The sequence below is a fragment of the Platalea leucorodia genome (genome assembly GCF_965183815.1).
Source record: "Platalea leucorodia genome assembly, chromosome: W".
NCBI lineage: Eukaryota > Metazoa > Chordata > Aves > Pelecaniformes > Threskiornithidae > Platalea > Platalea leucorodia.
The window spans coordinates 34,206,051-34,343,225 of NC_138859.1; the positions used below are offsets into that span (position 1 = coordinate 34,206,051).

Sequence of the window (137,175 nt, forward strand, 5' to 3'; positions counted from 1 at the left end):
CTGTCCTGGCTCTGTCCCCTCCCAACCTCTTGCCCACCCCCAGCTTACTGGACTTTGGGGGTGGGGTGGTTGGAGAGACAGCCTCCATGCTGTGGGAGCGCTGCTGAAACATGGGTGTGTTATCAACGCCCTTCTAGCTACAGCTCCAAAGCGCAGCACTATGAGGGCCAATATTTCCCTGCTGCCTGTGGATCTGGCAGGTGGATATTTCCAGAAGGAACTTTTTCATCCTCTTTTCTCCCCCTGTCCTGTGGAAGAGGGGCAGCTGGGTGGACCCTTGGCAGCCGGTCAAGAAGCATAGGATCGTTTAGGTTGGAAAAGACCTTTAAGATCATCGAGTCCAACCGTTAACCTAACGCTGCCAGGTCCACCACTCAACCGCGTCCCTGAGCACCACGTCTACACGTCTTTTAAATACCTCCAGGGATGGTAACTCAACCACTTGCCTCTGCGGCCTGCCCCAATGCTCGACAACCCTTTCGGTGAAGAAATTTTTCCTAATACCCAATCTAAACCTCCCCTGGCGCAACTTGGGGCCGTTTCCTCTCGTCCTATCGCTTGTTTCTTGGGAAAAGAGACCGAGCCCCACCTCGCTACGACCTCCTTTCAGGTAGTTGTAGAGAGCGATGAGGTCTCCCTGTACCGTTTAATACCGTTTAATATCTTCATCAATGACATAGCTAGTGGGATTGAGCGCGCCCTCTGCGAGGTTGCGGACGACGCCAAGCTGAGTGGTGCAGCTGATACTCTAGAGGGAAGGGATGCCATCCAGAGGGGCCTTGACGGGCTGGAGAAGTGGGCCCGTGCGATCCTCGTGAAGTTCCACAAGGCCAAGGGCAAGGTCCTGCGCCTGGGTCGGGGCAGTCCCCGATATCAGTACAGACTGGGTGATGAATGGGTTGAGAGCAGTCCTGCAGAGAAGGGCTCGGGGGTACCGGTGGACGAAAAATTGGATACGAGCTGGCAGTGTGCGCTTGCAGGCCAGAAAGCCAATCGAATCCTGGGCCGCGTAAACGGGAGCGTGGCCAGCAGGTCGAGGGAGGTGATTCTCCCCCTCTACTCCGCTCTCGTGAGAGCCCACCTGGAGTCCTGCGCCCAGCTCTGGGGTCACCAGTACAAGACAGACGTGGACCTGTTAGAGCGGGTCCAGAGGAGGGCCACGAAAATGGTCAGAGGGCTGGAACACCTCTCCTATGACGAAAGGCTGAGGAGAAGAGAAGGCTCCGGGGAGACCTTATTGCGGCCTTTCAATACTTGAAGGGGGCTTATAAGAAAGATGGAGCAGCGGATAGTGTCTACCTAGGCTTCAGGAAGGCTTTTGACACCGTCTCCCGTAAGATCCTCGTAGAGAAGCTGATGAAGTAGGGGCTGGATGAGCGGACAGTGGGGTGGGTTGAAATCTGGCTGAACAGCTGGGCCCAGCGGGTGGTGATCAGTGGCATGAAGTCTAGTTGGAGGCCAGGAACGAGCGGTGGACCCCGGGGGTCAATGCTGGGCCCGATCCTGTTCAACATCCTAATTAACGATCCGGATGATGGGTAGGCAGGCAGACAGACAGACAGGCCCCTCAGCGAGTTTGCTGATGATACAAAACTGGGAGGAGCGGCTGATACACCAGGGGGTTGCGCTGCCGTCCAGAGGGCCCTCGACAGGCTGGAGAAATGGGCAGGCAGGAGCCTCGTGGGGTTCAACAAGGGGAAGCGCAAGGTCCTGCACCTGGGGAGGAACAACCCCATGCACCAGTATATGCTGGAGGCCGACCGGCTGGAAAGCAGCTTTGCAGAAAAGGACGTGGGGGGCTCCCGGTGGACACCAAGTTGAACGTGAGCCGACAACGTGCCCTTGCCGCAAAGAAGGCTAAGGATATCCTTGGCCCGATATAGAGGCAAGCAGGGTTTATATATGTTACAACACAGTTGTGTAGCCCAATCGAATTGCTCGCTGTCCCCGGGGGTGCAGGGCACCACAGACCACCCTTGGGCGGCTTTGGGGGCACCGCCTGTTTTTCTAAAAGCCTCCTACCCAGCTTAGCGCAAATCCTAGCTTGATCTGCCCTCCAGCCCTCGAGCCACCAGTGCCGAACACACGCTTTGTATTTTATTTTCTCCCAGGAGGCGTGCAGCTTAGAAACGTCTGCAATTGAAGCGGGGCTTTCAGGGAACAATTTCGAGCAGCTTCTGTTGGTTCTGCGAAACGTTCTGAAAAGTTAAGGCCTGGCCTGCCCTGCCCTGGCAAAAGCAGTCGTTTGACTGGAGGGAGCAGCACCAAAAAGCCACAAGCACGTTTGGGGCGGACTCGATGCGGTAATAAATAACAATAAATAGTCCTTCTAGCTACAACAGCCTCTTCTGAGACCTCGTTGCCCGCCCACGGGGTCGCAGCACTACACGGCACAGATCCCTCCGCGGACTCGCCCAACGTCTTCTCCCTCCACCCCCAGGCCGGATCCCTCCGCGCCCCGAGGGCACGCAAACTCCCCGAGCCCCGGTAAGCACCAGGTCGGCGAGGGCGGACCCGCCGAGGGGGCGAGGACAAGCGAAAACGACAGACGAGACAGCCAGTCGAGACGCGGGATCGGCCGGCGGCGATCTGGCGGCCCAATGGGCGCCGCGGAGGGCCTGGCCGAGTGGAGGAAGCGCGGGGGCGACAAGGGGCGTTGTCGTGGCTGACGAGATTCTTGGGGCGCGGGCCGCCCGGCCCGGTGGCGCCGCTTCTGTCTTCGGAAAGGTCATCGGCAAGGCGCTTCCCCGCCAACGTCATCGACGAGGACGAGGAGGTAGCCGCGGCTTTGCTCTGTGCGCGGTTCCCTTTCCCTGCCCTCCCCTCCCGTCCCCTTCCCTTCCCCCCCTCGCCCCTCCCCCCGCGCTCGCAGGCACCCTGAGCCGAGGACCCGTTGCGCGGTGCCCGGGAGCGCGGCAGGGCGGGTGGCGGCGTTGCTGCGGGTGGCTGGAGGGAAGGAGGGAGGGAAGGAGGGACGGGGGACGGGCGGGGCCTTTCTGGGTTGTGGCGCTCTCTACTGCACCATCCCTAAAACATCGCGCTTCTTCGGTGCCCCCCCCCCCCCTTCCCCGGCTGCCGCGGCGCGTACTGGGTTGCTGGTGCTGTCCGGCTCGCCTCGGTTCCCAGCCCCACCGTGTCGTGCGTGCGCGCGCGCAGAGGAGGGCCTCTGACGGTAACGCACTTGGCGGCAGCCGCAGACGTTTGCCGCGTGATATCCCTTTGGCACCGCAAGTCGTGCAAAGTTTGCTGCTGCTGCTGCTGCCGAGGGGTGGGAGTGGTCCTGCCTCGTGTAGGAGGATAGTCTTGAAACCTTAGATTAAGCACACGCAGTCAATCTCCTCGGGGCTTCCCGGTGTGCGTACGCACGCACGTATGTATGTAAACAGCGAACGTCTGAGCAGTGACCGTAATGAGTTAATAGAAAGTACTAACATCGCGTAAGAGAAATCAGCGTTTCGGCTTGTGTTTGGGGTATCTGGTGATCTGCTTCTGTACGAGTTCAGTGGGGCATACTGATTTGCTGAAGCTATTACCTTTCTCTGAAGCCAATTGCGTTTTAACTGTTTTATACTCTTCCTCCAGCGCCTCGCGTTCCACGATCTTTCACCCCAAGCTCCGACGCTTGTCCTGGTCATGCCGAAGGAGCCAATTATCAGGTTATCTGAAGCAGAAGATTCTGGCGAATCTGTAAGTACCGTGGAAGCGTTCTGTACGCTAAACTGTACCTGTAATTAGTTCCGAATTTACTGGACTCTTTCCCATCCCCCCCTTTCCCCCTTGATAGGGCACAGTAGGCTGTTTGGGGTTTTCTGGCGCTATAATCCTTTGCCTCTAGCTTGCAACGGGATTGAGCTTTTTGACTAAAAGTAGTGATATAAAGCAATGCTCGTCCCTGGGTATGTACTTCTGGTGCAAAATGCGGTGTTGTTTTGGGGCGCAGTCTGATGCCTGTTGTCATGGTTTGGAGTAAGAGCAGCAGTACTTCTAATGCGGAGAAGAGGGCTTGGGGTTTTTGGCAGGTCAGGGCTGAGGAAGGGCAAAGCTGGTTGAGAGGTGCCGGGTGCTTTGCTCTTAGCTCTGAAAGTCAAGTTCAAAGGCTTTGTCAACCCATGCAAAGACAGCCTAAAGTTTCTTTTCCGCCCGAATGGCTTATGTTGCCCGAAGGTATAATGGGGGCTTGAACCCGGAGACGAGCTTAGCTTCTGTGGCCGTTTTGTAGTCCGTTGCCGTCGAGCCTGAAAAAAATTGCGTGGCTCTTTCCCCCGCCCCCCCCCAGTGTGCCTACTTGGTCTTTGTAGCTTTGCTTGGAAAATGTCAGTTGCAGGCGGACAGACAGTAATTTGAAGCGCAATGGTTGAATTGCTAGGAATTGGCGAACTGGTTTCTCTGGGTGGTTCTCTGCTCTCATGCCTTCCCTCCCTGCCCTCTCCCCTCTTTGCGTGTGGCTTTTGATTTTATTTATTTATGGTTTTGTACTTCCTTCTCCAGCTTCTTGGGCATCTAGTGATTGTTGGCAAGAAGCGTGCTGCTCACCTGGGCCTGACCAATGGATTCCGGACGGTTGCGGACGAAGGGCCCGAGGGTGGGCAGCCTGTCTGTCACGTACATCTACGTATTCTGGGTGGCCGTCAGTTGGGCTGGCCGCCTGGCTAAGATTTTTGCACCACAGGAGTTGCTGCACGTGTACAAATCGCCACCGAATGGATTTCGTCTGTTGCCCGTCAGTCTAGCCACTGTTGATGTCTAATTTTTTGTGACGTGTGCCTGTGGAAGGTAATAAAAGCTTTGAGCAGCAGTTGCACAATAAAGACTTAGCATGGGGATATCACCTCTGTCTGGTGCGTCTTACTGAGGGGAATAGTTCTGCAAGTTAAAATGGTGTCTCCCCGGAGTGTAAGTATGTGGAATGTTTCAGTCTGCTAACGGTGTTCTGTAGATAGATAGCGATTTGCCCAGTCACTTGAAGCGTGACGCTGGAACCGCTTGGCAGTCTCCTGCGTCTTGCAGGAAGCAGGCGCTTAGCTTTTTGGAAGTGGTACGCAAATGTACATAAAGCCAGCGTGGGCTGCTGCTAAAACTTTAGAAAATACTGTATGTGACGCTACAGGCGTGCCGTGCGAGGGTGGTTTCGGCACAGCGCAATGTGTTGGGAGCATCCAACTCCTGTTGGAGCGCTTTATCGATGGCCGTGTGATAAGGCCGCGTCGATATCCCTTTTCTGGTGAGGAGGGAGGCGGTAGGAGAAAAGAGTCGCTCTGAGTGGCAGCTGTGGTGCTTCCATAGCACAGTGGAATAGCTCTCTCTGTCACTTTGGGTCAGCTGTCCTGGCTCTGTCCCCTCCCAACCTCTTGCCCACCCCCAGCTTACTGGACTTTGGGGGTGGGGTGGTTGGAGAGACAGCCTCCATGCTGTGGGAGCGCTGCTGAAACATGGGTGTGTTATCAACGCCCTTCTAGCTACAGCTCCAAAGCGCAGCACTATGAGGGCCGATATTTCCCTGCTGCCTGTGGATCTGGCAGGTGGATATTTCCAGAAGGAACTTTTTCATCCTCTTTTCTCCCCCTGTCCTGTGGAAGAGGGGCAGCTGGGTGGACCCTTGGCAGCCGGTCAAGAAGCATAGGATCGTTTAGGTTGGAAAAGACCTTTAAGATCATCGAGTCCAACCGTTAACCTAACGGTGCCAGGTCCACCACTCAACCACGTCCCTGAGCACCACGTCTACACGTCTTTTAAATACCTCCAGGGATGGTAACTCAACCACTTGCCTCTGCGGCCTGTCCCAATGCTCGACAACCCTTTCGGTGAAGAAATTTTTCCTAATACCCAATCTAAACCTCCCCTGGCGCAACTTGGGGCCGTTTCCTCTCGTCCTATCGCTTGTTACTTGGGAAAAGAGACCGAGCCCCACCTCGCTACGACCTCCTTTCAGGTAGTTGTAGAGAGCGATGAGGTCTCCCTGTACCGTTTAATACCGTTTAATATCTTCATCAATGACATAGCTAGTGGGATTGAGCGCGCCCTCTGCGAGGTTGCGGACGACGCCAAGCTGAGTGGTGCAGCTGATACTCTAGAGGGAAGGGATGCCATCCAGAGGGGCCTTGACGGGCTGGAGAAGTGGGCCCGTGCGATCCTCGTGAAGTTCCACAAGGCCAAGGGCAAGGTCCTGCGCCTGGGTCGGGGCAGTCCCCGATATCAGTACAGACTGGGTGATGAATGGGTTGAGAGCAGTCCTGCAGAGAAGGGCTCGGGGGTACCGGTGGACGAAAAATTGGATACGAGCTGGCAGTGTGCGCTTGCAGGCCAGAAAGCCAATCGAATCCTGGGCTGCGTAAACGGGAGCGTGGCCAGCAGGTCGAGGGAGGTGATTCTCCCCCTCTACTCTGCTCTCGTGAGAGCCCACCTGGAGTCCTGCGCCCAGCTCTGGGGTCCCCAGTACAAGACAGACGTGGACCTGTTAGAGCGGGTCCAGAGGAGGGCCACGAAAATGGTCAGAGGGCTGGAACACCTCTCCTATGACGAAAGGCTGAGGAGAAGAGAAGGCTCCGGGGAGACCTTATTGCGGCCTTTCAATACTTGAAGGGGGCTTATAAGAAAGATGGAGCAGCGGATAGTGTCTACCTAGGCTTCAGGAAGGCTTTTGACACCGTCTCCCGTAAGATCCTCGTAGAGAAGCTGATGAAGTAGGGGCTGGATGAGCGGACAGTGGGGTGGGTTGAAATCTGGCTGAACAGCTGGGCCCAGCGGGTGGTGATCAGTGGCATGAAGTCTAGTTGGAGGCCAGGAACGAGCGGTGGACCCCGGGGGTCAATGCTGGGCCCGATCCTGTTCAACATCCTAATTAACGATCCGGATGATGGGTAGGCAGGCAGACAGACAGACAGGCCCCTCAGCGAGTTTGCTGATGATACAAAACTGGGAGGAGCGGCTGATACACCAGGGGGTTGCGCTGCCGTCCAGAGGGCCCTCGACAGGCTGGAGAAACGGGCAGGCAGGAGCCTCGTGGGGTTCAACAAGGGGAAGCGCAAGGTCCTGCACCTGGGGAGGAACAACCCCATGCACCAGTATATGCTGGAGGCCGACCGGCTGGAAAGCAGCTTTGCAGAAAAGGACGTGGGGGGCTCCCGGTGGACACCAAGTTGAACGTGAGCCGACAACGTGCCCTTGCCGCAAAGAAGGCTAAGGATATCCTTGGCCCGATATAGAGGCAAGCAGGGTTTATATATGTTACAACACAGTTGTGTAGCCCAATCGAATTGCTCGCTGTCCCCGGGGGTGCAGGGCACCACAGACCACCCTTGGGCGGCTTTGGGGGCACCGCCTGTTTTTCTAAAAGCCTCCTACCCAGCTTAGCGCAAATCCTAGCTTGATCTGCCCTCCAGCCCTCGAGCCACCAGTGCCGAACACACGCTTTGTATTTTATTTTCTCCCAGGAGGCGTGCAGCTTAGAAACGTCTGCAATTGAAGCGGGGCTTTCAGGGAACAATTTCGAGCAGCTTCTGTTGGTTCTGCGAAACGTTCTGAAAAGTTAAGGCCTGGCCTGCCCTGCCCTGGCAAAAGCAGTCGTTTGACTGGAGGGAGCAGCACCAAAAAGCCACAAGCACGTTTGGGGCGGACTCGATGCGGTAATAAATAACAATAAATAGTCCTTCTAGCTACAACAGCCTCTTCTGAGACCTCGTTGCCCGCCCACGGGGTCGCAGCACTACACGGCACAGATCCCTCCGCGGACTCGCCCAACGTCTTCTCCCTCCACCCCCAGGCCGGATCCCTCCGCGCCCCGAGGGCACGCAAACTCCCCGAGCCCCGGTAAGCACCAGGTCGGCGAGGGCGGACCCGCCGAGGGGGCGAGGACAAGCGAAAACGACAGACGAGACAGCCAGTCGAGACGCGGGATCGGCCGGCGGCGATCTGGCGGCCCAATGGGCGCCGCGGAGGGCCTGGCCGAGTGGAGGAAGCGCGGGGGCGACAAGGGGCGTTGTCGTGGCTGACGAGATTCTCGGGGCGCGGGCCGCCCGGCCCGGTGGCGCCGCTTCTGTCTTCGGAAAGGTCATCGGCAAGGCGCTTCCCCGCCAACGTCATCGACGAGGACGAGGAGGTAGCCGCGGCTTTGCTCTGTGCGCGGTTCCCTTTCCCTGCCCTCCCCTCCCGTCCCCTTCCCTTCCCCCCCTCGCCCCTCCCCCCGCGCTCGCAGGCACCCTGAGCCGAGGACCCGTTGCGCGGTGCCCGGGAGCGCGGCAGGGCGGGTGGCGGCGTTGCTGCGGGTGGCTGGAGGGAAGGAGGGAGGGAAGGAGGGACGGGGGACGGGCGGGGCCTTTCTGGGTTGTGGCGCTCTCTACTGCACCATCCCTAAAACATCGCGCTTCTTCGGTGCCCCCCCCCCCCCTTCCCCGGCTGCCGCGGCGCGTACTGGGTTGCTGGTGCTGTCCGGCTCGCCTCGGTTCCCAGCCCCACCGTGTCGTGCGTGCGCGCGCGCAGAGGAGGGCCTCTGACGGTAACGCACTTGGCGGCAGCCGCAGACGTTTGCCGCGTGATATCCCTTTGGCACCGCAAGTCGTGCAAAGTTTGCTGCTGCTGCTGCTGCCGAGGGGTGGGAGTGGTCCTGCCTCGTGTAGGAGGATAGTCTTGAAACCTTAGATTAAGCACACGCAGTCAGTCTCCTCGGGGCTTCCCGGTGTGCGTACGCACGCGCGTATGTATGTAAACAGCGAACGTCTGAGCAGTGACCGTAATGAGTTAATAGAAAGTACTAACATCGCGTAAGAGAAATCAGCGTTTCGGCTTGTGTTTGGGGTATCTGGTGATCTGCTTCTGTACGAGTTCAGTGGGGCATACTGATTTGCTGAAGCTATTACCTTTCTCTGAAGCCAATTGCGTTTTAACTGTTTTATACTCTTCCTCCAGCGCCTCGCGTTCCACGATCTTTCACCCCAAGCTCCGACGCTTGTCCTGGTCATGCCGAAGGAGCCAATTATCAGGTTATCTGAAGCAGAAGATTCTGGCGAATCTGTAAGTACCGTGGAAGCGTTCTGTACGCTAAACTGTACCTGTAATTAGTTCCGAATTTACTGGACTCTTTCCCATCCCCCCCTTTCCCCCTTGATAGGGCACAGTAGGCTGTTTGGGGTTTTCTGGCGCTATAATCCTTTGCCTCTAGCTTGCAACGGGATTGAGCTTTTTGACTAAAAGTAGTGATATAAAGCAATGCTCGTCCCTGGGTATGTACTTCTGGTGCAAAATGCGGTGTTGTTTTGGGGCGCAGTCTGATGCCTATTGTCATGGTTTGGAGTAAGAGCAGCAGTACTTCTAATGCGGAGAAGAGGGCTTGGGGTTTTTGGCAGGTCAGGGCTGAGGAAGGGCAAAGCTGGTTGAGAGGTGCCGGGTGCTTTGCTCTTAGCTCTGAAAGTCAAGTTCAAAGGCTTTGTCAACCCATGCAAAGACAGCCTAAAGTTTCTTTTCCGCCCGAATGGCTTATGTTGCCCGAAGGTATAATGGGGGCTTGAACCCAGAGATGAGCTTAGCTTCTGTGGCCGTTTTGTAGTCCGTTGCCGTCGAGCCTGAAAAAAATTGCGTGGCTCTTTCCCCCGCCCCCCCACAGTGTGCCTACTTGGTCTTTGTAGCTTTGCTTGGAAAATGTCAGTTGCAGGCGGACAGACAGTAATTTGAAGCGCAATGGTTGAATTGCTAGGAATTGGCGAACTGGTTTCTCTGGGTGGTTCTCTGCTCTCATGCCTTCCCTCCCTGCCCTCTCCCCTCTTTGCGTGTGGCTTTTGATTTTATTTATTTATGGTTTTGTACTTCCTTCTCCAGCTTCTTGGGCATCTAGTGATTGTTGGCAAGAAGCGTGCTGCTCACCTGGGCCTGACCAATGGATTCCGGACGGTTGCGGACGAAGGGCCCGAGGGTGGGCAGCCTGTCTGTCACGTACATCTACGTATTCTGGGTGGCCGTCAGTTGGGCTGGCCGCCTGGCTAAGATTTTTGCACCACAGGAGTTGCTGCACGTGTACAAATCGCCACCGAATGGATTTCGTCTGTTGCCCGTCAGTCTAGCCACTGTTGATGTCTAATTTTTTGTGACGTGTGCCTGTGGAAGGTAATAAAAGCTTTGAGCAGCAGTTGCACAATAAAGACTTAGCATGGGGATATCACCTCTGTCTGGTGCGTCTTACTGAGGGGAATAGTTCTGCAAGTTAAAATGGTGTCTCCCCGGAGTGTAAGTATGTGGAATGTTTCAGTCTGCTAACGGTGTTCTGTAGATAGATAGCGATTTGCCCAGTCACTTGAAGCGTGACGCTGGAACCGCTTGGCAGTCTCCTGCGTCTTGCAGGAAGCAGGCGCTTAGCTTTTTGGAAGTGGTACGCAAATGTACATAAAGCCAGCGTGGGCTGCTGCTAAAACTTTAGAAAATACTGTATGTGACGCTACAGGCGTGCCGTGCGAGGGTGGTTTCGGCACAGCGCAATGTGTTGGGAGCATCCAACTCCTGTTGGAGCGCTTTATCGATGGCCGTGTGATAAGGCCGCGTCGATATCCCTTTTCTGGTGAGGAGGGAGGCGGTAGGAGAAAACAGTCGCTCTGAGTGGCAGCTGTGGTGCTTCCATAGCACAGTGGAATAGCTCTCTCTGTCACTTTGGGTCAGCTGTCCTGGCTCTGTCCCCTCCCAACCTCTTGCCCACCCCCAGCTTACTGGACTTTGGGGGTGGGGTGGTTGGAGAGACAGCCTCCATGCTGTGGGAGCGCTGCTGAAACATGGGTGTGTTATCAACGCCCTTCTAGCTACAGCTCCAAAGCGCAGCACTATGAGGGCCGATATTTCCCTGCTGCCTGTGGATCTGGCAGGTGGATATTTCCAGAAGGAACTTTTTCATCCTCTTTTCTCCCCCTGTCCTGTGGAAGAGGGGCAGCTGGGTGGACCCTTGGCAGCCGGTCAAGAAGCATAGGATCGTTTAGGTTGGAAAAGACCTTTAAGATCATCGAGTCCAACCGTTAACCTAACGCTGCCAGGTCCACCACTCAACCGCGTCCCTGAGCACCACGTCTACACGTCTTTTAAATACCTCCAGGGATGGTAACTCAACCACTTGCCTCTGCGGCCTGTCCCAATGCTCGACAACCCTTTCGGTGAAGAAATTTTTCCTAATACCCAATCTAAACCTCCCCTGGCGCAACTTGGGGCCGTTTCCTCTCGTCCTATCGCTTGTTTCTTGGGAAAAGAGACCGAGCCCCACCTCGCTACGACCTCCTTTCAGGTAGTTGTAGAGAGCGATGAGGTCTCCCTGTACCGTTTAATACCGTTTAATATCTTCATCAATGACACAGCTAGTGGGATTGAGCGCGCCCTCTGCAAGTTTGCGGACGACGCTAAGCTGAGTGGTGCAGCTGATACTCTAGAGGGAAGGGATGCCATCCAGAGGGGCCTTGACGGGCTGGAGAAGTGGGCCCGTGCGATCCTCGTGAAGTTCCACAAGGCCAAGGGCAAGGTCCTGCGCCTGGGTCGGGGCAGTCCCCGATATCAGTACAGACTGGGTGATGAATGGGTTGAGAGCAGTCCTGCAGAGAAGGGCTCGGGGGTACCGGTGGACGAAAAATTGGATACGAGCTGGCAGTGTGCGCTTGCAGGCCAGAAAGCCAATCGAATCCTGGGCCGCGTAAACGGGAGCGTGGCCAGCAGGTCGAGGGAGGTGATTCTCCCCCTCTACTCCGCTCTCGTGAGAGCCCACCTGGAGTCCTGCGCCCAGCTCTGGGGTCCCCAGTACAAGACAGACGTGGACCTGTTAGAGCGGGTCCAGAGGAGGGCCACGAAAATGGTCAGAGGGCTGGAACACCTCTCCTATGACGAAAGGCTGAGGAGAAGAGAAGGCTCCGGGGAGACCTTATTGCGGCCTTTCAATACTTGAAGGGGGCTTATAAGAAAGATGGAGCAGCGGATAGTGTGTACCTAGCCTTCAGGAAGGCTTTTGACACCGTCTCCCGTAAGATCCTCGTAGAGAAGCTGATGAAGTAGGGGCTGGATGAGCGGACAGTGGGGTGGGTTGAAATCTGGCTGAACAGCTGGGCCCAGCGGGTGGTGATCAGTGGCATGAAGTCTAGTTGGAGGCCAGGAACGAGCGGTGGACCCCGGGGGTCAATGCTGGGCCCGATCCTGTTCAACATCCTAATTAACGATCCGGATGATGGGTAGGCAGGCAGACAGACAGACAGGCCCCTCAGCGAGTTTGCTGATGATACAAAACTGGGAGGAGCGGCTGATACACCAGGGGGTTGCGCTGCCGTCCAGAGGGCCCTCGACAGGCTGGAGAAACGGGCAGGCAGGAGCCTCGTGGGGTTCAACAAGGGGAAGCGCAAGGTCCTGCACCTGGGGAGGAACAACCCCATGCACCAGTATATGCTGGAGGCCGACCGGCTGGAAAGCAGCTTTGCAGAAAAGGACGTGGGGGGCTCCCGGTGGACACCAAGTTGAACGTGAGCCGACAACGTGCCCTTGCCGCAAAGAAGGCTAAGGATATCCTTGGCCCGATATAGAGGCAAGCAGGGTTTATATATGTTACAACACAGTTGTGTAGCCCAATCGAATTGCTCGCTGTCCCCGGGGGTGCAGGGCACCACAGACCACCCTTGGGCGGCTTTGGGGGCACCGCCTGTTTTTCTAAAAGCCTCCTACCCAGCTTAGCGCAAATCCTAGCTTGATCTGCCCTCCAGCCCTCGAGCCACCAGTGCCGAACACACGCTTTGTATTTTATTTTCTCCCAGGAGGCGTGCAGCTTAGAAACGTCTGCAATTGAAGCGGGGCTTTCAGGGAACAATTTCGAGCAGCTTCTGTTGGTTCTGCGAAACGTTCTGAAAAGTTAAGGCCTGGCCTGCCCTGCCCTGGCAAAAGCAGTCGTTTGACTGGAGGGAGCAGCACCAAAAAGCCACAAGCACGTTTGGGGCGGACTCGATGCGGTAATAAATAACAATAGATAGTCCTTCTAGCTACAACAGCCTCTTCTGAGACCTCGTTGCCCGCCCACGGGGTCGCAGCACTACACGGCACAGATCCCTCCACCCCCAGGCCGGATCCCTCCGCGCCCCGAGGGCACGCAAACTCCCCGAGCCCCGGTAAGCACCAGGTCGGCGAGGGCGGACCCGCCGAGGGGGCGAGGACAAGCGAAAACGACAGACGAGACAGCCAGTCGAGACGCGGGATCGGCCGGCGGCGATCTGGCGGCCCAATGGGCGCCGCGGAGGGCCTGGCCGAGTGGAGGAAGCGCGGGGGCGACAAGGGGCGTTGTCGTGGCTGACGAGATTCTCGGGGCGCGGGCCGCCCGGCCCGGTGGCGCCGCTTCTGTCTTCGGAAAGGTCATCGGCAAGGCGCTTCCCCGCCAACGTCATCGACGAGGACGAGGAGGTAGCCGCGGCTTTGCTCTGTGCGCGGTTCCCTTTCCCTGCCCTCCCCTCCCGTCCCCTTCCCTTCCCCCCCTCGCCCCTCCCCCCGCGCTCGCAGGCACCCTGAGCCGAGGACCCGTTGCGCGGTGCCCGGGAGCGCGGCAGGGCGGGTGGCGGCGTTGCTGCGGGTGGCTGGAGGGAAGGAGGGAGGGAAGGAGGGACGGGGGACGGGCGGGGCCTTTCTGGGTTGTGGCGCTCTCTACTGCACCATCCCTAAAACATCGCGCTTCTTCGGTGCCCCCCCCCCCCCCTTCCCCGGCTGCCGCGGCGCGTACTGGGTTGCTGGTGCTGTCCGGCTCGCCTCGGTTCCCAGCCCCACCGTGTCGTGCGTGCGCGCGCGCAGAGGAGGGCCTCTGACGGTAACGCACTTGGCGGCAGCCGCAGACGTTTGCCGCGTGATATCCCTTTGGCACCGCAAGTCGTGCAAAGTTTGCTGCTGCTGCTGCTGCCGAGGGGTGGGAGTGGTCCTGCCTCGTGTAGGAGGATAGTCTTGAAACCTTAGATTAAGCACACGCAGTCAGTCTCCTCGGGGCTTCCCGGTGTGCGTACGCACGCGCGTATGTATGTAAACAGCGAACGTCTGAGCAGTGTCCGTAATGAGTTAATAGAAAGTACTAACATCGCGTAAGAGAAATCAGCGTTTCGGCTTGTGTTTGGGGTATCTGGTGATCTGCTTCTGTACGAGTTCAGTGGGGCATACTGATTTGCTGAAGCTATTACCTTTCTCTGAAGCCAATTGCGTTTTAACTGTTTTATACTCTTCCTCCAGCGCCTCGCGTTCCACGATCTTTCACCCCAAGCTCCGACGCTTGTCCTGGTCATGCCGAAGGAGCCAATTATCAGGTTATCTGAAGCAGAAGATTCTGGCGAATCTGTAAGTACCGTGGAAGTGTTCTGTACGCTAAACTGTACCTGTAATTAGTTCCGAATTTACTGGACTCTTTCCCATCCCCCCCTTTCCCCCTTGATAGGGCACAGTAGGCTGTTTGGGGTTTTCTGGCGCTATAATCCTTTGCCTCTAGCTTGCAACGGGATTGAGCTTTTTGACTAAAAGTAGTGATATAAAGCAATGCTCGTCCCTGGGTATGTACTTCTGGTGCAAAATGCGGTGTTGTTTTGGGGCGCAGTCTGATGCCTGTTGTCATGGTTTGGAGTAAGAGCAGCAGTACTTCTTCTAATGCGGAGAAGAGGGCTTGGGGTTTTTGGCAGGTCAGGGCTGAGGAAGGGCAAAGCTGGTTGAGAGGTGCCGGGTGCTTTGCTCTTAGCTCTGAAAGTCAAGTTCAAAGGCTTTGTCAACCCATGCAAAGACAGCCTAAAGTTTCTTTTCCGCCCGAATGGCTTATGTTGCCCGAAGGTATAATGGGGGCTTGAACCCGGAGACGAGCTTAGCTTCTGTGGCCGTTTTGTAGTCCGTTGCCGTCGAGCCTGAAAAAAATTGCGTGGCTCTTTCCCCCGCCCCCCCCCAGTGTGCCTACTTGGTCTTTGTAGCTTTGCTTGGAAAATGTCAGTTGCAGGCGGACAGACAGTAATTTGAAGCGCAATGGTTGAATTGCTAGGAATTGGCGAACTGGTTTCTCTGGGTGGTTCTCTGCTCTCATGCCTTCCCTCCCTGCCCTCTCCCCTCTTTGCGTGTGGCTTTTGATTTTATTTATTTATGGTTTTGTACTTCCTTCTCCAGCTTCTTGGGCATCTAGTGATTGTTGGCAAGAAGCGTGCTGCTCACCTGGGCCTGACCAATGGATTCCGGACGGTTGCGGACGAAGGGCCCGAGGGTGGGCAGCCTGTCTGTCACGTACATCTACGTATTCTGGGTGGCCGTCAGTTGGGCTGGCCGCCTGGCTAAGATTTTTGCACCACAGGAGTTGCTGCACGTGTACAAATCGCCACCGAATGGATTTCGTCTGTTGCCCGTCAGTCTAGCCACTGTTGATGTCTAATTTTTTGTGACGTGTGCCTGTGGAAGGTAATAAAAGCTTTGAGCAGCAGTTGCACAATAAAGACTTAGCATGGGGATATCACCTCTGTCTGGTGCGTCTTACTGAGGGGAATAGTTCTGCAAGTTAAAACGGTGTCTCCCCGGAGTGTAAGTATGTGGAATGTTTCAGTCTGCTAACAGTGTTCTGTAGATAGATAGCGATTTGCCCAGTCACTTGAAGCGTGACGCTGGAACCGCTTGGCAGTCTCCTGCGTCTTGCAGGAAGCAGGCGCTTAGCTTTTTGGAAGTGGTACGCAAATGTACATAAAGCCAGCGTGGGCTGCTGCTAAAACTTTAGAAAATACTGTATGTGACGCTACAGGCGTGCCGTGCGAGGGTGGTTTCGGCACAGCGCAATGTGTTGGGAGCATCCAACTCCTGTTGGAGCGCTTTATCGATGGCCGTGTGATAAGGCCGCGTCGATATCCCTTTTCTGGTGAGGAGGGAGGCGGTAGGAGAAAACAGTCGCTCTGAGTGGCAGCTGTGGTGCTTCCATAGCACAGTGGAATAGCGCTCTCTGTCACTTTGGGTCAGCTGTCCTGGCTCTGTCCCCTCCCAACCTCTTGCCCACCCCCAGCTTACTGGACTTTGGGGGTGGGGTGGTTGGAGAGACAGCCTCCATGCTGTGGGAGCGCTGCTGAAACATGGGTGTGTTATCAACGCCCTTCTAGCTACAGCTCCAAAGCGCAGCACTATGAGGGCCGATATTTCCCTGCTGCCTGTGGATCTGGCAGGTGGATATTTCCAGAAGGAACTTTTTCATCCTCTTTTCTCCCCCTGTCCTGTGGAAGAGGGGCAGCTGGGTGGACCCTTGGCAGCCGGTCAAGAAGCATAGGATCGTTTAGGTTGGAAAAGACCTTTAAGATCATCGAGTCCAACCGTTAACCTAACGCTGCCAGGTCCACCACTCAACCACGTCCCTGAGCACCACGTCTACACGTCTTTTAAATACCTCCAGGGATGGTAACTCAACCACTTGCCTCTGCGGCCTGCCCCAATGCTCGACAACCCTTTCGGTGAAGAAATTTTTCCTAATACCCAATCTAAACCTCCCCTGGCGCAACTTGGGGCCGTTTCCTCTCGTCCTATCGCTTGTTACTTGGGAAAAGAGACCGAGCCCCACCTCGCTACGACCTCCTTTCAGGTAGTTGTAGAGAGCGATGAGGTCTCCCTGTACCGTTTAATACCGTTTAATATCTTCATCAATGACATAGCTAGTGGGATTGAGCGCGCCCTCTGCGAGGTTGCGGACGACGCCAAGCTGAGTGGTGCAGCTGATACTCTAGAGGGAAGGGATGCCATCCAGAGGGGCCTTGACGGGCTGGAGAAGTGGGCCCGTGCGATCCTCGTGAAGTTCCACAAGGCCAAGGGCAAGGTCCTGCGCCTGGGTCAGGGCAGTCCCCGATATCAGTACAGACTGGGTGATGAATGGGTTGAGAGCAGTCCTGCAGAGAAGGGCTCGGGGGTACCGGTGGACGAAAAATTGGATACGAGCTGGCAGTGTGCGCTTGCAGGCCAGAAAGCCAATCGAATCCTGGGCCGCGTAAACGGGAGCGTGGCCAGCAGGTCGAGGGAGGTGATTCTCCCCCTCTACTCCGCTCTCGTGAGAGCCCACCTGGAGTCCTGCGCCCAGCTCTGGGGTCCCCAGTACAAGACAGATGTGGACCTGTTAGAGCGGGTCCAGAGGAGGGCCACGAAAATGGTCAGAGGGCTGGAACACCTCTCCTATGACGAAAGGCTGAGGAGAAGAGAAGGCTCCGGGGAGACCTTATTGCGGCCTTTCAATACTTGAAGGGGGCTTATAAGAAAGATGGAGCAGCGGATAGTGTCTACCTAGGCTTCAGGAAGGCTTTTGACACCGTCTCCCGTAAGATCCTCGTAGAGAAGCTGATGAAGTAGGGGCTGGATGAGCGGACAGTGGGGTGGGTTGAAATCTGGCTGAACAGCTGGGCCCAGCGGGTGGTGATCAGTGGCATGAAGTCTAGTTGGAGGCCAGGAACGAGCGGTGGACCCCGGGGGTCAATGCTGGGCCCGATCCTGTTCAACATCCTAATTAACGATCCGGATGATGGGTAGGCAGGCAGACAGACAGACAGGCCCCTCAGCGAGTTTGCTGATGATACAAAACTGGGAGGAGCAGCTGATACACCAGGGGGTTGCGCTGCCGTCCAGAGGGCCCTCGACAGGCTGGAGAAACGGGCAGGCAGGAGCCTCGTGGGGTTCAACAAGGGGAAGCGCAAGGTCCTGCACCTGGGGAGGAACAACCCCATGCACCAGTATATGCTGGAGGCCGACCGGCTGGAAAGCAGCTTTGCAGAAAAGGACGTGGGGGGCTCCCGGTGGACACCAAGTTGAACGTGAGCCGACAACGTGCCCTTGCCGCAAAGAAGGCTAAGGATATCCTTGGCCCGATATAGAGGCAAGCAGGGTTTATATATGTTACAACACAGTTGTGTAGCCCAATCGAATTGCTCGCTGTCCCCGGGGGTGCAGGGCACCACAGACCACCCTTGGGCGGCTTTGGGGGCACCGCCTGTTTTTCTAAAAGCCTCCTACCCAGCTTAGCGCAAATCCTAGCTTGATCTGCCCTCCAGCCCTCGAGCCACCAGTGCCGAACACACGCTTTGTATTTTATTTTCTCCCAGGAGGCGTGCAGCTTAGAAACGTCTGCAATTGAAGCGGGGCTTTCAGGGAACAATTTCGAGCAGCTTCTGTTGGTTCTGCGAAACGTTCTGAAAAGTTAAGGCCTGGCCTGGCCTGGCCTGCCCTGCCCTGCCCTGGCAAAAGCAGTCGTTTGACTGGAGGGAGCAGCACCAAAAAGCTACAAGCACGTTTGGGGCGGACTCGATGCGGTAATAAATAACAATAAATAGTCCTTCTAGCTACAACAGCCTCTTCTGAGACCTCGTTGCCCGCCCACGGGGTCGCAGCACTACACGGCACAGATCCCTCCACCCCCAGGCCGGATCCCTCCGCGCCCCGAGGGCACGCAAACTCCCCGAGCCCCGGTAAGCACCAGGTCGGCGAGGGCGGACCCGCCGAGGGGGCGAGGACAAGCGAAAACGACAGACGAGACAGCCAGTCGAGACGCGGGATCGGCCGGCGGCGATCTGGCGGCCCAATGGGCGCCGCGGAGGGCCTGGCCGAGTGGAGGAAGCGCGGGGGCGACAAGGGGCGTTGTCGTGGCTGACGAGATTCTCGGGGCGCGGGCCGCCCGGCCCGGTGGCGCCGCTTCTGTCTTCGGAAAGGTCATCGGCAAGGCGCTTCCCCGCCAACGTCATCGACGAGGACGAGGAGGTAGCCGCGGCTTTGCTCTGTGCGCGGTTCCCTTTCCCTGCCCTCCCCTCCCGTCCCCTTCCCTTCCCCCCCTCGCCCCTCCCCCCGCGCTCGCAGGCACCCTGAGCCGAGGACCCGTTGCGCGGTGCCCGGGAGCGCGGCAGGGCGGGTGGCGGCGTTGCTGCGGGTGGCTGGAGGGAAGGAGGGAGGGAAGGAGGGACGGGGGACGGGCGGGGCCTTTCTGGGTTGTGGCGCTCTCTACTGCACCATCCCTAAAACATCGCGCTTCTTCGGTGCCCCCCCCCCCCCTTCCCCGGCTGCCGCGGCGCGTACTGGGTTGCTGGTGCTGTCCGGCTCGCCTCGGTTCCCAGCCCCACCGTGTCGTGCGTGCGCGCGCGCAGAGGAGGGCCTCTGACGGTAACGCACTTGGCGGCAGCCGCAGACGTTTGCCGCGTGATATCCCTTTGGCACCGCAAGTCGTGCAAAGTTTGCTGCTGCTGCTGCTGCCGAGGGGTGGGAGTGGTCCTGCCTCGTGTAGGAGGATAGTCTTGAAACCTTAGATTAAGCACACGCAGTCAGTCTCCTCGGGGCTTCCCGGTGTGCGTACGCACGCGCGTATGTATGTAAACAGCGAACGTCTGAGCAGTGTCCGTAATGAGTTAATAGAAAGTACTAACATCGCGTAAGAGAAATCAGCGTTTCGGCTTGTGTTTGGGGTATCTGGTGATCTGCTTCTGTACGAGTTCAGTGGGGCATACTGATTTGCTGAAGCTATTACCTTTCTCTGAAGCCAATTGCGTTTTAACTGTTTTATACTCTTCCTCCAGCGCCTCGCGTTCCACGATCTTTCACCCCAAGCTCCGACGCTTGTCCTGGTCATGCCGAAGGAGCCAATTATCAGGTTATCTGAAGCAGAAGATTCTGGCGAATCTGTAAGTACCGTGGAAGTGTTCTGTACGCTAAACTGTACCTGTAATTAGTTCCGAATTTACTGGACTCTTTCCCATCCCCCCCTTTCCCCCTTGATAGGGCACAGTAGGCTGTTTGGGGTTTTCTGGCGCTATAATCCTTTGCCTCTAGCTTGCAACGGGATTGAGCTTTTTGACTAAAAGTAGTGATATAAAGCAATGCTCGTCCCTGGGTATGTACTTCTGGTGCAAAATGCGGTGTTGTTTTGGGGCGCAGTCTGATGCCTGTTGTCATGGTTTGGAGTAAGAGCAGCAGTACTTCTTCTAATGCGGAGAAGAGGGCTTGGGGTTTTTGGTAGGTCAGGGCTGAGGAAGGGCAAAGCTGGTTGAGAGGTGCCGGGTGCTTTGCTCTTAGCTCTGAAAGTCAAGTTCAAAGGCTTTGTCAACCCATGCAAAGACAGCCTAAAGTTTCTTTTCCGCCCGAATGGCTTATGTTGCCCGAAGGTATAATGGGGGCTTGAACCCGGAGACGAGCTTAGCTTCTGTGGCCGTTTTGTAGTCCGTTACCGTCGAGCCTGAAAAAAATTGCGTGGCTCTTTCCCCCGCCCCCCCCCAGTGTGCCTACTTGGTCTTTGTAGCTTTGCTTGGAAAATGTCAGTTGCAGGCGGACAGACAGTAATTTGAAGCGCAATGGTTGAATTGCTAGGAATTGGCGAACTGGTTTCTCTGGGTGGTTCTCTGCTCTCATGCCTTCCCTCCCTGCCCTCTCCCCTCTTTGCGTGTGGCTTTTGATTTTATTTATTTATGGTTTTGTACTTCCTTCTCCAGCTTCTTGGGCATCTAGTGATTGTTGGCAAGAAGCGTGCTGCTCACCTGGGCCTGACCAATGGATTCCGGACGGTTGCGGACGAAGGGCCCGAGGGTGGGCAGCCTGTCTGTCACGTACATCTACGTATTCTGGGTGGCCGTCAGTTGGGCTGGCCGCCTGGCTAAGATTTTTGCACCACAGGAGTTGCTGCACGTGTACAAATCGCCACCGAATGGATTTCGTCTGTTGCCCGTCAGTCTAGCCACTGTTGATGTCTAATTTTTTGTGACGTGTGCCTGTGGAAGGTAATAAAAGCTTTGAGCAGCAGTTGCACAATAAAGACTTAGCATGGGGATATCACCTCTGTCTGGTGCGTCTTACTGAGGGGAATAGTTCTGCAAGTTAAAACGGTGTCTCCCCGGAGTGTAAGTATGTGGAATGTTTCAGTCTGCTAACAGTGTTCTGTAGATAGATAGCGATTTGCCCAGTCACTTGAAGCGTGACGCTGGAACCGCTTGGCAGTCTCCTGCGTCTTGCAGGAAGCAGGCGCTTAGCTTTTTGGAAGTGGTACGCAAATGTACATAAAGCCAGCGTGGGCTGCTGCTAAAACTTTAGAAAATACTGTATGTGACGCTACAGGCGTGCCGTGCGAGGGTGGTTTCGGCACAGCGCAATGTGTTGGGAGCATCCAACTCCTGTTGGAGCGCTTTATCGATGGCCGTGTGATAAGGCCGCGTCGATATCCCTTTTCTGGTGAGGAGGGAGGCGGTAGGAGAAAACAGTCGCTCTGAGTGGCAGCTGTGGTGCTTCCATAGCACAGTGGAATAGCTCTCTCTGTCACTTTGGGTCAGCTGTCCTGGCTCTGTCCCCTCCCAACCTCTTGCCCACCCCCAGCTTACTGGACTTTGGGGGTGGGGTGGTTGGAGAGACAGCCTCCATGCTGTGGGAGCGCTGCTGAAACATGGGTGTGTTATCAACGCCCTTCTAGCTACAGCTCCAAAGCGCAGCACTATGAGGGCCGATATTTCCCTGCTGCCTGTGGATCTGGCAGGTGGATATTTCCAGAAGGAACTTTTTCATCCTCTTTTCTCCCCCTGTCCTGTGGAAGAGGGGCAGCTGGGTGGACCCTTGGCAGCCGGTCAAGAAGCATAGGATCGTTTAGGTTGGAAAAGACCTTTAAGATCATCGAGTCCAACCGTTAACCTAACGCTGCCAGGTCCACCACTCAACCGCGTCCCTGAGCACCACGTCTACACGTCTTTTAAATACCTCCAGGGATGGTAACTCAACCACTTGCCTCTGCGGCCTGTCCCAATGCTCGACAACCCTTTCGGTGAAGAAATTTTTCCTAATACCCAATCTAAACCTCCCCTGGCGCAACTTGGGGCCGTTTCCTCTCGTCCTATCGCTTGTTACTTGGGAAAAGAGACCGAGCCCCACCTCGCTACGACCTCCTTTCAGGTAGTTGTAGAGAGCGATGAGGTCTCCCTGTACCGTTTAATACCGTTTAATATCTTCATCAATGACATAGCTAGTGGGATTGAGCGCGCCCTCTGCGAGGTTGCGGACGACGCCAAGCTGAGTGGTGCAGCTGATACTCTAGAGGGAAGGGATGCCATCCAGAGGGGCCTTGACGGGCTGGAGAAGTGGGCCCGTGCGATCCTCGTGAAGTTCCACAAGGCCAAGGGCAAGGTCCTGCGCCTGGGTCGGGGCAGTCCCCGATATCAGTACAGACTGGGTGATGAATGGGTTGAGAGCAGTCCTGCAGAGAAGGGCTCGGGGGTACCGGTGGACGAAAAATTGGATACGAGCTGGCAGTGTGCGCTTGCAGGCCAGAAAGCCAATCGAATCCTGGGCCGCGTAAACAGGAGCGTGGCCAGCAGGTCGAGGGAGGTGATTCTCCCCCTCTACTCTGCTCTCGTGAGAGCCCACCTGGAGTCCTGCGCCCAGCTCTGGGGTCCCCAGTACAAGACAGACGTGGACCTGTTAGAGCGGGTCCAGAGGAGGGCCACGAAAATGGTCAGAGGGCTGGAACACCTCTCCTATGACGAAAGGCTGAGGAGAAGAGAAGGCTCCGGGGAGACCTTATTGCGGCCTTTCAATACTTGAAGGGGGCTTATAAGAAAGATGGAGCAGCGGATAGTGTCTACCTAGGCTTCAGGAAGGCTTTTGACACCGTCTCCCGTAAGATCCTCGTAGAGAAGCTGATGAAGTAGGGGCTGGATGAGCGGACAGTGGGGTGGGTTGAAATCTGGCTGAACAGCTGGGCCCAGCGGGTGGTGATCAGTGGCATGAAGTCTAGTTGGAGGCCAGGAACGAGCGGTGGACCCCGGGGGTCAATGCTGGGCCCGATCCTGTTCAACATCCTAATTAACGATCCGGATGATGGGTAGGCAGGCAGACAGACAGACAGGCCCCTCAGCGAGTTTGCTGATGATACAAAACTGGGAGGAGCGGCTGATACACCAGGGGGTTGCGCTGCCGTCCAGAGGGCCCTCGACAGGCTGGAGAAACGGGCAGGCAGGAGCCTCGTGGGGTTCAACAAGGGGAAGCGCAAGGTCCTGCACCTGGGGAGGAACAACCCCATGCACCAGTATATGCTGGAGGCCGACCGGCTGGAAAGCAGCTTTGCAGAAAAGGACGTGGGGGGCTCCCGGTGGACACCAAGTTGAACGTGAGCCGACAACGTGCCCTTGCCGCAAAGAAGGCTAAGGATATCCTTGGCCCGATATAGAGGCAAGCAGGGTTTATATATGTTACAACACAGTTGTGTAGCCCAATCGAATTGCTCGCTGTCCCCGGGGGTGCAGGGCACCACAGACCACCCTTGGGCGGCTTTGGGGGCACCGCCTGTTTTTCTAAAAGCCTCCTACCCAGCTTAGCGCAAATCCTAGCTTGATCTGCCCTCCAGCCCTCGAGCCACCAGTGCCGAACACACGCTTTGTATTTTATTTTCTCCCAGGAGGCGTGCAGCTTAGAAACGTCTGCAATTGAAGCGGGGCTTTCAGGGAACAATTTCGAGCAGCTTCTGTTGGTTCTGCGAAACGTTCTGAAAAGTTAAGGCCTGGCCTGCCCTGCCCTGCCCTGCCCTGCCCTGGCAAAAGCAGTCGTTTGACTGGAGGGAGCAGCACCAAAAAGCCACAAGCACGTTTGGGGCGGACTCGATGCGGTAATAAATAACAATAAATAGTCCTTCTAGCTACAACAGCCTCTTCTGAGACCTCGTTGCCCGCCCACGGGGTCGCAGCACTACACGGCACAGATCCCTCCACCCCCAGGCCGGATCCCTCCGCGCCCCGAGGGCACGCAAACTCCCCGAGCCCCGGTAAGCACCAGGTCGGCGAGGGCGGACCCGCCGAGGGGGCGAGGACAAGCGAAAACGACAGACGAGACAGCCAGTCGAGACGCGGGATCGGCCGGCGGCGATCTGGCGGCCCAATGGGCGCCGCGGAGGGCCTGGCCGAGTGGAGGAAGCGCGGGGGCGACAAGGGGCGTTGTCGTGGCTGACGAGATTCTTGGGGCGCGGGCCGCCCGGCCCGGTGGCGCCGCTTCTGTCTTCGGAAAGGTCATCGGCAAGGCGCTTCCCCGCCAACGTCATCGACGAGGACGAGGAGGTAGCCGCGGCTTTGCTCTGTGCGCGGTTCCCTTTCCCTGCCCTCCCCTCCCGTCCCCTTCCCTTCCCCCCCTCGCCCCTCCCCCCGCGCTCGCAGGCACCCTGAGCCGAGGACCCGTTGCGCGGTGCCCGGGAGCGCGGCAGGGCGGGTGGCGGCGTTGCTGCGGGTGGCTGGAGGGAGGGAGGGAGGGAAGGAGGGACGGGGGACGGGCGGGGCCTTTCTGGGTTGTGGCGCTCTCTACTGCACCATCCCTAAAACATCGCGCTTCTTCGGTGCCCCCCCCCCCCCTTCCCCGGCTGCCGCGGCGCGTACTGGGTTGCTGGTGCTGTCCGGCTCGCCTCGGTTCCCAGCCCCGCCGTGTCGTGCGTGCGCGCGCGCAGAGGAGGGCCTCTGACGGTAACGCACTTGGCGGCAGCCGCAGACGTTTGCCGCGTGATATCCCTTTGGCACCGCAAGTCGTGCAAAGTTTGCTGCTGCTGCTGCTGTCGAGGGGTGGGAGTGGTCCTGCCTCGTGTAGGAGGATAGTCTTGAAACCTTAGATTAAGCACACGCAGTCAATCTCCTCGGGGCTTCCCGGTGTGCGTACGCACGCGCGTATGTATGTAAACAGCGAACGTCTGAGCAGTGACCGTAATGAGTTAATAGAAAGTACTAACATCGCGTAAGAGAAATCAGCGTTTCGGCTTGTGTTTGGGGTATCTGGTGATCTGCTTCTGTACGAGTTCAGTGGGGCATACTGATTTGCTGAAGCTATTACCTTTCTCTGAAGCCAATTGCGTTTTAACTGTTTTATACTCTTCCTCCAGCGCCTCGCGTTCCACGATCTTTCACCCCAAGCTCCGACGCTTGTCCTGGTCATGCCGAAGGAGCCAATTATCAGGTTATCTGAAGCAGAAGATTCTGGCGAATCTGTAAGTACCGTGGAAGCGTTCTGTACGCTAAACTGTACCTGTAATTAGTTCCGAATTTACTGGACTCTTTCCCATCCCCCCCTTTCCCCCTTGATAGGGCACAGTAGGCTGTTTGGGGTTTTCTGGCGCTATAATCCTTTGCCTCTAGCTTGCAACGGGATTGAGCTTTTTGACTAAAAGTAGTGATATAAAGCAATGCTCGTCCCTGGGTATGTACTTCTGGTGCAAAATGCGGTGTTGTTTTGGGGCGCAGTCTGATGCCTGTTGTCATGGTTTGGAGTAAGAGCAGCAGTACTTCTTCTAATGCGGAGAAGAGGGCTTGGGGTTTTTGGTAGGTCAGGGCTGAGGAAGGGCAAAGCTGGTTGAGAGGTGCCGGGTGCTTTGCTTTTAGCTCTGAAAGTCAAGTTCAAAGGCTTTGTCAACCCATGCAAAGACAGCCTAAAGTTTCTTTTCCGCCCGAATGGCTTATGTTGCCCAAAGGTATAATGGGGGCTTGAACCCGGAGACGAGCTTAGCTTCTGTGGCCGTTTTGTAGTCCGTTGCCGTCGAGCCTGAAAAAAATTGCGTGGCTCTTTCCCCCGCCCCCCCACAGTGTGCCTACTTGGTCTTTGTAGCTTTGCTTGGAAAATGTCAGTTGCAGGCGGACAGACAGTAATTTGAAGCGCAATGGTTGAATTGCTAGGAATTGGCGAACTGGTTTCTCTGGGTGGTTCTCTGCTCTCATGCCTTCCCTCCCTGCCCTCTCCCCTCTTTGCGTGTGGCTTTTGATTTTATTTATTTATGGTTTTGTACTTCCTTCTCCAGCTTCTTGGGCATCTAGTGATTGTTGGCAAGAAGCGTGCTGCTCACCTGGGCCTGACCAATGGATTCCGGACGGTTGCGGACGAAGGGCCCGAGGGTGGGCAGCCTGTCTGTCACGTACATCTACGTATTCTGGGTGGCCGTCAGTTGGGCTGGCCGCCTGGCTAAGATTTTTGCACCACAGGAGTTGCTGCACGTGTACAAATCGCCACCGAATGGATTTCGTCTGTTGCCCGTCAGTCTAGCCACTGTTGATGTCTAATTTTTTGTGACGTGTGCCTGTGGAAGGTAATAAAAGCTTTGAGCAGCAGTTGCACAATAAAGACTTAGCATGGGGATATCACCTCTGTCTGGTGCGTCTTACTGAGGGGAATAGTTCTGCAAGTTAAAACGGTGTCTCCCCGGAGTGTAAGTATGTGGAATGTTTCAGTCTGCTAACAGTGTTCTGTAGATAGATAGCGATTTGCCCAGTCACTTGAAGCGTGACGCTGGAACCGCTTGGCAGTCTCCTGCGTCTTGCAGGAAGCAGGCGCTTAGCTTTTTGGAAGTGGTACGCAAATGTACATAAAGCCAGCGTGGGCTGCTGCTAAAACTTTAGAAAATACTGTATGTGACGCTACAGGCGTGCCGTGCGAGGGTGGTTTCGGCACAGCGCAATGTGTTGGGAGCATCCAACTCCTGTTGGAGCGCTTTATCGATGGCCGTGTGATAAGGCCGCGTCGATATCCCTTTTCTGGTGAGGAGGGAGGCGGTAGGAGAAAACAGTCGCTCTGAGTGGCAGCTGTGGTGCTTCCATAGCACAGTGGAATAGCGCTCTCTGTCACTTTGGGTCAGCTGTCCTGGCTCTGTCCCCTCCCAACCTCTTGCCCACCCCCAGCTTACTGGACTTTGGGGGTGGGGTGGTTGGAGAGACAGCCTCCATGCTGTGGGAGCGCTGCTGAAACATGGGTGTGTTATCAACGCCCTTCTAGCTACAGCTCCAAAGCGCAGCACTATGAGGGCCGATATTTCCCTGCTGCCTGTGGATCTGGCAGGTGGATATTTCCAGAAGGAACTTTTTCATCCTCTTTTCTCCCCCTGTCCTGTGGAAGAGGGGCAGCTGGGTGGACACTTGGCAGCCGGTCAAGAAGCATAGGATCGTTTAGGTTGGAAAAGACCTTTAAGATCATCGAGTCCAACCGTTAACCTAACGCTGCCAGGTCCACCACTCAACCACGTCCCTGAGCACCATGTCTACACGTCTTTTAAATACCTCCAGGGATGGTAACTCAACCACTTGCCTCTGCGGCCTGCCCCAATGCTCGACAACCCTTTCGGTGAAGAAATTTTTCCTAATACCCAATCTAAACCTCCCCTGGCGCAACTTGGGGCCGTTTCCTCTCGTCCTATCGCTTGTTACTTGGGAAAAGAGACCGAGCCCCACCTCGCTACGACCTCCTTTCAGGTAGTTGTAGAGAGCGATGAGGTCTCCCTGTACCGTTTAATACCGTTTAATATCTTCATCAATGACATAGCTAGTGGGATTGAGCGCGCCCTCTGCGAGGTTGCGGACGACGCCAAGCTGAGTGGTGCAGCTGATACTCTAGAGGGAAGGGATGCCATCCAGAGGGGCCTTGACGGGCTGGAGAAGTGGGCCCGTGCGATCCTCGTGAAGTTCCACAAGGCCAAGGGCAAGGTCCTGCGCCTGGGTCAGGGCAGTCCCCGATATCAGTACAGACTGGGTGATGAATGGGTTGAGAGCAGTCCTGCAGAGAAGGGCTCGGGGGTACCGGTGGACGAAAAATTGGATACGAGCTGGCAGTGTGCGCTTGCAGGCCAGAAAGCCAATCGAATCCTGGGCCGCGTAAACAGGAGCGTGGCCAGCAGGTCGAGGGAGGTGATTCTCCCCCTCTACTCTGCTCTCGTGAGAGCCCACCTGGAGTCCTGCGCCCAGCTCTGGGGTCCCCAGTACAAGACAGATGTGGACCTGTTAGAGCGGGTCCAGAGGAGGGCCACGAAAATGGTCAGAGGGCTGGAACACCTCTCCTATGACGAAAGGCTGAGGAGAAGAGAAGGCTCCGGGGAGACCTTATTGCGGCCTTTCAATACTTGAAGGGGGCTTATAAGAAAGATGGAGCAGCGGATAGTGTCTACCTAGGCTTCAGGAAGGCTTTTGACACCGTCTCCCGTAAGATCCTCGTAGAGAAGCTGATGAAGTAGGGGCTGGATGAGCGGACAGTGGGGTGGGTTGAAATCTGGCTGAACAGCTGGGCCCAGTGGGTGGTGATCAGTGGCATGAAGTCTAGTTGGAGGCCAGGAACGAGCGGTGGACCCCGGGGGTCAATGCTGGGCCCGATCCTGTTCAACATCCTAATTAACGATCCGGATGATGGGTAGGCAGGCAGACAGACAGACAGGCCCCTCAGCGAGTTTGCTGATGATACAAAACTGGGAGGAGCGGCTGATACACCAGGGGGTTGCGCTGCCGTCCAGAGGGCCCTCGACAGGCTGGAGAAACGGGCAGGCAGGAGCCTCGTGGGGTTCAACAAGGGGAAGCGCAAGGTCCTGCACCTGGGGAGGAACAACCCCATGCACCAGTATATGCTGGAGGCCGACCGGCTGGAAAGCAGCTTTGCAGAAAAGGACGTGGGGGGCTCCCGGTGGACACCAAGTTGAACGTGAGCCGACAACGTGCCCTTGCCGCAAAGAAGGCTAAGGATATCCTTGGCCCGATATAGAGGCAAGCAGGGTTTATATATGTTACAACACAGTTGTGTAGCCCAATCGAATTGCTCGCTGTCCCCGGGGGTGCAGGGCACCACAGACCACCCTTGGGCGGCTTTGGGGGCACCGCCTGTTTTTCTAAAAGCCTCCTACCCAGCTTAGCGCAAATCCTAGCTTGATCTGCCCTCCAGCCCTCGAGCCACCAGTGCCGAACACACGCTTTGTATTTTATTTTCTCCCAGGAGGCGTGCAGCTTAGAAACGTCTGCAATTGAAGCGGGGCTTTCAGGGAACAATTTCGAGCAGCTTCTGTTGGTTCTGCGAAACGTTCTGAAAAGTTAAGGCCTGCCCTGCCCTGCCCTGCCCTGCCCTGCCCTGGCAAAAGCAGTCGTTTGACTGGAGGGAGCAGCACCAAAAAGCCACAAGCACGTTTGGGGCGGACTCGATGCGGTAATAAATAACAATAAATAGTCCTTCTAGCTACAACAGCCTCTTCTGAGACCTCGTTGCCCGCCCACGGGGTCGCAGCACTACACGGCACAGATCCCTCCACCCCCAGGCCGGATCCCTCCGCGCCCCGAGGGCACGCAAACTCCCCGAGCCCCGGTAAGCACCAGGTCGGCGAGGGCGGACCCGCCGAGGGGGCGAGGACAAGCGAAAACGACAGACGAGACAGCCAGTCGAGACGCGGGATCGGCCGGCGGCGATCTGGCGGCCCAATGGGCGCCGCGGAGGGCCTGGCCGAGTGGAGGAAGCGCGGGGGCGACAAGGGGCGTTGTCGTGGCTGACGAGATTCTCGGGGCGCGGGCCGCCCGGCCCGGTGGCGCCGCTTCTGTCTTCGGAAAGGTCATCGGCAAGGCGCTTCCCCGCCAACGTCATCGACGAGGACGAGGAGGTAGCCGCGGCTTTGCTCTGTGCGCGGTTCCCTTTCCCTGCCCTCCCCTCCCGTCCCCTTCCCTTCCCCCCCTCGCCCCTCCCCCCGCGCTCGCAGGCACCCTGAGCCGAGGACCCGTTGCGCGGTGCCCGGGAGCGCGGCAGGGCGGGTGGCGGCGTTGCTGCGGGTGGCTGGAGGGAAGGAGGGAGGGAAGGAGGGACGGGGGACGGGCGGGGCCTTTCTGGGTTGTGGCGCTCTCTACTGCACCATCCCTAAAACATCGCGCTTCTTCGGTGCCCCCCCCCCCCCTTCCCCGGCTGCCGCGGCGCGTACTGGGTTGCTGGTGCTGTCCGGCTCGCCTCGGTTCCCAGCCCCACCGTGTCGTGCGTGCGCGCGCGCAGAGGAGGGCCTCTGACGGTAACGCACTTGGCGGCAGCCGCAGACGTTTGCCGCGTGATATCCCTTTGGCACCGCAAGTCGTGCAAAGTTTGCTGCTGCTGCTGCTGCCGAGGGGTGGGAGTGGTCCTGCCTCGTGTAGGAGGATAGTCTTGAAACCTTAGATTAAGCACACGCAGTCAGTCTCCTCGGGGCTTCCCGGTGTGCGTACGCACGCGCGTATGTATGTAAACAGCGAACGTCTGAGCAGTGACCGTAATGAGTTAATAGAAAGTACTAACATCGCGTAAGAGAAATCAGCGTTTCGGCTTGTGTTTGGGGTATCTGGTGATCTGCTTCTGTACGAGTTCAGTGGGGCATACTGATTTGCTGAAGCTATTACCTTTCTCTGAAGCCAATTGCGTTTTAACTGTTTTATACTCTTCCTCCAGCGCCTCGCGTTCCACGATCTTTCACCCCAAGCTCCGACGCTTGTCCTGGTCATGCCGAAGGAGCCAATTATCAGGTTATCTGAAGCAGAAGATTCTGGCGAATCTGTAAGTACCGTGGAAGCGTTCTGTACGCTAAACTGTACCTGTAATTAGTTCCGAATTTACTGGACTCTTTCCCATCCCCCCCTTTCCCCCTTGATAGGGCACAGTAGGCTGTTTGGGGTTTTCTGGCGCTATAATCCTTTGCCTCTAGCTTGCAACGGGATTGAGCTTTTTGACTAAAAGTAGTGATATAAAGCAATGCTCGTCCCTGGGTATGTACTTCTGGTGCAAAATGCGGTGTTGTTTTGGGGCGCAGTCTGATGCCTATTGTCATGGTTTGGAGTAAGAGCAGCAGTACTTCTAATGCGGAGAAGAGGGCTTGGGGTTTTTGGCAGGTCAGGGCTGAGGAAGGGCAAAGCTGGTTGAGAGGTGCCGGGTGCTTTGCTCTTAGCTCTGAAAGTCAAGTTCAAAGGCTTTGTCAACCCATGCAAAGACAGCCTAAAGTTTCTTTTCCGCCCGAATGGCTTATGTTGCCCGAAGGTATAATGGGGGCTTGAACCCGGAGACGAGCTTAGCTTCTGTGGCCGTTTTGTAGTCCGTTGCCGTCGAGCCTGAAAAAAATTGCGTGGCTCTTTCCCCCGCCCCCCCACAGTGTGCCTACTTGGTCTTTGTAGCTTTGCTTGGAAAATGTCAGTTGCAGGCGGACAGACAGTAATTTGAAGCGCAATGGTTGAATTGCTAGGAATTGGCACACTGGTTTCTCTGGGTGGTTCTCTGCTCTCATGCCTTCCCTCCCTGCCCTCTCCCCTCTTTGCGTGTGGCTTTTGATTTTATTTATTTATGGTTTTGTACTTCCTTCTCCAGCTTCTTGGGCATCTAGTGATTGTTGGCAAGAAGCGTGCTGCTCACCTGGGCCTGACCAATGGATTCCGGACGGTTGCGGACGAAGGGCCCGAGGGTGGGCAGCCTGTCTGTCACGTACATCTACGTATTCTGGGTGGCCGTCAGTTGGGCTGGCCGCCTGGCTAAGATTTTTGCACCACAGGAGTTGCTGCACGTGTACAAATCGCCACCGAATGGATTTCGTCTGTTGCCCGTCAGTCTAGCCACTGTTGATGTCTAATTTTTTGTGACGTGTGCCTGTGGAAGGTAATAAAAGCTTTGAGCAGCAGTTGCACAATAAAGACTTAGCATGGGGATATCACCTCTGTCTGGTGCGTCTTACTGAGGGGAATAGTTCTGCAAGTTAAAACGGTGTCTCCCCGGAGTGTAAGTATGTGGAATGTTTCAGTCTGCTAACGGTGTTCTGTAGATAGATAGCGATTTGCCCAGTCACTTGAAGCGTGACGCTGGAACCGCTTGGCAGTCTCCTGCGTCTTGCAGGAAGCAGGCGCTTAGCTTTTTGGAAGTGGTACGCAAATGTACATAAAGCCAGCGTGGGCTGCTGCTAAAACTTTAGAAAATACTGTATGTGACGCTACAGGCGTGCCGTGCGAGGGTGGTTTCGGCACAGCGCAATGTGTTGGGAGCATCCAACTCCTGTTGGAGCGCTTTATCGATGGCCGTGTGATAAGGCCGCGTCGATATCCCTTTTCTGGTGAGGAGGGAGGCGGTAGGAGAAAACAGTCGCTCTGAGTGGCAGCTGTGGTGCTTCCATAGCACAGTGGAATAGCTCTCTCTGTCACTTTGGGTCAGCTGTCCTGGCTCTGTCCCCTCCCAACCTCTTGCCCACCCCCAGCTTACTGGACTTTGGGGGTGGGGTGGTTGGAGAGACAGCCTCCATGCTGTGGGAGCGCTGCTGAAACATGGGTGTGTTATCAACGCCCTTCTAGCTACAGCTCCAAAGCGCAGCACTATGAGGGCCGATATTTCCCTGCTGCCTGTGGATCTGGCAGGTGGATATTTCCAGAAGGAACTTTTTCATCCTCTTTTCTCCCCCTGTCCTGTGGAAGAGGGGCAGCTGGGTGGACCCTTGGCAGCCGGTCAAGAAGCATAGGATCGTTTAGGTTGGAAAAGACCTTTAAGATCATCGAGTCCAACCGTTAACCTAACGCTGCCAGGTCCACCACTCAACCACGTCCCTGAGCACCACGTCTACACGTCTTTTAAATACCTCCAGGGATGGTAACTCAACCACTTGCCTCTGCGGCCTGCCCCAATGCTCGACAACCCTTTCGGTGAAGAAATTTTTCCTAATACCCAATCTAAACCTCCCCTGGCGCAACTTGGGGCCGTTTCCTCTCGTCCTATCGCTTGTTACTTGGGAAAAGAGACCGAGCCCCACCTCGCTACGACCTCCTTTCAGGTAGTTGTAGAGAGCGATGAGGTCTCCCTGTAGTGTTTAATACCGTTTAATATCTTCATCAATGACATAGCTAGTGGGATTGAGCGCGCCCTCTGCAAGGTTGCGGACGACGCCAAGCTGAGTGGTGCAGCTGATACTCTAGAGGGAAGGGATGCCATCCAGAGGGGCCTTGACGGGCTGGAGAAGTGGGCCCGTGCGATCCTCGTGAAGTTCCACAAGGCCAAGGGCAAGGTCCTGCGCCTGGGTCGGGGCAGTCCCCGATATCAGTACAGACTGGGTGATGAATGGGTTGAGAGCAGTCCTGCAGAGAAGGGCTCGGGGGTACCGGTGGACGAAAAATTGGATACGAGCTGGCAGTGTGCGCTTGCAGGCCAGAAAGCCAATCGAATCCTGGGCCGCGTAAACGGGAGCGTGGCCAGCAGGTCGAGGGAGGTGATTCTCCCCCTCTACTCCGCTCTCGTGAGAGCCCACCTGGAGTCCTGCGCCCAGCTCTGGGGTCCCCAGTACAAGACAGACGTGGACCTGTTAGAGCGGGTCCAGAGGAGGGCCACGAAAATGGTCAGAGGGCTGGAACACCTCTCCTATGACGAAAGGCTGAGGAGAAGAGAAGGCTCCGGGGAGACCTTATTGCGGCCTTTCAATACTTGAAGGGGGCTTATAAGAAAGATGGAGCAGCGGATAGTGTGTACCTAGCCTTCAGGAAGGCTTTTGACACCGTCTCCCGTAAGATCCTCGTAGAGAAGCTGATGAAGTAGGGGCTGGATGAGCGGACAGTGGGGTGGGTTGAAATCTGGCTGAACAGCTGGGCCCAGCGGGTGGTGATCAGTGGCATGAAGTCTAGTTGGAGGCCAGGAACGAGCGGTGGACCCCGGGGGTCAATGCTGGGCCCGATCCTGTTCAACATCCTAATTAACGATCCGGATGATGGGTAGGCAGGCAGACAGACAGACAGGCCCCTCAGCGAGTTTGCTGATGATACAAAACTGGGAGGAGCGGCTGATACACCAGGGGGTTGCGCTGCCGTCCAGAGGGCCCTCGACAGGCTGGAGAAACGGGCAGGCAGGAGCCTCGTGGGGTTCAACAAGGGGAAGCGCAAGGTCCTGCACCTGGGGAGGAACAACCCCATGCACCAGTATATGCTGGAGGCCGACCGGCTGGAAAGCAGCTTTGCAGAAAAGGACGTGGGGGGCTCCCGGTGGACACCAAGTTGAACGTGAGCCGACAACGTGCCCTTGCCGCAAAGAAGGCTAAGGATATCCTTGGCCCGATATAGAGGCAAGCAGGGTTTATATATGTTACAACACAGTTGTGTAGCCCAATCGAATTGCTCGCTGTCCCCGGGGGTGCAGGGCACCACAGACCACCCTTGGGCGGCTTTGGGGGCACCGCCTGTTTTTCTAAAAGCCTCCTACCCAGCTTAGCGCAAATCCTAGCTTGATCTGCCCTCCAGCCCTCGAGCCACCAGTGCCGAACACACGCTTTGTATTTTATTTTCTCCCAGGAGGCGTGCAGCTTAGAAACGTCTGCAATTGAAGCGGGGCTTTCAGGGAACAATTTCGAGCAGCTTCTGTTGGTTCTGCGAAACGTTCTGAAAAGTTAAGGCCTGCCCTGCCCTGCCCTGCCCTGGCAAAAGCAGTCGTTTGACTGGAGGGAGCAGCACCAAAAAGCCACAAGCACGTTTGGGGCGGACTCGATGCGGTAATAAATAACAATAAATAGTCCTTCTAGCTACAACAGCCTCTTCTGAGACCTCGTTGCCCGCCCACGGGGTCGCAGCACTACACGGCACAGATCCCTCCACCCCCAGGCCGGATCCCTCCGCGCCCCGAGGGCACGCAAACTCCCCGAGCCCCGGTAAGCACCAGGTCGGCGAGGGCGGACCCGCCGAGGGGGCGAGGACAAGCGAAAACGACAGACGAGACAGCCAGTCGAGACGCGGGATCGGCCGGCGGCGATCTGGCGGCCCAATGGGCGCCGCGGAGGGCCTGGCCGAGTGGAGGAAGCGCGGGGGCGACAAGGGGCGTTGTCGTGGCTGACGAGATTCTTGGGGCGCGGGCCGCCCGGCCCGGTGGCGCCGCTTCTGTCTTCGGAAAGGTCATCGGCAAGGCGCTTCCCCGCCAACGTCATCGACGAGGACGAGGAGGTAGCCGCGGCTTTGCTCTGTGCGCGGTTCCCTTTCCCTGCCCTCCCCTCCCGTCCCCTTCCCTTCCCCCCCTCGCCCCTCCCCCCGCGCTCGCAGGCACCCTGAGCCGAGGACCCGTTGCGCGGTGCCCGGGAGCGCGGCAGGGCGGGTGGCGGCGTTGCTGCGGGTGGCTGGAGGGAGGGAGGGAGGGAAGGAGGGACGGGGGACGGGCGGGGCCTTTCTGGGTTGTGGCGCTCTCTACTGCACCATCCCTAAAACATCGCGCTTCTTCGGTGCCCCCCCCCCCCTTCCCCGGCTGCCGCGGCGCGTACTGGGTTGCTGGTGCTGTCCGGCTCGCCTCGGTTCCCAGCCCCACCGTGTCGTGCGTGCGCGCGCGCAGAGGAGGGCCTCTGACGGTAACGCACTTGGCGGCAGCCGCAGACGTTTGCCGCGTGATATCCCTTTGGCACCGCAAGTCGTGCAAAGTTTGCTGCTGCTGCCGAGGGGTGGGAGTGGTCCTGCCTCGTGTAGGAGGATAGTCTTGAAACCTTAGATTAAGCACACGCAGTCAGTCTCCTCGGGGCTTCCCGGTGTGCGTACGCACGCGCGTATGTATGTAAACAGCGAACGTCTGAGCAGTGACCGTAATGAGTTAATAGAAAGTACTAACATCGCGTAAGAGAAATCAGCGTTTCGGCTTGTGTTTGGGGTATCTGGTGATCTGCTTCTGTACGAGTTCAGTGGGGCATACTGATTTGCTGAAGCTATTACCTTTCTCTGAAGCCAATTGCGTTTTAACTGTTTTATACTCTTCCTCCAGCGCCTCGCGTTCCACGATCTTTCACCCCAAGCTCCGACGCTTGTCCTGGTCATGCCGAAGGAGCCAATTATCAGGTTATCTGAAGCAGAAGATTCTGGCGAATCTGTAAGTACCGTGGAAGCGTTCTGTACGCTAAACTGTACCTGTAATTAGTTCCGAATTTACTGGACTCTTTCCCATCCCCCCCTTTCCCCCTTGATAGGGCACAGTAGGCTGTTTGGGGTTTTCTGGCGCTATAATCCTTTGCCTCTAGCTTGCAACGGGATTGAGCTTTTTGACTAAAAGTAGCGATATAAAGCAATGCTCGTCCCTGGGTATGTACTTCTGGTGCAAAATGCGGTGTTGTTTTGGGGCGCAGTCTGATGCCTGTTGTCATGGTTTGGAGTAAGAGCAGCAGTACTTCTTCTAATGCGGAGAAGAGGGCTTGGGGTTTTTGGTAGGTCAGGGCTGAGGAAGGGCAAAGCTGGTTGAGAGGTGCCGGGTGCTTTGCTCTTAGCTCTGAAAGTCAAGTTCAAAGGCTTTGTCAACCCATGCAAAGACAGCCTAAAGTTTCTTTTCCGCCCGAATGGCTTATGTTGCCCAAAGGTATAATGGGGGCTTGAACCCGGAGACGAGCTTAGCTTCTGTGGCCGTTTTGTAGTCCGTTACCGTCGAGCCTGAAAAAAATTGCGTGGCTCTTTCCCCCGCCCCCCCACAGTGTGCCTACTTGGTCTTTGTAGCTTTGCTTGGAAAATGTCAGTTGCAGGCGGACAGACAGTAATTTGAAGCGCAATGGTTGAATTGCTAGGAATTGGCGAACTGGTTTCTCTGGGTGGTTCTCTGCTCTCATGCCTTCCCTCCCTGCCCTCTCCCCTCTTTGCGTGTGGCTTTTGATTTTATTTATTTATGGTTTTGTACTTCCTTCTCCAGCTTCTTGGGCATCTAGTGATTGTTGGCAAGAAGCGTGCTGCTCACCTGGGCCTGACCAATGGATTCCGGACGGTTGCGGACGAAGGGCCCGAGGGTGGGCAGCCTGTCTGTCACGTACATCTATGTATTCTGGGTGGCCGTCAGTTGGGCTGGCCGCCTGGCTAAGATTTTTGCACCACAGGAGTTGCTGCACGTGTACAAATCGCCACCGAATGGATTTCGTCTGTTGCCCGTCAGTCTAGCCACTGTTGATGTCTAATTTTTTGTGACGTGTGCCTGTGGAAGGTAATAAAAGCTTTGAGCAGCAGTTGCACAATAAAGACTTAGCATGGGGATATCACCTCTGTCTGGTGCGTCTTACTGAGGGGAATAGTTCTGCAAGTTAAAACGGTGTCTCCCCGGAGTGTAAGTATGTGGAATGTTTCAGTCTGCTAACGGTGTTCTGTAGATAGATAGCGATTTGCCCAGTCACTTGAAGCGTGACGCTGGAACCGCTTGGCAGTCTCCTGCGTCTTGCAGGAAGCAGGCGCTTAGCTTTTTGGAAGTGGTACGCAAATGTACATAAAGCCAGCGTGGGCTGCTGCTAAAACTTTAGAAAATACTGTATGTGACGCTACAGGCGTGCCGTGCGAGGGTGGTTTCGGCACAGCGCAATGTGTTGGGAGCATCCAACTCCTGTTGGAGCGCTTTATCGATGGCCGTGTGATAAGGCCGCGTCGATATCCCTTTTCTGGTGAGGAGGGAGGCGGTAGGAGAAAACAGTCGCTCTGAGTGGCAGCTGTGGTGCTTCCATAGCACAGTGGAATAGCTCTCTCTGTCACTTTGGGTCAGCTGTCCTGGCTCTGTCCCCTCCCAACCTCTTGCCCACCCCCAGCTTACTGGACTTTGGGGGTGGGGTGGTTGGAGAGACAGCCTCCATGCTGTGGGAGCGCTGCTGAAACATGGGTGTGTTATCAACGCCCTTCTAGCTACAGCTCCAAAGCGCAGCACTATGAGGGCCGATATTTCCCTGCTGCCTGTGGATCTGGCAGGTGGATATTTCCAGAAGGAACTTTTTCATCCTCTTTTCTCCCCCTGTCCTGTGGAAGAGGGGCAGCTGGGTGGACCCTTGGCAGCCGGTCAAGAAGCATAGGATCGTTTAGGTTGGAAAAGACCTTTAAGATCATCGAGTCCAACCGTTAACCTAACGCTGCCAGGTCCACCACTCAACCACGTCCCTGAGCACCACGTCTACACGTCTTTTAAATACCTCCAGGGATGGTAACTCAACCACTTGCCTCTGCGGCCTGTCCCAATGCTCGACAACCCTTTCGGTGAAGAAATTTTTCCTAATACCCAATCTAAACCTCCCCTGGCGCAACTTGGGGCCGTTTCCTCTCGTCCTATCGCTTGTTTCTTGGGAAAAGAGACCGAGCCCCACCTCGCTACGACCTCCTTTCAGGTAGTTGTAGAGAGCGATGAGGTCTCCCTGTACCGTTTAATACCGTTTAATATCTTCATCAATGACACAGCTAGTGGGATTGAGCGCGCCCTCTGCAAGTTTGCGGACGACGCTAAGCTGAGTGGTGCAGCTGATACTCTAGAGGGAAGGGATGCCATCCAGAGGGGCCTTGACGGGCTGGAGAAGTGGGCCCGTGCGATCCTCGTGAAGTTCCACAAGGCCAAGGGCAAGGTCCTGCGCCTGGGTCGGGGCAGTCCCCGATATCAGTACAGACTGGGTGATGAATGGGTTGAGAGCAGTCCTGCAGAGAAGGGCTCGGGGGTACCGGTGGACGAAAAATTGGATACGAGCTGGCAGTGTGCGCTTGCAGGCCAGAAAGCCAATCGAATCCTGGGCCGCGTAAACGGGAGCGTGGCCAGCAGGTCGAGGGAGGTGATTCTCCCCCTCTACTCCGCTCTCGTGAGAGCCCACCTGGAGTCCTGCGCCCAGCTCTGGGGTCCCCAGTACAAGACAGACGTGGACCTGTTAGAGCGGGTCCAGAGGAGGGCCACGAAAATGGTCAGAGGGCTGGAACACCTCTCCTATGACGAAAGGCTGAGGAGAAGAGAAGGCTCCGGGGAGACCTTATTGCGGCCTTTCAATACTTGAAGGGGGCTTATAAGAAAGATGGAGCAGCGGATAGTGTGTACCTAGCCTTCAGGAAGGCTTTTGACACCGTCTCCCGTAAGATCCTCGTAGAGAAGCTGATGAAGTAGGGGCTGGATGAGCGGACAGTGGGGTGGGTTGAAATCTGGCTGAACAGCTGGGCCCAGCGGGTGGTGATCAGTGGCATGAAGTCTAGTTGGAGGCCAGGAACGAGCGGTGGACCCCGGGGGTCAATGCTGGGCCCGATCCTGTTCAACATCCTAATTAACGATCCGGATGATGGGTAGGCAGGCAGACAGACAGACAGGCCCCTCAGCGAGTTTGCTGATGATACAAAACTGGGAGGAGCGGCTGATACACCAGGGGGTTGCGCTGCCGTCCAGAGGGCCCTCGACAGGCTGGAGAAACGGGCAGGCAGGAGCCTCGTGGGGTTCAACAAGGGGAAGCGCAAGGTCCTGCACCTGGGGAGGAACAACCCCATGCACCAGTATATGCTGGAGGCCGACCGGCTGGAAAGCAGCTTTGCAGAAAAGGACGTGGGGGGCTCCCGGTGGACACCAAGTTGAACGTGAGCCGACAACGTGCCCTTGCCGCAAAGAAGGCTAAGGATATCCTTGGCCCGATATAGAGGCAAGCAGGGTTTATATATGTTACAACACAGTTGTGTAGCCCAATCGAATTGCTCGCTGTCCCCGGGGGTGCAGGGCACCACAGACCACCCTTGGGCGGCTTTGGGGGCACCGCCTGTTTTTCTAAAAGCCTCCTACCCAGCTTAGCGCAAATCCTAGCTTGATCTGCCCTCCAGCCCTCGAGCCACCAGTGCCGAACACACGCTTTGTATTTTATTTTCTCCCAGGAGGCGTGCAGCTTAGAAACGTCTGCAATTGAAGCGGGGCTTTCAGGGAACAATTTCGAGCAGCTTCTGTTGGTTCTGCGAAACGTTCTGAAAAGTTAAGGCCTGGCCTGGCCTGGCCTGCCCTGCCCTGCCCTGGCAAAAGCAGTCGTTTGACTGGAGGGAGCAGCACCAAAAAGCCACAAGCACGTTTGGGGCGGACTCGATGCGGTAATAAATAACAATAGATAGTCCTTCTAGCTACAACAGCCTCTTCTGAGACCTCGTTGCCCGCCCACGGGGTCGCAGCACTACACGGCACAGATCCCTCCACCCCCAGGCCGGATCCCTCCGCGCCCCGAGGGCACGCAAACTCCCCGAGCCCCGGTAAGCACCAGGTCGGCGAGGGCGGACCCGCCGAGGGGGCGAGGACAAGCGAAAACGACAGACGAGACAGCCAGTCGAGACGCGGGATCGGCCGGCGGCGATCTGGCGGCCCAATGGGCGCCGCGGAGGGCCTGGCCGAGTGGAGGAAGCGCGGGGGCGACAAGGGGCGTTGTCGTGGCTGACGAGATTCTCGGGGCGCGGGCCGCCCGGCCCGGTGGCGCCGCTTCTGTCTTCGGAAAGGTCATCGGCAAGGCGCTTCCCCGCCAACGTCATCGACGAGGACGAGGAGGTAGCCGCGGCTTTGCTCTGTGCGCGGTTCCCTTTCCCTGCCCTCCCCTCCCGTCCCCTTCCCTTCCCCCCCTCGCCCCTCCCCCCGCGCTCGCAGGCACCCTGAGCCGAGGACCCGTTGCGCGGTGCCCGGGAGCGCGGCAGGGCGGGTGGCGGCGTTGCTGCGGGTGGCTGGAGGGAAGGAGGGAGGGAAGGAGGGACGGGGGACGGGCGGGGCCTTTCTGGGTTGTGGCGCTCTCTACTGCACCATCCCTAAAACATCGCGCTTCTTCGGTGCCCCCCCCCCCCCTTCCCCGGCTGCCGCGGCGCGTACTGGGTTGCTGGTGCTGTCCGGCTCGCCTCGGTTCCCAGCCCCACCGTGTCGTGCGTGCGCGCGCGCAGAGGAGGGCCTCTGACGGTAACGCACTTGGCGGCAGCCGCAGACGTTTGCCGCGTGATATCCCTTTGGCACCGCAAGTCGTGCAAAGTTTGCTGCTGCTGCTGCTGCCGAGGGGTGGGAGTGGTCCTGCCTCGTGTAGGAGGATAGTCTTGAAACCTTAGATTAAGCACACGCAGTCAGTCTCCTCGGGGCTTCCCGGTGTGCGTACGCACGCGCGTATGTATGTAAACAGCGAACGTCTGAGCAGTGTCCGTAATGAGTTAATAGAAAGTACTAACATCGCGTAAGAGAAATCAGCGTTTCGGCTTGTGTTTGGGGTATCTGGTGATCTGCTTCTGTACGAGTTCAGTGGGGCATACTGATTTGCTGAAGCTATTACCTTTCTCTGAAGCCAATTGCGTTTTAACTGTTTTATACTCTTCCTCCAGCGCCTCGCGTTCCACGATCTTTCACCCCAAGCTCCGACGCTTGTCCTGGTCATGCCGAAGGAGCCAATTATCAGGTTATCTGAAGCAGAAGATTCTGGCGAATCTGTAAGTACCGTGGAAGCGTTCTGTACGCTAAACTGTACCTGTAATTAGTTCCGAATTTACTGGACTCTTTCCCATCCCCCCCTTTCCCCCTTGATAGGGCACAGTAGGCTGTTTGGGGTTTTCTGGCGCTATAATCCTTTGCCTCTAGCTTGCAACGGGATTGAGCTTTTTGACTAAAAGTAGTGATATAAAGCAATGCTCGTCCCTGGGTATGTACTTCTGGTGCAAAATGCGGTGTTGTTTTGGGGCGCAGTCTGATGCCTATTGTCATGGTTTGGAGTAAGAGCAGCAGTACTTCTAATGCGGAGAAGAGGGCTTGGGGTTTTTGGCAGGTCAGGGCTGAGGAAGGGCAAAGCTGGTTGAGAGGTGCCGGGTGCTTTGCTCTTAGCTCTGAAAGTCAAGTTCAAAGGCTTTGTCAACCCATGCAAAGACAGCCTAAAGTTTCTTTTCCGCCCGAATGGCTTATGTTGCCCGAAGGTATAATGGGGGCTTGAACCCGGAGACGAGCTTAGCTTCTGTGGCCGTTTTGTAGTCCGTTGCCGTCGAGCCTGAAAAAAATTGCGTGGCTCTTTCCCCCGCCCCCCCACAGTGTGCCTACTTGGTCTTTGTAGCTTTGCTTGGAAAATGTCAGTTGCAGGCGGACAGACAGTAATTTGAAGCGCAATGGTTGAATTGCTAGGAATTGGCGAACTGGTTTCTCTGGGTGGTTCTCTGCTCTCATGCCTTCCCTCCCTGCCCTCTCCCCTCTTTGCGTGTGGCTTTTGATTTTATTTATTTATGGTTTTGTACTTCCTTCTCCAGCTTCTTGGGCATCTAGTGATTGTTGGCAAGAAGCGTGCTGCTCACCTGGGCCTGACCAATGGATTCCGGACGGTTGCGGACGAAGGGCCCGAGGGTGGGCAGCCTGTCTGTCACGTACATCTACGTATTCTGGGTGGCCGTCAGTTGGGCTGGCCGCCTGGCTAAGATTTTTGCACCACAGGAGTTGCTGCACGTGTACAAATTGCCACCGAATGGATTTCGTCTGTTGCCCGTCAGTCTAGCCACTGTTGATGTCTAATTTTTTGTGACGTGTGCCTGTGGAAGGTAATAAAAGCTTTGAGCAGCAGTTGCACAATAAAGACTTAGCATGGGGATATCACCTCTGTCTGGTGCGTCTTACTGAGGGGAATAGTTCTGCAAGTTAAAACGGTGTCTCCCCGGAGTGTAAGTATGTGGAATGTTTCAGTCTGCTAACGGTGTTCTGTAGATAGATAGCGATTTGCCCAGTCACTTGAAGCGTGACGCTGGAACCGCTTGGCAGTCTCCTGCGTCTTGCAGGAAGCAGGCGCTTAGCTTTTTGGAAGTGGTACGCAAATGTACATAAAGCCAGCGTGGGCTGCTGCTAAAACTTTAGAAAATACTGTATGTGACGCTACAGGCGTGCCGTGCGAGGGTGGTTTCGGCACAGCGCAATGTGTTGGGAGCATCCAACTCCTGTTGGAGCGCTTTATCGATGGCCGTGTGATAAGGCCGCGTCGATATCCCTTTTCTGGTGAGGAGGGAGGCGGTAGGAGAAAACAGTCGCTCTGAGTGGCAGCTGTGGTGCTTCCATAGCACAGTGGAATAGCTCTCTCTGTCACTTTGGGTCAGCTGTCCTGGCTCTGTCCCCTCCCAACCTCTTGCCCACCCCCAGCTTACTGGACTTTGGGGGTGGGGTGGTTGGAGAGACAGCCTCCATGCTGTGGGAGCGCTGCTGAAACATGGGTGTGTTATCAACGCCCTTCTAGCTACAGCTCCAAAGCGCAGCACTATGAGGGCCGATATTTCCCTGCTGCCTGTGGATCTGGCAGGTGGATATTTCCAGAAGGAACTTTTTCATCCTCTTTTCTCCCCCTGTCCTGTGGAAGAGGGGCAGCTGGGTGGACCCTTGGCAGCCGGTCAAGAAGCATAGGATCGTTTAGGTTGGAAAAGACCTTTAAGATCATCGAGTCCAACCGTTAACCTAACGCTGCCAGGTCCACCACTCAACCGCGTCCCTGAGCACCACGTCTACACGTCTTTTAAATACCTCCAGGGATGGTAACTCAACCACTTGCCTCTGCGGCCTGCCCCAATGCTCGACAACCCTTTCGGTGAAGAAATTTTTCCTAATACCCAATCTAAACCTCCCCTGGCGCAACTTGGGGCCGTTTCCTCTCGTCCTATCGCTTGTTTCTTGGGAAAAGAGACCGAGCCCCACCTCGCTACGACCTCCTTTCAGGTAGTTGTAGAGAGCGATGAGGTCTCCCTGTACCGTTTAATACCGTTTAATATCTTCATCAATGACACAGCTAGTGGGATTGAGCGCGCCCTCTGCGAGGTTGCGGACGACGCTAAGCTGAGTGGTGCAGCTGATACTCTAGAGGGAAGGGATGCCATCCAGAGGGGCCTTGACGGGCTGGAGAAGTGGGCCCGTGCGATCCTCGTGAAGTTCCACAAGGCCAAGGGCAAGGTCCTGCGCCTGGGTCGGGGCAGTCCCCGATATCAGTACAGACTGGGTGATGAATGGGTTGAGAGCAGTCCTGCAGAGAAGGGCTCGGGGGTACCGGTGGACGAAAAATTGGATACGAGCTGGCAGTGTGCGCTTGCAGGCCAGAAAGCCAATCGAATCCTGGGCCGCGTAAACGGGAGCGTGGCCAGCAGGTCGAGGGAGGTGATTCTCCCCCTCTACTCCGCTCTCGTGAGAGCCCACCTGGAGTCCTGCGCCCAGCTCTGGGGTCCCCAGTACAAGACAGACGTGGACCTGTTAGAGCGGGTCCAGAGGAGGGCCACGAAAATGGTCAGAGGGCTGGAACACCTCTCCTATGACGAAAGGCTGAGGAGAAGAGAAGGCTCCGGGGAGACCTTATTGCGGCCTTTCAATACTTGAAGGGGGCTTATAAGAAAGATGGAGCAGCGGATAGTGTGTACCTAGCCTTCAGGAAGGCTTTTGACACCGTCTCCCGTAAGATCCTCGTAGAGAAGCTGATGAAGTAGGGGCTGGATGAGCGGACAGTGGGGTGGGTTGAAATCTGGCTGAACAGCTGGGCCCAGCGGGTGGTGATCAGTGGCATGAAGTCTAGTTGGAGGCCAGGAACGAGCGGTGGACCCCGGGGGTCAATGCTGGGCCCGATCCTGTTCAACATCCTAATTAACGATCCGGATGATGGGTAGGCAGGCAGACAGACAGACAGGCCCCTCAGCGAGTTTGCTGATGATACAAAACTGGGAGGAGCGGCTGATACACCAGGGGGTTGCGCTGCCGTCCAGAGGGCCCTCGACAGGCTGGAGAAACGGGCAGGCAGGAGCCTCGTGGGGTTCAACAAGGGGAAGCGCAAGGTCCTGCACCTGGGGAGGAACAACCCCATGCACCAGTATATGCTGGAGGCCGACCGGCTGGAAAGCAGCTTTGCAGAAAAGGACGTGGGGGGCTCCCGGTGGACACCAAGTTGAACGTGAGCCGACAACGTGCCCTTGCCGCAAAGAAGGCTAAGGATATCCTTGGCCCGATATAGAGGCAAGCAGGGTTTATATATGTTACAACACAGTTGTGTAGCCCAATCGAATTGCTCGCTGTCCCCGGGGGTGCAGGGCACCACAGACCACCCTTGGGCGGCTTTGGGGGCACCGCCTGTTTTTCTAAAAGCCTCCTACCCAGCTTAGCGCAAATCCTAGCTTGATCTGCCCTCCAGCCCTCGAGCCACCAGTGCCGAACACACGCTTTGTATTTTATTTTCTCCCAGGAGGCGTGCAGCTTAGAAACGTCTGCAATTGAAGCGGGGCTTTCAGGGAACAATTTCGAGCAGCTTCTGTTGGTTCTGCGAAACGTTCTGAAAAGTTAAGGCCTGGCCTGCCCTGCCCTGGCAAAAGCAGTCGTTTGACTGGAGGGAGCAGCACCAAAAAGCCACAAGCACGTTTGGGGCGGACTCGATGCGGTAATAAATAACAATAGATAGTCCTTCTAGCTACAACAGCCTCTTCTGAGACCTCGTTGCCCGCCCACGGGGTCGCAGCACTACACGGCACAGATCCCTCCACCCCCAGGCCGGATCCCTCCGCGCCCCGAGGGCACGCAAACTCCCCGAGCCCCGGTAAGCACCAGGTCGGCGAGGGCGGACCCGCCGAGGGGGCGAGGACAAGCGAAAACGACAGACGAGACAGCCAGTCGAGACGCGGGATCGGCCGGCGGCGATCTGGCGGCCCAATGGGCGCCGCGGAGGGCCTGGCCGAGTGGAGGAAGCGCGGGGGCGACAAGGGGCGTTGTCGTGGCTGACGAGATTCTCGGGGCGCGGGCCGCCCGGCCCGGTGGCGCCGCTTCTGTCTTCGGAAAGGTCATCGGCAAGGCGCTTCCCCGCCAACGTCATCGACGAGGACGAGGAGGTAGCCGCGGCTTTGCTCTGTGCGCGGTTCCCTTTCCCTGCCCTCCCCTCCCGTCCCCTTCCCTTCCCCCCCTCGCCCCTCCCCCCGCGCTCGCAGGCACCCTGAGCCGAGGACCCGTTGCGCGGTGCCCGGGAGCGCGGCAGGGCGGGTGGCGGCGTTGCTGCGGGTGGCTGGAGGGAAGGAGGGAGGGAAGGAGGGACGGGGGACGGGCGGGGCCTTTCTGGGTTGTGGCGCTCTCTACTGCACCATCCCTAAAACATCGCGCTTCTTCGGTGCCCCCCCCCCCCTTCCCCGGCTGCCGCGGCGCGTACTGGGTTGCTGGTGCTGTCCGGCTCGCCTCGGTTCCCAGCCCCACCGTGTCGTGCGTGCGCGCGCGCAGAGGAGGGCCTCTGACGGTAACGCACTTGGCGGCAGCCGCAGACGTTTGCCGCGTGATATCCCTTTGGCACCGCAAGTCGTGCAAAGTTTGCTGCTGCTGCTGCTGCCGAGGGGTGGGAGTGGTCCTGCCTCGTGTAGGAGGATAGTCTTGAAACCTTAGATTAAGCACACGCAGTCAGTCTCCTCGGGGCTTCCCGGTGTGCGTACGCACGCGCGTATGTATGTAAACAGCGAACGTCTGAGCAGTGTCCGTAATGAGTTAATAGAAAGTACTAACATCGCGTAAGAGAAATCAGCGTTTCGGCTTGTGTTTGGGGTATCTGGTGATCTGCTTCTGTACGAGTTCAGTGGGGCATACTGATTTGCTGAAGCTATTACCTTTCTCTGAAGCCAATTGCGTTTTAACTGTTTTATACTCTTCCTCCAGCGCCTCGCGTTCCACGATCTTTCACCCCAAGCTCCGACGCTTGTCCTGGTCATGCCGAAGGAGCCAATTATCAGGTTATCTGAAGCAGAAGATTCTGGCGAATCTGTAAGTACCGTGGAAGTGTTCTGTACGCTAAACTGTACCTGTAATTAGTTCCGAATTTACTGGACTCTTTCCCATCCCCCCCTTTCCCCCTTGATAGGGCACAGTAGGCTGTTTGGGGTTTTCTGGCGCTATAATCCTTTGCCTCTAGCTTGCAACGGGATTGAGCTTTTTGACTAAAAGTAGTGATATAAAGCAATGCTCGTCCCTGGGTATGTACTTCTGGTGCAAAATGCGGTGTTGTTTTGGGGCGCAGTCTGATGCCTATTGTCATGGTTTGGAGTAAGAGCAGCAGTACTTCTAATGCGGAGAAGAGGGCTTGGGGTTTTTGGCAGGTCAGGGCTGAGGAAGGGCAAAGCTGGTTGAGAGGTGCCGGGTGCTTTGCTCTTAGCTCTGAAAGTCAAGTTCAAAGGCTTTGTCAACCCATGCAAAGACAGCCTAAAGTTTCTTTTCCGCCCGAATGGCTTATGTTGCCCGAAGGTATAATGGGGGCTTGAACCCGGAGACGAGCTTAGCTTCTGTGGCCGTTTTGTAGTCCGTTGCCGTCGAGCCTGAAAAAAATTGCGTGGCTCTTTCCCCCGCCCCCCCACAGTGTGCCTACTTGGTCTTTGTAGCTTTGCTTGGAAAATGTCAGTTGCAGGCGGACAGACAGTAATTTGAAGCGCAATGGTTGAATTGCTAGGAATTGGCGAACTGGTTTCTCTGGGTGGTTCTCTGCTCTCATGCCTTCCCTCCCTGCCCTCTCCCCTCTTTGCGTGTGGCTTTTGATTTTATTTATTTATGGTTTTGTACTTCCTTCTCCAGCTTCTTGGGCATCTAGTGATTGTTGGCAAGAAGCGTGCTGCTCACCTGGGCCTGACCAATGGATTCCGGACGGTTGCGGACGAAGGGCCCGAGGGTGGGCAGCCTGTCTGTCACGTACATCTACGTATTCTGGGTGGCCGTCAGTTGGGCTGGCCGCCTGGCTAAGATTTTTGCACCACAGGAGTTGCTGCACGTGTACAAATTGCCACCGAATGGATTTCGTCTGTTGCCCGTCAGTCTAGCCACTGTTGATGTCTAATTTTTTGTGACGTGTGCCTGTGGAAGGTAATAAAAGCTTTGAGCAGCAGTTGCACAATAAAGACTTAGCATGGGGATATCACCTCTGTCTGGTGCGTCTTACTGAGGGGAATAGTTCTGCAAGTTAAAACGGTGTCTCCCCGGAGTGTAAGTATGTGGAATGTTTCAGTCTGCTAACGGTGTTCTGTAGATAGATAGCGATTTGCCCAGTCACTTGAAGCGTGACGCTGGAACCGCTTGGCAGTCTCCTGCGTCTTGCAGGAAGCAGGCGCTTAGCTTTTTGGAAGTGGTACGCAAATGTACATAAAGCCAGCGTGGGCTGCTGCTAAAACTTTAGAAAATACTGTATGTGACGCTACAGGCGTGCCGTGCGAGGGTGGTTTCGGCACAGCGCAATGTGTTGGGAGCATCCAACTCCTGTTGGAGCGCTTTATCGATGGCCGTGTGATAAGGCCGCGTCGATATCCCTTTTCTGGTGAGGAGGGAGGCGGTAGGAGAAAACAGTCGCTCTGAGTGGCAGCTGTGGTGCTTCCATAGCACAGTGGAATAGCTCTCTCTGTCACTTTGGGTCAGCTGTCCTGGCTCTGTCCCCTCCCAACCTCTTGCCCACCCCCAGCTTACTGGACTTTGGGGGTGGGGTGGTTGGAGAGACAGCCTCCATGCTGTGGGAGCGCTGCTGAAACATGGGTGTGTTATCAACGCCCTTCTAGCTACAGCTCCAAAGCGCAGCACTATGAGGGCCGATATTTCCCTGCTGCCTGTGGATCTGGCAGGTGGATATTTCCAGAAGGAACTTTTTCATCCTCTTTTCTCCCCCTGTCCTGTGGAAGAGGGGCAGCTGGGTGGACCCTTGGCAGCCGGTCAAGAAGCATAGGATCGTTTAGGTTGGAAAAGACCTTTAAGATCATCGAGTCCAACCGTTAACCTAACGCTGCCAGGTCCACCACTCAACCGCGTCCCTGAGCACCACGTCTACACGTCTTTTAAATACCTCCAGGGATGGTAACTCAACCACTTGCCTCTGCGGCCTGCCCCAATGCTCGACAACCCTTTCGGTGAAGAAATTTTTCCTAATACCCAATCTAAACCTCCCCTGGCGCAACTTGGGGCCGTTTCCTCTCGTCCTATCGCTTGTTTCTTGGGAAAAGAGACCGAGCCCCACCTCGCTACGACCTCCTTTCAGGTAGTTGTAGAGAGCGATGAGGTCTCCCTGTACCGTTTAATACCGTTTAATATCTTCATCAATGACACAGCTAGTGGGATTGAGCGCGCCCTCTGCAAGTTTGCGGACGACGCTAAGCTGAGTGGTGCAGCTGATACTCTAGAGGGAAGGGATGCCATCCAGAGGGGCCTTGACGGGCTGGAGAAGTGGGCCCGTGCGATCCTCGTGAAGTTCCACAAGGCCAAGGGCAAGGTCCTGCGCCTGGGTCGGGGCAGTCCCCGATATCAGTACAGACTGGGTGATGAATGGGTTGAGAGCAGTCCTGCAGAGAAGGGCTCGGGGGTACCGGTGGACGAAAAATTGGATACGAGCTGGCAGTGTGCGCTTGCAGGCCAGAAAGCCAATCGAATCCTGGGCCGCGTAAACGGGAGTGTGGCCAGCAGGTCGAGGGAGGTGATTCTCCCCCTCTACTCCGCTCTCGTGAGAGCCCACCTGGAGTCCTGCGCCCAGCTCTGGGGTCCCCAGTACAAGACAGACGTGGACCTGTTAGAGCGGGTCCAGAGGAGGGCCACGAAAATGGTCAGAGGGCTGGAACACCTCTCCTATGACGAAAGGCTGAGGAGAAGAGAAGGCTCCGGGGAGACCTTATTGCGGCCTTTCAATACTTGAAGGGGGCTTATAAGAAAGATGGAGCAGCGGATAGTGTGTACCTAGCCTTCAGGAAGGCTTTTGACACCGTCTCCCGTAAGATCCTCGTAGAGAAGCTGATGAAGTAGGGGCTGGATGAGCGGACAGTGGGGTGGGTTGAAATCTGGCTGAACAGCTGGGCCCAGCGGGTGGTGATCAGTGGCATGAAGTCTAGTTGGAGGCCAGGAACGAGCGGTGGACCCCGGGGGTCAATGCTGGGCCCGATCCTGTTCAACATCCTAATTAACGATCCGGATGATGGGTAGGCAGGCAGACAGACAGACAGGCCCCTCAGCGAGTTTGCTGATGATACAAAACTGGGAGGAGCGGCTGATACACCAGGGGGTTGCGCTGCCGTCCAGAGGGCCCTCGACAGGCTGGAGAAACGGGCAGGCAGGAGCCTCGTGGGGTTCAACAAGGGGAAGCGCAAGGTCCTGCACCTGGGGAGGAACAACCCCATGCACCAGTATATGCTGGAGGCCGACCGGCTGGAAAGCAGCTTTGCAGAAAAGGACGTGGGGGGCTCCCGGTGGACACCAAGTTGAACGTGAGCCGACAACGTGCCCTTGCCGCAAAGAAGGCTAAGGATATCCTTGGCCCGATATAGAGGCAAGCAGGGTTTATATATGTTACAACACAGTTGTGTAGCCCAATCGAATTGCTCGCTGTCCCCGGGGGTGCAGGGCACCACAGACCACCCTTGGGCGGCTTTGGGGGCACCGCCTGTTTTTCTAAAAGCCTCCTACCCAGCTTAGCGCAAATCCTAGCTTGATCTGCCCTCCAGCCCTCGAGCCACCAGTGCCGAACACACGCTTTGTATTTTATTTTCTCCCAGGAGGCGTGCAGCTTAGAAACGTCTGCAATTGAAGCGGGGCTTTCAGGGAACAATTTCGAGCAGCTTCTGTTGGTTCTGCGAAACGTTCTGAAAAGTTAAGGCCTGGCCTGCCCTGCCCTGCCCTGCCCTGGCAAAAGCAGTCGTTTGACTGGAGGGAGCAGCACCAAAAAGCTACAAGCACGTTTGGGGCGGACTCGATGCGGTAATAAATAACAATAAATAGTCCTTCTAGCTACAACAGCCTCTTCTGAGACCTCGTTGCCCGCCCACGGGGTCGCAGCACTACACGGCACAGATCCCTCCACCCCCAGGCCGGATCCCTCCGCGCCCCGAGGGCACGCAAACTCCCCGAGCCCCGGTAAGCACCAGGTCGGCGAGGGCGGACCCGCCGAGGGGGCGAGGACAAGCGAAAACGACAGACGAGACAGCCAGTCGAGACGCGGGATCGGCCGGCGGCGATCTGGCGGCCCAATGGGCGCCGCGGAGGGCCTGGCCGAGTGGAGGAAGCGCGGGGGCGACAAGGGGCGTTGTCGTGGCTGACGAGATTCTCGGGGCGCGGGCCGCCCGGCCCGGTGGCGCCGCTTCTGTCTTCGGAAAGGTCATCGGCAAGGCGCTTCCCCGCCAACGTCATCGACGAGGACGAGGAGGTAGCCGCGGCTTTGCTCTGTGCGCGGTTCCCTTTCCCTGCCCTCCCCTCCCGTCCCCTTCCCTTCCCCCCCTCGCCCCTCCCCCCGCGCTCGCAGGCACCCTGAGCCGAGGACCCGTTGCGCGGTGCCCGGGAGCGCGGCAGGGCGGGTGGCGGCGTTGCTGCGGGTGGCTGGAGGGAAGGAGGGAGGGAAGGAGGGACGGGGGACGGGCGGGGCCTTTCTGGGTTGTGGCGCTCTCTACTGCACCATCCCTAAAACATCGCGCTTCTTCGGTGCCCCCCCCCCCCCCTTCCCCGGCTGCCGCGGCGCGTACTGGGTTGCTGGTGCTGTCCGGCTCGCCTCGGTTCCCAGCCCCACCGTGTCGTGCGTGCGCGCGCGCAGAGGAGGGCCTCTGACGGTAACGCACTTGGCGGCAGCCGCAGACGTTTGCCGCGTGATATCCCTTTGGCACCGCAAGTCGTGCAAAGTTTGCTGCTGCTGCTGCTGCCGAGGGGTGGGAGTGGTCCTGCCTCGTGTAGGAGGATAGTCTTGAAACCTTAGATTAAGCACACGCAGTCAGTCTCCTCGGGGCTTCCCGGTGTGCGTACGCACGCGCGTATGTATGTAAACAGCGAACGTCTGAGCAGTGACCGTAATGAGTTAATAGAAAGTACTAACATCGCGTAAGAGAAATCAGCGTTTCGGCTTGTGTTTGGGGTATCTGGTGATCTGCTTCTGTACGAGTTCAGTGGGGCATACTGATTTGCTGAAGCTATTACCTTTCTCTGAAGCCAATTGCGTTTTAACTGTTTTATACTCTTCCTCCAGCGCCTCGCGTTCCACGATCTTTCACCCCAAGCTCCGACGCTTGTCCTGGTCATGCCGAAGGAGCCAATTATCAGGTTATCTGAAGCAGAAGATTCTGGCGAATCTGTAAGTACCGTGGAAGCGTTCTGTACGCTAAACTGTACCTGTAATTAGTTCCGAATTTACTGGACTCTTTCCCATCCCCCCCTTTCCCCCTTGATAGGGCACAGTAGGCTGTTTGGGGTTTTCTGGCGCTATAATCCTTTGCCTCTAGCTTGCAACGGGATTGAGCTTTTTGACTAAAAGTAGTGATATAAAGCAATGCTTGTCCCTGGGTATGTACTTCTGGTGCAAAATGCGGTGTTGTTTTGGGGCGCAGTCTGATGCCTGTTGTCATGGTTTGGAGTAAGAGCAGCAGTACTTCTTCTAATGCGGAGAAGAGGGCTTGGGGTTTTTGGCAGGTCAGGGCTGAGGAAGGGCAAAGCTGGTTGAGAGGTGCCGGGTGCTTTGCTTTTAGCTCTGAAAGTCAAGTTCAAAGGCTTTGTCAACCCATGCAAAGACAGCCTAAAGTTTCTTTTCCGCCCGAATGGCTTATGTTGCCCAAAGGTATAATGGGGGCTTGAACCCGGAGACGAGCTTAGCTTCTGTGGCCGTTTTGTAGTCCGTTGCCGTCGAGCCTGAAAAAAATTGCGTGGCTCTTTCCCCCGCCCCCCCACAGTGTGCCTACTTGGTCTTTGTAGCTTTGCTTGGAAAATGTCAGTTGCAGGCGGACAGACAGTAATTTGAAGCGCAATGGTTGAATTGCTAGGAATTGGCACACTGGTTTCTCTGGGTGGTTCTCTGCTCTCATGCCTTCCCTCCCTGCCCTCTCCCCTCTTTGCGTGTGGCTTTTGATTTTATTTATTTATGGTTTTGTACTTCCTTCTCCAGCTTCTTGGGCATCTAGTGATTGTTGGCAAGAAGCGTGCTGCTCACCTGGGCCTGACCAATGGATTCCGGACGGTTGCGGACGAAGGGCCCGAGGGTGGGCAGCCTGTCTGTCACGTACATCTACGTATTCTGGGTGGCCGTCAGTTGGGCTGGCCGCCTGGCTAAGATTTTTGCACCACAGGAGTTGCTGCACGTGTACAAATCGCCACCGAATGGATTTCGTCTGTTGCCCGTCAGTCTAGCCACTGTTGATGTCTAATTTTTTGTGACGTGTGCCTGTGGAAGGTAATAAAAGCTTTGAGCAGCAGTTGCACAATAAAGACTTAGCATGGGGATATCACCTCTGTCTGGTGCGTCTTACTGAGGGGAATAGTTCTGCAAGTTAAAACGGTGTCTCCCCGGAGTGTAAGTATGTGGAATGTTTCAGTCTGCTAACAGTGTTCTGTAGATAGATAGCGATTTGCCCAGTCACTTGAAGCGTGACGCTGGAACCGCTTGGCAGTCTCCTGCGTCTTGCAGGAAGCAGGCGCTTAGCTTTTTGGAAGTGGTACGCAAATGTACATAAAGCCAGCGTGGGCTGCTGCTAAAACTTTAGAAAATACTGTATGTGACGCTACAGGCGTGCCGTGCGAGGGTGGTTTCGGCACAGCGCAATGTGTTGGGAGCATCCAACTCCTGTTGGAGCGCTTTATCGATGGCCGTGTGATAAGGCCGCGTCGATATCCCTTTTCTGGTGAGGGAGGCGGTAGGAGAAAACAGTCGCTCTGAGTGGCAGCTGTGGTGCTTCCATAGCACAGTGGAATAGCGCTCTCTGTCACTTTGGGTCAGCTGTCCTGGCTCTGTCCCCTCCCAACCTCTTGCCCACCCCCAGCTTACTGGACTTTGGGGGTGGGGTGGTTGGAGAGACAGCCTCCATGCTGTGGGAGCGCTGCTGAAACATGGGTGTGTTATCAACGCCCTTCTAGCTACAGCTCCAAAGCGCAGCACTATGAGGGCCGATATTTCCCTGCTGCCTGTGGATCTGGCAGGTGGATATTTCCAGAAGGAACTTTTTCATCCTCTTTTCTCCCCCTGTCCTGTGGAAGAGGGGCAGCTGGGTGGACCCTTGGCAGCCGGTCAAGAAGCATAGGATCGTTTAGGTTGGAAAAGACCTTTAAGATCATCGAGTCCAACCGTTAACCTAACGCTGCCAGGTCCACCACTCAACCACGTCCCTGAGCACCATGTCTACACGTCTTTTAAATACCTCCAGGGATGGTAACTCAACCACTTGCCTCTGCGGCCTGCCCCAATGCTCGACAACCCTTTCGGTGAAGAAATTTTTCCTAATACGCAATCTAAACCTCCCCTGGCGCAACTTGGGGCCGTTTCCTCTCGTCCTATCGCTTGTTACTTGGGAAAAGAGACCGAGCCCCACCTCGCTACGACCTCCTTTCAGGTAGTTGTAGAGAGCGATGAGGTCTCCCTGTACCGTTTAATACCGTTTAATATCTTCATCAATGACATAGCTAGTGGGATTGAGCGCGCCCTCTGCGAGGTTGCGGACGACGCCAAGCTGAGTGGTGCAGCTGATACTCTAGAGGGAAGGGATGCCATCCAGAGGGGCCTTGACGGGCTGGAGAAGTGGGCCCGTGCGATCCTCGTGAAGTTCCACAAGGCCAAGGGCAAGGTCCTGCGCCTGGGTCAGGGCAGTCCCCGATATCAGTACAGACTGGGTGATGAATGGGTTGAGAGCAGTCCTGCAGAGAAGGGCTCGGGGGTACCGGTGGACGAAAAATTGGATACGAGCTGGCAGTGTGCGCTTGCAGGCCAGAAAGCCAATCGAATCCTGGGCCGCGTAAACAGGAGCGTGGCCAGCAGGTCGAGGGAGGTGATTCTCCCCCTCTACTCTGCTCTCGTGAGAGCCCACCTGGAGTCCTGCGCCCAGCTCTGGGGTCCCCAGTACAAGACAGATGTGGACCTGTTAGAGCGGGTCCAGAGGAGGGCCACGAAAATGGTCAGAGGGCTGGAACACCTCTCCTATGACGAAAGGCTGAGGAGAAGAGAAGGCTCCGGGGAGACCTTATTGCGGCCTTTCAATACTTGAAGGGGGCTTATAAGAAAGATGGAGCAGCGGATAGTGTCTACCTAGGCTTCAGGAAGGCTTTTGACACCGTCTCCCGTAAGATCCTCGTAGAGAAGCTGATGAAGTAGGGGCTGGATGAGCGGACAGTGGGGTGGGTTGAAATCTGGCTGAACAGCTGGGCCCAGCGGGTGGTGATCAGTGGCATGAAGTCTAGTTGGAGGCCAGGAACGAGCGGTGGACCCCGGGGGTCAATGCTGGGCCCGATCCTGTTCAACATCCTAATTAACGATCCGGATGATGGGTAGGCAGGCAGACAGACAGACAGGCCCCTCAGCGAGTTTGCTGATGATACAAAACTGGGAGGAGCGGCTGATACACCAGGGGGTTGCGCTGCCGTCCAGAGGGCCCTCGACAGGCTGGAGAAACGGGCAGGCAGGAGCCTCGTGGGGTTCAACAAGGGGAAGCGCAAGGTCCTGCACCTGGGGAGGAACAACCCCATGCACCAGTATATGCTGGAGGCCGACCGGCTGGAAAGCAGCTTTGCAGAAAAGGACGTGGGGGGCTCCCGGTGGACACCAAGTTGAACGTGAGCCGACAACGTGCCCTTGCCGCAAAGAAGGCTAAGGATATCCTTGGCCCGATATAGAGGCAAGCAGGGTTTATATATGTTACAACACAGTTGTGTAGCCCAATCGAATTGCTCGCTGTCCCCGGGGGTGCAGGGCACCACAGACCACCCTTGGGCGGCTTTGGGGGCACCGCCTGTTTTTCTAAAAGCCTCCTACCCAGCTTAGCGCAAATCCTAGCTTGATCTGCCCTCCAGCCCTCGAGCCACCAGTGCCGAACACACGCTTTGTATTTTATTTTCTCCCAGGAGGCGTGCAGCTTAGAAACGTCTGCAATTGAAGCGGGGCTTTCAGGGAACAATTTCGAGCAGCTTCTGTTGGTTCTGCGAAACGTTCTGAAAAGTTAAGGCCTGGCCTGGCCTGGCCTGCCCTGCCCTGCCCTGGCAAAAGCAGTCGTTTGACTGGAGGGAGCAGCACCAAAAAGCCACAAGCACGTTTGGGGCGGACTCGATGCGGTAATAAATAACAATAAATAGTCCTTCTAGCTACAACAGCCTCTTCTGAGACCTCGTTGCCCGCCCACGGGGTCGCAGCACTACACGGCACAGATCCCTCCACCCCCAGGCCGGATCCCTCCGCGCCCCGAGGGCACGCAAACTCCCCGAGCCCCGGTAAGCACCAGGTCGGCGAGGGCGGACCCGCCGAGGGGGCGAGGACAAGCGAAAACGACAGACGAGACAGCCAGTCGAGACGCGGGATCGGCCGGCGGCGATCTGGCGGCCCAATGGGCGCCGCGGAGGGCCTGGCCGAGTGGAGGAAGCGCGGGGGCGACAAGGGGCGTTGTCGTGGCTGACGAGATTCTTGGGGCGCGGGCCGCCCGGCCCGGTGGCGCCGCTTCTGTCTTCGGAAAGGTCATCGGCAAGGCGCTTCCCCGCCAACGTCATCGACGAGGACGAGGAGGTAGCCGCGGCTTTGCTCTGTGCGCGGTTCCCTTTCCCTGCCCTCCCCTCCCGTCCCCTTCCCTTCCCCCCCTCGCCCCTCCCCCCGCGCTCGCAGGCACCCTGAGCCGAGGACCCGTTGCGCGGTGCCCGGGAGCGCGGCAGGGCGGGTGGCGGCGTTGCTGCGGGTGGCTGGAGGGAAGGAGGGAGGGAAGGAGGGACGGGGGACGGGCGGGGCCTTTCTGGGTTGTGGCGCTCTCTACTGCACCATCCCTAAAACATCGCGCTTCTTCGGTGCCCCCCCCTCCCCTTCCCCGGCTGCCGCGGCGCGTACTGGGTTGCTGGTGCTGTCCGGCTCGCCTCGGTTCCCAGCCCCACCGTGTCGTGCGTGCGCGCGCGCAGAGGAGGGCCTCTGACGGTAACGCACTTGGCGGCAGCCGCAGACGTTTGCCGCGTGATATCCCTTTGGCACCGCAAGTCGTGCAAAGTTTGCTGCTGCTGCTGCTGCCGAGGGGTGGGAGTGGTCCTGCCTCGTGTAGGAGGATAGTCTTGAAACCTTAGATTAAGCACACGCAGTCAGTCTCCTCGGGGCTTCCCGGTGTGCGTACGCACGCGCGTATGTATGTAAACAGCGAACGTCTGAGCAGTGACCGTAATGAGTTAATAGAAAGTACTAACATCGCGTAAGAGAAATCAGCGTTTCGGCTTGTGTTTGGGGTATCTGGTGATCTGCTTCTGTACGAGTTCAGTGGGGCATACTGATTTGCTGAAGCTATTACCTTTCTCTGAAGCCAATTGCGTTTTAACTGTTTTATACTCTTCCTCCAGCGCCTCGCGTTCCACGATCTTTCACCCCAAGCTCCGACGCTTGTCCTGGTCATGCCGAAGGAGCCAATTATCAGGTTATCTGAAGCAGAAGATTCTGGCGAATCTGTAAGTACCGTGGAAGCGTTCTGTACGCTAAACTGTACCTGTAATTAGTTCCGAATTTACTGGACTCTTTCCCATCCCCCCCTTTCCCCCTTGATAGGGCACAGTAGGCTGTTTGGGGTTTTCTGGCGCTATAATCCTTTGCCTCTAGCTTGCAACGGGATTGAGCTTTTTGACTAAAAGTAGTGATATAAAGCAATGCTCGTCCCTGGGTATGTACTTCTGGTGCAAAATGCGGTGTTGTTTTGGGGCGCAGTCTGATGCCTATTGTCATGGTTTGGAGTAAGAGCAGCAGTACTTCTAATGCGGAGAAGAGGGCTTGGGGTTTTTGGCAGGTCAGGGCTGAGGAAGGGCAAAGCTGGTTGAGAGGTGCCGGGTGCTTTGCTCTTAGCTCTGAAAGTCAAGTTCAAAGGCTTTGTCAACCCATGCAAAGACAGCCTAAAGTTTCTTTTCCGCCCGAATGGCTTATGTTGCCCGAAGGTATAATGGGGGCTTGAACCCGGAGACGAGCTTAGCTTCTGTGGCCGTTTTGTAGTCCGTTGCCGTCGAGCCTGAAAAAAATTGCGTGGCTCTTTCCCCCGCCCCCCCACAGTGTGCCTACTTGGTCTTTGTAGCTTTGCTTGGAAAATGTCAGTTGCAGGCGGACAGACAGTAATTTGAAGCGCAATGGTTGAATTGCTAGGAATTGGCGAACTGGTTTCTCTGGGTGGTTCTCTGCTCTCATGCCTTCCCTCCCTGCCCTCTCCCCTCTTTGCGTGTGGCTTTTGATTTTATTTATTTATGGTTTTGTACTTCCTTCTCCAGCTTCTTGGGCATCTAGTGATTGTTGGCAAGAAGCGTGCTGCTCACCTGGGCCTGACCAATGGATTCCGGACGGTTGCGGACGAAGGGCCCGAGGGTGGGCAGCCTGTCTGTCACGTACATCTACGTATTCTGGGTGGCCGTCAGTTGGGCTGGCCGCCTGGCTAAGATTTTTGCACCACAGGAGTTGCTGCACGTGTACAAATTGCCACCGAATGGATTTCGTCTGTTGCCCGTCAGTCTAGCCACTGTTGATGTCTAATTTTTTGTGACGTGTGCCTGTGGAAGGTAATAAAAGCTTTGAGCAGCAGTTGCACAATAAAGACTTAGCATGGGGATATCACCTCTGTCTGGTGCGTCTTACTGAGGGGAATAGTTCTGCAAGTTAAAACGGTGTCTCCCCGGAGTGTAAGTATGTGGAATGTTTCAGTCTGCTAACGGTGTTCTGTAGATAGATAGCGATTTGCCCAGTCACTTGAAGCGTGACGCTGGAACCGCTTGGCAGTCTCCTGCGTCTTGCAGGAAGCAGGCGCTTAGCTTTTTGGAAGTGGTACGCAAATGTACATAAAGCCAGCGTGGGCTGCTGCTAAAACTTTAGAAAATACTGTATGTGACGCTACAGGCGTGCCGTGCGAGGGTGGTTTCGGCACAGCGCAATGTGTTGGGAGCATCCAACTCCTGTTGGAGCGCTTTATCGATGGCCGTGTGATAAGGCCGCGTCGATATCCCTTTTCTGGTGAGGAGGGAGGCGGTAGGAGAAAACAGTCGCTCTGAGTGGCAGCTGTGGTGCTTCCATAGCACAGTGGAATAGCTCTCTCTGTCACTTTGGGTCAGCTGTCCTGGCTCTGTCCCCTCCCAACCTCTTGCCCACCCCCAGCTTACTGGACTTTGGGGGTGGGGTGGTTGGAGAGACAGCCTCCATGCTGTGGGAGCGCTGCTGAAACATGGGTGTGTTATCAACGCCCTTCTAGCTACAGCTCCAAAGCGCAGCACTATGAGGGCCGATATTTCCCTGCTGCCTGTGGATCTGGCAGGTGGATATTTCCAGAAGGAACTTTTTCATCCTCTTTTCTCCCCCTGTCCTGTGGAAGAGGGGCAGCTGGGTGGACCCTTGGCAGCCGGTCAAGAAGCATAGGATCGTTTAGGTTGGAAAAGACCTTTAAGATCATCGAGTCCAACCGTTAACCTAACGCTGCCAGGTCCACCACTCAACCGCGTCCCTGAGCACCACGTCTACACGTCTTTTAAATACCTCCAGGGATGGTAACTCAACCACTTGCCTCTGCGGCCTGCCCCAATGCTCGACAACCCTTTCGGTGAAGAAATTTTTCCTAATACCCAATCTAAACCTCCCCTGGCGCAACTTGGGGCCGTTTCCTCTCGTCCTATCGCTTGTTTCTTGGGAAAAGAGACCGAGCCCCACCTCGCTACGACCTCCTTTCAGGTAGTTGTAGAGAGCGATGAGGTCTCCCTGTACCGTTTAATACCGTTTAATATCTTCATCAATGACACAGCTAGTGGGATTGAGCGCGCCCTCTGCAAGTTTGCGGACGACGCTAAGCTGAGTGGTGCAGCTGATACTCTAGAGGGAAGGGATGCCATCCAGAGGGGCCTTGACGGGCTGGAGAAGTGGGCCCGTGCGATCCTCGTGAAGTTCCACAAGGCCAAGGGCAAGGTCCTGCGCCTGGGTCGGGGCAGTCCCCGATATCAGTACAGACTGGGTGATGAATGGGTTGAGAGCAGTCCTGCAGAGAAGGGCTCGGGGGTACCGGTGGACGAAAAATTGGATACGAGCTGGCAGTGTGCGCTTGCAGGCCAGAAAGCCAATCGAATCCTGGGCCGCGTAAACGGGAGTGTGGCCAGCAGGTCGAGGGAGGTGATTCTCCCCCTCTACTCCGCTCTCGTGAGAGCCCACCTGGAGTCCTGCGCCCAGCTCTGGGGTCCCCAGTACAAGACAGACGTGGACCTGTTAGAGCGGGTCCAGAGGAGGGCCACGAAAATGGTCAGAGGGCTGGAACACCTCTCCTATGACGAAAGGCTGAGGAGAAGAGAAGGCTCCGGGGAGACCTTATTGCGGCCTTTCAATACTTGAAGGGGGCTTATAAGAAAGATGGAGCAGCGGATAGTGTGTACCTAGCCTTCAGGAAGGCTTTTGACACCGTCTCCCGTAAGATCCTCGTAGAGAAGCTGATGAAGTAGGGGCTGGATGAGCGGACAGTGGGGTGGGTTGAAATCTGGCTGAACAGCTGGGCCCAGCGGGTGGTGATCAGTGGCATGAAGTCTAGTTGGAGGCCAGGAACGAGCGGTGGACCCCGGGGGTCAATGCTGGGCCCGATCCTGTTCAACATCCTAATTAACGATCCGGATGATGGGTAGGCAGGCAGACAGACAGACAGGCCCCTCAGCGAGTTTGCTGATGATACAAAACTGGGAGGAGCGGCTGATACACCAGGGGGTTGCGCTGCCGTCCAGAGGGCCCTCGACAGGCTGGAGAAACGGGCAGGCAGGAGCCTCGTGGGGTTCAACAAGGGGAAGCGCAAGGTCCTGCACCTGGGGAGGAACAACCCCATGCACCAGTATATGCTGGAGGCCGACCGGCTGGAAAGCAGCTTTGCAGAAAAGGACGTGGGGGGCTCCCGGTGGACACCAAGTTGAACGTGAGCCGACAACGTGCCCTTGCCGCAAAGAAGGCTAAGGATATCCTTGGCCCGATATAGAGGCAAGCAGGGTTTATATATGTTACAACACAGTTGTGTAGCCCAATCGAATTGCTCGCTGTCCCCGGGGGTGCAGGGCACCACAGACCACCCTTGGGCGGCTTTGGGGGCACCGCCTGTTTTTCTAAAAGCCTCCTACCCAGCTTAGCGCAAATCCTAGCTTGATCTGCCCTCCAGCCCTCGAGCCACCAGTGCCGAACACACGCTTTGTATTTTATTTTCTCCCAGGAGGCGTGCAGCTTAGAAACGTCTGCAATTGAAGCGGGGCTTTCAGGGAACAATTTCGAGCAGCTTCTGTTGGTTCTGCGAAACGTTCTGAAAAGTTAAGGCCTGGCCTGCCCTGCCCTGCCCTGCCCTGGCAAAAGCAGTCGTTTGACTGGAGGGAGCAGCACCAAAAAGCTACAAGCACGTTTGGGGCGGACTCGATGCGGTAATAAATAACAATAAATAGTCCTTCTAGCTACAACAGCCTCTTCTGAGACCTCGTTGCCCGCCCACGGGGTCGCAGCACTACACGGCACAGATCCCTCCACCCCCAGGCCGGATCCCTCCGCGCCCCGAGGGCACGCAAACTCCCCGAGCCCCGGTAAGCACCAGGTCGGCGAGGGCGGACCCGCCGAGGGGGCGAGGACAAGCGAAAACGACAGACGAGACAGCCAGTCGAGACGCGGGATCGGCCGGCGGCGATCTGGCGGCCCAATGGGCGCCGCGGAGGGCCTGGCCGAGTGGAGGAAGCGCGGGGGCGACAAGGGGCGTTGTCGTGGCTGACGAGATTCTCGGGGCGCGGGCCGCCCGGCCCGGTGGCGCCGCTTCTGTCTTCGGAAAGGTCATCGGCAAGGCGCTTCCCCGCCAACGTCATCGACGAGGACGAGGAGGTAGCCGCGGCTTTGCTCTGTGCGCGGTTCCCTTTCCCTGCCCTCCCCTCCCGTCCCCTTCCCTTCCCCCCCTCGCCCCTCCCCCCGCGCTCGCAGGCACCCTGAGCCGAGGACCCGTTGCGCGGTGCCCGGGAGCGCGGCAGGGCGGGTGGCGGCGTTGCTGCGGGTGGCTGGAGGGAAGGAGGGAGGGAAGGAGGGACGGGGGACGGGCGGGGCCTTTCTGGGTTGTGGCGCTCTCTACTGCACCATCCCTAAAACATCGCGCTTCTTCGGTGCCCCCCCCTCCCCTTCCCCGGCTGCCGCGGCGCGTACTGGGTTGCTGGTGCTGTCCGGCTCGCCTCGGTTCCCAGCCCCACCGTGTCGTGCGTGCGCGCGCGCAGAGGAGGGCCTCTGACGGTAACGCACTTGGCGGCAGCCGCAGACGTTTGCCGCGTGATATCCCTTTGGCACCGCAAGTCGTGCAAAGTTTGCTGCTGCTGCTGCTGCCGAGGGGTGGGAGTGGTCCTGCCTCGTGTAGGAGGATAGTCTTGAAACCTTAGATTAAGCACACGCAGTCAGTCTCCTCGGGGCTTCCCGGTGTGCGTACGCACGCGCGTATGTATGTAAACAGCGAACGTCTGAGCAGTGTCCGTAATGAGTTAATAGAAAGTACTAACATCGCGTAAGAGAAATCAGCGTTTCGGCTTGTGTTTGGGGTATCTGGTGATCTGCTTCTGTACGAGTTCAGTGGGGCATACTGATTTGCTGAAGCTATTACCTTTCTCTGAAGCCAATTGCGTTTTAACTGTTTTATACTCTTCCTCCAGCGCCTCGCGTTCCACGATCTTTCACCCCAAGCTCCGACGCTTGTCCTGGTCATGCCGAAGGAGCCAATTATCAGGTTATCTGAAGCAGAAGATTCTGGCGAATCTGTAAGTACCGTGGAAGCGTTCTGTACGCTAAACTGTACCTGTAATTAGTTCCGAATTTACTGGACTCTTTCCCATCCCCCCCTTTCCCCCTTGATAGGGCACAGTAGGCTGTTTGGGGTTTTCTGGCGCTATAATCCTTTGCCTCTAGCTTGCAACGGGATTGAGCTTTTTGACTAAAAGTAGTGATATAAAGCAATGCTTGTCCCTGGGTATGTACTTCTGGTGCAAAATGCGGTGTTGTTTTGGGGCGCAGTCTGATGCCTGTTGTCATGGTTTGGAGTAAGAGCAGCAGTACTTCTTCTAATGCGGAGAAGAGGGCTTGGGGTTTTTGGCAGGTCAGGGCTGAGGAAGGGCAAAGCTGGTTGAGAGGTGCCGGGTGCTTTGCTTTTAGCTCTGAAAGTCAAGTTCAAAGGCTTTGTCAACCCATGCAAAGACAGCCTAAAGTTTCTTTTCCGCCCGAATGGCTTATGTTGCCCAAAGGTATAATGGGGGCTTGAACCCGGAGACGAGCTTAGCTTCTGTGGCCGTTTTGTAGTCCGTTGCCGTCGAGCCTGAAAAAAATTGCGTGGCTCTTTCCCCCGCCCCCCCACAGTGTGCCTACTTGGTCTTTGTAGCTTTGCTTGGAAAATGTCAGTTGCAGGCGGACAGACAGTAATTTGAAGCGCAATGGTTGAATTGCTAGGAATTGGCACACTGGTTTCTCTGGGTGGTTCTCTGCTCTCATGCCTTCCCTCCCTGCCCTCTCCCCTCTTTGCGTGTGGCTTTTGATTTTATTTATTTATGGTTTTGTACTTCCTTCTCCAGCTTCTTGGGCATCTAGTGATTGTTGGCAAGAAGCGTGCTGCTCACCTGGGCCTGACCAATGGATTCCGGACGGTTGCGGACGAAGGGCCCGAGGGTGGGCAGCCTGTCTGTCACGTACATCTACGTATTCTGGGTGGCCGTCAGTTGGGCTGGCCGCCTGGCTAAGATTTTTGCACCACAGGAGTTGCTGCACGTGTACAAATCGCCACCGAATGGATTTCGTCTGTTGCCCGTCAGTCTAGCCACTGTTGATGTCTAATTTTTTGTGACGTGTGCCTGTGGAAGGTAATAAAAGCTTTGAGCAGCAGTTGCACAATAAAGACTTAGCATGGGGATATCACCTCTGTCTGGTGCGTCTTACTGAGGGGAATAGTTCTGCAAGTTAAAACGGTGTCTCCCCGGAGTGTAAGTATGTGGAATGTTTCAGTCTGCTAACAGTGTTCTGTAGATAGATAGCGATTTGCCCAGTCACTTGAAGCGTGACGCTGGAACCGCTTGGCAGTCTCCTGCGTCTTGCAGGAAGCAGGCGCTTAGCTTTTTGGAAGTGGTACGCAAATGTACATAAAGCCAGCGTGGGCTGCTGCTAAAACTTTAGAAAATACTGTATGTGACGCTACAGGCGTGCCGTGCGAGGGTGGTTTCGGCACAGCGCAATGTGTTGGGAGCATCCAACTCCTGTTGGAGCGCTTTATCGATGGCCGTGTGATAAGGCCGCGTCGATATCCCTTTTCTGGTGAGGAGGGAGGCGGTAGGAGAAAAGAGTCGCTCTGAGTGGCAGCTGTGGTGCTTCCATAGCACAGTGGAATAGCTCTCTCTGTCACTTTGGGTCAGCTGTCCTGGCTCTGTCCCCTCCCAACCTCTTGCCCACCCCCAGCTTACTGGACTTTGGGGGTGGGGTGGTTGGAGAGACAGCCTCCATGCTGTGGGAGCGCTGCTGAAACATGGGTGTGTTATCAACGCCCTTCTAGCTACAGCTCCAAAGCGCAGCACTATGAGGGCCGATATTTCCCTGCTGCCTGTGGATCTGGCAGGTGGATATTTCCAGAAGGAACTTTTTCATCCTCTTTTCTCCCCCTGTCCTGTGGAAGAGGGGCAGCTGGGTGGACCCTTGGCAGCCGGTCAAGAAGCATAGGATCGTTTAGGTTGGAAAAGACCTTTAAGATCATCGAGTCCAACCGTTAACCTAACGCTGCCAGGTCCACCACTCAACCACGTCCCTGAGCACCATGTCTACACGTCTTTTAAATACCTCCAGGGATGGTAACTCAACCACTTGCCTCTGCGGCCTGTCCCAATGCTCGACAACCCTTTCGGTGAAGAAATTTTTCCTAATACCCAATCTAAACCTCCCCTGGCGCAACTTGGGGCCGTTTCCTCTCGTCCTATCGCTTGTTACTTGGGAAAAGAGACCGAGCCCCACCTCGCTACGACCTCCTTTCAGGTAGTTGTAGAGAGCGATGAGGTCTCCCTGTACCGTTTAATACCGTTTAATATCTTCATCAATGACACAGCTAGTGGGATTGAGCGCGCCCTCTGCGAGGTTGCGGACGACGCCAAGCTGAGTGGTGCAGCTGATACTCTAGAGGGAAGGGATGCCATCCAGAGGGGCCTTGACGGGCTGGAGAAGTGGGCCCGTGCGATCCTCGTGAAGTTCCACAAGGCCAAGGGCAAGGTCCTGCGCCTGGGTCGGGGCAGTCCCCGATATCAGTACAGACTGGGTGATGAATGGGTTGAGAGCAGTCCTGCAGAGAAGGGCTCGGGGGTACCGGTGGACGAAAAATTGGATACGAGCTGGCAGTGTGCGCTTGCAGGCCAGAAAGCCAATCGAATCCTGGGCCGCGTAAACGGGAGCGTGGCCAGCAGGTCGAGGGAGGTGATTCTCCCCCTCTATTCCGCTCTCGTGAGAGCCCACCTGGAGTCCTGCGCCCAGCTCTGGGGTCCCCAGTACAAGACAGACGTGGACCTGTTAGAGCGGGTCCAGAGGAGGGCCACGAAAATGGTCAGAGGGCTGGAACACCTCTCCTATGACGAAAGGCTGAGGAGAAGAGAAGGCTCCGGGGAGACCTTATTGCGGCCTTTCAATACTTGAAGGGGGCTTATAAGAAAGATGGAGCAGCGGATAGTGTCTACCTAGGCTTCAGGAAGGCTTTTGACACCGTCTCCCGTAAGATCCTCGTAGAGAAGCTGATGAAGTAGGGGCTGGATGAGCGGACAGTGGGGTGGGTTGAAATCTGGCTGAACAGCTGGGCCCAGCGGGTGGTGATCAGTGGCATGAAGTCTAGTTGGAGGCCAGGAACGAGCGGTGGACCCCGGGGGTCAATGCTGGGCCCGATCCTGTTCAACATCCTAATTAACGATCCGGATGATGGGTAGGCAGGCAGACAGACAGACAGGCCCCTCAGCGAGTTTGCTGATGATACAAAACTGGGAGGAGCGGCTGATACACCAGGGGGTTGCGCTGCCGTCCAGAGGGCCCTCGACAGGCTGGAGAAACGGGCAGGCAGGAGCCTCGTGGGGTTCAACAAGGGGAAGCGCAAGGTCCTGCACCTGGGGAGGAACAACCCCATGCACCAGTATATGCTGGAGGCCGACCGGCTGGAAAGCAGCTTTGCAGAAAAGGACGTGGGGGGCTCCCGGTGGACACCAAGTTGAACGTGAGCCGACAACGTGCCCTTGCCGCAAAGAAGGCTAAGGATATCCTTGGCCCGATATAGAGGCAAGCAGGGTTTATATATGTTACAACACAGTTGTGTAGCCCAATCGAATTGCTCGCTGTCCCCGGGGGTGCAGGGCACCACAGACCACCCTTGGGCGGCTTTGGGGGCACCGCCTGTTTTTCTAAAAGCCTCCTACCCAGCTTAGCGCAAATCCTAGCTTGATCTGCCCTCCAGCCCTCGAGCCACCAGTGCCGAACACACGCTTTGTATTTTATTTTCTCCCAGGAGGCGTGCAGCTTAGAAACGTCTGCAATTGAAGCGGGGCTTTCAGGGAACAATTTCGAGCAGCTTCTGTTGGTTCTGCGAAACGTTCTGAAAAGTTAAGGCCTGGCCTGCCCTGCCCTGCCCTGCCCTGCCCTGGCAAAAGCAGTCGTTTGACTGGAGGGAGCAGCACCAAAAAGCCACAAGCACGTTTGGGGCGGACTCGATGCGGTAATAAATAACAATAGATAGTCCTTCTAGCTACAACAGCCTCTTCTGAGACCTCGTTGCCCGCCCACGGGGTCGCAGCACTACACGGCACAGATCCCTCCACCCCCAGGCCGGATCCCTCCGCGCCCCGAGGGCACGCAAACTCCCCGAGCCCCGGTAAGCACCAGGTCGGCGAGGGCGGACCCGCCGAGGGGGCGAGGACAAGCGAAAACGACAGACGAGACAGCCAGTCGAGACGCGGGATCGGCCGGCGGCGATCTGGCGGCCCAATGGGCGCCGCGGAGGGCCTGGCCGAGTGGAGGAAGCGCGGGGGCGACAAGGGGCGTTGTCGTGGCTGACGAGATTCTCGGGGCGCGGGCCGCCCGGCCCGGTGGCGCCGCTTCTGTCTTCGGAAAGGTCATCGGCAAGGCGCTTCCCCGCCAACGTCATCGACGAGGACAAGGAGGTAGCCGCGGCTTTGCTCTGTGCGCGGTTCCCTTTCCCTGCCCTCCCCTCCCGTCCCCTTCCCTTCCCCCCCTCGCCCCTCCCCCCGCGCTCGCAGGCACCCTGAGCCGAGGACCCGTTGCGCGGTGCCCGGGAGCGCGGCAGGGCGGGTGGCGGCGTTGCTGCGGGTGGCTGGAGGGAGGGAGGGAGGGAGGGAGGGAGGGAGGGAGGGAGGGAAGGAGGGACGGGGGACGGGCGGGGCCTTTCTGGGTTGTGGCGCTCTCTACTGCACCATCCCTAAAACATCGCGCTTCTTCGGTGCCCCCCCCCCCCCCCTTCCCCGGCTGCCGCGGCGCGTACTGGGTTGCTGGTGCTGTCCGGCTCGCCTCGGTTCCCAGCCCCACCGTGTCGTGCGTGCGCGCGCGCAGAGGAGGGCCTCTGACGGTAACGCACTTGGCGGCAGCCGCAGACGTTTGCCGCGTGATATCCCTTTGGCACCGCAAGTCGTGCAAAGTTTGCTGCTGCTGCTGCTGCCGAGGGGTGGGAGTGGTCCTGCCTCGTGTAGGAGGATAGTCTTGAAACCTTAGATTAAGCACACGCAGTCAATCTCCTCGGGGCTTCCCGGTGTGCGTACGCACGCGCGTATGTATGTAAACAGCGAACGTCTGAGCAGTGACCGTAATGAGTTAATAGAAAGTACTAACATCGCGTAAGAGAAATCAGCGTTTCGGCTTGTGTTTGGGGTATCTGGTGATCTGCTTCTGTACGAGTTCAGTGGGGCATACTGATTTGCTGAAGCTATTACCTTTCTCTGAAGCCAATTGCGTTTTAACTGTTTTATACTCTTCCTCCAGCGCCTCGCGTTCCACGATCTTTCACCCCAAGCTCCGACGCTTGTCCTGGTCATGCCGAAGGAGCCAATTATCAGGTTATCTGAAGCAGAAGATTCTGGCGAATCTGTAAGTACCGTGGAAGCGTTCTGTACGCTAAACTGTACCTGTAATTAGTTCCGAATTTACTGGACTCTTTCCCATCCCCCCCTTTCCCCCTTGATAGGGCACAGTAGGCTGTTTGGGGTTTTCTGGCGCTATAATCCTTTCCCTCTAGCTTGCAACGGGATTGAGCTTTTTGACTAAAAGTAGTGATATAAAGCAATGCTCGTCCCTGGGTATGTACTTCTGGTGCAAAATGCGGTGTTGTTTTGGGGCGCAGTCTGATGCCTGTTGTCATGGTTTGGAGTAAGAGCAGCAGTACTTCTTCTAATGCGGAGAAGAGGGCTTGGGGTTTTTGGCAGGTCAGGGCTGAGGAAGGGCAAAGCTGGTTGAGAGGTGCCGGGTGCTTTGCTTTTAGCTATGAAAGTCAAGTTCAAAGGCTTTGTCAACCCATGCAAAGACAGCCTAAAGTTTCTTTTCCACCCGAATGGCTTATGTTGCCCGAAGGTATAATGGGGGCTTGAACCCGGAGACGAGCTTAGCTTCTGTGGCCGTTTTGTAGTCTGTTGCCGTCGAGCCTGAAAAAAATTGCGTGGCTCTTTCCCCCGCCCCCCCCCAGTGTGCCTACTTGGTCTTTGTAGCTTTGCTTGGAAAATGTCAGTTGCAGGCGGACAGACAGTAATTTGAAGCGCAATGGTTGAATTGCTAGGAATTGGCACACTGGTTTCTCTGGGTGGTTCTCTGCTCTCATGCCTTCCCTCCCTGCCCTCTCCCCTCTTTGCGTGTGGCTTTTGATTTTATTTATTTATGGTTTTGTACTTCCTTCTCCAGCTTCTTGGGCATCTAGTGATTGTTGGCAAGAAGCGTGCTGCTCACCTGGGCCTGACCAATGGATTCCGGACGGTTGCGGACGAAGGGCCCGAGGGTGGGCAGCCTGTCTGTCACGTACATCTACGTATTCTGGGTGGCCGTCAGTTGGGCTGGCCGCCTGGCTAAGATTTTTGCACCACAGGAGTTGCTGCACGTGTACAAATCGCCACCGAATGGATTTCGTCTGTTGCCCGTCAGTCTAGCCACTGTTGATGTCTAATTTTTTGTGACGTGTGCCTGTGGAAGGTAATAAAAGCTTTGAGCAGCAGTTGCACAATAAAGACTTAGCATGGGGATATCACCTCTGTCTGGTGCGTCTTACTGAGGGGAATAGTTCTGCAAGTTAAAACGGTGTCTCCCCGGAGTGTAAGTATGTGGAATGTTTCAGTCTGCTAACGGTGTTCTGTAGATAGATAGCGATTTGCCCAGTCACTTGAAGCGTGACGCTGGAACCGCTTGGCAGTCTCCTGCGTCTTGCAGGAAGCAGGCGCTTAGCTTTTTGGAAGTGGTACGCAAATGTACATAAAGCCAGCGTGGGCTGCTGCTAAAACTTTAGAAAATACTGTATGTGACGCTACAGGCGTGCCGTGCGAGGGTGGTTTCGGCACAGCGCAATGTGTTGGGAGCATCCAACTCCTGTTGGAGCGCTTTATCGATGGCCGTGTGATAAGGCCGCGTCGATATCCCTTTTCTGGTGAGGAGGGAGGCGGTAGGAGAAAACAGTCGCTCTGAGTGGCAGCTGTGGTGCTTCCATAGCACAGTGGAATAGCTCTCTCTGTCACTTTGGGTCAGCTGTCCTGGCTCTGTCCCCTCCCAACCTCTTGCCCACCCCCAGCTTACTGGACTTTGGGGGTGGGGTGGTTGGAGAGACAGCCTCCATGCTGTGGGAGCGCTGCTGAAACATGGGTGTGTTATCAACGCCCTTCTAGCTACAGCTCCAAAGCGCAGCACTATGAGGGCCGATATTTCCCTGCTGCCTGTGGATCTGGCAGGTGGATATTTCCAGAAGGAACTTTTTCATCCTCTTTTCTCCCCCTGTCCTGTGGAAGAGGGGCAGCTGGGTGGACCCTTGGCAGCCGGTCAAGAAGCATAGGATCGTTTAGGTTGGAAAAGACCTTTAAGATCATCGAGTCCAACCGTTAACCTAACGCTGCCAGGTCCACCACTCAACCACGTCCCTGAGCTACACGTCTTTTAAATACCTCCAGGGATGGTAACTCAACCACTTGCCTCTGCGGCCTGTCCCAATGCTCGACAACCCTTTCGGTGAAGAAATTTTTCCTAATACGCAATCTAAACCTCCCCTGGCGCAACTTGGGGCCGTTTCCTCTCGTCCTATCGCTTGTTACTTGGGAAAAGAGACCGAGCCCCACCTCGCTACGACCTCCTTTCAGGTAGTTGTAGAGAGCGATGAGGTCTCCCTGTACCGTTTAATACCGTTTAATATCTTCATCAATGACATAGCTAGTGGGATTGAGCGCGCCCTCTGCGAGGTTGCGGACGACGCCAAGCTGAGTGGTGCAGCTGATACTCTAGAGGGAAGGGATGCCATCCAGAGGGGCCTTGACGGGCTGGAGAAGTGGGCCCGTGCGATCCTCGTGAAGTTCCACAAGGCCAAGGGCAAGGTCCTGCGCCTGGGTCGGGGCAGTCCCCGATATCAGTACAGACTGGGTGATGAATGGGTTGAGAGCAGTCCTGCAGAGAAGGGCTCGGGGGTACCGGTGGACGAAAAATTGGATACGAGCTGGCAGTGTGCGCTTGCAGGCCAGAAAGCCAATCGAATCCTGGGCCGCGTAAACAGGAGCGTGGCCAGCAGGTCGAGGGAGGTGATTCTCCCCCTCTACTCCGCTCTCGTGAGAGCCCACCTGGAGTCCTGCGCCCAGCTCTGGGGTCCCCAGTACAAGACAGACATGGACCTGTTAGAGCGGGTCCAGAGGAGGGCCACGAAAATGGTCAGAGGGCTGGAACACCTCTCCTATGACGAAAGGCTGAGGAGAAGAGAAGGCTCCGGGGAGACCTTATTGCGGCCTTTCAATACTTGAAGGGGGCTTATAAGAAAGATGGAGCAGCGGATAGTGTCTACCTAGGCTTCAGGAAGGCTTTTGACACCGTCTCCCGTAAGATCCTCGTAGAGAAGCTGATGAAGTAGGGGCTGGATGAGCGGACAGTGGGGTGGGTTGAAATCTGGCTGAACAGCTGGGCCCAGCGGGTGGTGATCAGTGGCATGAAGTCTAGTTGGAGGCCAGGAACGAGCGGTGGACCCCGGGGGTCAATGCTGGGCCCGATCCTGTTCAACATCCTAATTAACGATCCGGATGATGGGTAGGCAGGCAGACAGACAGACAGGCCCCTCAGCGAGTTTGCTGATGATACAAAACTGGGAGGAGCGGCTGATACACCAGGGGGTTGCGCTGCCGTCCAGAGGGCCCTCGACAGGCTGGAGAAACGGGCAGGCAGGAGCCTCGTGGGGTTCAACAAGGGGAAGCGCAAGGTCCTGCACCTGGGGAGGAACAACCCCATGCACCAGTATATGCTGGAGGCCGACCGGCTGGAAAGCAGCTTTGCAGAAAAGGACGTGGGGGGCTCCCGGTGGACACCAAGTTGAACGTGAGCCGACAACGTGCCCTTGCTGCAAAGAAGGCTAAGGATATCCTTGGCCCGATATAGAGGCAAGCAGGGTTTATATATGTTACAACACAGTTGTGTAGCCCAATCGAATTGCTCGCTGTCCCCGGGGGTGCAGGGCACCACAGACCACCCTTGGGCGGCTTTGGGGGCACCGCCTGTTTTTCTAAAAGCCTCCTACCCAGCTTAGCGCAAATCCTAGCTTGATCTGCCCTCCAGCCCTCGAGCCACCAGTGCCGAACACACGCTTTGTATTTTATTTTGTCCCAGGAGGCGTGCAGCTTAGAAACGTCTGCAATTGAAGCGGGGCTTTCAGGGAACAATTTCGAGCAGCTTCTGTTGGTTCTGCGAAACGTTCTGAAAAGTTAAGGCCTGGCCTGCCCTGCCCTGCCCTGCCCTGGCAAAAGCAGTCGTTTGACTGGAGGGAGCAGCACCAAAAAGCCACAAGCACGTTTGGGGCAGACTCGATGCGGTAATAAATAACAATAAATAGTCCTTCTAGCTACAACAGCCTCTTCTGAGACCTCGTTGCCCGCCCACGGGGTCGCAGCACTACACGGCACAGATCCCTCCACCCCCAGGCCGGATCCCTCCGCGCCCCGAGGGCACGCAAACTCCCCGAGCCCCGGTAAGCACCAGGTCGGCGAGGGCGGACCCGCCGAGGGGGCGAGGACAAGCGAAAACGACAGACGAGACAGCCAGTCGAGACGCGGGATCGGCCGGCGGCGATCTGGCGGCCCAATGGGCGCCGCGGAGGGCCTGGCCGAGTGGAGGAAGCGCGGGGGCGACAAGGGGCGTTGTCGTGGCTGACGAGATTCTTGGGGCGCGGGCCGCCCGGCCCGGTGGCGCCGCTTCTGTCTTCGGAAAGGTCATCGGCAAGGCGCTTCCCCGCCAACGTCATCGACGAGGACGAGGAGGTAGCCGCGGCTTTGCTCTGTGCGCGGTTCCCTTTCCCTGCCCTCCCCTCCCGTCCCCTTCCCTTCCCCCCCTCGCCCCTCCCCCCGCGCTCGCAGGCACCCTGAGTCGAGGACCCGTTGCGCGGTGCCCGGGAGCGCGGCAGGGCGGGTGGCGGCGTTGCTGCGGGTGGCTGGAGGGAAGGAGGGAGGGAAGGAGGGACGGGGGACGGGCGGGGCCTTTCTGGGTTGTGGCGCTCTCTACTGCACCATCCCTAAAACATCGCGCTTCTTCGGTGCCCCCCCCCCCCCTTCCCCGGCTGCCGCGGCGCGTACTGGGTTGCTGGTGCTGTCCGGCTCGCCTCGGTTCCCAGCCCCACCGTGTCGTGCGTGCGCGCGCGCAGAGGAGGGCCTCTGACGGTAACGCACTTGGCGGCAGCCGCAGACGTTTGCCGCGTGATATCCCTTTGGCACCGCAAGTCGTGCAAAGTTTGCTGCTGCTGCTGCTGCCGAGGGGTGGGAGTGGTCCTGCCTCGTGTAGGAGGATAGTCTTGAAACCTTAGATTAAGCACACGCAGTCAATCTCCTCGGGGCTTCCCGGTGTGCGTACGCACGCGCGTATGTATGTAAACAGCGAACGTCTGAGCAGTGACCGTAATGAGTTAATAGAAAGTACTAACATCGCGTAAGAGAAATCAGCGTTTCGGCTTGTGTTTGGGGTATCTGGTGATCTGCTTCTGTACGAGTTCAGTGGGGCATACTGATTTGCTGAAGCTATTACCTTTCTCTGAAGCCAATTGCGTTTTAACTGTTTTATACTCTTCCTCCAGCGCCTCGCGTTCCACGATCTTTCACCCCAAGCTCCGACGCTTGTCCTGGTCATGCCGAAGGAGCCAATTATCAGGTTATCTGAAGCAGAAGATTCTGGCGAATCTGTAAGTACCGTGGAAGCGTTCTGTACGCTAAACTGTACCTGTAATTAGTTCCGAATTTACTGGACTCTTTCCCATCCCCCCCTTTCCCTCTTGATAGGGCACAGTAGGCTGTTTGGGGTTTTCTGGCGCTATAATCCTTTGCCTCTAGCTTGCAACGGGATTGAGCTTTTTGACTAAAAGTAGTGATATAAAGCAATGCTCGTCCCTGGGTATGTACTTCTGGTGCAAAATGCGGTGTTGTTTTGGGGCGCAGTCTGATGCCTGTTGTCGTGGTTTGGAGTAAGAGCAGCAGTACTTCTTCTAATGCGGAGAAGAGGGCTTGGGGTTTTTGGCAGGTCAGGGCTGAGGAAGGGCAAAGCTGGTTGAGAGGTGCCGGGTGCTTTGCTCTTAGCTCTGAAAGTCAAGTTCAAAGGCTTTGTCAACCCATGCAAAGACAGCCTAAAGTTTCTTTTCCGCCCGAATGGCTTATGTTGCCCGAAGGTATAATGGGGGCTTGAACCCGGAGACGAGCTTAGCTTCTGTGGCTGTTTTGTAGTCCGTTGCCGTCGAGCCTGAAAAAAATTGCGTGGCTCTTTCCCCCGCCCCCCCCCAGTGTGCCTACTTGGTCTTTGTAGCTTTGCTTGGAAAATGTCAGTTGCAGGCGGACAGACAGTAATTTGAAGCGCAATGGTTGAATTGCTAGGAATTGGCGAACTGGTTTCTCTGGGTGGTTCTCTGCTCTCATGCCTTCCCTCCCTGCCCTCTCCCCTCTTTGCGTGTGGCTTTTGATTTTATTTATTTATGGTTTTGTACTTCCTTCTCCAGCTTCTTGGGCATCTAGTGATTGTTGGCAAGAAGCGTGCTGCTCACCTGGGCCTGACCAATGGATTCCGGACGGTTGCGGACGAAGGGCCCGAGGGTGGGCAGCCTGTCTGTCACGTACATCTACGTATTCTGGGTGGCCGTCAGTTGGGCTGGCCGCCTGGCTAAGATTTTTGCACCACAGGAGTTGCTGCACGTGTACAAATCGCCACCGAATGGATTTCGTCTGTTGCCCGTCAGTCTAGCCACTGTTGATGTCTAATTTTTTGTGACGTGTGCCTGTGGAAGGTAATAAAAGCTTTGAGCAGCAGTTGCACAATAAAGACTTAGCATGGGGATATCACCTCTGTCTGGTGCGTCTTACTGAGGGGAATAGTTCTGCAAGTTAAAACGGTGTCTCCCCGGAGTGTAAGTATGTGGAATGTTTCAGTCTGCTAACGGTGTTCTGTAGATAGATAGCGATTTGCCCAGTCACTTGAAGCGTGACGCTGGAACCGCTTGGCAGTCTCCTGCGTCTTGCAGGAAGCAGGCGCTTAGCTTTTTGGAAGTGGTACGCAAATGTACATAAAGCCAGCGTGGGCTGCTGCTAAAACTTTAGAAAATACTGTATGTGACGCTACAGGCGTGCCGTGCGAGGGTGGTTTCGGCACAGCGCAATGTGTTGGGAGCATCCAACTCCTGTTGGAGCGCTTTATCGATGGCCGTGTGATAAGGCCGCGTCGATATCCCTTTTCTGGTGAGGAGGGAGGTGGTAGGAGAAAACAATCGCTCTGAGTGGCAGCTGTGGTGCTTCCATAGCACAGTGGAATAGCTCTCTCTGTCACTTTGGGTCAGCTGTCCTGGCTCTGTCCCCTCCCAACCTCTTGCCCACCCCCAGCTTACTGGACTTTGGGGGTGGGGTGGTTGGAGAGACAGCCTCCATGCTGTGGGAGCGCTGCTGAAACATGGGTGTGTTATCAACGCCCTTCTAGCTACAGCTCCAAAGCGCAGCACTATGAGGGCCGATATTTCCCTGCTGCCTGTGGATCTGGCAGGTGGATATTTCCAGAAGGAACTTTTTCATCCTCTTTTCTCCCCCTGTCCTGTGGAAGAGGGGCAGCTGGGTGGACCCTTGGCAGCCGGTCAAGAAGCATAGGATCGTTTAGGTTGGAAAAGACCTTTAAGATCATCGAGTCCAACCGTTAACCTAACGCTGCCAGGTCCACCACTCAACCGCGTCCCTGAGCTACACGTCTTTTAAATACCTCCAGGGATGGTAACTCAACCACTTGCCTCTGCGGCCTGTCCCAATGCTCGACAACCCTTTCGGTGAAGAAATTTTTCCTAATACGCAATCTAAACCTCCCCTGGCGCAACTTGGGGCCGTTTCCTCTCGTCCTATCGCTTGTTACTTGGGAAAAGAGACCGACCCCCACCTCGCTACGACCTCCTTTCAGGTAGTTGTAGAGAGCGATGAGGTCTCCCTGTACCGTTTAATACCGTTTAATATCTTCATCAATGACATAGCTAGTGGGATTGAGCGCGCCCTCTGCGAGGTTGCGGACGACGCCAAGCTGACTGGTGCAGCTGATACTCTAGAGGGAAGGGATGCCATCCAGAGGGGCCTTGACGGGCTGGAGAAGTGGGCCCGTGCGATCCTCGTGAAGTTCCACAAGGCCAAGGGCAAGGTCCTGCGCCTGGGTCGGGGCAGTCCCCGATATCAGTACAGACTGGGTGATGAATGGGTTGAGAGCAGTCCTGCAGAGAAGGGCTCGGGGGTACCGGTGGACGAAAAATTGGATACGAGCTGGCAGTGTGCGCTTGCAGGCCAGAAAGCCAATCGAATCCTGGGCCGCGTAAACAGGAGCGTGGCCAGCAGGTCGAGGGAGGTGATTCTCCCCCTCTACTCCGCTCTCGTGAGAGCCCACCTGGAGTCCTGCGCCCAGCTCTGGGGTCCCCAGTACAAGACAGACATGGACCTGTTAGAGCGGGTCCAGAGGAGGGCCACGAAAATGGTCAGAGGGCTGGAACACCTCTCCTATGACGAAAGGCTGAGGAGAAGAGAAGGCTCCGGGGAGACCTTATTGCGGCCTTTCAATACTTGAAGGGGGCTTATAAGAAAGATGGAGCAGCGGATAGTGTCTACCTAGGCTTCAGGAAGGCTTTTGACACCGTCTCCCGTAAGATCCTCGTAGAGAAGCTGATGAAGTAGGGGCTGGATGAGCGGACAGTGGGGTGGGTTGAAATCTGGCTGAACAGCTGGGCCCAGCGGGTGGTGATCAGTGGCATGAAGTCTAGTTGGAGGCCAGGAACGAGCGGTGGACCCCGGGGGTCAATGCTGGGCCCGATCCTGTTCAACATCCTAATTAACGATCCGGATGATGGGTAGGCAGGCAGACAGACAGACAGGCCCCTCAGCGAGTTTGCTGATGATACAAAACTGGGAGGAGCGGCTGATACACCAGGGGGTTGCGCTGCCGTCCAGAGGGCCCTCGACAGGCTGGAGAAACGGGCAGGCAGGAGCCTCGTGGGGTTCAACAAGGGGAAGCGCAAGGTCCTGCACCTGGGGAGGAACAACCCCATGCACCAGTATATGCTGGAGGCCGACCGGCTGGAAAGCAGCTTTGCAGAAAAGGACGTGGGGGGCTCCCGGTGGACACCAAGTTGAACGTGAGCCGACAACGTGCCCTTGCTGCAAAGAAGGCTAAGGATATCCTTGGCCCGATATAGAGGCAAGCAGGGTTTATATATGTTACAACACAGTTGTGTAGCCCAATCGAATTGCTCGCTGTCCCCGGGGGTGCAGGGCACCACAGACCACCCTTGGGCGGCTTTGGGGGCACCGCCTGTTTTTCTAAAAGCCTCCTACCCAGCTTAGCGCAAATCCTAGCTTGATCTGCCCTCCAGCCCTCGAGCCACCAGTGCCGAACACACGCTTTGTATTTTATTTTCTCCCAGGAGGCGTGCAGCTTAGAAACGTCTGCAATTGAAGCGGGGCTTTCAGGGAACAATTTCGAGCAGCTTCTGTTGGTTCTGCGAAACGTTCTGAAAAGTTAAGGCCTGGCCTGCCCTGCCCTGCCCTGCCCTGGCAAAAGCAGTTGTTTGACTGGAGGGAGCAGCACCAAAAAGCCACAAGCACGTTTGGGGCGGACTCGATGCGGTAATAAATAACAATAAATAGTCCTTCTAGCTACAACAGCCTCTTCTGAGACCTCGTTGCCCGCCCACGGGGTCGCAGCACTACACGGCACAGATCCCTCCACCCCCAGGCCGGATCCCTCCGCGCCCCGAGGGCACGCAAACTCCCCGAGCCCCGGTAAGCACCAGGTCGGCGAGGGCGGACCCGCCGAGGGGGCGAGGACAAGCGAAAACGACAGACGAGACAGCCAGTCGAGACGCGGGATCGGCCGGCGGCGATCTGGCGGCCCAATGGGCGCCGCGGAGGGCCTGGCCGAGTGGAGGAAGCGCGGGGGCGACAAGGGGCGTTGTCGTGGCTGACGAGATTCTCGGGGCGCGGGCCGCCCGGCCCGGTGGCGCCGCTTCTGTCTTCGGAAAGGTCATCGGCAAGGCGCTTCCCCGCCAACGTCATCGACGAGGACGAGGAGGTAGCCGCGGCTTTGCTCTGTGCGCGGTTCCCTTTCCCTGCCCTCCCCTCCCGTCCCCTTCCCTTCCCCCCCTCGCCCCTCCCCCCGCGCTCGCAGGCACCCTGAGCCGAGGACCCGTTGCGCGGTGCCCGGGAGCGCGGCAGGGCGGGTGGCGGCGTTGCTGCGGGTGGCTGGAGGGAGGGAGGGAGGGAGGGAGGGAGGGAGGGAGGGAGGGAGGGAAGGAGGGACGGGGGACGGGCGGGGCCTTTCTGGGTTGTGGCGCTCTCTACTGCACCATCCCTAAAACATCGCGCTTCTTCGGTGCCCCCCCCCCCCCCCTTCCCCGGCTGCCGCGGCGCGTACTGGGTTGCTGGTGCTGTCCGGCTCGCCTCGGTTCCCAGCCCCACCGTGTCGTGCGTGCGCGCGCGCAGAGGAGGGCCTCTGACGGTAACGCACTTGGCGGCAGCCGCAGACGTTTGCCGCGTGATATCCCTTTGGCACCGCAAGTCGTGCAAAGTTTGCTGCTGCTGCTGCTGCCGAGGGGTGGGAGTGGTCCTGCCTCGTGTAGGAGGATAGTCTTGAAACCTTAGATTAAGCACACGCAGTCAGTCTCCTCGGGGCTTCCCGGTGTGCGTACGCACGCGCGTATGTATGTAAACAGCGAACGTCTGAGCAGTGACCGTAATGAGTTAATAGAAAGTACTAACATCGCGTAAGAGAAATCAGCGTTTCGGCTTGTGTTTGGGGTATCTGGTGATCTGCTTCTGTACGAGTTCAGTGGGGCATACTGATTTGCTGAAGCTATTACCTTTCTCTGAAGCCAATTGCGTTTTAACTGTTTTATACTCTTCCTCCAGCGCCTCGCGTTCCACGATCTTTCACCCCAAGCTCCGACGCTTGTCCTGGTCATGCCGAAGGAGCCAATTATCAGGTTATCTGAAGCAGAAGATTCTGGCGAATCTGTAAGTACCGTGGAAGCGTTCTGTACGCTAAACTGTACCTGTAATTAGTTCCGAATTTACTGGACTCTTTCCCATCCCCCCCTTTCCCTCTTGATAGGGCACAGTAGGCTGTTTGGGGTTTTCTGGCGCTATAATCCTTTGCCTCTAGCTTGCAACGGGATTGAGCTTTTTGACTAAAAGTAGTGATATAAAGCAATGCTCGTCCCTGGGTATGTACTTCTGGTGCAAAATGCGGTGTTGTTTTGGGGCGCAGTCTGATGCCTGTTGTCATGGTTTGGAGTAAGAGCAGCAGTACTTCTTCTAATGCGGAGAAGAGGGCTTGGGGTTTTTGGCAGGTCAGGGCTGAGGAAGGGCAAAGCTGGTTGAGAGGTGCCGGGTGCTTTGCTCTTAGCTCTGAAAGTCAAGTTCAAAGGCTTTGTCAACCCATGCAAAGACAGCCTAAAGTTTCTTTTCCGCCCGAATGGCTTATGTTGCCCGAAGGTATAATGGGGGCTTGAACCCGGAGACGAGCTTAGCTTCTGTGGCCATTTTGTAGTCCGTTGCCGTCGAGCCTGAAAAAAATTGCGTGGCTCTTTCCCCCGCCCCCCCCCAGTGTGCCTACTTGGTCTTTGTAGCTTTGCTTGGAAAATGTCAGTTGCAGGCGGACAGACAGTAATTTGAAGCGCAATGGTTGAATTGCTAGGAATTGGCGAACTGGTTTCTCTGGGTGGTTCTCTGCTCTCATGCCTTCCCTCCCTGCCCTCTCCCCTCTTTGCGTGTGGCTTTTGATTTTATTTATTTATGGTTTTGTACTTCCTTCTCCAGCTTCTTGGGCATCTAGTGATTGTTGGCAAGAAGCGTGCTGCTCACCTGGGCCTGACCAATGGATTCCGGACGGTTGCGGACGAAGGGCCCGAGGGTGGGCAGCCTGTCTGTCACGTACATCTACGTATTCTGGGTGGCCGTCAGTTGGGCTGGCCGCCTGGCTAAGATTTTTGCACCACAGGAGTTGCTGCACGTGTACAAATCGCCACCGAATGGATTTCGTCTGTTGCCCGTCAGTCTAGCCACTGTTGATGTCTAATTTTTTGTGACGTGTGCCTGTGGAAGGTAATAAAAGCTTTGAGCAGCAGTTGCACAATAAAGACTTAGCATGGGGATATCACCTCTGTCTGGTGCGTCTTACTGAGGGGAATAGTTCTGCAAGTTAAAATGGTGTCTCCCCGGAGTGTAAGTATGTGGAATGTTTCAGTCTGCTAACGGTGTTCTGTAGATAGATAGCGATTTGCCCAGTCACTTGAAGCGTGACGCTGGAACCGCTTGGCAGTCTCCTGCGTCTTGCAGGAAGCAGGCGCTTAGCTTTTTGGAAGTGGTACGCAAATGTACATAAAGCCAGCGTGGGCTGCTGCTAAAACTTTAGAAAATACTGTATGTGACGCTACAGGCGTGCCGTGCGAGGGTGGTTTCGGCACAGCGCAATGTGTTGGGAGCATCCAACTCCTGTTGGAGCGCTTTATCGATGGCCGTGTGATAAGGCCGCGTCGATATCCCTTTTCTGGTGAGGAGGGAGGTGGTAGGAGAAAACAGTCGCTCTGAGTGGCAGCTGTGGTGCTTCCATAGCACAGTGGAATAGCTCTCTCTGTCACTTTGGGTCAGCTGTCCTGGCTCTGTCCCCTCCCAACCTCTTGCCCACCCCCAGCTTACTGGACTTTGGGGGTGGGGTGGTTGGAGAGACAGCCTCCATGCTGTGGGAGCGCTGCTGAAACATGGGTGTGTTATCAACGCCCTTCTAGCTACAGCTCCAAAGCGCAGCACTATGAGGGCCGATATTTCCCTGCTGCCTGTGGATCTGGCAGGTGGATATTTCCAGAAGGAACTTTTTCATCCTCTTTTCTCCCCCTGTCCTGTGGAAGAGGGGCAGCTGGGTGGACCCTTGGCAGCCGGTCAAGAAGCATAGGATCGTTTAGGTTGGAAAAGACCTTTAAGATCATCGAGTCCAACCGTTAACCTAACGCTGCCAGGTCCACCACTCAACCACGTCCCTGAGCACCACATCTACACGTCTTTTAAATACCTCCAGGGATGGTAACTCAACCACTTCCCTCTGCGGCCTGTCCCAATGCTCGACAACCCTTTTGGTGAAGAAATTTTTCCTAATACCCAATCTAAACCTCCCCTGGCGCAACTTGGGGCCGTTTCCTCTCGTCCTATCGCTTGTTACTTGGGAAAAGAGACCGAGCCCCACCTCGCTACGACCTCCTTTCAGGTAGTTGTAGAGAGCGATGAGGTCTCCCTGTACCGTTTAATACCGTTTAATATCTTCATCAATGACATAGCTAGTGGGATTGAGCGCGCCCTCTGCGAGGTTGCGGACGACGCCAAGCTGAGTGGTGCAGCTGATACTCTAGAGGGAAGGGATGCCATCCAGAGGGGCCTTGACGGGCTGGAGAAGTGGGCCCGTGCGATCCTCGTGAAGTTCCACAAGGCCAAGGGCAAGGTCCTGCGCCTGGGTCGGGGCAGTCCCCGATATCAGTACAGACTGGGTGATGAATGGGTTGAGAGCAGTCCTGCAGAGAAGGGCTCGGGGGTACCGGTGGACGAAAAATTGGATACGAGCTGGCAGTGTGCGCTTGCAGGCCAGAAAGCCAATCGAATCCTGGGCCGCGTAAACAGGAGCGTGGCCAGCAGGTCGAGGGAGGTGATTCTCCCCCTCTACTCCGCTCTCGTGAGAGCCCACCTGGAGTCCTGCGCCCAGCTCTGGGGTCCCCAGTACAAGACAGACGTGGACCTGTTAGAGCGGGTCCAGAGGAGGGCCACGAAAATGGTCAGAGGGCTGGAACACCTCTCCTATGACGAAAGGCTGAGGAGAAGAGAAGGCTCCGGGGAGACCTTATTGCGGCCTTTCAATACTTGAAGGGGGCTTATAAGAAAGATGGAGCAGCGGATAGTGTGTACCTAGCCTTCAGGAAGGCTTTTGACACCGTCTCCCGTAAGATCCTCGTAGAGAAGCTGATGAAGTAGGGGCTGGATGAGCGGACAGTGGGGTGGGTTGAAATCTGGCTGAACAGCTGGGCCCAGCGGGTGGTGATCAGTGGCATGAAGTCTAGTTGGAGGCCAGGAACGAGCGGTGGACCCCGGGGGTCAATGCTGGGCCCGATCCTGTTCAACATCCTAATTAACGATCCGGATGATGGGTAGGCAGGCAGACAGACAGACAGGCCCCTCAGCGAGTTTGCTGATGATACAAAACTGGGAGGAGCGGCTGATACACCAGGGGGTTGCGCTGCCGTCCAGAGGGCCCTCGACAGGCTGGAGAAACGGGCAGGCAGGAGCCTCGTGGGGTTCAACAAGGGGAAGCGCAAGGTCCTGCACCTGGGGAGGAACAACCCCATGCACCAGTATATGCTGGAGGCCGACCGGCTGGAAAGCAGCTTTGCAGAAAAGGACGTGGGGGGCTCCCGGTGGACACCAAGTTGAACGTGAGCCGACAACGTGCCCTTGCCGCAAAGAAGGCTAAGGATATCCTTGGCCCGATATAGAGGCAAGCAGGGTTTATATATGTTACAACACAGTTGTGTAGCCCAATCGAATTGCTCGCTGTCCCCGGGGGTGCAGGGCACCACAGACCACCCTTGGGCGGCTTTGGGGGCACCGCCTGTTTTTCTAAAAGCCTCCTACCCAGCTTAGCGCAAATCCTAGCTTGATCTGCCCTCCAGCCCTCGAGCCACCAGTGCCGAACACACGCTTTGTATTTTATTTTCTCCCAGGAGGCGTGCAGCTTAGAAACGTCTGCAATTGAAGCGGGGCTTTCAGGGAACAATTTCGAGCAGCTTCTGTTGGTTCTGCGAAACGTTCTGAAAAGTTAAGGCCTGCCCTGCCCTGCCCTGCCCTGGCAAAAGCAGTCGTTTGACTGGAGGGAGCAGCACCAAAAAGCCACAAGCACGTTTGGGGCGGACTCGATGCGGTAATAAATAACAATAAATAGTCCTTCTAGCTACAACAGCCTCTTCTGAGACCTCGTTGCCCGCCCACGGGGTCGCAGCACTACACGGCACAGATCCCTCCACCCCCAGGCCGGATCCCTCCGCGCCCCGAGGGCACGCAAACTCCCCGAGCCCCGGTAAGCACCAGGTCGGCGAGGGCGGACCCGCCGAGGGGGCGAGGACAAGCGAAAACGACAGACGAGACAGCCAGTCGAGACGCGGGATCGGCCGGCGGCGATCTGGCGGCCCAATGGGCGCCGCGGAGGGCCTGGCCGAGTGGAGGAAGCGCGGGGGCGACAAGGGGCGTTGTCGTGGCTGACGAGATTCTTGGGGCGCGGGCCGCCCGGCCCGGTGGCGCCGCTTCTGTCTTCGGAAAGGTCATCGGCAAGGCGCTTCCCCGCCAACGTCATCGACGAGGACGAGGAGGTAGCCGCGGCTTTGCTCTGTGCGCGGTTCCCTTTCCCTGCCCTCCCCTCCCGTCCCCTTCCCTTCCCCCCCTCGCCCCTCCCCCCGCGCTCGCAGGCACCCTGAGCCGAGGACCCGTTGCGCGGTGCCCGGGAGCGCGGCAGGGCGGGTGGCGGCGTTGCTGCGGGTGGCTGGAGGGAAGGAGGGAGGGAAGGAGGGACGGGGGACGGGCGGGGCCTTTCTGGGTTGTGGCGCTCTCTACTGCACCATCCCTAAAACATCGCGCTTCTTCGGTGCCCCCCCCCCCCCTTCCCCGGCTGCCGCGGCGCGTACTGGGTTGCTGGTGCTGTCCGGCTCGCCTCGGTTCCCAGCCCCACCGTGTCGTGCGTGCGCGCGCGCAGAGGAGGGCCTCTGACGGTAACGCACTTGGCGGCAGCCGCAGACGTTTGCCGCGTGATATCCCTTTGGCACCGCAAGTCGTGCAAAGTTTGCTGCTGCTGCTGCTGCCGAGGGGTGGGAGTGGTCCTGCCTCGTGTAGGAGGATAGTCTTGAAACCTTAGATTAAGCACACGCAGTCAATCTCCTCGGGGCTTCCCGGTGTGCGTACGCACGCGCGTATGTATGTAAACAGCGAACGTCTGAGCAGTGACCGTAATGAGTTAATAGAAAGTACTAACATCGCGTAAGAGAAATCAGCGTTTCGGCTTGTGTTTGGGGTATCTGGTGATCTGCTTCTGTACGAGTTCAGTGGGGCATACTGATTTGCTGAAGCTATTACCTTTCTCTGAAGCCAATTGCGTTTTAACTGTTTTATACTCTTCCTCCAGCGCCTCGCGTTCCACGATCTTTCACCCCAAGCTCCGACGCTTGTCCTGGTCATGCCGAAGGAGCCAATTATCAGGTTATCTGAAGCAGAAGATTCTGGCGAATCTGTAAGTACCGTGGAAGCGTTCTGTACGCTAAACTGTACCTGTAATTAGTTCCGAATTTACTGGACTCTTTCCCATCCCCCCCTTTCCCCCTTGATAGGGCACAGTAGGCTGTTTGGGGTTTTCTGGCGCTATAATCCTTTGCCTCTAGCTTGCAACGGGATTGAGCTTTTTGACTAAAAGTAGTGATATAAAGCAATGCTCGTCCCTGGGTATGTACTTCTGGTGCAAAATGCGGTGTTGTTTTGGGGCGCAGTCTGATGCCTGTTGTCATGGTTTGGAGTAAGAGCAGCAGTACTTCTTCTAATGCGGAGAAGAGGGCTTGGGGTTTTTGGCAGGTCAGGGCTGAGGAAGGGCAAAGCTGGTTGAGAGGTGCCGGGTGCTTTGCTCTTAGCTCTGAAAGTCAAGTTCAAAGGCTTTGTCAACCCATGCAAAGACAGCCTAAAGTTTCTTTTCCACCCGAATGGCTTATGTTGCCCGAAGGTATAATGGGGGCTTGAACCCGGAGACGAGCTTAGCTTCTGTGGCCGTTTTGTAGTCCGTTGCCGTCGAGCCTGAAAAAAATTGCGTGGCTCTTTCCCCCGCCCCCCCACAGTGTGCCTACTTGGTCTTTGTAGCTTTGCTTGGAAAATGTCAGTTGCAGGCGGACAGACAGTAATTTGAAGCGCAATGGTTGAATTGCTAGGAATTGGCGAACTGGTTTCTCTGGGTGGTTCTCTGCTCTCATGCCTTCCCTCCCTGCCCTCTCCCCTCTTTGCGTGTGGCTTTTGATTTTATTTATTTATGGTTTTGTACTTCCTTCTCCAGCTTCTTGGGCATCTAGTGATTGTTGGCAAGAAGCGTGCTGCTCACCTGGGCCTGACCAATGGATTCCGGACGGTTGCGGACGAAGGGCCCGAGGGTGGGCAGCCTGTCTGTCACGTACATCTACGTATTCTGGGTGGCCGTCAGTTGGGCTGGCCGCCTGGCTAAGATTTTTGCACCACAGGAGTTGCTGCACGTGTACAAATCGCCACCGAATGGATTTCGTCTGTTGCCCGTCAGTCTAGCCACTGTTGATGTCTAATTTTTTGTGACGTGTGCCTGTGGAAGGTAATAAAAGCTTTGAGCAGCAGTTGCACAATAAAGACTTAGCATGGGGATATCACCTCTGTCTGGTGCGTCTTACTGAGGGGAATAGTTCTGCAAGTTAAAACGGTGTCTCCCCGGAGTGTAAGTATGTGGAATGTTTCAGTCTGCTAACGGTGTTCTGTAGATAGATAGCGATTTGCCCAGTCACTTGAAGCGTGACGCTGGAACCGCTTGGCAGTCTCCTGCGTCTTGCAGGAAGCAGGCGCTTAGCTTTTTGGAAGTGGTACGCAAATGTACATAAAGCCAGCGTGGGCTGCTGCTAAAACTTTAGAAAATACTGTATGTGACGCTACAGGCGTGCCGTGCGAGGGTGGTTTCGGCACAGCGCAATGTGTTGGGAGCATCCAACTCCTGTTGGAGCGCTTTATCGATGGCCGTGTGAAAAGGCCGCGTCGATATCCCTTTTCTGGTGAGGAGGGAGGTGGTAGGAGAAAACAATCGCTCTGAGTGGCAGCTGTGGTGCTTCCATAGCACAGTGGAATAGCTCTCTCTGTCACTTTGGGTCAGCTGTCCTGGCTCTGTCCCCTCCCAACCTCTTGCCCACCCCCAGCTTACTGGACTTTGGGGGTGGGGTGGTTGGAGAGACAGCCTCCATGCTGTGGGAGCGCTGCTGAAACATGGGTGTGTTATCAACGCCCTTCTAGCTACAGCTCCAAAGCGCAGCACTATGAGGGCCGATATTTCCCTGCTGCCTGTGGATCTGGCAGGTGGATATTTCCAGAAGGAACTTTTTCATCCTCTTTTCTCCCCCTGTCCTGTGGAAGAGGGGCAGCTGGGTGGACCCTTGGCAGCCGGTCAAGAAGCATAGGATCGTTTAGGTTGGAAAAGACCTTTAAGATCATCGAGTCCAACTGTTAACCTAACGCTGCCAGGTCCACCACTCAACCACGTCCCTGAGCACCATGTCTACACGTCTTTTAAATACCTCCAGGGATGATAACTCAACCACTTCCCTCTGCGGCCTGTCCCAATGCTCGACAACCCTTTCGGTGAAGAAATTTTTCCTAATACCCAATCTAAACCTCCCCTGGCGCAACTTGGGGCCGTTTCCTCTCGTCCTATCGCTTGTTACTTGGGAAAAGAGACCGAGCCCCACCTCGCTACGACCTCCTTTCAGGTAGTTGTAGAGAGCGATGAGGTCTCCCTGTACCGTTTAATACCGTTTAATATCTTCATCAATGACACAGCTAGTGGGATTGAGCGCGCCCTCTGCAAGGTTGCGGACGACGCCAAGCTGAGTGGTGCAGCTGATACTCTAGAGGGAAGGGATGCCATCCAGAGGGGCCTTGACGGGCTGGAGAAGTGGGCCCGTGCGATCCTCGTGAAGTTCCACAAGGCCAAGGGCAAGGTCCTGTGCCTGGGTCGGGGCAGTCCCCGATATCAGTACAGACTGGGTGATGAATGGGTTGAGAGCAGTCCTGCAGAGAAGGGCTCGGGGGTACCGGTGGACGAAAAATTGGATACGAGCTGGCAGTGTGCGCTTGCAGGCCAGAAAGCCAATCGAATCCTGGGCCGCGTAAACAGGAGCGTGGCCAGCAGGTCGAGGGAGGTGATTCTCCCCCTCTACTCCGCTCTCATGAGAGCCCACCTGGAGTCCTGCGCCCAGCTCTGGGGTCCCCAGTACAAGACAGACGTGGACCTGTTAGAGTGGGTCCAGAGGAGGGCCACGAAAATGGTCAGAGGGCTGGAACACCTCTCCTCCTATGACGAAAGGCTGAGGAGAAGAGAAGGCTCCGGGGAGACCTTATTGCGGCCTTTCAATACTTGAAGGGGGCTTATAAGAAAGATGGAGCAGCGGATAGTGTGTACCTAGCCTTCAGGAAGGCTTTTGACACCGTCTCCCGTAAGATCCTCGTAGAGAAGCTGATGAAGTAGGGGCTGGATGAGCGGACAGTGGGGTGGGTTGAAATCTGGCTGAACAGCTGGGCCCAGCGGGTGGTGATCAGTGGCATGAAGTCTAGTTGGAGGCCAGGAACGAGCGGTGGACCCCGGGGGTCAATGCTGGGCCCGATCCTGTTCAACATCCTAATTAACGATCCGGATGATGGGTAGGCAGGCAGACAGACAGACAGGCCCCTCAGCGAGTTTGCTGATGATACAAAACTGGGAGGAGCGGCTGATACACCAGGGGGTTGCGCTGCCGTCCAGAGGGCCCTCGACAGGCTGGAGAAACGGGCAGGCAGGAGCCTCGTGGGGTTCAACAAGGGGAAGCGCAAGGTCCTGCACCTGGGGAGGAACAACCCCATGCACCAGTATATGCTGGAGGCCGACCGGCTGGAAAGCAGCTTTGCAGAAAAGGACGTGGGGGGCTCCCGGTGGACACCAAGTTGAACGTGAGCCGACAACGTGCCCTTGCCGCAAAGAAGGCTAAGGATATCCTTGGCCCGATATAGAGGCAAGCAGGGTTTATATATGTTACAACACAGTTGTGTAGCCCAATCGAATTGCTCGCTGTCCCCGGGGGTGCAGGGCACCACAGACCACCCTTGGGCGGCTTTGGGGGCACCGCCTGTTTTTCTAAAAGCCTCCTACCCAGCTTAGCGCAAATCCTAGCTTGATCTGCCCTCCAGCCCTCGAGCCACCAGTGCCGAACACACGCTTTGTATTTTATTTTCTCCCAGGAGGCGTGCAGCTTAGAAACGTCTGCAATTGAAGCGGGGCTTTCAGGGAACAATTTCGAGCAGCTTCTGTTGGTTCTGCGAAACGTTCTGAAAAGTTAAGGCCTGGCCTGCCCTGCCCTGCCCTGGCAAAAGCAGTCGTTTGACTGGAGGGAGCAGCACCAAAAAGCCACAAGCACGTTTGGGGCGGACTCGATGCGGTAATAAATAACAATAAATAGTCCTTCTAGCTACAACAGCCTCTTCTGAGACCTCGTTGCCCGCCCACGGGGTCGCAGCACTACACGGCACAGATCCCTCCACCCCCAGGCCGGATCCCTCCGCGCCCCGAGGGCACGCAAACTCCCCGAGCCCCGGTAAGCACCAGGTCGGCGAGGGCGGACCCGCCGAGGGGGCGAGGACAAGCGAAAACGACAGACGAGACAGCCAGTCGAGACGCGGGATCGGCCGGCGGCGATCTGGCGGCCCAATGGGCGCCGCGGAGGGCCTGGCCGAGTGGAGGAAGCGCGGGGGCGACAAGGGGCGTTGTCGTGGCTGACGAGATTCTCGGGGCGCGGGCCGCCCGGCCCGGTGGCGCCGCTTCTGTCTTCGGAAAGGTCATCGGCAAGGCGCTTCCCCGCCAACGTCATCGACGAGGACGAGGAGGTAGCCGCGGCTTTGCTCTGTGCGCGGTTCCCTTTCCCTGCCCTCCCCTCCCGTCCCCTTCCCTTCCCCCCCTCGCCCCTCCCCCCGCGCTCGCAGGCACCCTGAGCCGAGGACCCGTTGCGCGGTGCCCGGGAGCGCGGCAGGGCGGGTGGCGGCGTTGCTGCGGGTGGCTGGAGGGAGGGAGGGAGGGAGGGAGGGAGGGAGGGAGGGACGGGGGACGGGCGGGGCCTTTCTGGGTTGTGGCGCTCTCTACTGCACCATCCCTAAAACATCGCGCTTCTTCGGTGCCCCCCCCCCCCCTTCCCCGGCTGCCGCGGCGCGTACTGGGTTGCTGGTGCTGTCCGGCTCGCCTCGGTTCCCAGCCCCACCGTGTCGTGCGTGCGCGCGCGCAGAGGAGGGCCTCTGACGGTAACGCACTTGGCGGCAGCCGCAGACGTTTGCCGCGTGATATCCCTTTGGCACCGCAAGTCGTGCAAAGTTTGCTGCTGCTGCTGCTGCCGAGGGGTGGGAGTGGTCCTGCCTCGTGTAGGAGGATAGTCTTGAAACCTTAGATTAAGCACACGCAGTCAGTCTCCTCGGGGCTTCCCGGTGTGCGTACGCACGCGCGTATGTATGTAAACAGCGAACGTCTGAGCAGTGACCGTAATGAGTTAATAGAAAGTACTAACATCGCGTAAGAGAAATCAGCGTTTCGGCTTGTGTTTGGGGTATCTGGTGATCTGCTTCTGTACGAGTTCAGTGGGGCATACTGATTTGCTGAAGCTATTACCTTTCTCTGAAGCCAATTGCGTTTTAACTGTTTTATACTCTTCCTCCAGCGCCTCGCGTTCCACGATCTTTCACCCCAAGCTCCGACGCTTGTCCTGGTCATGCCGAAGGAGCCAATTATCAGGTTATCTGAAGCAGAAGATTCTGGCGAATCTGTAAGTACCGTGGAAGCGTTCTGTACGCTAAACTGTACCTGTAATTAGTTCCGAATTTACTGGACTCTTTCCCATCCCCCCCTTTCCCCCTTGATAGGGCACAGTAGGCTGTTTGGGGTTTTCTGGCGCTATAATCCTTTGCCTCTAGCTTGCAACGGGATTGAGCTTTTTGACTAAAAGTAGTGATATAAAGCAATGCTCGTCCCTGGGTATGTACTTCTGGTGCAAAATGCGGTGTTGTTTTGGGGCGCAGTCTGATGCCTGTTGTCATGGTTTGGAGTAAGAGCAGCAGTACTTCTTCTAATGCGGAGAAGAGGGCTTGGGGTTTTTGGCAGGTCAGGGCTGAGGAAGGGCAAAGCTGGTTGAGAGGTGCCGGGTGCTTTGCTCTTAGCTCTGAAAGTCAAGTTCAAAGGCTTTGTCAACCCATGCAAAGACAGCCTAAAGTTTCTTTTCCGCCCGAATGGCTTATGTTGCCCGAAGGTATAATGGGGGCTTGAACCCGGAGACGAGCTTAGCTTCTGTGGCCGTTTTGTAGTCCGTTGCCGTCGAGCCTGAAAAAAATTGCGTGGCTCTTTCCCCCGCCCCCCCCCAGTGTGCCTACTTGGTCTTTGTAGCTTTGCTTGGAAAATGTCAGTTGCAGGCGGACAGACAGTAATTTGAAGCGCAATGGTTGAATTGCTAGGAATTGGCGAACTGGTTTCTCTGGGTGGTTCTCTGCTCTCATGCCTTCCCTCCCTGCCCTCTCCCCTCTTTGCGTGTGGCTTTTGATTTTATTTATTTATGGTTTTGTACTTCCTTCTCCAGCTTCTTGGGCATCTAGTGATTGTTGGCAAGAAGCGTGCTGCTCACCTGGGCCTGACCAATGGATTCCGGACGGTTGCGGACGAAGGGCCCGAGGGTGGGCAGCCTGTCTGTCACGTACATCTACGTATTCTGGGTGGCCGTCAGTTGGGCTGGCCGCCTGGCTAAGATTTTTGCACCACAGGAGTTGCTGCACGTGTACAAATCGCCACCGAATGGATTTCGTCTGTTGCCCGTCAGTCTAGCCACTGTTGATGTCTAATTTTTTGTGACGTGTGCCTGTGGAAGGTAATAAAAGCTTTGAGCAGCAGTTGCACAATAAAGACTTAGCATGGGGATATCACCTCTGTCTGGTGCGTCTTACTGAGGGGAATAGTTCTGCAAGTTAAAATGGTGTCTCCCCGGAGTGTAAGTATGTGGAATGTTTCAGTCTGCTAACGGTGTTCTGTAGATAGATAGCGATTTGCCCAGTCACTTGAAGCGTGACGCTGGAACCGCTTGGCAGTCTCCTGCGTCTTGCAGGAAGCAGGCGCTTAGCTTTTTGGAAGTGGTACGCAAATGTACATAAAGCCAGCGTGGGCTGCTGCTAAAACTTTAGAAAATACTGTATGTGACGCTACAGGCGTGCCGTGCGAGGGTGGTTTCGGCACAGCGCAATGTGTTGGGAGCATCCAACTCCTGTTGGAGCGCTTTATCGATGGCCGTGTGATAAGGCCGCGTCGATATCCCTTTTCTGGTGAGGAGGGAGGCGGTAGGAGAAAACAGTCGCTCTGAGTGGCAGCTGTGGTGCTTCCATAGCACAGTGGAATAGCTCTCTCTGTCACTTTGGGTCAGCTGTCCTGGCTCTGTCCCCTCCCAACCTCTTGCCCACCCCCAGCTTACTGGACTTTGGGGGTGGGGTGGTTGGAGAGACAGCCTCCATGCTGTGGGAGCGCTGCTGAAACATGGGTGTGTTATCAACGCCCTTCTAGCTACAGCTCCAAAGCGCAGCACTATGAGGGCCGATATTTCCCTGCTGCCTGTGGATCTGGCAGGTGGATATTTCCAGAAGGAACTTTTTCATCCTCTTTTCTCCCCCTGTCCTGTGGAAGAGGGGCAGCTGGGTGGACCCTTGGCAGCCGGTCAAGAAGCATAGGATCGTTTAGGTTGGAAAAGACCTTTAAGATCATCGAGTCCAACCGTTAACCTAACGCTGCCAGGTCCACCACTCAACCGCGTCCCTGAGCACCATGTCTACACGTCTTTTAAATACCTCCAGGGATGGTAACTCAACCACTTGCCTCTGCGGCCTGTCCCAATGCTCGACAACCCTTTCGGTGAAGAAATTTTTCCTAATACCCAATCTAAACCTCCCCTGGCGCAACTTGGGGCCGTTTCCTCTCGTCCTATCGCTTGTTTCTTGGGAAAAGAGACCGAGCCCCACCTCGCTACGACCTCCTTTCAGGTAGTTGTAGAGAGCGATGAGGTCTCCCTGTACCGTTTAATACCGTTTAATATCTTCATCAATGACACAGCTAGTGGGATTGAGCGCGCCCTCTGCGAGGTTGCGGACGACGCTAAGCTGAGTGGTGCAGCTGATACTCTAGAGGGAAGGGATGCCATCCAGAGGGGCCTTGACGGGCTGGAGAAGTGGGCCCGTGCGATCCTCGTGAAGTTCCACAAGGCCAAGGGCAAGGTCCTGCGCCTGGGTCGGGGCAGTCCCCGATATCAGTACAGACTGGGTGATGAATGGGTTGAGAGCAGTCCTGCAGAGAAGGGCTCGGGGGTACCGGTGGACGAAAAATTGGATACGAGCTGGCAGTGTGCGCTTGCAGGCCAGAAAGCCAATCGAATCCTGGGCCGCGTAAACAGGAGCGTGGCCAGCAGGTCGAGGGAGGTGATTCTCCCCCTCTACTCCGCTCTCGTGAGAGCCCACCTGGAGTCCTGCGCCCAGCTCTGGGGTCCCCAGTACAAGACAGACGTGGACCTGTTAGAGTGGGTCCAGAGGAGGGCCACGAAAATGGTCAGAGGGCTGGAACACCTCTCCTATGACGAAAGGCTGAGGAGAAGAGAAGGCTCCGGGGAGACCTTATTGCGGCCTTTCAATACTTGAAGGGGGCTTATAAGAAAGATGGAGCAGCGGATAGTGTGTACCTAGCCTTCAGGAAGGCTTTTGACACCGTCTCCCGTAAGATCCTCGTAGAGAAGCTGATGAAGTAGGGGCTGGATGAGCGGACAGTGGGGTGGGTTGAAATCTGGCTGAACAGCTGGGCCCAGCGGGTGGTGATCAGTGGCATGAAGTCTAGTTGGAGGCCAGGAACGAGCGGTGGACCCCGGGGGTCAATGCTGGGCCCGATCCTGTTCAACATCCTAATTAACGATCCGGATGATGGGTAGGCAGGCAGACAGACAGACAGGCCCCTCAGCGAGTTTGCTGATGATACAAAACTGGGAGGAGCGGCTGATACACCAGGGGGTTGCGCTGCCGTCCAGAGGGCCCTCGACAGGCTGGAGAAACGGGCAGGCAGGAGCCTCGTGGGGTTCAACAAGGGGAAGCGCAAGGTCCTGCACCTGGGGAGGAACAACCCCATGCACCAGTATATGCTGGAGGCCGACCGGCTGGAAAGCAGCTTTGCAGAAAAGGACGTGGGGGGCTCCCGGTGGGCACCAAGTTGAACGTGAGCCGACAACGTGCCCTTGCCGCAAAGAAGGCTAAGGATATCCTTGGCCCGATATAGAGGCAAGCAGGGTTTATATATGTTACAACACAGTTGTGTAGCCCAATCGAATTGCTCGCTGTCCCCGGGGGTGCAGGGCACCACAGACCACCCTTGGGCGGCTTTGGGGGCACCGCCTGTTTTTCTAAAAGCCTCCTACCCAGCTTAGCGCAAATCCTAGCTTGATCTGCCCTCCAGCCCTCGAGCCACCAGTGCCGAACACACGCTTTGTATTTTATTTTCTCCCAGGAGGCGTGCAGCTTAGAAACGTCTGCAATTGAAGCGGGGCTTTCAGGGAACAATTTCGAGCAGCTTCTGTTGGTTCTGCGAAACGTTCTGAAAAGTTAAGGCCTGGCCTGCCCTGCCCTGCCCTGGCAAAAGCAGTCGTTTGACTGGAGGGAGCAGCACCAAAAAGCCACAAGCACGTTTGGGGCGGACTCGATGCGGTAATAAATAACAATAAATAGTCCTTCTAGCTACAACAGCCTCTTCTGAGACCTCGTTGCCCGCCCACGGGGTCGCAGCACTACACGGCACAGATCCCTCCACCCCCAGGCCGGATCCCTCCGCGCCCCGAGGGCACGCAAACTCCCCGAGCCCCGGTAAGCACCAGGTCGGCGAGGGCGGACCCGCCGAGGGGGCGAGGACAAGCGAAAACGACAGACGAGACAGCCAGTCGAGACGCGGGATCGGCCGGCGGCGATCTGGCGGCCCAATGGGCGCCGCGGAGGGCCTGGCCGAGTGGAGGAAGCGCGGGGGCGACAAGGGGCGTTGTCGTGGCTGACGAGATTCTCGGGGCGCGGGCCGCCCGGCCCGGTGGCGCCGCTTCTGTCTTCGGAAAGGTCATCGGCAAGGCGCTTCCCCGCCAACGTCATCGACGAGGACGAGGAGGTAGCCGCGGCTTTGCTCTGTGCGCGGTTCCCTTTCCCTGCCCTCCCCTCCCGTCCCCTTCCCTTCCCCCCCTCGCCCCTCCCCCCGCGCTCGCAGGCACCCTGAGCCGAGGACCCGTTGCGCGGTGCCCGGGAGCGCGGCAGGGCGGGTGGCGGCGTTGCTGCGGGTGGCTGGAGGGAGGGAGGGAGGGACGGGGGACGGGCGGGGCCTTTCTGGGTTGTGGCGCTCTCTACTGCACCATCCCTAAAACATCGCGCTTCTTCGGTGCCCCCCCCCCCCCTTCCCCGGCTGCCGCGGCGCGTACTGGGTTGCTGGTGCTGTCCGGCTCGCCTCGGTTCCCAGCCCCACCGTGTCGTGCGTGCGCGCGCGCAGAGGAGGGCCTCTGACGGTAACGCACTTGGCGGCAGCCGCAGACGTTTGCCGCGTGATATCCCTTTGGCACCGCAAGTCGTGCAAAGTTTGCTGCTGCTGCTGCTGCCGAGGGGTGGGAGTGGTCCTGCCTCGTGTAGGAGGATAGTCTTGAAACCTTAGATTAAGCACACGCAGTCAATCTCCTCGGGGCTTCCCGGTGTGCGTACGCACGCGCGTATGTATGTAAACAGCGAACGTCTGAGCAGTGACCGTAATGAGTTAATAGAAAGTACTAACATCGCGTAAGAGAAATCAGCGTTTCGGCTTGTGTTTGGGGTATCTGGTGATCTGCTTCTGTACGAGTTCAGTGGGGCATACTGATTTGCTGAAGCTATTACCTTTCTCTGAAGCCAATTGCGTTTTAACTGTTTTATACTCTTCCTCCAGCGCCTCGCGTTCCACGATCTTTCACCCCAAGCTCCGACGCTTGTCCTGGTCATGCCGAAGGAGCCAATTATCAGGTTATCTGAAGCAGAAGATTCTGGCGAATCTGTAAGTACCGTGGAAGCGTTCTGTACGCTAAACTGTACCTGTAATTAGTTCCGAATTTACTGGACTCTTTCCCATCCCCCCCTTTCCCCCTTGATAGGGCACAGTAGGCTGTTTGGGGTTTTCTGGCGCTATAATCCTTTGCCTCTAGCTTGCAACGGGATTGAGCTTTTTGACTAAAAGTAGTGATATAAAGCAATGCTCGTCCCTGGGTATGTACTTCTGGTGCAAAATGCGGTGTTGTTTTGGGGCGCAGTCTGATGCCTGTTGTCATGGTTTGGAGTAAGAGCAGCAGTACTTCTAATGCGGAGAAGAGGGCTTGGGGTTTTTGGCAGGTCAGGGCTGAGGAAGGGCAAAGCTGGTTGAGAGGTGCCGGGTGCTTTGCTCTTAGCTCTGAAAGTCAAGTTCAAAGGCTTTGTCAACCCATGCAAAGACAGCCTAAAGTTTCTTTTCCGCCCGAATGGCTTATGTTGCCCGAAGGTATAATGGGGGCTTGAACCCGGAGACGAGCTTAGCTTCTGTGGCCGTTTTGTAGTCCGTTGCCGTCGAGCCTGAAAAAAATTGCGTGGCTCTTTCCCCCGCCCCCCCACAGTGTGCCTACTTGGTCTTTGTAGCTTTGCTTGGAAAATGTCAGTTGCAGGCGGACAGACAGTAATTTGAAGCGCAATGGTTGAATTGCTAGGAATTGGCGAACTGGTTTCTCTGGGTGGTTCTCTGCTCTCATGCCTTCCCTCCCTGCCCTCTCCCCTCTTTGCGTGTGGCTTTTGATTTTATTTATTTATGGTTTTGTACTTCCTTCTCCAGCTTCTTGGGCATCTAGTGATTGTTGGCAAGAAGCGTGCTGCTCACCTGGGCCTGACCAATGGATTCCGGACGGTTGCGGACGAAGGGCCCGAGGGTGGGCAGCCTGTCTGTCACGTACATCTACGTATTCTGGGTGGCCGTCAGTTGGGCTGGCCGCCTGGCTAAGATTTTTGCACCACAGGAGTTGCTGCACGTGTACAAATCGCCACCGAATGGATTTCGTCTGTTGCCCGTCAGTCTAGCCACTGTTGATGTCTAATTTTTTGTGACGTGTGCCTGTGGAAGGTAATAAAAGCTTTGAGCAGCAGTTGCACAATAAAGACTTAGCATGGGGATATCACCTCTGTCTGGTGCGTCTTACTGAGGGGAATAGTTCTGCAAGTTAAAACGGTGTCTCCCCGGAGTGTAAGTATGTGGAATGTTTCAGTCTGCTAACGGTGTTCTGTAGATAGATAGCGATTTGCCCAGTCACTTGAAGCGTGACGCTGGAACCGCTTGGCAGTCTCCTGCGTCTTGCAGGAAGCAGGCGCTTAGCTTTTTGGAAGTGGTACGCAAATGTACATAAAGCCAGCGTGGGCTGCTGCTAAAACTTTAGAAAATACTGTATGTGACGCTACAGGCGTGCCGTGCGAGGGTGGTTTCGGCACAGCGCAATGTGTTGGGAGCATCCAACTCCTGTTGGAGCGCTTTATCGATGGCCGTGTGAAAAGGCCGCGTCGATATCCCTTTTCTGGTGAGGAGGGAGGTGGTAGGAGAAAACAATCGCTCTGAGTGGCAGCTGTGGTGCTTCCATAGCACAGTGGAATAGCTCTCTCTGTCACTTTGGGTCAGCTGTCCTGGCTCTGTCCCCTCCCAACCTCTTGCCCACCCCCAGCTTACTGGACTTTGGGGGTGGGGTGGTTGGAGAGACAGCCTCCATGCTGTGGGAGCGCTGCTGAAACATGGGTGTGTTATCAACGCCCTTCTAGCTACAGCTCCAAAGCGCAGCACTATGAGGGCCGATATTTCCCTGCTGCCTGTGGATCTGGCAGGTGGATATTTCCAGAAGGAACTTTTTCATCCTCTTTTCTCCCCCTGTCCTGTGGAAGAGGGGCAGCTGGGTGGACCCTTGGCAGCCGGTCAAGAAGCATAGGATCGTTTAGGTTGGAAAAGACCTTTAAGATCATCGAGTCCAACCGTTAACCTAACGCTGCCAGGTCCACCACTCAACCACGTCCCTGAGCACCATGTCTACACGTCTTTTAAATACCTCCAGGGATGGTAACTCAACCACTTCCCTCTGCGGCCTGTCCCAATGCTCGACAACCCTTTCGGTGAAGAAATTTTTCCTAATACCCAATCTAAACCTCCCCTGGCGCAACTTGGGGCCGTTTCCTCTCGTCCTATCGCTTGTTTCTTGGGAAAAGAGACCGAGCCCCACCTCGCTACGACCTCCTTTCAGGTAGTTGTAGAGAGCGATGAGGTCTCCCTGTACCGTTTAATACCGTTTAATATCTTCATCAATGACACAGCTAGTGGGATTGAGCGCGCCCTCTGCAAGGTTGCGGACGACGCCAAGCTGAGTGGTGCAGCTGATACTCTAGAGGGAAGGGATGCCATCCAGAGGGGCCTTGACGGGCTGGAGAAGTGGGCCCGTGCGATCCTCGTGAAGTTCCACAAGGCCAAGGGCAAGGTCCTGTGCCTGGGTCGGGGCAGTCCCCGATATCAGTACAGACTGGGTGATGAATGGGTTGAGAGCAGTCCTGCAGAGAAGGGCTCGGGGGTACCGGTGGACGAAAAATTGGATACGAGCTGGCAGTGTGCGCTTGCAGGCCAGAAAGCCAATCGAATCCTGGGCCGCGTAAACAGGAGCGTGGCCAGCAGGTCGAGGGAGGTGATTCTCCCCCTCTACTCCGCTCTCATGAGAGCTCACCTGGAGTCCTGCGCCCAGCTCTGGGGTCCCCAGTACAAGACAGACGTGGACCTGTTAGAGTGGGTCCAGAGGAGGGCCACGAAAATGGTCAGAGGGCTGGAACACCTCTCCTATGACGAAAGGCTGAGGAGAAGAGAAGGCTCCGGGGAGACCTTATTGCGGCCTTTCAATACTTGAAGGGGGCTTATAAGAAAGATGGAGCAGCGGATAGTGTCTACCTAGCCTTCAGGAAGGCTTTTGACACCGTCTCCCGTAAGATCCTCGTAGAGAAGCTGATGAAGTAGGGGCTGGATGAGCGGACAGTGGGGTGGGTTGAAATCTGGCTGAACAGCTGGGCCCAGCGGGTGGTGATCAGTGGCATGAAGTCTAGTTGGAGGCCAGGAACGAGCGGTGGACCCCGGGGGTCAATGCTGGGCCCGATCCTGTTCAACATCCTAATTAACGATCCGGATGATGGGTAGGCAGGCAGACAGACAGACAGGCCCCTCAGCGAGTTTGCTGATGATACAAAACTGGGAGGAGCGGCTGATACACCAGGGGGTTGCGCTGCCGTCCAGAGGGCCCTCGACAGGCTGGAGAAACGGGCAGGCAGGAGCCTCGTGGGGTTCAACAAGGGGAAGCGCAAGGTCCTGCACCTGGGGAGGAACAACCCCATGCACCAGTATATGCTGGAGGCCGACCGGCTGGAAAGCAGCTTTGCAGAAAAGGACGTGGGGGGCTCCCGGTGGACACCAAGTTGAACGTGAGCCGACAACGTGCCCTTGCCGCAAAGAAGGCTAAGGATATCCTTGGCCCGATATAGAGGCAAGCAGGGTTTATATATGTTACAACACAGTTGTGTAGCCCAATCGAATTGCTCGCTGTCCCCGGGGGTGCAGGGCACCACAGACCACCCTTGGGCGGCTTTGGGGGCACCGCCTGTTTTTCTAAAAGCCTCCTACCCAGCTTAGCGCAAATCCTAGCTTGATCTGCCCTCCAGCCCTCGAGCCACCAGTGCCGAACACACGCTTTGTATTTTATTTTCTCCCAGGAGGCGTGCAGCTTAGAAACGTCTGCAATTGAAGCGGGGCTTTCAGGGAACAATTTCGAGCAGCTTCTGTTGGTTCTGCGAAACGTTCTGAAAAGTTAAGGCCTGGCCTGCCCTGCCCTGCCCTGCCCTGGCAAAAGCAGTCGTTTGACTGGAGGGAGCAGCACCAAAAAGCCACAAGCACGTTTGGGGCAGACTCGATGCGGTAATAAATAACAATAAATAGTCCTTCTAGCTACAACAGCCTCTTCTGAGACCTCGTTGCCCGCCCACGGGGTCGCAGCACTACACGGCACAGATCCCTCCACCCCCAGGCCGGATCCCTCCGCGCCCCGAGGGCACGCAAACTCCCCGAGCCCCGGTAAGCACCAGGTCGGCGAGGGCGGACCCGCCGAGGGGGCGAGGACAAGCGAAAACGACAGACGAGACAGCCAGTCGAGACGCGGGATCGGCCGGCGGCGATCTGGCGGCCCAATGGGCGCCGCGGAGGGCCTGGCCGAGTGGAGGAAGCGCGGGGGCGACAAGGGGCGTTGTCGTGGCTGACGAGATTCTCGGGGCGCGGGCCGCCCGGCCCGGTGGCGCCGCTTCTGTCTTCGGAAAGGTCATCGGCAAGGCGCTTCCCCGCCAACGTCATCGACGAGGACGAGGAGGTAGCCGCGGCTTTGCTCTGTGCGCGGTTCCCTTTCCCTGCCCTCCCCTCCCGTCCCCTTCCCTTCCCCCCCTCGCCCCTCCCCCCGCGCTCGCAGGCACCCTGAGCCGAGGACCCGTTGCGCGGTGCCCGGGAGCGCGGCAGGGCGGGTGGCGGCGTTGCTGCGGGTGGCTGGAGGGAGGGAGGGAGGGAAGGAGGGACGGGGGACGGGCGACGGGCGGGGCCTTTCTGGGTTGTGGCGCTCTCTACTGCACCATCCCTAAAACATCGCGCTTCTTCGGTGCCCCCCCCCCCCCTTCCCCGGCTGCCGCGGCGCGTACTGGGTTGCTGGTGCTGTCCGGCTCGCCTCGGTTCCCAGCCCCACCGTGTCGTGCGTGCGCGCGCGCAGAGGAGGGCCTCTGACGGTAACGCACTTGGCGGCAGCCGCAGACGTTTGCCGCGTGATATCCCTTTGGCACCGCAAGTCGTGCAAAGTTTGCTGCTGCTGCCGAGGGGTGGGAGTGGTCCTGCCTCGTGTAGGAGGATAGTCTTGAAACCTTAGATTAAGCACACGCAGTCAGTCTCCTCGGGGCTTCCCGGTGTGCGTACGCACGCGCGTATGTATGTAAACAGCGAACGTCTGAGCAGTGACCGTAATGAGTTAATAGAAAGTACTAACATCGCGTAAGAGAAATCAGCGTTTCGGCTTGTGTTTGGGGTATCTGGTGATCTGCTTCTGTACGAGTTCAGTGGGGCATACTGATTTGCTGAAGCTATTACCTTTCTCTGAAGCCAATTGCGTTTTAACTGTTTTATACTCTTCCTCCAGCGCCTCGCGTTCCACGATCTTTCACCCCAAGCTCCGACGCTTGTCCTGGTCATGCCGAAGGAGCCAATTATCAGGTTATCTGAAGCAGAAGATTCTGGCGAATCTGTAAGTACCGTGGAAGCGTTCTGTACGCTAAACTGTACCTGTAATTAGTTCCGAATTTACTGGACTCTTTCCCATCCCCCCCTTTCCCCCTTGATAGGGCACAGTAGGCTGTTTGGGGTTTTCTGGCGCTATAATCCTTTGCCTCTAGCTTGCAACGGGATTGAGCTTTTTGACTAAAAGTAGTGATATAAAGCAATGCTCGTCCCTGGGTATGTACTTCTGGTGCAAAATGCGGTGTTGTTTTGGGGCGCAGTCTGATGCCTGTTGTCATGGTTTGGAGTAAGAGCAGCAGTACTTCTAATGCGGAGAAGAGGGCTTGGGGTTTTTGGCAGGTCAGGGCTGAGGAAGGGCAAAGCTGGTTGAGAGGTGCCGGGTGCTTTGCTCTTAGCTCTGAAAGTCAAGTTGAAAGGCTTTGTCAACCCATGCAAAGACAGCCTAAAGTTTCTTTTCCGCCCGAATGGCTTATGTTGCCCGAAGGTATAATGGGGGCTTGAACCCGGAGACGAGCTTAGCTTCTGTGGCCGTTTTGTAGTCCGTTGCCGTCGAGCCTGAAAAAAATTGCGTGGCTCTTTCCCCCGCCCCCCCCCCAGTGTGCCTACTTGGTCTTTGTAGCTTTGCTTGGAAAATGTCAGTTGCAGGCGGACAGACAGTAATTTGAAGCGCAATGGTTGAATTGCTAGGAATTGGCACACTGGTTTCTCTGGGTGGTTCTCTGCTCTCATGCCTTCCCTCCCTGCCCTCTCCCCTCTTTGCGTGTGGCTTTTGATTTTATTTATTTATGGTTTTGTACTTCCTTCTCCAGCTTCTTGGGCATCTAGTGATTGTTGGCAAGAAGCGTGCTGCTCACCTGGGCCTGACCAATGGATTCCGGACGGTTGCGGACGAAGGGCCCGAGGGTGGGCAGCCTGTCTGTCACGTACATCTACGTATTCTGGGTGGCCGTCAGTTGGGCTGGCCGCCTGGCTAAGATTTTTGCACCACAGGAGTTGCTGCACGTGTACAAATCGCCACCGAATGGATTTCGTCTGTTGCCCGTCAGTCTAGCCACTGTTGATGTCTAATTTTTTGTGACGTGTGCCTGTGGAAGGTAATAAAAGCTTTGAGCAGCAGTTGCACAATAAAGACTTAGCATGGGGATATCACCTCTGTCTGGTGCGTCTTACTGAGGGGAATAGTTCTGCAAGTTAAAATGGTGTCTCCCCGGAGTGTAAGTATGTGGAATGTTTCAGTCTGCTAACGGTGTTCTGTAGATAGATAGCGATTTGCCCAGTCACTTGAAGCGTGACGCTGGAACCGCTTGGCAGTCTCCTGCGTCTTGCAGGAAGCAGGCGCTTAGCTTTTTGGAAGTGGTACGCAAATGTACATAAAGCCAGCGTGGGCTGCTGCTAAAACTTTAGAAAATACTGTATGTGACGCTACAGGCGTGCCGTGCGAGGGTGGTTTCGGCACAGCGCAATGTGTTGGGAGCATCCAACTCCTGTTGGAGCGCTTTATCGATGGCCGTGTGATAAGGCCGCGTCGATATCCCTTTTCTGGTGAGGAGGGAGGCGGTAGGAGAAAACAGTCGCTCTGAGTGGCAGCTGTGGTGCTTCCATAGCACAGTGGAATAGCTCTCTCTGTCACTTTGGGTCAGCTGTCCTGGCTCTGTCCCCTCCCAACCTCTTGCCCACCCCCAGCTTACTGGACTTTGGGGGTGGGGTGGTTGGAGAGACAGCCTCCATGCTGTGGGAGCGCTGCTGAAACATGGGTGTGTTATCAACGCCCTTCTAGCTACAGCTCCAAAGCGCAGCACTATGAGGGCCGATATTTCCCTGCTGCCTGTGGATCTGGCAGGTGGATATTTCCAGAAGGAACTTTTTCATCCTCTTTTCTCCCCCTGTCCTGTGGAAGAGGGGCAGCTGGGTGGACCCTTGGCAGCCGGTCAAGAAGCATAGGATCGTTTAGGTTGGAAAAGACCTTTAAGATCATCGAGTCCAACCGTTAACCTAACGCTGCCAGGTCCACCACTCAACCACGTCCCTGAGCACCACGTCTACACGTCTTTTAAATACCTCCAGGGATGGTAACTCAACCACTTCCCTCTGCGGCCTGTCCCAATGCTCGACAACCCTTTCGGTGAAGAAATTTTTCCTAATACCCAATCTAAACCTCCCCTGGCGCAACTTGGGGCCGTTTCCTCTCGTCCTATCGCTTGTTTCTTGGGAAAAGAGACCGAGCCCCACCTCGCTACGACCTCCTTTCAGGTAGTTGTAGAGAGCGATGAGGTCTCCCTGTACCGTTTAATACCGTTTAATATCTTCATCAATGACATAGCTAGTGGGATTGAGCGCGCCCTCTGCAAGGTTGCGGACGACGCCAAGCTGAGTGGTGCAGCTGATACTCTAGAGGGAAGGGATGCCATCCAGAGGGGCCTTGACGGGCTGGAGAAGTGGGCCCGTGCGATCCTCGTGAAGTTCCACAAGGCCAAGGGCAAGGTCCTGCGCCTGGGTCGGGGCAGTCCCCGATATCAGTACAGACTGGGTGATGAATGGGTTGAGAGCAGTCCTGCAGAGAAGGGCTCGGGGGTACCGGTGGACGAAAAATTGGATACGAGCTGGCAGTGTGCGCTTGCAGGCCAGAAAGCCAATCGAATCCTGGGCCACGTAAACAGGAGCGTGGCCAGCAGGTCGAGGGAGGTGATTCTCCCCCTCTACTCCGCTCTCGTGAGAGCCCACCTGGAGTCCTGCGCCCAGCTCTGGGGTCCCCAGTACAAGACAGACGTGGACCTGTTAGAGCGGGTCCAGAGGAGGGCCACGAAAATGGTCAGAGGGCTGGAACACCTCTCCTCCTATGACGAAAGGCTGAGGAGAAGAGAAGGCTCCGGGGAGACCTTATTGCGGCCTTTCAATACTTGAAGGGGGCTTATAAGAAAGATGGAGCAGCGGATAGTGTCTACCTAGGCTTCAGGAAGGCTTTTGACACCGTCTCCCGTAAGATCCTCGTAGAGAAGCTGATGAAGTAGGGGCTGGATGAGCGGACAGTGGGGTGGGTTGAAATCTGGCTGAACAGCTGGGCCCAGCGGGTGGTGATCAGTGGCATGAAGTCTAGTTGGAGGCCAGGAACGAGCGGTGGACCCCGGGGGTCAATGCTGGGCCCGATCCTGTTCAACATCCTAATTAACGATCCGGATGATGGGTAGGCAGGCAGACAGACAGACAGGCCCCTCAGCGAGTTTGCTGATGATACAAAACTGGGAGGAGCGGCTGATACACCAGGGGGTTGCGCTGCCGTCCAGAGGGCCCTCGACAGGCTGGAGAAACGGGCAGGCAGGAGCCTCGTGGGGTTCAACAAGGGGAAGCGCAAGGTCCTGCACCTGGGGAGGAACAACCCCATGCACCAGTATATGCTGGAGGCCGACCGGCTGGAAAGCAGCTTTGCAGAAAAGGACGTGGGGGGCTCCCGGTGGGCACCAAGTTGAACGTGAGCCGACAACGTGCCCTTGCCGCAAAGAAGGCTAAGGATATCCTTGGCCCGATATAGAGGCAAGCAGGGTTTATATATGTTACAACACAGTTGTGTAGCCCAATCGAATTGCTCGCTGTCCCCGGGGGTGCAGGGCACCACAGACCACCCTTGGGCGGCTTTGGGGGCACCGCCTGTTTTTCTAAAAGCCTCCTACCCAGCTTAGCGCAAATCCTAGCTTGATCTGCCCTCCAGCCCTCGAGCCACCAGTGCCGAACACACGCTTTGTATTTTATTTTCTCCCAGGAGGCGTGCAGCTTAGAAACGTCTGCAATTGAAGCGGGGCTTTCAGGGAACAATTTCGAGCAGCTTCTGTTGGTTCTGCGAAACGTTCTGAAAAGTTAAGGCCTGGCCTGCCCTGCCCTGCCCTGGCAAAAGCAGTCGTTTGACTGGAGGGAGCAGCACCAAAAAGCCACAAGCACGTTTGGGGCGGACTCGATGCGGTAATAAATAACAATAAATAGTCCTTCTAGCTACAACAGCCTCTTCTGAGACCTCGTTGCCCGCCCACGGGGTCGCAGCACTACACGGCACAGATCCCTCCACCCCCAGGCCGGATCCCTCCGCGCCCCGAGGGCACGCAAACTCCCCGAGCCCCGGTAAGCACCAGGTCGGCGAGGGCGGACCCGCCGAGGGGGCGAGGACAAGCGAAAACGACAGACGAGACAGCCAGTCGAGACGCGGGATCGGCCGGCGGCGATCTGGCGGCCCAATGGGCGCCGCGGAGGGCCTGGCCGAGTGGAGGAAGCGCGGGGGCGACAAGGGGCGTTGTCGTGGCTGACGAGATTCTCGGGGCGCGGGCCGCCCGGCCCGGTGGCGCCGCTTCTGTCTTCGGAAAGGTCATCGGCAAGGCGCTTCCCCGCCAACGTCATCGACGAGGACGAGGAGGTAGCCGCGGCTTTGCTCTGTGCGCGGTTCCCTTTCCCTGCCCTCCCCTCCCGTCCCCTTCCCTTCCCCCCCTCGCCCCTCCCCCCGCGCTCGCAGGCACCCTGAGCCGAGGACCCGTTGCGCGGTGCCCGGGAGCGCGGCAGGGCGGGTGGCGGCGTTGCTGCGGGTGGCTGGAGGGAGGGAGGGAGGGAGGGAAGGAGGGACGGGGGACGGGCGGGGCCTTTCTGGGTTGTGGCGCTCTCTACTGCACCATCCCTAAAACATCGCGCTTCTTCGGTGCCCCCCCCCCCCTTCCCCGGCTGCCGCGGCGCGTACTGGGTTGCTGGTGCTGTCCGGCTCGCCTCGGTTCCCAGCCCCACCGTGTCGTGCGTGCGCGCGCGCAGAGGAGGGCCTCTGACGGTAACGCACTTGGCGGCAGCCGCAGACGTTTGCCGCGTGATATCCCTTTGGCACCGCAAGTCGTGCAAAGTTTGCTGCTGCTGCTGCTGCCGAGGGGTGGGAGTGGTCCTGCCTCGTGTAGGAGGATAGTCTTGAAACCTTAGATTAAGCACACGCAGTCAATCTCCTCGGGGCTTCCCGGTGTGCGTACGCACGCGCGTATGTATGTAAACAGCGAACGTCTGAGCAGTGACCGTAATGAGTTAATAGAAAGTACTAACATCGCGTAAGAGAAATCAGCGTTTCGGCTTGTGTTTGGGGTATCTGGTGATCTGCTTCTGTACGAGTTCAGTGGGGCATACTGATTTGCTGAAGCTATTACCTTTCTCTGAAGCCAATTGCGTTTTAACTGTTTTATACTCTTCCTCCAGCGCCTCGCGTTCCACGATCTTTCACCCCAAGCTCCGACGCTTGTCCTGGTCATGCCGAAGGAGCCAATTATCAGGTTATCTGAAGCAGAAGATTCTGGCGAATCTGTAAGTACCGTGGAAGCGTTCTGTACGCTAAACTGTACCTGTAATTAGTTCCGAATTTACTGGACTCTTTCCCATCCCCCCCTTTCCCCCTTGATAGGGCACAGTAGGCTGTTTGGGGTTTTCTGGCGCTATAATCCTTTGCCTCTAGCTTGCAACGGGATTGAGCTTTTTGACTAAAAGTAGTGATATAAAGCAATGCTCGTCCCTGGGTATGTACTTCTGGTGCAAAATGCGGTGTTGTTTTGGGGCGCAGTCTGATGCCTGTTGTCATGGTTTGGAGTAAGAGCAGCAGTACTTCTAATGCGGAGAAGAGGGCTTGGGGTTTTTGGCAGGTCAGGGCTGAGGAAGGGCAAAGCTGGTTGAGAGGTGCCGGGTGCTTTGCTCTTAGCTCTGAAAGTCAAGTTCAAAGGCTTTGTCAACCCATGCAAAGACAGCCTAAAGTTTCTTTTCCGCCCGAATGGCTTATGTTGCCCGAAGGTATAATGGGGGCTTGAACCCGGAGACGAGCTTAGCTTCTGTGGCCGTTTTGTAGTCCGTTGCCGTCGAGCCTGAAAAAAATTGCGTGGCTCTTTCCCCCGCCCCCCCCCAGTGTGCCTACTTGGTCTTTGTAGCTTTGCTTGGAAAATGTCAGTTGCAGGCGGACAGACAGTAATTTGAAGCGCAATGGTTGAATTGCTAGGAATTGGCGAACTGGTTTCTCTGGGTGGTTCTCTGCTCTCATGCCTTCCCTCCCTGCCCTCTCCCCTCTTTGCGTGTGGCTTTTGATTTTATTTATTTATGGTTTTGTACTTCCTTCTCCAGCTTCTTGGGCATCTAGTGATTGTTGGCAAGAAGCGTGCTGCTCACCTGGGCCTGACCAATGGATTCCGGACGGTTGCGGACGAAGGGCCCGAGGGTGGGCAGCCTGTCTGTCACGTACATCTACGTATTCTGGGTGGCCGTCAGTTGGGCTGGCCGCCTGGCTAAGATTTTTGCACCACAGGAGTTGCTGCACGTGTACAAATCGCCACCGAATGGATTTCGTCTGTTGCCCGTCAGTCTAGCCACTGTTGATGTCTAATTTTTTGTGACGTGTGCCTGTGGAAGGTAATAAAAGCTTTGAGCAGCAGTTGCACAATAAAGACTTAGCATGGGGATATCACCTCTGTCTGGTGCGTCTTACTGAGGGGAATAGTTCTGCAAGTTAAAACGGTGTCTCCCCGGAGTGTAAGTATGTGGAATGTTTCAGTCTGCTAACGGTGTTCTGTAGATAGATAGCGATTTGCCCAGTCACTTGAAGCGTGACGCTGGAACCGCTTGGCAGTCTCCTGCGTCTTGCAGGAAGCAGGCGCTTAGCTTTTTGGAAGTGGTACGCAAATGTACATAAAGCCAGCGTGGGCTGCTGCTAAAACTTTAGAAAATACTGTATGTGACGCTACAGGCGTGCCGTGCGAGGGTGGTTTCGGCACAGCGCAATGTGTTGGGAGCATCCAACTCCTGTTGGAGCGCTTTATCGATGGCCGTGTGATAAGGCCGCGTCGATATCCCTTTTCTGGTGAGGAGGGAGGCGGTAGGAGAAAACAGTCGCTCTGAGTGGCAGCTGTGGTGCTTCCATAGCACAGTGGAATAGCTCTCTCTGTCACTTTGGGTCAGCTGTCCTGGCTCTGTCCCCTCCCAACCTCTTGCCCACCCCCAGCTTACTGGACTTTGGGGGTGGGGTGGTTGGAGAGACAGCCTCCATGCTGTGGGAGCGCTGCTGAAACATGGGTGTGTTATCAACGCCCTTCTAGCTACAGCTCCAAAGCGCAGCACTATGAGGGCCGATATTTCCCTGCTGCCTGTGGATCTGGCAGGTGGATATTTCCAGAAGGAACTTTTTCATCCTCTTTTCTCCCCCTGTCCTGTGGAAGAGGGGCAGCTGGGTGGACCCTTGGCAGCCGGTCAAGAAGCATAGGATCGTTTAGGTTGGAAAAGACCTTTAAGATCATCGAGTCCAACCGTTAACCTAACGCTGCCAGGTCCACCACTCAACCACGTCCCTGAGCACCATGTCTACACGTCTTTTAAATACCTCCAGGGATGGTAACTCAACCACTTCCCTCTGCGGCCTGTCCCAATGCTCGACAACCCTTTCGGTGAAGAAATTTTTCCTAATACCCAATCTAAACCTCCCCTGGCGCAACTTGGGGCCGTTTCCTCTCGTCCTATCGCTTGTTTCTTGGGAAAAGAGACCGAGCCCCACCTCGCTACGACCTCCTTTCAGGTAGTTGTAGAGAGCGATGAGGTCTCCCTGTACCGTTTAATACCGTTTAATATCTTCATCAATGACATAGCTAGTGGGATTGAGCGCGCCCTCTGCAAGGTTGCGGACGACGCCAAGCTGAGTGGTGCAGCTGATACTCTAGAGGGAAGGGATGCCATCCAGAGGGGCCTTGACGGGCTGGAGAAGTGGGCCCGTGCGATCCTCGTGAAGTTCCACAAGGCCAAGGGCAAGGTCCTGCGCCTGGGTCGGGGCAGTCCCCGATATCAGTACAGACTGGGTGATGAATGGGTTGAGAGCAGTCCTGCAGAGAAGGGCTCGGGGGTACCGGTGGACGAAAAATTGGATACGAGCTGGCAGTGTGCGCTTGCAGGCCAGAAAGCCAATCGAATCCTGGGCCGCGTAAACAGGAGCGTGGCCAGCAGGTCGAGGGAGGTGATTCTCCCCCTCTACTCCGCTCTCGTGAGAGCCCACCTGGAGTCCTGCGCCCAGCTCTGGGGTCCCCAGTACAAGACAGACGTGGACCTGTTAGAGCGGGTCCAGAGGAGGGCCACGAAAATGGTCAGAGGGCTGGAACACCTCTCCTATGACGAAAGGCTGAGGAGAAGAGAAGGCTCCGGGGAGACCTTATTGCGGCCTTTCAATACTTGAAGGGGGCTTATAAGAAAGATGGAGCAGCGGATAGTGTGTACCTAGCCTTCAGGAAGGCTTTTGACACCGTCTCCCGTAAGATCCTCGTAGAGAAGCTGATGAAGTAGGGGCTGGATGAGCGGACAGTGGGGTGGGTTGAAATCTGGCTGAACAGCTGGGCCCAGCGGGTGGTGATCAGTGGCATGAAGTCTAGTTGGAGGCCAGGAACGAGCGGTGGACCCCGGGGGTCAATGCTGGGCCCGATCCTGTTCAACATCCTAATTAACGATCCGGATGATGGGTAGGCAGGCAGGCAGACAGACAGGCCCCTCAGCGAGTTTGCTGATGATACAAAACTGGGAGGAGCGGCTGATACACCAGGGGGTTGCGCTGCCGTCCAGAGGGCCCTCGACAGGCTGGAGAAACGGGCAGGCAGGAGCCTCGTGGGGTTCAACAAGGGGAAGCGCAAGGTCCTGCACCTGGGGAGGAACAACCCCATGCACCAGTATATGCTGGAGGCCGACCGGCTGGAAAGCAGCTTTGCAGAAAAGGACGTGGGGGGCTCCCGGTGGACACCAAGTTGAACGTGAGCCGACAACGTGCCCTTGCTGCAAAGAAGGCTAAGGATATCCTTGGCCCGATATAGAGGCAAGCAGGGTTTATATATGTTACAACACAGTTGTGTAGCCCAATCGAATTGCTCGCTGTCCCCGGGGGTGCAGGGCACCACAGACCACCCTTGGGCGGCTTTGGGGGCACCGCCTGTTTTTCTAAAAGCCTCCTACCCAGCTTAGCGCAAATCCTAGCTTGATCTGCCCTCCAGCCCTCGAGCCACCAGTGCCGAACACACGCTTTGTATTTTATTTTCTCCCAGGAGGCGTGCAGCTTAGAAACGTCTGCAATTGAAGCGGGGCTTTCAGGGAACAATTTCGAGCAGCTTCTGTTGGTTCTGCGAAACGTTCTGAAAAGTTAAGGCCTGGCCTGCCCTGCCCTGCCCTGCCCTGGCAAAAGCAGTCGTTTGACTGGAGGGAGCAGCACCAAAAAGCCACAAGCACGTTTGGGGCGGACTCGATGCGGTAATAAATAACAATAAATAGTCCTTCTAGCTACAACAGCCTCTTCTGAGACCTCGTTGCCCGCCCACGGGGTCGCAGCACTACACGGCACAGATCCCTCCACCCCCAGGCCGGATCCCTCCGCGCCCCGAGGGCACGCAAACTCCCCGAGCCTCGGTAAGCACCAGGTCGGCGAGGGCGGACCCGCCGAGGGGGCGAGGACAAGCGAAAACGACAGACGAGACAGCCAGTCGAGACGCGGGATCGGCCGGCGGCGATCTGGCGGCCCAATGGGCGCCGCGGAGGGCCTGGCCGAGTGGAGGAAGCGCGGGGGCGACAAGGGGCGTTGTCGTGGCTGACGAGATTCTCGGGGCGCGGGCCGCCCGGCCCGGTGGCGCCGCTTCTGTCTTCGGAAAGGTCATCGGCAAGGCGCTTCCCCGCCAACGTCATCGACGAGGACGAGGAGGTAGCCGCGGCTTTGCTCTGTGCGCGGTTCCCTTTCCCTGCCCTCCCCTCCCGTCCCCTTCCCTTCCCCCCCTCGCCCCTCCCCCCGCGCTCGCAGGCACCCTGAGCCGAGGACCCGTTGCGCGGTGCCCGGGAGCGCGGCAGGGCGGGTGGCGGCGTTGCTGCGGGTGGCTGGAGGGAGGGAGGGAGGGAGGGAAGGAGGGACGGGGGACGGGCGGGGCCTTTCTGGGTTGTGGCGCTCTCTACTGCACCATCCCTAAAACATCGCGCTTCTTCGGTGCCCCCCCCCCCCCCTTCCCCGGCTGCCGCGGCGCGTACTGGGTTGCTGGTGCTGTCCGGCTCGCCTCGGTTCCCAGCCCCACCGTGTCGTGCGTGCGCGCGCGCAGAGGAGGGCCTCTGACGGTAACGCACTTGGCGGCAGCCGCAGACGTTTGCCGCGTGATATCCCTTTGGCACCGCAAGTCGTGCAAAGTTTGCTGCTGCTGCTGCTGCCGAGGGGTGGGAGTGGTCCTGCCTCGTGTAGGAGGATAGTCTTGAAACCTTAGATTAAGCACACGCAGTCAGTCTCCTCGGGGCTTCCCGGTGTGCGTACGCACGCGCGTATGTATGTAAACAGCGAACGTCTGAGCAGTGACCGTAATGAGTTAATAGAAAGTACTAACATCGCGTAAGAGAAATCAGCGTTTCGGCTTGTGTTTGGGGTATCTGGTGATCTGCTTCTGTACGAGTTCAGTGGGGCATACTGATTTGCTGAAGCTATTACCTTTCTCTGAAGCCAATTGCGTTTTAACTGTTTTATACTCTTCCTCCAGCGCCTCGCGTTCCACGATCTTTCACCCCAAGCTCCGACGCTTGTCCTGGTCATGCCGAAGGAGCCAATTATCAGGTTATCTGAAGCAGAAGATTCTGGCGAATCTGTAAGTACCGTGGAAGCGTTCTGTACGCTAAACTGTACCTGTAATTAGTTCCGAATTTACTGGACTCTTTCCCATCCCCCCCTTTCCCCCTTGATAGGGCACAGTAGGCTGTTTGGGGTTTTCTGGCGCTATAATCCTTTGCCTCTAGCTTGCAACGGGATTGAGCTTTTTGACTAAAAGTAGTGATATAAAGCAATGCTCGTCCCTGGGTATGTACTTCTGGTGCAAAATGCGGTGTTGTTTTGGGGCGCAGTCTGATGCCTGTTGTCATGGTTTGGAGTAAGAGCAGCAGTACTTCTTCTAATGCGGAGAAGAGGGCTTGGGGTTTTTGGCAGGTCAGGGCTGAGGAAGGGCAAAGCTGGTTGAGAGGTGCCGGGTGCTTTGCTCTTAGCTCTGAAAGTCAAGTTCAAAGGCTTTGTCAACCCATGCAAAGACAGCCTAAAGTTTCTTTTCCGCCCGAATGGCTTATGTTGCCCGAAGGTATAATGGGGGCTTGAACCCGGAGACGAGCTTAGCTTCTGTGGCCGTTTTGTAGTCCGTTACCGTCGAGCCTGAAAAAAATTGCGTGGCTCTTTCCCCCGCCCCCCCACAGTGTGCCTACTTGGTCTTTGTAGCTTTGCTTGGAAAATGTCAGTTGCAGGCGGACAGACAGTAATTTGAAGCGCAATGGTTGAATTGCTAGGAATTGGCACACTGGTTTCTCTGGGTGGTTCTCTGCTCTCATGCCTTCCCTCCCTGCCCTCTCCCCTCTTTGCGTGTGGCTTTTGATTTTATTTATTTATGGTTTTGTACTTCCTTCTCCAGCTTCTTGGGCATCTAGTGATTGTTGGCAAGAAGCGTGCTGCTCACCTGGGCCTGACCAATGGATTCCGGACGGTTGCGGACGAAGGGCCCGAGGGTGGGCAGCCTGTCTGTCACGTACATCTATGTATTCTGGGTGGCCGTCAGTTGGGCTGGTCGCCTGGCTAAGATTTTTGCACCACAGGAGTTGCTGCACGTGTACAAATCGCCACCGAATGGATTTCGTCTGTTGCCCGTCAGTCTAGCCACTGTTGATGTCTAATTTTTTGTGACGTGTGCCTGTGGAAGGTAATAAAAGCTTTGAGCAGCAGTTGCACAATAAAGACTTAGCATGGGGATATCACCTCTGTCTGGTGCGTCTTACTGAGGGGAATAGTTCTGCAAGTTAAAACGGTGTCTCCCCGGAGTGTAAGTATGTGGAATGTTTCAGTCTGCTAACGGTGTTCTGTAGATAGATAGCGATTTGCCCAGTCACTTGAAGCGTGACGCTGGAACCGCTTGGCAGTCTCCTCCGTCTTGCAGGAAGCAGGCGCTTAGCTTTTTGGAAGTGGTACGCAAATGTACATAAAGCCAGCGTGGGCTGCTGCTAAAACTTTAGAAAATACTGTATGTGACGCTACAGGCGTGCCGTGCGAGGGTGGTTTCGGCACAGCGCAATGTGTTGGGAGCATCCAACTCCTGTTGGAGCGCTTTATCGATGGCCGTGTGATAAGGCCGCGTCGATATCCCTTTTCTGGTGAGGAGGGAGGCGGTAGGAGAAAACAGTCGCTCTGAGTGGCAGCTGTGGTGCTTCCATAGCACAGTGGAATAGCTCTCTCTGTCACTTTGGGTCAGCTGTCCTGGCTCTGTCCCCTCCCAACCTCTTGCCCACCCCCAGCTTACTGGACTTTGGGGGTGGGGTGGTTGGAGAGACAGCCTCCATGCTGTGGGAGCGCTGCTGAAACATGGGTGTGTTATCAACGCCCTTCTAGCTACAGCTCCAAAGCGCAGCACTATGAGGGCCGATATTTCCCTGCTGCCTGTGGATCTGGCAGGTGGATATTTCCAGAAGGAACTTTTTCATCCTCTTTTCTCCCCCTGTCCTGTGGAAGAGGGGCAGCTGGGTGGACCCTTGGCAGCCGGTCAAGAAGCATAGGATCGTTTAGGTTGGAAAAGACCTTTAAGATCATCGAGTCCAACCGTTAACCTAACGCTGCCAGGTCCACCACTCAACCGCGTCCCTGAGCACCATGTCTACACGTCTTTTAAATACCTCCAGGGATGGTAACTCAACCACTTCCCTCTGCGGCCTGCCCCAATGCTCGACAACCCTTTCGGTGAAGAAATTTTTCCTAATACCCAATCTAAACCTCCCCTGGCGCAACTTGGGGCCGTTTCCTCTCGTCCTATCGCTTGTTTCTTGGGAAAAGAGACCGAGCCCCACCTCGCTACGACCTCCTTTCAGGTAGTTGTAGAGAGCGATGAGGTCTCCCTGTACCGTTTAATACCGTTTAATATCTTCATCAATGACATAGCTAGTGGGATTGAGCGCGCCCTCTGCAAGGTTGCGGACGACGCCAAGCTGAGTGGTGCAGCTGATACTCTAGAGGGAAGGGATGCCATCCAGAGGGGCCTTGACGGGCTGGAGAAGTGGGCCCGTGCGATCCTCGTGAAGTTCCACAAGGCCAAGGGCAAGGTCCTGCGCCTGGGTCGGGGCAGTCCCCGATATCAGTACAGACTGGGTGATGAATGGGTTGAGAGCAGTCCTGCAGAGAAGGGCTCGGGGGTACCGGTGGACGAAAAATTGGATACGAGCTGGCAGTGTGCGCTTGCAGGCCAGAAAGCCAATCGAATCCTGGGCCGCGTAAACAGGAGCGTGGCCAGCAGGTCGAGGGAGGTGATTCTCCCCCTCTACTCCGCTCTCGTGAGAGCCCACCTGGAGTCCTGCGCCCAGCTCTGGGGTCCCCAGTACAAGACAGACGTGGACCTGTTAGAGCGGGTCCAGAGGAGGGCCACGAAAATGGTCAGAGGGCTGGAACACCTCTCCTATGACGAAAGGCTGAGGAGAAGAGAAGGCTCCGGGGAGACCTTATTGCGGCCTTTCAATACTTGAAGGGGGCTTATAAGAAAGATGGAGCAGCGGATAGTGTCTACCTAGGCTTCAGGAAGGCTTTTGACACCGTCTCCCGTAAGATCCTCGTAGAGAAGCTGATGAAGTAGGGGCTGGATGAGCGGACAGTGGGGTGGGTTGAAATCTGGCTGAACAGCTGGGCCCAGCGGGTGGTGATCAGTGGCATGAAGTCTAGTTGGAGGCCAGGAACGAGCGGTGGACCCCGGGGGTCAATGCTGGGCCCGATCCTGTTCAACATCCTAATTAACGATCCGGATGATGGGTAGGCAGGCAGACAGACAGACAGGCCCCTCAGCGAGTTTGCTGATGATACAAAACTGGGAGGAGCGGCTGATACACCAGGGGGTTGCGCTGCCGTCCAGAGGGCCCTCGACAGGCTGGAGAAACGGGCAGGCAGGAGCCTCGTGGGGTTCAACAAGGGGAAGCGCAAGGTCCTGCACCTGGGGAGGAACAACCCCATGCACCAGTATATGCTGGAGGCCGACCGGCTGGAAAGCAGCTTTGCAGAAAAGGACGTGGGGGGCTCCCGGTGGGCACCAAGTTGAACGTGAGCCGACAACGTGCCCTTGCCGCAAAGAAGGCTAAGGATATCCTTGGCCCGATATAGAGGCAAGCAGGGTTTATATATGTTACAACACAGTTGTGTAGCCCAATCGAATTGCTCGCTGTCCCCGGGGGTGCAGGGCACCACAGACCACCCTTGGGCGGCTTTGGGGGCACCGCCTGTTTTTCTAAAAGCCTCCTACCCAGCTTAGCGCAAATCCTAGCTTGATCTGCCCTCCAGCCCTCGAGCCACCAGTGCCGAACACACGCTTTGTATTTTATTTTCTCCCAGGAGGCGTGCAGCTTAGAAACGTCTGCAATTGAAGCGGGGCTTTCAGGGAACAATTTCGAGCAGCTTCTGTTGGTTCTGCGAAACGTTCTGAAAAGTTAAGGCCTGGCCTGCCCTGCCCTGCCCTGCCCTGGCAAAAGCAGTCGTTTGACTGGAGGGAGCAGCACCAAAAAGCCACAAGCACGTTTGGGGCGGACTCGATGCGGTAATAAATAACAATAAATAGTCCTTCTAGCTACAACAGCCTCTTCTGAGACCTCGTTGCCCGCCCACGGGGTCGCAGCACTACACGGCACAGATCCCTCCGCGGACTCGCCCAACGTCTTCTCCCTCCACCCCCAGGCCGGATCCCTCCGCGCCCCGAGGGCACGCAAACTCCCCGAGCCCCGGTAAGCACCAGGTCGGCGAGGGCGGACCCGCCGAGGGGGCGAGGACAAGCGAAAACGACAGACGAGACAGCCAGTCGAGACGCGGGATCGGCCGGCGGCGATCTGGCGGCCCAATGGGCGCCGCGGAGGGCCTGGCCGAGTGGAGGAAGCGCGGGGGCGACAAGGGGCGTTGTCGTGGCTGACGAGATTCTCGGGGCGCGGGCCGCCCGGCCCGGTGGCGCCGCTTCTGTCTTCGGAAAGGTCATCGGCAAGGCGCTTCCCCGCCAACGTCATCGACGAGGACGAGGAGGTAGCCGCGGCTTTGCTCTGTGCGCGGTTCCCTTTCCCTGCCCTCCCCTCCCGTCCCCTTCCCTTCCCCCCCTCGCCCCTCCCCCCGCGCTCGCAGGCACCCTGAGCCGAGGACCCGTTGCGCGGTGCCCGGGAGCGCGGCAGGGCGGGTGGCGGCGTTGCTGCGGGTGGCTGGAGGGAGGGAGGGAGGGAAGGAGGGACGGGGGACGGGCGGGGCCTTTCTGGGTTGTGGCGCTCTCTACTGCACCATCCCTAAAACATCGCGCTTCTTCGGTGCCCCCCCCCCCCCTTCCCCGGCTGCCGCGGCGCGTACTGGGTTGCTGGTGCTGTCCGGCTCGCCTCGGTTCCCAGCCCCACCGTGTCGTGCGTGCGCGCGCGCAGAGGAGGGCCTCTGACGGTAACGCACTTGGCGGCAGCCGCAGACGTTTGCCGCGTGATATCCCTTTGGCACCGCAAGTCGTGCAAAGTTTGCTGCTGCTGCCGAGGGGTGGGAGTGGTCCTGCCTCGTGTAGGAGGATAGTCTTGAAACCTTAGATTAAGCACACGCAGTCAATCTCCTCGGGGCTTCCCGGTGTGCGTACGCACGCACGTATGTATGTAAACAGCGAACGTCTGAGCAGTGACCGTAATGAGTTAATAGAAAGTACTAACATCGCGTAAGAGAAATCAGCGTTTCGGCTTGTGTTTGGGGTATCTGGTGATCTGCTTCTGTACGAGTTCAGTGGGGCATACTGATTTGCTGAAGCTATTACCTTTCTCTGAAGCCAATTGCGTTTTAACTGTTTTATACTCTTCCTCCAGCGCCTCGCGTTCCACGATCTTTCACCCCAAGCTCCGACGCTTGTCCTGGTCATGCCGAAGGAGCCAATTATCAGGTTATCTGAAGCAGAAGATTCTGGCGAATCTGTAAGTACCGTGGAAGCGTTCTGTACGCTAAACTGTACCTGTAATTAGTTCCGAATTTACTGGACTCTTTCCCATCCCCCCCTTTCCCCCTTGATAGGGCACAGTAGGCTGTTTGGGGTTTTCTGGCGCTATAATCCTTTCCCTCTAGCTTGCAACGGGATTGAGCTTTTTGACTAAAAGTAGTGATATAAAGCAATGCTCGTCCCTGGGTATGTACTTCTGGTGCAAAATGCGGTGTTGTTTTGGGGCGCAGTCTGATGCCTGTTGTCATGGTTTGGAGTAAGAGCAGCAGTACTTCTTCTAATGCGGAGAAGAGGGCTTGGGGTTTTTGGCAGGTCAGGGCTGAGGAAGGGCAAAGCTGGTTGAGAGGTGCCGGGTGCTTTGCTCTTAGCTCTGAAAGTCAAGTTCAAAGGCTTTGTCAACCCATGCAAAGACAGCCTAAAGTTTCTTTTCCACCCGAATGGCTTATGTTGCCCGAAGGTATAATGGGGGCTTGAACCCGGAGACGAGCTTAGCTTCTGTGGCCGTTTTGTAGTCCGTTGCCGTCGAGCCTGAAAAAAATTGCGTGGCTCTTTCCCCCGCCCCCCCCCCCAGTGTGCCTACTTGGTCTTTGTAGCTTTGCTTGGAAAATGTCAGTTGCAGGCGGACAGACAGTAATTTGAAGCGCAATGGTTGAATTGCTAGGAATTGGCACACTGGTTTCTCTGGGTGGTTCTCTGCTCTCATGCCTTCCCTCCCTGCCCTCTCCCCTCTTTGCGTGTGGCTTTTGATTTTATTTATTTATGGTTTTGTACTTCCTTCTCCAGCTTCTTGGGCATCTAGTGATTGTTGGCAAGAAGCGTGCTGCTCACCTGGGCCTGACCAATGGATTCCGGACGGTTGCGGACGAAGGGCCCGAGGGTGGGCAGCCTGTCTGTCACGTACATCTACGTATTCTGGGTGGCCGTCAGTTGGGCTGGCCGCCTGGCTAAGATTTTTGCACCACAGGAGTTGCTGCACGTGTACAAATCGCCACCGAATGGATTTCGTCTGTTGCCCGTCAGTCTAGCCACTGTTGATGTCTAATTTTTTGTGACGTGTGCCTGTGGAAGGTAATAAAAGCTTTGAGCAGCAGTTGCACAATAAAGACTTAGCATGGGGATATCACCTCTGTCTGGTGCGTCTTACTGAGGGGAATAGTTCTGCAAGTTAAAACGGTGTCTCCCCGGAGTGTAAGTATGTGGAATGTTTCAGTCTGCTAACGGTGTTCTGTAGATAGATAGCGATTTGCCCAGTCACTTGAAGCGTGACGCTGGAACCGCTTGGCAGTCTCCTGCGTCTTGCAGGAAGCAGGCGCTTAGCTTTTTGGAAGTGGTACGCAAATGTACATAAAGCCAGCGTGGGCTGCTGCTAAAACTTTAGAAAATACTGTATGTGACGCTACAGGCGTGCCGTGCGAGGGTGGTTTCGGCACAGCGCAATGTGTTGGGAGCATCCAACTCCTGTTGGAGCGCTTTATCGATGGCCGTGTGATAAGGCCGCGTCGATATCCCTTTTCTGGTGAGGAGGGAGGCGGTAGGAGAAAACAATCGCTCTGAGTGGCAGCTGTGGTGCTTCCATAGCACAGTGGAATAGCTCTCTCTGTCACTTTGGGTCAGCTGTCCTGGCTCTGTCCCCTCCCAACCTCTTGCCCACCCCCAGCTTACTGGACTTTGGGGGTGGGGTGGTTGGAGAGACAGCCTCCATGCTGTGGGAGCGCTGCTGAAACATGGGTGTGTTATCAACGCCCTTCTAGCTACAGCTCCAAAGCGCAGCACTATGAGGGCCGATATTTCCCTGCTGCCTGTGGATCTGGCAGGTGGATATTTCCAGAAGGAACTTTTTCATCCTCTTTTCTCCCCCTGTCCTGTGGAAGAGGGGCAGCTGGGTGGACCCTTGGCAGCCGGTCAAGAAGCATAGGATCGTTTAGGTTGGAAAAGACCTTTAAGATCATCGAGTCCAACCGTTAACCTAACGCTGCCAGGTCCACCACTCAACCACGTCCCTGAGCACCATGTCTACACGTCTTTTAAATACCTCCAGGGATGGTAACTCAACCACTTCCCTCTGCGGCCTGTCCCAATGCTCGACAACCCTTTCGGTGAAGAAATTTTTCCTAATACCCAATCTAAACCTCCCCTGGCGCAACTTGGGGCCGTTTCCTCTCGTCCTATCGCTTGTTTCTTGGGAAAAGAGACCGAGCCCCACCTCGCTACGACCTCCTTTCAGGTAGTTGTAGAGAGCGATGAGGTCTCCCTGTACCGTTTAATACCGTTTAATATCTTCATCAATGACATAGCTAGTGGGATTGAGCGCGCCCTCTGCAAGGTTGCGGACGACGCCAAGCTGAGTGGTGCAGCTGATACTCTAGAGGGAAGGGATGCCATCCAGAGGGGCCTTGACGGGCTGGAGAAGTGGGCCCGTGCGATCCTCGTGAAGTTCCACAAGGCCAAGGGCAAGGTCCTGCGCCTGGGTCGGGGCAGTCCCCGATATCAGTACAGACTGGGTGATGAATGGGTTGAGAGCAGTCCTGCAGAGAAGGGCTCGGGGGTACCGGTGGACGAAAAATTGGATACGAGCTGGCAGTGTGCGCTTGCAGGCCAGAAAGCCAATCGAATCCTGGGCCGCGTAAACAGGAGCGTGGCCAGCAGGTCGAGGGAGGTGATTCTCCCCCTCTACTCCGCTCTCGTGAGAGCCCACCTGGAGTCCTGCGCCCAGCTCTGGGGTCCCCAGTACAAGACAGACGTGGACCTGTTAGAGTGGGTCCAGAGGAGGGCCACGAAAATGGTCAGAGGGCTGGAACACCTCTCCTATGACGAAAGGCTGAGGAGAAGAGAAGGCTCCGGGGAGACCTTATTGCGGCCTTTCAATACTTGAAGGGGGCTTATAAGAAAGATGGAGCAGCGGATAGTGTCTACCTAGGCTTCAGGAAGGCTTTTGACACCGTCTCCCGTAAGATCCTCGTAGAGAAGCTGATGAAGTAGGGGCTGGATGAGCGGACAGTGGGGTGGGTTGAAATCTGGCTGAACAGCTGGGCCCAGCGGGTGGTGATCAGTGGCATGAAGTCTAGTTGGAGGCCAGGAACGAGCGGTGGACCCCGGGGGTCAATGCTGGGCCCGATCCTGTTCAACATCCTAATTAACGATCCGGATGATGGGTAGGCAGGCAGACAGACAGACAGGCCCCTCAGCGAGTTTGCTGATGATACAAAACTGGGAGGAGCGGCTGATACACCAGGGGGTTGCGCTGCCGTCCAGAGGGCCCTCGACAGGCTGGAGAAACGGGCAGGCAGGAGCCTCGTGGGGTTCAACAAGGGGAAGCGCAAGGTCCTGCACCTGGGGAGGAACAACCCCATGCACCAGTATATGCTGGAGGCCGACCGGCTGGAAAGCAGCTTTGCAGAAAAGGACGTGGGGGGCTCCCGGTGGACACCAAGTTGAACGTGAGCCGACAACGTGCCCTTGCCGCAAAGAAGGCTAAGGATATCCTTGGCCCGATATAGAGGCAAGCAGGGTTTATATATGTTACAACACAGTTGTGTAGCCCAATCGAATTGCTCGCTGTCCCCGGGGGTGCAGGGCACCACAGACCACCCTTGGGCGGCTTTGGGGGCACCGCCTGTTTTTCTAAAAGCCTCCTACCCAGCTTAGCGCAAATCCTAGCTTGATCTGCCCTCCAGCCCTCGAGCCACCAGTGCCGAACACACGCTTTGTATTTTATTTTCTCCCAGGAGGCGTGCAGCTTAGAAACGTCTGCAATTGAAGCGGGGCTTTCAGGGAACAATTTCGAGCAGCTTCTGTTGGTTCTGCGAAACGTTCTGAAAAGTTAAGGCCTGGCCTGCCCTGCCCTGCCCTGCCCTGGCAAAAGCAGTCGTTTGACTGGAGGGAGCAGCACCAAAAAGCCACAAGCACGTTTGGGGCGGACTCGATGCGGTAATAAATAACAATAAATAGTCCTTCTAGCTACAACAGCCTCTTCTGAGACCTCGTTGCCCGCCCACGGGGTCGCAGCACTACACGGCACAGATCCCTCCGCGGACTCGCCCAACGTCTTCTCCCTCCACCCCCAGGCCGGATCCCTCCGCGCCCCGAGGGCACGCAAACTCCCCGAGCCCCGGTAAGCACCAGGTCGGCGAGGGCGGACCCGCCGAGGGGGCGAGGACAAGCGAAAACGACAGACGAGACAGCCAGTCGAGACGCGGGATCGGCCGGCGGCGATCTGGCGGCCCAATGGGCGCCGCGGAGGGCCTGGCCGAGTGGAGGAAGCGCGGGGGCGACAAGGGGCGTTGTCGTGGCTGACGAGATTCTCGGGGCGCGGGCCGCCCGGCCCGGTGGCGCCGCTTCTGTCTTCGGAAAGGTCATCGGCAAGGCGCTTCCCCGCCAACGTCATCGACGAGGACGAGGAGGTAGCCGCGGCTTTGCTCTGTGCGCGGTTCCCTTTCCCTGCCCTCCCCTCCCGTCCCCTTCCCTTCCCCCCCTCGCCCCTCCCCCCGCGCTCGCAGGCACCCTGAGCCGAGGACCCGTTGCGCGGTGCCCGGGAGCGCGGCAGGGCGGGTGGCGGCGTTGCTGCGGGTGGCTGGAGGGAGGGAGGGAGGGAAGGAGGGACGGGGGACGGGCGGGGCCTTTCTGGGTTGTGGCGCTCTCTACTGCACCATCCCTAAAACATCGCGCTTCTTCGGTGCCCCCCCCCCCCCCTTCCCCGGCTGCCGCGGCGCGTACTGGGTTGCTGGTGCTGTCCGGCTCGCCTCGGTTCCCAGCCCCACCGTGTCGTGCGTGCGCGCGCGCAGAGGAGGGCCTCTGACGGTAACGCACTTGGCGGCAGCCGCAGACGTTTGCCGCGTGATATCCCTTTGGCACCGCAAGTCGTGCAAAGTTTGCTGCTGCTGCTGCTGCCGAGGGGTGGGAGTGGTCCTGCCTCGTGTAGGAGGATAGTCTTGAAACCTTAGATTAAGCACACGCAGTCAGTCTCCTCGGGGCTTCCCGGTGTGCGTACGCACGCGCGTATGTATGTAAACAGCGAACGTCTGAGCAGTGACCGTAATGAGTTAATAGAAAGTACTAACATCGCGTAAGAGAAATCAGCGTTTCGGCTTGTGTTTGGGGTATCTGGTGATCTGCTTCTGTACGAGTTCAGCGGGGCATACTGATTTGCTGAAGCTATTACCTTTCTCTGAAGCCAATTGCGTTTTAACTGTTTTATACTCTTCCTCCAGCGCCTCGCGTTCCACGATCTTTCACCCCAAGCTCCGACGCTTGTCCTGGTCATGCCGAAGGAGCCAATTATCAGGTTATCTGAAGCAGAAGATTCTGGCGAATCTGTAAGTACCGTGGAAGTGTTCTGTACGCTAAACTGTACCTGTAATTAGTTCCGAATTTACTGGACTCTTTCCCATCCCCCCCTTTCCCCCTTGATAGGGCACAGTAGGCTGTTTGGGGTTTTCTGGCGCTATAATCCTTTCCCTCTAGCTTGCAACGGGATTGAGCTTTTTGACTAAAAGTAGTGATATAAAGCAATGCTCGTCCCTGGGTATGTACTTCTGGTGCAAAATGCGGTGTTGTTTTGGGGCGCAGTCTGATGCCTGTTGTCGTGGTTTGGAGTAAGAGCAGCAGTACTTCTTCTAATGCGGAGAAGAGGGCTTGGGGTTTTTGGCAGGTCAGGGCTGAGGAAGGGCAAAGCTGGTTGAGAGGTGCCGGGTGCTTTGCTCTTAGCTCTGAAAGTCAAGTTCAAAGGCTTTGTCAACCCATGCAAAGACAGCCTAAAGTTTCTTTTCCGCCCGAATGGCTTATGTTGCCCGAAGGTATAATGGGGGCTTGAACCCGGAGACGAGCTTAGCTTCTGTGGCCGTTTTGTAGTCCGTTGCCGTCGAGCCTGAAAAAAATTGCGTGGCTCTTTCCCCCGCCCCCCCACAGTGTGCCTACTTGGTCTTTGTAGCTTTGCTTGGAAAATGTCAGTTGCAGGCGGACAGACAGTAATTTGAAGCGCAATGGTTGAATTGCTAGGAATTGGCACACTGGTTTCTCTGGGTGGTTCTCTGCTCTCATGCCTTCCCTCCCTGCCCTCTCCCCTCTTTGCGTGTGGCTTTTGATTTTATTTATTTATGGTTTTGTACTTCCTTCTCCAGCTTCTTGGGCATCTAGTGATTGTTGGCAAGAAGCGTGCTGCTCACCTGGGCCTGACCAATGGATTCCGGACGGTTGCGGACGAAGGGCCCGAGGGTGGGCAGCCTGTCTGTCACGTACATCTACGTATTCTGGGTGGCCGTCAGTTGGGCTGGCCGCCTGGCTAAGATTTTTGCACCACAGGAGTTGCTGCACGTGTACAAATCGCCACCGAATGGATTTCGTCTGTTGCCCGTCAGTCTAGCCACTGTTGATGTCTAATTTTTTGTGACGTGTGCCTGTGGAAGGTAATAAAAGCTTTGAGCAGCAGTTGCACAATAAAGACTTAGCATGGGGATATCACCTCTGTCTGGTGCGTCTTACTGAGGGGAATAGTTCTGCAAGTTAAAACGGTGTCTCCCCGGAGTGTAAGTATGTGGAATGTTTCAGTCTGCTAACGGTGTTCTGTAGATAGATAGCGATTTGCCCAGTCACTTGAAGCGTGACGCTGGAACCGCTTGGCAGTCTCCTGCGTCTTGCAGGAAGCAGGCGCTTAGCTTTTTGGAAGTGGTACGCAAATGTACATAAAGCCAGCGTGGGCTGCTGCTAAAACTTTAGAAAATACTGTATGTGACGCTACAGGCGTGCCGTGCGAGGGTGGTTTCGGCACAGCGCAATGTGTTGGGAGCATCCAACTCCTGTTGGAGCGCTTTATCGATGGCCGTGTGATAAGGCCGCGTCGATATCCCTTTTCTGGTGAGGAGGGAGGCGGTAGGAGAAAACAATCGCTCTGAGTGGCAGCTGTGGTGCTTCCATAGCACAGTGGAATAGCTCTCTCTGTCACTTTGGGTCAGCTGTCCTGGCTCTGTCCCCTCCCAACCTCTTGCCCACCCCCAGCTTACTGGACTTTGGGGGTGGGGTGGTTGGAGAGACAGCCTCCATGCTGTGGGAGCGCTGCTGAAACATGGGTGTGTTATCAACGCCCTTCTAGCTACAGCTCCAAAGCGCAGCACTATGAGGGCCGATATTTCCCTGCTGCCTGTGGATCTGGCAGGTGGATATTTCCAGAAGGAACTTTTTCATCCTCTTTTCTCCCCCTGTCCTGTGGAAGAGGGGCAGCTGGGTGGACCCTTGGCAGCCGGTCAAGAAGCATAGGATCGTTTAGGTTGGAAAAGACCTTTAAGATCATCGAGTCCAACCGTTAACCTAACGCTGCCAGGTCCACCACTCAACCGCGTCCCTGAGCACCACATCTACACGTCTTTTAAATACCTCCAGGGATGGTAACTCAACCACTTGCCTCTGCGGCCTGCCCCAATGCTCGACAACCCTTTCGGTGAAGAAATTTTTCCTAATACCCAATCTAAACCTCCCCTGGCGCAACTTGGGGCCGTTTCCTCTCGTCCTATCGCTTGTTACTTGGGAAAAGAGACCGAGCCCCACCTCGCTACGACCTCCTTTCAGGTAGTTGTAGAGAGCGATGAGGTCTCCCTGTACCGTTTAATACCGTTTAATATCTTCATCAATGACATAGCTAGTGGGATTGAGCGCGCCCTCTGCGAGGTTGCGGACGACGCCAAGCTGAGTGGTGCAGCTGATACTCTAGAGGGAAGGGATGCCATCCAGAGGGGCCTTGACGGGCTGGAGAAGTGGGCCCGTGCGATCCTCGTGAAGTTCCACAAGGCCAAGGGCAAGGTCCTGCGCCTGGGTCGGGGCAGTCCCCGATATCAGTACAGACTGGGTGATGAATGGGTTGAGAGCAGTCCTGCAGAGAAGGGCTCGGGGGTACCGGTGGACGAAAAATTGGATACGAGCTGGCAGTGTGCGCTTGCAGGCCAGAAAGCCAATCGAATCCTGGGCCGCGTAAACAGGAGCGTGGCCAGCAGGTCGAGGGAGGTGATTCTCCCCCTCTACTCCGCTCTCGTGAGAGCCCACCTGGAGTCCTGCGCCCAGCTCTGGGGTCCCCAGTACAAGACAGACGTGGACCTGTTAGAGCGGGTCCAGAGGAGGGCCACGAAAATGGTCAGAGGGCTGGAACACCTCTCCTCCTATGACGAAAGGCTGAGGAGAAGAGAAGGCTCCGGGGAGACCTTATTGCGGCCTTTCAATACTTGAAGGGGGCTTATAAGAAAGATGGAGCAGCGGATAGTGTCTACCTAGGCTTCAGGAAGGCTTTTGACACCGTCTCCCGTAAGATCCTCGTAGAGAAGCTGATGAAGTAGGGGCTGGATGAGCGGACAGTGGGGTGGGTTGAAATCTGGCTGAACAGCTGGGCCCAGCGGGTGGTGATCAGTGGCATGAAGTCTAGTTGGAGGCCAGGAACGAGCGGTGGACCCCGGGGGTCAATGCTGGGCCCGATCCTGTTCAACATCCTAATTAACGATCCGGATGATGGGTAGGCAGGCAGACAGACAGACAGGCCCCTCAGCGAGTTTGCTGATGATACAAAACTGGGAGGAGCGGCTGATACACCAGGGGGTTGCGCTGCCGTCCAGAGGGCCCTCGACAGGCTGGAGAAACGGGCAGGCAGGAGCCTCGTGGGGTTCAACAAGGGGAAGCGCAAGGTCCTGCACCTGGGGAGGAACAACCCCATGCACCAGTATATGCTGGAGGCCGACCGGCTGGAAAGCAGCTTTGCAGAAAAGGACGTGGGGGGCTCCCGGTGGGCACCAAGTTGAACGTGAGCCGACAACGTGCCCTTGCCGCAAAGAAGGCTAAGGATATCCTTGGCCCGATATAGAGGCAAGCAGGGTTTATATATGTTACAACACAGTTGTGTAGCCCAATCGAATTGCTCGCTGTCCCCGGGGGTGCAGGGCACCACAGACCACCCTTGGGCGGCTTTGGGGGCACCGCCTGTTTTTCTAAAAGCCTCCTACCCAGCTTAGCGCAAATCCTAGCTTGATCTGCCCTCCAGCCCTCGAGCCACCAGTGCCGAACACACGCTTTGTATTTTATTTTCTCCCAGGAGGCGTGCAGCTTAGAAACGTCTGCAATTGAAGCGGGGCTTTCAGGGAACAATTTCGAGCAGCTTCTGTTGGTTCTGCGAAACGTTCTGAAAAGTTAAGGCCTGGCCTGGCCTGCCCTGCCCTGCCCTGGCAAAAGCAGTCGTTTGACTGGAGGGAGCAGCACCAAAAAGCCACAAGCACGTTTGGGGCGGACTCGATGCGGTAATAAATAACAATAAATAGTCCTTCTAGCTACAACAGCCTCTTCTGAGACCTCGTTGCCCGCCCACGGGGTCGCAGCACTACACGGCACAGATCCCTCCACCCCCAGGCCGGATCCCTCCGCGCCCCGAGGGCACGCAAACTCCCCGAGCCCCGGTAAGCACCAGGTCGGCGAGGGCGGACCCGCCGAGGGGGCGAGGACAAGCGAAAACGACAGACGAGACAGCCAGTCGAGACGCGGGATCGGCCGGCGGCGATCTGGCGGCCCAATGGGCGCCGCGGAGGGCCTGGCCGAGTGGAGGAAGCGCGGGGGCGACAAGGGGCGTTGTCGTGGCTGACGAGATTCTCGGGGCGCGGGCCGCCCGGCCCGGTGGCGCCGCTTCTGTCTTCGGAAAGGTCATCGGCAAGGCGCTTCCCCGCCAACGTCATCGACGAGGACGAGGAGGTAGCCGCGGCTTTGCTCTGTGCGCGGTTCCCTTTCCCTGCCCTCCCCTCCCGTCCCCTTCCCTTCCCCCCCTCGCCCCTCCCCCCGCGCTCGCAGGCACCCTGAGCCGAGGACCCGTTGCGCGGTGCCCGGGAGCGCGGCAGGGCGGGTGGCGGCGTTGCTGCGGGTGGCTGGAGGGAGGGAGGGAGGGAAGGAGGGACGGGGGACGGGCGGGGCCTTTCTGGGTTGTGGCGCTCTCTACTGCACCATCCCTAAAACATCGCGCTTCTTCGGTGCCCCCCCCCCCCTTCCCCGGCTGCCGCGGCGCGTACTGGGTTGCTGGTGCTGTCCGGCTCGCCTCGGTTCCCAGCCCCACCGTGTCGTGCGTGCGCGCGCGCAGAGGAGGGCCTCTGACGGTAACGCACTTGGCGGCAGCCGCAGACGTTTGCCGCGTGATATCCCTTTGGCACCGCAAGTCGTGCAAAGTTTGCTGCTGCTGCTGCTGCTGCCGAGGGGTGGGAGTGGTCCTGCCTCGTGTAGGAGGATAGTCTTGAAACCTTAGATTAAGCACACGCAGTCAATCTCCTCGGGGCTTCCCGGTGTGCGTACGCACGCGCGTATGTATGTAAACAGCGAACGTCTGAGCAGTGACCGTAATGAGTTAATAGAAAGTACTAACATCGCGTAAGAGAAATCAGCGTTTCGGCTTGTGTTTGGGGTATCTGGTGATCTGCTTCTGTACGAGTTCAGCGGGGCATACTGATTTGCTGAAGCTATTACCTTTCTCTGAAGCCAATTGCGTTTTAACTGTTTTATACTCTTCCTCCAGCGCCTCGCGTTCCACGATCTTTCACCCCAAGCTCCGACGCTTGTCCTGGTCATGCCGAAGGAGCCAATTATCAGGTTATCTGAAGCAGAAGATTCTGGCGAATCTGTAAGTACCGTGGAAGCGTTCTGTACGCTAAACTGTACCTGTAATTAGTTCCGAATTTACTGGACTCTTTCCCATCCCCCCCTTTCCCCCTTGATAGGGCACAGTAGGCTGTTTGGGGTTTTCTGGCGCTATAATCCTTTGCCTCTAGCTTGCAACGGGATTGAGCTTTTTGACTAAAAGTAGTGATATAAAGCAATGCTCGTCCCTGGGTATGTACTTCTGGTGCAAAATGCGGTGTTGTTTTGGGGCGCAGTCTGATGCCTGTTGTGGTTTGGAGTAAGAGCAGCAGTACTTCTTCTAATGCGGAGAAGAGGGCTTGGGGTTTTTGGCAGGTCAGGGCTGAGGAAGGGCAAAGCTGGTTGAGAGGTGCCGGGTGCTTTGCTCTTAGCTCTGAAAGTCAAGTTCAAAGGCTTTGTCAACCCATGCAAAGACAGCCTAAAGTTTCTTTTCCGCCCGAATGGCTTATGTTGCCCGAAGGTATAATGGGGGCTTGAACCCGGAGACGAGCTTAGCTTCTGTGGCCGTTTTGTAGTCCGTTGCCGTCGAGCCTGAAAAAAATTGCGTGGCTCTTTCCCCCGCCCCCCCCCCAGTGTGCCTACTTGGTCTTTGTAGCTTTGCTTGGAAAATGTCAGTTGCAGGCGGACAGACAGTAATTTGAAGCGCAATGGTTGAATTGCTAGGAATTGGCACACTGGTTTCTCTGGGTGGTTCTCTGCTCTCATGCCTTCCCTCCCTGCCCTCTCCCCTCTTTGCGTGTGGCTTTTGATTTTATTTATTTATGGTTTTGTACTTCCTTCTCCAGCTTCTTGGGCATCTAGTGATTGTTGGCAAGAAGCGTGCTGCTCACCTGGGCCTGACCAATGGATTCCGGACGGTTGCGGACGAAGGGCCCGAGGGTGGGCAGCCTGTCTGTCACGTACATCTACGTATTCTGGGTGGCCGTCAGTTGGGCTGGCCGCCTGGCTAAGATTTTTGCACCACAGGAGTTGCTGCACGTGTACAAATCGCCACCGAATGGATTTCGTCTGTTGCCCGTCAGTCTAGCCACTGTTGATGTCTAATTTTTTGTGACGTGTGCCTGTGGAAGGTAATAAAAGCTTTGAGCAGCAGTTGCACAATAAAGACTTAGCATGGGGATATCACCTCTGTCTGGTGCGTCTTACTGAGGGGAATAGTTCTGCAAGTTAAAACGGTGTCTCCCCGGAGTGTAAGTATGTGGAATGTTTCAGTCTGCTAACGGTGTTCTGTAGATAGATAGCGATTTGCCCAGTCACTTGAAGCGTGACGCTGGAACCGCTTGGCAGTCTCCTGCGTCTTGCAGGAAGCAGGCGCTTAGCTTTTTGGAAGTGGTACGCAAATGTACATAAAGCCAGCGTGGGCTGCTGCTAAAACTTTAGAAAATACTGTATGTGACGCTACAGGCGTGCCGTGCGAGGGTGGTTTCGGCACAGCGCAATGTGTTGGGAGCATCCAACTCCTGTTGGAGCGCTTTATCGATGGCCGTGTGATAAGGCCGCGTCGATATCCCTTTTCTGGTGAGGAGGGAGGCGGTAGGAGAAAACAGTCGCTCTGAGTGGCAGCTGTGGTGCTTCCATAGCACAGTGGAATAGCTCTCTCTGTCACTTTGGGTCAGCTGTCCTGGCTCTGTCCCCTCCCAACCTCTTGCCCACCCCCAGCTTACTGGACTTTGGGGGTGGGGTGGTTGGAGAGACAGCCTCCATGCTGTGGGAGCGCTGCTGAAACATGGGTGTGTTATCAATGCCCTTCTAGCTACAGCTCCAAAGCGCAGCACTATGAGGGCCGATATTTCCCTGCTGCCTGTGGATCTGGCAGGTGGATATTTCCAGAAGGAACTTTTTCATCCTCTTTTCTCCCCCTGTCCTGTGGAAGAGGGGCAGCTGGGTGGACCCTTGGCAGCCGGTCAAGAAGCATAGGATCGTTTAGGTTGGAAAAGACCTTTAAGATCATCGAGTCCAACCGTTAACCTAACGCTGCCAGGTCCACCACTCAACCGCGTCCCTGAGCACCACATCTACACGTCTTTTAAATACCTCCAGGGATGGTAACTCAACCACTTGCCTCTGCGGCCTGCCCCAATGCTCGACAACCCTTTCGGTGAAGAAATTTTTCCTAATACCCAATCTAAACCTCCCCTGGCGCAACTTGGGGCCGTTTCCTCTCGTCCTATCGCTTGTTACTTGGGAAAAGAGACCGAGCCCCACCTCGCTACGACCTCCTTTCAGGTAGTTGTAGAGAGCGATGAGGTCTCCCTGTACCGTTTAATACCGTTTAATATCTTCATCAATGACATAGCTAGTGGGATTGAGCGCGCCCTCTGCGAGGTTGCGGACGACGCCAAGCTGAGTGGTGCAGCTGATACTCTAGAGGGAAGGGATGCCATCCAGAGGGGCCTTGACGGGCTGGAGAAGTGGGCCCGTGCGATCCTCGTGAAGTTCCACAAGGCCAAGGGCAAGGTCCTGCGCCTGGGTCGGGGCAGTCCCCGATATCAGTACAGACTGGGTGATGAATGGGTTGAGAGCAGTCCTGCAGAGAAGGGCTCGGGGGTACCGGTGGACGAAAAATTGGATACGAGCTGGCAGTGTGCGCTTGCAGGCCAGAAAGCCAATCGAATCCTGGGCCGCGTAAACGGGAGCGTGGCCAGCAGGTCGAGGGAGGTGATTCTCCCCCTCTACTCCGCTCTCGTGAGAGCCCACCTGGAGTCCTGCGCCCAGCTCTGGGGTCCCCAGTACAAGACAGACGTGGACCTGTTAGAGCGGGTCCAGAGGAGGGCCACGAAAATGGTCAGAGGGCTGGAACACCTCTCCTATGACGAAAGGCTGAGGAGAAGAGAAGGCTCCGGGGAGACCTTATTGCGGCCTTTCAATACTTGAAGGGGGCTTATAAGAAAGATGGAGCAGCGGATAGTGTGTACCTAGCCTTCAGGAAGGCTTTTGACACCGTCTCCCGTAAGATCCTCGTAGAGAAGCTGATGAAGTAGGGGCTGGATGAGCGGACAGTGGGGTGGGTTGAAATCTGGCTGAACAGCTGGGCCCAGCGGGTGGTGATCAGTGGCATGAAGTCTAGTTGGAGGCCAGGAACGAGCGGTGGACCCCGGGGGTCAATGCTGGGCCCGATCCTGTTCAACATCCTAATTAACGATCCGGATGATGGGTAGGCAGGCAGACAGACAGACAGGCCCCTCAGCGAGTTTGCTGATGATACAAAACTGGGAGGAGCGGCTGATACACCAGGGGGTTGCGCTGCCATCCAGAGGGCCCTCGACAGGCTGGAGAAACGGGCAGGCAGGAGCCTCGTGGGGTTCAACAAGGGGAAGCGCAAGGTCCTGCACCTGGGGAGGAACAACCCCATGCACCAGTATATGCTGGAGGCCGACCGGCTGGAAAGCAGCTTTGCAGAAAAGGACGTGGGGGGCTCCCGGTGGGCACCAAGTTGAACATGAGCCGACAACGTGCCCTTGCCGCAAAGAAGGCTAAGGATATCCTTGGCCCGATATAGAGGCAAGCAGGGTTTATATATGTTACAACACAGTTGTGTAGCCCAATCGAATTGCTCGCTGTCCCCGGGGGTGCAGGGCACCACAGACCACCCTTGGGCGGCTTTGGGGGCACCGCCTGTTTTTCTAAAAGCCTCCTACCCAGCTTAGCGCAAATCCTAGCTTGATCTGCCCTCCAGCCCTCGAGCCACCGGTGCCGAACACACGCTTTGTATTTTATTTTCTCCCAGGAGGCGTGCAGCTTAGAAACGTCTGCAATTGAAGCGGGGCTTTCAGGGAACAATTTCGAGCAGCTTCTGTTGGTTCTGCGAAACGTTCTGAAAAGTTAAGGCCTGGCCTGGCCTGCCCTGCCCTGGCAAAAGCAGTCGTTTGACTGGAGGGAGCAGCACCAAAAAGCCACAAGCACGTTTGGGGCGGACTCGATGCGGTAATAAATAACAATAAATAGTCCTTCTAGCTACAACAGCCTCTTCTGAGACCTCGTTGCCCGCCCACGGGGTCGCAGCACTACACGGCACAGATCCCTCCACCCCCAGGCCGGATCCCTCCGCGCCCCGAGGGCACGCAAACTCCCCGAGCCCCGGTAAGCACCAGGTCGGCGAGGGCGGACCCGCCGAGGGGGCGAGGACAAGCGAAAACGACAGACGAGACAGCCAGTCGAGACGCGGGATCGGCCGGCGGCGATCTGGCGGCCCAATGGGCGCCGCGGAGGGCCTGGCCGAGTGGAGGAAGCGCGGGGGCGACAAGGGGCGTTGTCGTGGCTGACGAGATTCTCGGGGCGCGGGCCGCCCGGCCCGGTGGCGCCGCTTCTGTCTTCGGAAAGGTCATCGGCAAGGCGCTTCCCCGCCAACGTCATCGACGAGGACGAGGAGGTAGCCGCGGCTTTGCTCTGTGCGCGGTTCCCTTTCCCTGCCCTCCCCTCCCGTCCCCTTCCCTTCCCCCCCTCGCCCCTCCCCCCGCGCTCGCAGGCACCCTGAGCCGAGGACCCGTTGCGCGGTGCCCGGGAGCGCGGCAGGGCGGGTGGCGGCGTTGCTGCGGGTGGCTGGAGGGAGGGAGGGAGGGAAGGAGGGACGGGGGACGGGCGGGGCCTTTCTGGGTTGTGGCGCTCTCTACTGCACCATCCCTAAAACATCGCGCTTCTTCGGTGCCCCCCCCCCCCCTTCCCCGGCTGCCGCGGCGCGTACTGGGTTGCTGGTGCTGTCCGGCTCGCCTCGGTTCCCAGCCCCACCGTGTCGTGCGTGCGCGCGCGCAGAGGAGGGCCTCTGACGGTAACGCACTTGGCGGCAGCCGCAGACGTTTGCCGCGTGATATCCCTTTGGCACCGCAAGTCGTGCAAAGTTTGCTGCTGCTGCTGCTGCTGCCGAGGGGTGGGAGTGGTCCTGCCTCGTGTAGGAGGATAGTCTTGAAACCTTAGATTAAGCACACGCAGTCAGTCTCCTCGGGGCTTCCCGGTGTGCGTACGCACGCGCGTATGTATGTAAACAGCGAACGTCTGAGCAGTGACCGTAATGAGTTAATAGAAAGTACTAACATCGCGTAAGAGAAATCAGCGTTTCGGCTTGTGTTTGGGGTATCTGGTGATCTGCTTCTGTACGAGTTCAGTGGGGCATACTGATTTGCTGAAGCTATTACCTTTCTCTGAAGCCAATTGCGTTTTAACTGTTTTATACTCTTCCTCCAGCGCCTCGCGTTCCACGATCTTTCACCCCAAGCTCCGACGCTTGTCCTGGTCATGCCGAAGGAGCCAATTATCAGGTTATCTGAAGCAGAAGATTCTGGCGAATCTGTAAGTACCGTGGAAGTGTTCTGTACGCTAAACTGTACCTGTAATTAGTTCCGAATTTACTGGACTCTTTCCCATCCCCCCCTTTCCCCCTTGATAGGGCACAGTAGGCTGTTTGGGGTTTTCTGGCGCTATAATCCTTTGCCTCTAGCTTGCAACGGGATTGAGCTTTTTGACTAAAAGTAGTGATATAAAGCAATGCTCGTCCCTGGGTATGTACTTCTGGTGCAAAATGCGGTGTTGTTTTGGGGCGCAGTCTGATGCCTGTTGTCGTGGTTTGGAGTAAGAGCAGCAGTACTTCTTCTAATGCGGAGAAGAGGGCTTGGGGTTTTTGGCAGGTCAGGGCTGAGGAAGGGCAAAGCTGGTTGAGAGGTGCCGGGTGCTTTGCTCTTAGCTCTGAAAGTCAAGTTCAAAGGCTTTGTCAACCCATGCAAAGACAGCCTAAAGTTTCTTTTCCGCCCGAATGGCTTATGTTGCCCGAAGGTATAATGGGGGCTTGAACCCGGAGACGAGCTTAGCTTCTGTGGCCGTTTTGTAGTCCGTTGCCGTCGAGCCTGAAAAAAATTGCGTGGCTCTTTCCCCCGCCCCCCCCACAGTGTGCCTACTTGGTCTTTGTAGCTTTGCTTGGAAAATGTCAGTTGCAGGCAGACAGACAGTAATTTGAAGCGCAATGGTTGAATTGCTAGGAATTGGCGAACTGGTTTCTCTGGGTGGTTCTCTGCTCTCATGCCTTCCCTCCCTGCCCTCTCCCCTCTTTGCGTGTGGCTTTTGATTTTATTTATTTATGGTTTTGTACTTCCTTCTCCAGCTTCTTGGGCATCTAGTGATTGTTGGCAAGAAGCGTGCTGCTCACCTGGGCCTGACCAATGGATTCCGGACGGTTGCGGACGAAGGGCCCGAGGGTGGGCAGCCTGTCTGTCACGTACATCTACGTATTCTGGGTGGCCGTCAGTTGGGCTGGCCGCCTGGCTAAGATTTTTGCACCACAGGAGTTGCTGCACGTGTACAAATCGCCACCGAATGGATTTCGTCTGTTGCCCGTCAGTCTAGCCACTGTTGATGTCTAATTTTTTGTGACGTGTGCCTGTGGAAGGTAATAAAAGCTTTGAGCAGCAGTTGCACAATAAAGACTTAGCATGGGGATATCACCTCTGTCTGGTGCGTCTTACTGAGGGGAATAGTTCTGCAAGTTAAAACGGTGTCTCCCCGGAGTGTAAGTATGTGGAATGTTTCAGTCTGCTAACGGTGTTCTGTAGATAGATAGCGATTTGCCCAGTCACTTGAAGCGTGACGCTGGAACCGCTTGGCAGTCTCCTGCGTCTTGCAGGAAGCAGGCGCTTAGCTTTTTGGAAGTGGTACGCAAATGTACATAAAGCCAGCGTGGGCTGCTGCTAAAACTTTAGAAAATACTGTATGTGACGCTACAGGCGTGCCATGCGAGGGTGGTTTCGGCACAGCGCAATGTGTTGGGAGCATCCAACTCCTGTTGGAGCGCTTTATCGATGGCCGTGTGATAAGGCCGCGTCGATATCCCTTTTCTGGTGAGGAGGGAGGCGGTAGGAGAAAACAGTCGCTCTGAGTGGCAGCTGTGGTGCTTCCATAGCACAGTGGAATAGCTCTCTCTGTCACTTTGGGTCAGCTGTCCTGGCTCTGTCCCCTCCCAACCTCTTGCCCACCCCCAGCTTACTGGACTTTGGGGGTGGGGTGGTTGGAGAGACAGCCTCCATGCTGTGGGAGCGCTGCTGAAACATGGGTGTGTTATCAACGCCCTTCTAGCTACAGCTCCAAAGCGCAGCACTATGAGGGCCGATATTTCCCTGCTGCCTGTGGATCTGGCAGGTGGATATTTCCAGAAGGAACTTTTTCATCCTCTTTTCTCCCCCTGTCCTGTGGAAGAGGGGCAGCTGGGTGGACCCTTGGCAGCCGGTCAAGAAGCATAGGATCGTTTAGGTTGGAAAAGACCTTTAAGATCATCGAGTCCAACCGTTAACCTAACGCTGCCAGGTCCACCACTCAACCACGTCCCTGAGCACCACGTCTACACGTCTTTTAAATACCTCCAGGGATGGTAACTCAACCACTTGCCTCTGCGGCCTGCCCCAATGCTCGACAACCCTTTCGGTGAAGAAATTTTTCCTAATACCCAATCTAAACCTCCCCTGGCGCAACTTGGGGCCGTTTCCTCTCGTCCTATCGCTTGTTACTTGGGAAAAGAGACCGAGCCCCACCTCGCTACGACCTCCTTTCAGGTAGTTGTAGAGAGCGATGAGGTCTCCCTGTACCGTTTAATACCGTTTAATATCTTCATCAATGACATAGCTAGTGGGATTGAGCGCGCCCTCTGCGAGGTTGCGGACGACGCCAAGCTGAGTGGTGCAGCTGATACTCTAGAGGGAAGGGATGCCATCCAGAGGGGCCTTGACGGGCTGGAGAAGTGGGCCCGTGCGATCCTCGTGAAGTTCCACAAGGCCAAGGGCAAGGTCCTGCGCCTGGGTCGGGGCAGTCCCCGATATCAGTACAGACTGGGTGATGAATGGGTTGAGAGCAGTCCTGCAGAGAAGGGCTCGGGGGTACCGGTGGACGAAAAATTGGATACGAGCTGGCAGTGTGCGCTTGCAGGCCAGAAAGCCAATCGAATCCTGGGCCGCGTAAACGGGAGCGTGGCCAGCAGGTCGAGGGAGGTGATTCTCCCCCTCTACTCCGCTCTCGTGAGAGCCCACCTGGAGTCCTGCGCCCAGCTCTGGGGTCCCCAGTACAAGACAGACGTGGACCTGTTAGAGTGGGTCCAGAGGAGGGCCACGAAAATGGTCAGAGGGCTGGAACACCTCTCCTATGACGAAAGGCTGAGGAGAAGAGAAGGCTCCGGGGAGACCTTATTGCGGCCTTTCAATACTTGAAGGGGGCTTATAAGAAAGATGGAGCAGCGGATAGTGTCTACCTAGGCTTCAGGAAGGCTTTTGACACCGTCTCCCGTAAGATCCTCGTAGAGAAGCTGATGAAGTAGGGGCTGGATGAGCGGACAGTGGGGTGGGTTGAAATCTGGCTGAACAGCTGGGCCCAGCGGGTGGTGATCAGTGGCATGAAGTCTAGTTGGAGGCCAGGAACGAGCGGTGGACCCCGGGGGTCAATGCTGGGCCCGATCCTGTTCAACATCCTAATTAACGATCCGGATGATGGGTAGGCAGGCAGACAGACAGACAGGCCCCTCAGCGAGTTTGCTGATGATACAAAACTGGGAGGAACGGCTGATACACCAGGGGGTTGCGCTGCCGTCCAGAGGGCCCTCGACAGGCTGGAGAAACGGGCAGGCAGGAGCCTCGTGGGGTTCAACAAGGGGAAGCGCAAGGTCCTGCACCTGGGGAGGAACAACCCCATGCACCAGTATATGCTGGAGGCCGACCGGCTGGAAAGCAGCTTTGCAGAAAAGGACGTGGGGGGCTCCCGGTGGACACCAAGTTGAACGTGAGCCGACAACGTGCCCTTGCCGCAAAGAAGGCTAAGGATATCCTTGGCCCGATATAGAGGCAAGCAGGGTTTATATATGTTACAACACAGTTGTGTAGCCCAATCGAATTGCTCGCTGTCCCCGGGGGTGCAGGGCACCACAGACCACCCTTGGGCGGCTTTGGGGGCACCGCCTGTTTTTCTAAAAGCCTCCTACCCAGCTTAGCGCAAATCCTAGCTTGATCTGCCCTCCAGCCCTCGAGCCACCAGTGCCGAACACACGCTTTGTATTTTATTTTCTCCCAGGAGGCGTGCAGCTTAGAAACGTCTGCAATTGAAGCGGGGCTTTCAGGGAACAATTTCGAGCAGCTTCTGTTGGTTCTGCGAAACGTTCTGAAAAGTTAAGGCCTGGCCTGCCCTGCCCTGCCCTGGCAAAAGCAGTCGTTTGACTGGAGGGAGCAGCACCAAAAAGCCACAAGCACGTTTGGGGCGGACTCGATGCGGTAATAAATAACAATAAATAGTCCTTCTAGCTACAACAGCCTCTTCTGAGACCTCGTTGCCCGCCCACGGGGTCGCAGCACTACACGGCACAGATCCCTCCACCCCCAGGCCGGATCCCTCCGCGCCCCGAGGGCACGCAAACTCCCCGAGCCCCGGTAAGCACCAGGTCGGCGAGGGCGGACCCGCCGAGGGGGCGAGGACAAGCGAAAACGACAGACGAGACAGCCAGTCGAGACGCGGGATCGGCCGGCGGCGATCTGGCGGCCCAATGGGCGCCGCGGAGGGCCTGGCCGAGTGGAGGAAGCGCGGGGGCGACAAGGGGCGTTGTCGTGGCTGACGAGATTCTCGGGGCGCGGGCCGCCCGGCCCGGTGGCGCCGCTTCTGTCTTCGGAAAGGTCATCGGCAAGGCGCTTCCCCGCCAACGTCATCGACGAGGACGAGGAGGTAGCCGCGGCTTTGCTCTGTGCGCGGTTCCCTTTCCCTGCCCTCCCCTCCCGTCCCCTTCCCTTCCCCCCCTCGCCCCTCCCCCCGCGCTCGCAGGCACCCTGAGCCGAGGACCCGTTGCGCGGTGCCCGGGAGCGCGGCAGGGCGGGTGGCGGCGTTGCTGCGGGTGGCTGGAGGGAAGGAGGGAGGGAAGGAGGGACGGGCGGGGCCTTTCTGGGTTGTGGCGCTCTCTACTGCACCATCCCTAAAACATCGCGCTTCTTCGGTGCCCCCCCCCCCCCTTCCCCGGCTGCCGCGGCGCGTACTGGGTTGCTGGTGCTGTCCGGCTCGCCTCGGTTCCCAGCCCCACCGTGTCGTGCGTGCGCGCGCGCAGAGGAGGGCCTCTGACGGTAACGCACTTGGCGGCAGCCGCAGACGTTTGCCGCGTGATATCCCTTTGGCACCGCAAGTCGTGCAAAGTTTGCTGCTGCTGCTGCTGCTGCCGAGGGGTGGGAGTGGTCCTGCCTCGTGTAGGAGGATAGTCTTGAAACCTTAGATTAAGCACACGCAGTCAATCTCCTCGGGGCTTCCCGGTGTGCGTACGCACGCGCGTATGTATGTAAACAGCGAACGTCTGAGCAGTGACCGTAATGAGTTAATAGAAAGTACTAACATCGCGTAAGAGAAATCAGCGTTTCGGCTTGTGTTTGGGGTATCTGGTGATCTGCTTCTGTACGAGTTCAGCGGGGCATACTGATTTGCTGAAGCTATTACCTTTCTCTGAAGCCAATTGCGTTTTAACTGTTTTATACTCTTCCTCCAGCGCCTCGCGTTCCACGATCTTTCACCCCAAGCTCCGACGCTTGTCCTGGTCATGCCGAAGGAGCCAATTATCAGGTTATCTGAAGCAGAAGATTCTGGCGAATCTGTAAGTACCGTGGAAGCGTTCTGTACGCTAAACTGTACCTGTAATTAGTTCCGAATTTACTGGACTCTTTCCCATCCCCCCCTTTCCCCCTTGATAGGGCACAGTAGGCTGTTTGGGGTTTTCTGGCGCTATAATCCTTTGCCTCTAGCTTGCAACGGGATTGAGCTTTTTGACTAAAAGTAGTGATATAAAGCAATGCTCGTCCCTGGGTATGTACTTCTGGTGCAAAATGCGGTGTTGTTTTGGGGCGCAGTCTGATGCCTATAGTCGTGGTTTGGAGTAAGAGCAGCAGTACTTCTTCTAATGCGGAGAAGAGGGCTTGGGGTTTTTGGCAGGTCAGGGCTGAGGAAGGGCAAAGCTGGTTGAGAGGTGCCGGGTGCTTTGCTCTTAGCTCTGAAAGTCAAGTTCAAAGGCTTTGTCAACCCATGCAAAGACAGCCTAAAGTTTCTTTTCCGCCCGAATGGCTTATGTTGCCCGAAGGTATAATGGGGGCTTGAACCCGGAGACGAGCTTAGCTTCTGTGGCCGTTTTGTAGTCCGTTGCCGTCGAGCCTGAAAAAAATTGCGTGGCTCTTTCCCCCGCCCCCCCCCAGTGTGCCTACTTGGTCTTTGTAGCTTTGCTTGGAAAATGTCAGTTGCAGGCGGACAGACAGTAATTTGAAGCGCAATGGTTGAATTGCTAGGAATTGGCACACTGGTTTCTCTGGGTGGTTCTCTGCTCTCATGCCTTCCCTCCCTGCCCTCTCCCCTCTTTGCGTGTGGCTTTTGATTTTATTTATTTATGGTTTTGTACTTCCTTCTCCAGCTTCTTGGGCA

The 137,175-nt window shown here is 56.4% G+C and overlaps 13 protein-coding genes across 13 annotated transcripts; all 13 read left to right on the forward strand.

The window, feature by feature from the left end:
• Positions 1-2,536: 2,536 nt before the first annotated feature.
• Positions 2,537-4,653, forward strand: LOC309601930 (adenosine 5'-monophosphoramidase HINT1-like; the record flags this gene model as incomplete). Its single annotated transcript, XM_082335184.1, has 3 exons — positions 2,537-2,776; positions 3,583-3,687; positions 4,489-4,653. Coding segments are annotated over 3 exons (510 nt in total), but the record flags the coding sequence as incomplete, so codon positions are not given.
• A 19,112-nt stretch (positions 4,654-23,765) lies between these two features.
• LOC309601931 (adenosine 5'-monophosphoramidase HINT1-like) lies at positions 23,766-25,885 on the forward strand (the record flags this gene model as incomplete). Its single annotated transcript, XM_082335185.1, has 3 exons — positions 23,766-24,005; positions 24,812-24,916; positions 25,721-25,885. Coding segments are annotated over 3 exons (510 nt in total), but the record flags the coding sequence as incomplete, so codon positions are not given.
• A 13,787-nt stretch (positions 25,886-39,672) lies between these two features.
• Positions 39,673-41,964, forward strand: LOC309601932 (adenosine 5'-monophosphoramidase HINT1-like; the record flags this gene model as incomplete). The annotated part of the gene is made up of 3 exons (XM_082335186.1): positions 39,673-39,912; positions 40,719-40,823; positions 41,625-41,964. Coding segments are annotated over 3 exons (510 nt in total), but the record flags the coding sequence as incomplete, so codon positions are not given.
• Positions 41,965-50,263: 8,299 nt separating this feature from the next.
• Positions 50,264-52,384, forward strand: LOC309601934 (adenosine 5'-monophosphoramidase HINT1-like; the record flags this gene model as incomplete). The annotated part of the gene is made up of 3 exons (XM_082335193.1): positions 50,264-50,503; positions 51,311-51,415; positions 52,220-52,384. Coding segments are annotated over 3 exons (510 nt in total), but the record flags the coding sequence as incomplete, so codon positions are not given.
• Positions 52,385-60,871: 8,487 nt separating this feature from the next.
• LOC309601935 (adenosine 5'-monophosphoramidase HINT1-like) lies at positions 60,872-62,991 on the forward strand (the record flags this gene model as incomplete). The annotated part of the gene is made up of 3 exons (XM_082335194.1): positions 60,872-61,111; positions 61,918-62,022; positions 62,827-62,991. Coding segments are annotated over 3 exons (510 nt in total), but the record flags the coding sequence as incomplete, so codon positions are not given.
• A 3,189-nt stretch (positions 62,992-66,180) lies between these two features.
• On the forward strand, positions 66,181-68,326 carry LOC309601936 (adenosine 5'-monophosphoramidase HINT1-like; the record flags this gene model as incomplete). The annotated part of the gene is made up of 3 exons (XM_082335195.1): positions 66,181-66,420; positions 67,253-67,357; positions 68,162-68,326. Coding segments are annotated over 3 exons (510 nt in total), but the record flags the coding sequence as incomplete, so codon positions are not given.
• Positions 68,327-71,502: 3,176 nt separating this feature from the next.
• On the forward strand, positions 71,503-73,622 carry LOC309601937 (adenosine 5'-monophosphoramidase HINT1-like; the record flags this gene model as incomplete). The annotated part of the gene is made up of 3 exons (XM_082335196.1): positions 71,503-71,742; positions 72,549-72,653; positions 73,458-73,622. Coding segments are annotated over 3 exons (510 nt in total), but the record flags the coding sequence as incomplete, so codon positions are not given.
• Positions 73,623-82,127: 8,505 nt separating this feature from the next.
• Positions 82,128-84,247, forward strand: LOC309601938 (adenosine 5'-monophosphoramidase HINT1-like; the record flags this gene model as incomplete). The annotated part of the gene is made up of 3 exons (XM_082335197.1): positions 82,128-82,367; positions 83,174-83,278; positions 84,083-84,247. Coding segments are annotated over 3 exons (510 nt in total), but the record flags the coding sequence as incomplete, so codon positions are not given.
• Positions 84,248-87,429: 3,182 nt separating this feature from the next.
• On the forward strand, positions 87,430-89,561 carry LOC309601939 (adenosine 5'-monophosphoramidase HINT1-like; the record flags this gene model as incomplete). Its single annotated transcript, XM_082335198.1, has 3 exons — positions 87,430-87,669; positions 88,488-88,592; positions 89,397-89,561. Coding segments are annotated over 3 exons (510 nt in total), but the record flags the coding sequence as incomplete, so codon positions are not given.
• A 3,179-nt stretch (positions 89,562-92,740) lies between these two features.
• On the forward strand, positions 92,741-94,849 carry LOC309601940 (adenosine 5'-monophosphoramidase HINT1-like; the record flags this gene model as incomplete). The annotated part of the gene is made up of 3 exons (XM_082335199.1): positions 92,741-92,980; positions 93,779-93,883; positions 94,685-94,849. Coding segments are annotated over 3 exons (510 nt in total), but the record flags the coding sequence as incomplete, so codon positions are not given.
• A 3,184-nt stretch (positions 94,850-98,033) lies between these two features.
• LOC309601941 (adenosine 5'-monophosphoramidase HINT1-like) lies at positions 98,034-100,152 on the forward strand (the record flags this gene model as incomplete). Its single annotated transcript, XM_082335200.1, has 3 exons — positions 98,034-98,273; positions 99,081-99,185; positions 99,988-100,152. Coding segments are annotated over 3 exons (510 nt in total), but the record flags the coding sequence as incomplete, so codon positions are not given.
• Positions 100,153-103,334: 3,182 nt separating this feature from the next.
• LOC309601942 (adenosine 5'-monophosphoramidase HINT1-like) lies at positions 103,335-105,454 on the forward strand (the record flags this gene model as incomplete). The annotated part of the gene is made up of 3 exons (XM_082335201.1): positions 103,335-103,574; positions 104,384-104,488; positions 105,290-105,454. Coding segments are annotated over 3 exons (510 nt in total), but the record flags the coding sequence as incomplete, so codon positions are not given.
• Positions 105,455-124,611: 19,157 nt separating this feature from the next.
• Positions 124,612-126,731, forward strand: LOC309601943 (adenosine 5'-monophosphoramidase HINT1-like; the record flags this gene model as incomplete). The annotated part of the gene is made up of 3 exons (XM_082335202.1): positions 124,612-124,851; positions 125,660-125,764; positions 126,567-126,731. Coding segments are annotated over 3 exons (510 nt in total), but the record flags the coding sequence as incomplete, so codon positions are not given.
• Between the last annotated feature and the right edge of the window lie 10,444 nt (positions 126,732-137,175).